The sequence below is a fragment of the Fringilla coelebs genome (assembly GCF_963513975.1).
Source record: "Fringilla coelebs genome assembly, chromosome: Z".
Taxonomy (NCBI): Eukaryota; Metazoa; Chordata; class Aves; order Passeriformes; family Fringillidae; genus Fringilla; species Fringilla coelebs.
Window position 1 is genome coordinate 55,848,024 of NC_140031.1, and position 144,179 is coordinate 55,992,202.

Here is a 144,179-nt window from a genome sequence, read left to right on the forward strand (position 1 = left end):
ATAAATCTTTTAGCTTCTTAAATGCTCAGGCTCTCCTGACTTTTCAACATATTTTCTCTGCATCTTATCAAGAAAAGTGTTTTTATTATGAGTAGCAAGGAAAACAATTCCATGCCTGTAGTCTTTTTAATTTATGGAATTTCTTATTCTTCTTCCACTATTTCTTGGGCTCCTGCCTGTTATGTATTCCAGAACTATCCAGAAATAGCATTACTCTTTTGAAATTAATATTTTCTACCTTCCCAGTTTTTACAGATATGGAATTTGACTAAAGACATCAAAAATTTGAGACAAACATCACAACATTTTCTCCACTGGTCTGTCTCTAGAACCTCCAGTAGTCTATGTGAGAATGTTTTTAAAAAATAAATAAAGTACCTTTATGTCCCATCCTCCTTTGTACTCTTTGTTTCTGTGTGGTGAAGTCTTCTTAGCTCACCACCATGAGTACTTTGCTCATTTACCTTTCTTAGCTATTTATATGTTCTCAGAGTTCAATCTTCTTTTTAAGTGGCCAAAGGTAAGAATCCTGAAGATCTTAATGGATATTTAAAAGCATTTTCTATTGCTTATGGATTTAAACAACACCTTAAGGAAATCTTATTCTACAGTAATACCAACAATTTGAATGGTTTTGTTTCATCAGGAATCTGTTTCTCTACAGTGTTGTCCTACACATCAGTCAAGATGTGGAGTCTTTATGAATCCAGATCTGGAGTTCCAGGTAGGAACAAAACAGCACAAGGTTTTTATAACAAAGCTATGAGATGTGATATTGAATAGGGTCTGTATATGAGCTGCTGTGCTAGTAGACAAGGTAAGAGTTGCAGAGTTTTAAAATAGGAACTTTTTGATCGTTTGTGGGCTGGTGTCATAAGCAAAGGAAATATTGACTCACTAGGTCATCAAGGTGATGCTTCTAAGCATCTCTCTAAGAAAGTGTTTAAGTCTACACGTGGGAAAAAAGGGCTGTAAGAACGGCAGAAAAACTCTGCTAGGCTCCATGTGAGCAAGACAACCCTTTCTGAGATTGTGCAATCCATGACAAAAAGTGGTGGCATGGATAGGATGGAAAGAATTGTATGTGCATAGGTGTATGGCCTTAAAGTAATCAGTTAAACCAGATGACACGGCCAGGGCATGGAAAAACATTTTTCATCACATATGCCTTGTGAAACAGCAAATTTAAAGTGCAGTAAAATTTAAGTTAGCCTGTTACTTAGCTAGACAGTGTCAGGGATAGGAAGTGTATGGGGCAGATGGTAAGCTGGGCAAAGAGGAAAGGGACTTGGAATCAGCTGTAGCTTGAGGAATGTCATCTCCAGCTGGCTGTGCCCGATGGCTAATACAAGTCCTCTCAGGCAAGTGTCCAATGCAAAGGGATGGCCAAAGCCCTTCAAGAACACACAGGAACAGTTTTCAAGATCTTAAGTCATGGCTGCAGAGCCAGCTTGCACAAGTGATGATCTGAATGTGTTAAAAACCTGTAAGCTTACAAGAGTAGGTGTTGAGAAGCATTAGTGTGCCTTTTAAATAAACATCATGGCCTGTGGGACCATCTGTCTCCTCCTGTGCTTCCCTTACATCTTTGAAGATATGAATGGAAAAAGGAATATCTTTTCATTTTGGGTGCAAGAATATTTCTGATATGTTCATTTGATTGTTATGCACAAAGGTCAAGATGTCATTTCTCAGATCTTCCTGCAATCCCTGTATGACTGTTGAGCAATGAGGATGAACGCTATAATTTCAGCACTTACATAGTGGGTCCTAAATTTTAGTGCTGCTGTTTTCTAACCTGTGCCTTATGGTGAGCTTTAAAGGAAATTCAGCTATGTGGATAGAAATAATAATGTGGTACAAGATAAATAAAAGAAAAAGAAAAACTGTCATTTGTTCTGGAGAGTCCTGCATCACTCACCTAGCCTCTTGCCTTCCTGAATGAAGAGATAGGAAAAATAATTTTCTTTATTTCATGTTCATTGAAATATCAAAATGAAACAGTATCATAGCCATTTCTCCCACAATTATGCACAACAATTTTAATAACTTACTGAATAAAGAAAAACAAAAAAAGTTGGCTCACAGAACTGTTCCACAATTGAGTTGTTTACTGTGATATAAAACAGAATAGAAGTCATAGAGGTGCAATCAATTCTGTACTGAATGCTTTGGAAAGGCTGGTTAGTATCACTTTCTGCAGTGCTTAGCTTGGTTTTCAAGTACTGACTAGTCCTGACACTACTGACTATTCTATGAGACGAGATCAGTGGTACTGGTGACTTGGTTGCCATGGAAAGAAGAGTAACCCAGTAAGAGATGATAATGAAACATTGGAAAACAGCAAAAAAATGTTTAAGCATTGTGAGAAAATTTCTAGAACCACTAAATGAACACTTATAAGCGAAGTGACCTACTTAGAGTTGAATTATGCTGTGGGATTTGAATGGTGCTCATTTTCAGGCTACAGCACTGGAAAAACAGACATTTCAGTTACCCAAATTAGTATTTGCCTTCATGATACCTGAATTTACAGTATGTGGAGTGTCATAACATCCAAAGGCAAATTGTCATCAGAGAGGTTAAAAACTGTCATAAATAATCAGTATGCTGTAGGAAAAATCCAGAAATTCAGTGTTCTCTATGAAAAAAAAATAACTGGGAACCATGTAATTATTCTTGTCTCTAGGTGATTGTCAGTTTCCAATTAGAGAGGAAAAAGTTTTCATGCAAAAATATTTTGTTATCTCCCTAACTAGAAAAAATTAACTTTACAAAGTCTACAACTACTGTTGTAAGTAGTGTGAATTAATAATTTACTGAGAACTTCTAATAGAAAGAGATAATCTCCCCTGAGACTTCTGGAACATAGATTAAAAAGAGCAACAGAAGGACACTATCTCAGAGCTTAAAATAGCTGAAATAAAATGAGCACCACTGCTTAACCGTGGGGTAAAAGAGGAGATTGAAAAGTCTAGTATTTCACCAGGGAGTTAACACTCCTAAGAGCCAGGAGCAAGTGTTGAGGGTGTTAAGAAGGTTGGCAGGACTATGCCTGCATCAGCCCACATACAAACCCATCACATCCCAACCAAGTGAGTGGTGTACGGCTGGACAGAGTGATCCAGGATGGCCAAGGGGTCTGTGGTCACCACAGCTGCACCACGGAGGAGGATGTTCCAGGCACAGCCAGGAAGCCAAGCCAGCAAGTCAAAGATAGCCAGGGTCTGCCTGAGCTGTCATGCAGCTCCCAGGCTAGGAAGGTAGGGGTGGTCAGTAAGTCATTGCCCAGCTCACTCTTTCTCTCTGGGAAAACACTGCGTTTTCCCAACAGTTCCATTCAAGGTTGCACCATGGCAGGGATGACCTTGAATGCAGGCATCTAAACACTTGTGGCAGAGGGGGACAGCATTGGACTTTAACAGTGCCAGGCCATAAAGTTGTGGTTAGTTTCTCCCCAGTATAAAAAACAATCTTGTGTTAACTAGTGTTGAAGCAGAAGGCTCAAGGAAAACGAACAGGTACAGTTACAAAAACAAAAACCAGTGGAGAGATATTTATTGAAGATGTTAGAGTTGTTTATCTCCCAATAACTTTGCATGTGCTACACGTGGAACAGAATTTACCCATGAGTGTGCAGTTCATTGCCTTATAAACATCTCTTCCATTTTTGACTGCTGCTTTCACAATTATAAAACAGGAAGGGCACACTACAAACTCAAGTCAGTCATGGGTGAAAATCTAAATTGGGCATGGCATGGGACCACAATTCTATAGAACTTATAAAATTATGTGGTAAAGAAAACAGAACAGGCGAAACCTTGTCTTTCATTTATTAGCCAGGATAAAACTAGCCCAAAGCCTGCTTATGCAAAATTGACATTTGCAAAAATGTGATCAACCCACAATGGTTCATACCACAGCAGGATCTGTATACTTCATGGCTGCAACTACTTCTGGTCCAAAGGCAAAGCACTGGGAGTTCAAGAGCTAATGGCACTGTGTTCCTAACATTGCAATGTAAATACCTTTGTTATCCATGGATTCAATGCCACCGGAATCTCATCTAGATCATCTCACTCAAACCTAGTGTTCACACATTAATTCTATCCCACCTTGAAAGAGAAAATATATTGACTGTTTTGCAAATGGGAAGTATATTTAGAAAATAGGTGGAATATTGTTTTCATGGAGTTATAGAATGAACTGCCTCTAGTCCACTAGTGTGATTTTTTTTTTTTTTAAGAATGCATTGCTTTCATTCTTTTTATTTTTTACTTTTTAAATGCTCTCTGAATTATGTAAGACTGCAAAACTCTTTGAAACCCCTAATCAAAAAGGATGATACAGGACAATTTCCTGCTGTGATCAGTGAACCTAACATAACCTGTTTGGTCTTTACTATGATGACTGAATCTTAGTGTGAAAAATACCTTGTTTTTGAGCTACTCTTACACATTTTATGTAAGCTGCAAGCAATGCAGCATGCAATACTAAAGACACCTTTCAGAGTGGAGTGGAAAGCCGAGCTCAAAATCCAAGTAGATTTCAAGCACAGCAGAAGCCCAGTCCCAGAAAAGACTTGTTAATTTTCATATGCCTAGAAGTGGTGAGCAGGAAATATCCTGCAATGCTAAATTCATCTATGCTGGCATTTGTACCTCTGTGGTTGTTCTTGCCCCCCACCCTTTTCCAGGCTGCAGTGTGATCTGAAAAATTCTTGTTAGGCCTTGAAAACAGCACCTGGGCTTAGCTCTTTCCAAGTTTATCAGAAACACTGTCTGTTCCCAGGAATTGCTAACAGGCTCCTGTTTTCCTTATGATGAGCCTTGGAAAATATTCCTCTGGCCTGGATGGTGTAACGTTCCTGTTCTCACACTTTCAAAGAAAGTGCTGACCCAAAATGTGGCTGTGATGCAAACCTTGTTCTGACTGAAGCCCGCTCTCCTGTGACCCTGTAACCATCGTGGTCCACGGTGGGACCCTTTGAGCTCCGCTGGACCACCGTGGGCTGTGACCAGCAATGTGGGATGCTCAGAGACAGCAAACCCTCAGCTCTCTGGACTTGGAGGATTGCTGAAACATGACATGTCCTCACTCCTCAAGGCCTGATCCTTCTCCTGCTGGGACACGCAAAAGCATCCAAAGCGAGAACTTCACTGACCTCTGAGGGGAATTTTTCACAGGTTACCTTGCCTGCAGTGTCTATTTCTGTCTGTGCACATGCCCCTGTGCATATGCTACAGCAAATCTGAGAGAAGTGCTGCTTTCTTAGATGCTTAAGTACCTTGGATATCAGAGCAAGTTAGGCCTGTAAGTAAGGTTAAGTTATAGTTATAAACTCACTTAAATGCTGCTAAGTGTTGGGTTTTTTTCTAAATTGTTAAACATAAGTTATAAGCCAAGCTAGGTGTTGCTGAGTGTCCTTCTGTTAAGTTGTGAAGTTTGACATTATAACTTCGGTTAAATGCTGTTAAGTGTTATTCCTCTGTTAGATTGTTAAGCTATAAATTAAGTTATAAGCTAACTTGGGTGTCTGTTAAGTGTTTTTCCTATGTTAAATTGCTAGGCTTAAGGTATAAATTAAATTAAAGTACTGCTAGTTTGGGTGTTGTTTAGCTTTTAGGCCGTTTTTCTTTTTATCCTTGCCTGCACTGTCTTTTGATGCACATACCCACGCCCATACACGCACCCACCCCCTACATAGCTCTCAGTTAATTTCTGTTTGATTGCCTGGATATTGTTTGGTTTTTGTTACTCACTTTCCCTTGTGCATTAGCTGCCCTGAAGTAGCAAAATGAATCCTGCCAACAATCTTGTTGTGCTTTGTCACTTAAATATAAAATCTGGCTTTTGCTCATGCCCATAGCGATGATTTTTTAAGCAATCTCAAACATTCTAATTTGTAACAACTTCTAAGCCTAACTCTGGATCTATGCAGTCTAATATGGGAAAAGACAAATGTTTGGATATCAAGTCACCTCAGTTTTTAATATCTGAACATCTGGGAGGTCTATAAGCAATTCTAAACATTTTTTCAGCGCAGACTAGAAGCTGAATAGGGAAAAGATCAGCGCCAATCTCTGGAAGGGGTGAAGCTGTACTGGACAGTGCAGACCAGGAAGCTGTTTATACAGAGGGGTATGATAAGGACCTAAGTCTTGGGCTAGTTTCCTGTTAAATTGATGAAACTTAGCATGGGGCTTGCTTTTACCTGTCTCCTAGGGGATTTTGTTCTTAAAAGGCAAGAGTAGTTTCTCACAGAAATAACAATGGTAAATAATAGCAAAGGAGAAGAGTAGGGAGAATGCCAAAAACCAAGCAAAAACTATATTTATAGAGATGAAAAAAAAGTAGGTCTGAGTTGGTTTTTTGTTTTGTTTTTTGTTTGTTGTGTTTGCTGCTTTGTGTTTGGTCTTTTTCTAACTTTTTTTTTTTTCCTGCTGGGGAAGAAGATGGATTGTAGCAGATTTCAAAGTTAAAGGGCATATCTTCAAGGAAAAAGATATATGTCTATCTTATTTGCACGTAGAAATCCTTTCTCTACAAGCTTACAGGTGTCTGACTCCTTTTGGCATGTAGTTCCACATGTGTTCTATTCTGACCAGATATATAGACTCTCAGTGGTTCTGAGAGTTATTCCATGCATTATCCATGGAATCTGTAGAAAGTTATGGAAAAATGCCCCAGTAGCCCCAGTAGTTTTCTCTCTGCAACTACATTCTACATGTGGCAGTTGAAGAAGAAAACAAAACCAAGACCAAACAAAAATACACAAACAATAACAACATCAAAACTGCAATTTAAAAAATCCCTGGCTTTTATTTGTCTCGCTTTTTCAAAAGCATAAGTTGAGGGAGGGAAAAGTTGTTCTTAAATGCTTGTTTCCTTCAGACTTTTCGTGCTATATTCAACTACACTTTATTTGCATGTTGAATAAACTTTATCAGGAATTTTAATTCTAGATGTTATATGTGAAACTTTTTAGGAAAGTTTTGGGACTTAACTAAAGTGAGGAAATGCAATGCTTTAAAGTAGTAGACTGATAGTATTTGATTTAATTCTGCAGCTACTCAATTAACAGATTGCAACAAGGATTCTCAGAATGAGTTTGCAAAGATTACATAACACATGTGCTCAGCATTATTAAAAATCATGCTAATATTATGGTTGCTATCTTGGCCTTTTGGGGGATTTTTTGATGGACCTGATCTTGAATTTCTGAATTTCTATGAGGCTGAAATGTGCAGTCTCGAAAAATCTTTATGACTACTTGGAAACACATTCAAGGAGCTAGTTTTTTAGCTATGAGGTTTTGAGCCAAAAGCAATGCCAAAGTACTTGCTCTGTAATCACTGTGATGCTTTAAAAACGCCTGCAGAGTAACTCTTTTTTATCAAAGAAAAATTAATAACTAGTAGCCAATCGTGGTCAATACAGTCTGTGGAAGAGTTGATGGCAGTGGTGAGGAAAGGCAGTTTTGGTTCATTTTTGCAGCAGTGTGGTGGGTTCCTTTTAGAGCAATTCACTGAAAAGGCAGGCCAGAGTATGATATGAGAGTAGATGAGATGATTTTGTTAAAGGAAAATGGATATGGTGGTGTGGGAAGCAATATAGAAATGATCAAACTAAGGACAGCTTTTAATAACACTGGATAAGATGCAGCAGTGACAGACCACAGAATCCAGTGCTGCTGGCAGCTGGATTCCTGTCTATATAGATCAGATTTTGAAAACAGAATCTTGCCCAAAAACACGTGAAAATTTGAAATATATTATGGAAATGGATTGTAACATGTGTACTATTAAACAAATATAATCCTAGCAACTGTTTTCTTTTGGAATGCAAGCATGAGTGGTGTGTGGACAACTCACTGTTTATACAAAAAGAGCTGCATTGTTTGAAAATTTAGCATTGCGTGGTAGAAGTTTCTGTTCCTGATGGAAATTAGAGTAATACAGAAAGTTTAATTTGAAAGATGAGATAGCTCAGAGTAGCTGCATTTATATGTCAGCAAATTGCAGAAATTTGTGTTTTGTAAAATAGAGTGCACATTTTTAATAAGCAAAAAACTAAATGTTTGCTATGCAAAAATTTTTTGCTACACAGTTCACATGCTAAAATGATACATGGCAACTTAGCTTAAGAAACTCCCACCAATTGGTAATGTAATATTATGTATTTCTAAAGTTTTTTTCAGGTTTTTTAAAGAAATTATTCCTACTATCTTAATACAGCCATTGGGCAAAAGAAGAGGAATGACGGTTTTCTATTCCTGCTATTCAGCACAAAACCTATTTCTTCACACAACAAAAGGGCAAAGAACCCATGTCCCAGATAACATTTGATTTTTCTCTTGTGCTATATGAAAGTGAACAGCAAAGCAGCAAACGCCTGATCCAAATCAACAGCACTTGGAAAGTGCTCCAGATTAATCTAACTCTCCTTCCCAGACAAACCTCAGAAGCTGAAGAAATGAAAGTCCCCAAATGGGCACTTAATTCACTGGAATGATTGCAAGCATTTCTCAGCGAGTGTTTTCAGAGATTTCTGACATGTTCTGAAAACAGAACTGAAATTACAATAATTTGATGCCTAGGGGCTGCAGTGCAGCAGAGCTGAACAAATATGTAAGAAGGAGTACCCCTTCCCTGAAGCAGATATAATTTGTGAATTATACATCCTCCAATATGTCCTGATTTCTGTTTTTTAGCACCCCTGGGATCCCACGCAGACTGCACAGGATGATTGGCATGCGGTTTTACAGGGTGAGTGAGAAGATATATATGCTCTTCATGGATTTCCCCACCTGCCACCCCCACTCAAACATGAACAAATTCTGAGGGAATTCATCAGGCTTTTCTGCTTTATGCCCCTGGTACACTGGCTTAGCCTTGCGAAAGAAAACAGGCAGGGAGGGCAGGAGAGCAGCTGGGGGACATTTGGGGGCGGGCATCCCTGAAAGAAAGCAGAAAATCAACTGCAGAAGGGGCAGTGTAGTGCATCCTCCAGATAAATACTTGATATACCTCTGGTTTTTAAGACAGCCTTTGTCAGGGAGCAGCTGCTGACAAAGGCAGGCAGAGAGAAATGTGTATCTGCATGATGGCTCAAGCAATGACCAAGGAGCAACACCCTGAGCTTTAATGTACCTCCTGAGCCAGGGGGTGAGGGGTGCTCCAAGAGTCATCACACAGCTTTTTCTCACAACAAAATTGTTAACACAGGAATTTCACCCAAGACTGCACTGTGGCAGAGCCAACCATAGACACAGGCAACTAAACCCTGAAAAGCAGAATGGAAGATTGCAGTGAGCCCTTCTCACAGGGCCCTGGCATCCTACAGCATTTAAAAAAATATTTGTCTCAGTTAATTTATAAATTTAAATAGCTCTAGGCTCATGGAACTATTAATATGATATTTCATGGGTTCCCTTTTATAATCATCTGTCCACCAACTGGACTTCAGATTATGGACAAGGAAAACACTGCAAATAGCAATGTATCAGGCAAGCTATTAAAGTTGATTTCTTTCAAATGTTCAGTTAGAAGTAGGCAGAAAAATCACATGTTATGAAATTACATTCTCAAAAGAAAATTACAACTGTAACTGCAGAAAGTATTAGAAACGGAAAACTCTTAACCTTGTCTTGGTTGACTGCCTTGATCCCAGTATAACATGCCACCAGTGGAGATCTGTGATTCCCTCTCCCCATTCCTGTTGAGTCTGGTCTCCAGTTCCAAGAATTAATGTGGCAGCCGCACAGTCTTCCTCCGAAACCTTCCCTTTCATACCTCCTTCTGGCACTACTTATTCTAGCAAACCAAACAAGAGAAAGGGATGAAACAGAGCAGCTGCAGTGATGGGGGTGGAGGCTTTATGGGGGTATGTGAAAGAGGCAACACTTTCCCTTGGCCCTAATGCTGCGCTATTGTATCAACTCAGTTTGGTACCATGTGAGTTTGAGACACCCACATTGGCAGAAAAGTGCAATATTGTGAGAACTGAGTGTGAAATGCTGTGAATTGTTCAGATGAGACATCTTGTAAATGGAGAAAAGACCTCTCAAGTTATACTCAAAGGATCTTGACAGTTCCCAAAGGTGAACTTGGGACCATCTTTTAGTTTCCTCTCTCCTCCCCTCCCTTTTCAACCTCATATAGTACCAAAACGACCAAGAAAGTAGAAAAGTCAGGGTGTAGAAGCATACTAAACTGACTGCTCTGAGTTTGTAGGGATGAACTCAGATTTGACCTGAACTGGTCCAGAAAATTATCCGTCTTTTCCTTTACAAATGTGCTACCTATTATTATTTGGTTGTGATTTTTTTTTAGCTTTGGGTTTTGTGGTGAAACAAGTTGGATTCCTTAGACCTAAGTGACATCTTCCCATAAATCCACCCAGGAGCAGATGCAGCTCTCATGGTGGTGAGCCAGCCCTCATCCTGTCATGTCTTGTGACAAATGACAGGGGGGAGACTGCCAGCATGGGTACAGACAGCAGCCAGCCTCTTCCCTGAGGAGTGCTCCAGGTCTAATTGGGTGCCCTGCTTCTGGCTGGAGGGACAAAAAGGCTGGGAGCTTATGAGAGTTGCAGGGAGGGAGCTAAGCACCCTCAAAGTGTTTCTGTGCCATCCACTCCAACCACGAGCTGCAGTTTTGGGTTACAAGCTGTAAAAGGGTGGAGGAAGGATTAATGCTGGAGTCATGGGGCCTGTGCTGACCTACAGCAGTTTGTTCATATTCCTTTTAAGTGCTATCCTCTTGAACATACCAAACTGGGATTAGGCCCTAAACTGCCAATTTGCCCTACCCAAATACAGCTAAACCAACTTTTACAAATATGGCAAAATTTGTGCAGCCCTTTTATGCTTACATGATATTTTTTTTTTTTCTGAGCAAAAGTTAGTTGCTTCGCCTATAGATGGCTTTATATCCTCTAGGTATTTTTTTTTTTTAATAAGTTATGCAGCTCCACTTGCTCTATATGTGCCAGGAGTTACAGAAGAGAGAAGCCATGTCAGATGAGCTAGCTAATGTTCAGAGTGAAACAGCTGCTCTTGGCTGGGTCTTCCTGAGATCTGGGTGCATTGTTTCTCTGCAGATGTCATATTAAGGAGTTCTGACCTCCTTTCCTAATTCCTCCAGTTTAGATTTTGAACACTCTTTTATAAAAGTGGATTATTTGCCAGTACTACAAAGCTAATATTATGGTTCATGAGTAAAAAATTCTCTATTTGTATTAATCACATATCTGAAAACTCCTGAAAAGTAATGTGTGCTGTGATTCTGTGTGAATCTTTTGTGGCAGCAACCAGAAAAAAACTTGCTCAGAATCTGGAATCCTTTTGCAAGGTTTACAGTTGCCTGTTTTCAACTTCTTGGGGAAAAGCAACATTTGGGGAATTTCTTGACTCTGTCCTCTGAAGCTGAGGGAATAGAATACAGGGAATGGATTGCACTGTAAGCAATCCTAGATTTTTAAAAATAGATCAAGTGTTGTCTCCCTGTTAGTTACTGGGTTGGTTGCTTCAGTCCCTTCCCAGTGAGAGGGATGTTATCAGTGCTTGAAAGTCTGGTGGGTTAGCAAGAAATCAAGAGATAAATGAGCTCTCTGACCCAGAAAGTTTTAAAAATTTCTCTGACCCTTGTATCAACAGAATCCGTTCTTGAGCCTGGAAAAAGCTCTCTGCAAGGAGCTGGCAGTTTAAAAACACTGAAGCTGAACTCCTCAGGCACAGCTGCTCATTACAGGCTATTTTGTTTCACAGTCTTGCCTCCAATACAGTTCAAGTTTCATGGTGATTTCAAGAAGCCCTTACAAACAGCTGCTGCATTTCAACAGAAGACTCCTGCTTTCTTATGCTGTTGAGCTTTCCCTCAGAGCAACTGACAGAATGGCTAATTAAAAAAAAATTAAAATCCACAACGTGGTGTTTCATCATTTCATTTTCAGAATATGAATTTGGGACCAGTCTAAGATAATTGAACTTCCTCTTATGACACTGGGATTGACAGTATTTATAGCAACCTAATTTGAGTTTTCCCTTCCCCAAATGGATATGCTGTTAATGCTAAGTTTAAAGAAGTACTTGGATCTCCCACCAGGCTCAGTTTTCTAGTCTAGAAGACTGCTGTAAGTGGTTTTCAGGATGCTGCTGGAAGACTACCTTGTGCTCTCAATAATAAGTTTGCTCATGTTCAACTGCTCACGGAATTTCAGTCTCTTGGCAGAAATTAATGTCTGCTGCAGGACTGTGGATTTGTGAAGTTAAAAGTTATTTTTAGGTGCTTCTCATGGCTGTGCTCTGAATAGCAGGAGAAGTTCTTGCACCTTATGATTATGGACATTCCCTCACTTTTCATATCTGCCTCTGCCTCCCCAAACATCATTAAAAAAGAGCTAGGCTTCCTCAGTATAGGAATTTTCAGATTCCATGTATTCATGTATTTCAGATTCCTTGTACTCTCAAGTCTTTCACACAACAAAAAACCTGCCTATAGGTAAGAGAAAAGATAAAACAATGTTTGGGCAACAGGATTTCCTGTCATAGGTTGAAGACAGTCCAGAAGATGGTCACAGTACCATCATCTGCATTATTTTGATGAGCCTCTTCATCTTCCTTATCTTTTCAACAACCCTTTACCTTCAGCTGTGGCCATAGTTTCAGACAAATAAGTCATGCTGACATTTGATGACCTCAATCATAAAGCAGGAGATTTTCATGGACTCTTTCCAAACCTATAAAAGGCATTTTATACAGTAGTAAAACATAATAGTAAAACAAAAATAATTCCAGATAGTTCAGTATTTTGTGGGCAAAAAGACAGAATTTTATTTAAAAAATTAAATCTTTACAGCTCCTCAGTTTTCTGACTGAAAGCAGCAGTCATGCTGTTTTATTCAATTTTCTTGAGTGTGTTCACATTCAAAAAGGAGAGTGAAATGGCTGCTATCAATGGTTTAATGGCAGCCAGCAAAATCTTGATACTCCAGAAAAATTCCACTAACTGTCCTGCCAGATGGTCCTCAATTCTACTTCTGTGGCTTTTCAGGGAAAGGATGCTGAGAGCTGTAGCCAGAACAAAATTTGAAGGTTTTGTCTAAGCTTCATGACATGGCCAGAGGTAAAGGATCAAGATATATTACTCACTCCTCTGGTCTGTTATTTAGTTGATTTCTTTGTTGTTGATGTGAAGGCTGCAGCTTACACCAGTACAAAGCGGTTCACCCATGTGGAAACCATGTTATTAGATAACCCAAGCACCAGAATCTGTGCTGCTCAACAGGAGTATCCACTGAAATCCCACATTTGTGGAGAACTCCTGCAGCTTCCTGTGAAGATGCTGCTCATGCCAGAAACACTGTGCTATCATGCAAGACAGCAAAATCCCATTACATACTTTATTTGTGCCTCCCACACGCCCAGCTGTTGTTGGGCACGTGTCTGTAAGTGCACACAGTATTCCTGTAGACTGCTCAACATTGTCTTTCTGACAGCAATAAGTTTAAACCAAAGCCCTTACCTCCATCAGCCTCTGATCAGATCTCTAAAGCAACAAGATGGAATTGCATAGGGTTGAGACTCTATTTCTGCTTTGTGGTAAGAAAGAATGGACTCATTATGTGTTTCCTACTGTAGCTGCCTGCTGTGAAGCTGTGAAAGGCTTAACACTTCACAAGGATCCTCCACTATTTAGTGGTACTGGGGAAAAAAAAAGAAAAAATCTAGTTTATGCCAGAAGACAGTTCCCAAAGGAGCTCAGTGCCAGTGCAGCCAGAAATGAATTTTTATTCCAGTGTCATCATGGTGAGAAATATCATTGCCCAAAAAAGTTTAGACTAAGTTAGTTATTTGTTTAGGAAGTTAGAATAGCATTCAGTAAAAAGTATCTATTTTAAAATACATGGCCTTTGCACTGGTGTAAGAAATATATTTCTGACCCATACTTTTTGAGGTGCAATTTCAGAATTGTAGTGCTAAGATGAATCTCCTTTGGCTTTGCTCTCCTCCTTTTCCCTACCTCCTCCTTCTCCAAGGTCTCATATCTGAAAGCACTCAATTACCTTTTTCTTCATTATCTCATATAGGAAGCACAGAGAAAAAGGAAGACCTCCTTAAAGATTTTGGTCCGTATGTCTTCTTTAGGAAAGAGTCTAGGAATTAAAATTCACTGCTTTTCATTTTTAATGAGATTCACTTAAATTTAAAAGAAGTTTTTGGTTGAATTCACACAATTTTGAAAGAAAAAAGTCTGGGATACCATATTCTATACTGGTGTCAGGCACTAAAGAGGACAAGCTGAGTGTCTCCAGAGATATGTGATACTGGCTGAAGCTGCCTGTGACACCAACATACCAGGGGACAGGAGGCCACAAGAGAAACCAGCACACTTGTTCCCTGTTTTGTTTGCTATCACTGGATCTTCACGTTGATTCTTGGTTGTAGTCAGCGTGGCATCTTGCTCTCCAGTTGCCAAAGTCATGCTTCATATGAGAAGTATAGGGCTGCTCTCTACAAGGGAGACTGTACTTTATTTTGCAATATGATACTTGAATTTTCTTTGCAATAGGATACTTAAAATTCTTGCTTAGTATGTACTTAATATGAACTACATATTTTCCTTTTAGTATTAACGTATTTAAAAAAAACCCAAATGATTCTGCAACACAAGTGGATTTGATCATACCATCTTGGCTTTCAATAACAATTGAGAGAAACTCCATTTCACTGTCAGAGAATACAGTAATTATGGCCAAACTATTTATTTTCATGTCTAATTTCACCTTATCACTAAGGTCTGATTTTTGTCTTTTATTTTCTGTTACTCTTCACTCAGGTGTTTACCTCCAAGATTCATTGAAGTGAGTGGAAGGATAGCTGATCTTTCCTCTTCCTGCAACTAATCTTGATAGCAGACTGAAGAAAGCTCCCATTTCAAGAGATCATGCAAGACAATGTCTGTCTTCCTTATGAACTGTAGCACTAAGCAACCCTGCCCCTTGCAGTGCTGGATGTCCTGGATATGTTTTGGAGAAAAAAAATAACAACAAACCACCATCCACCCTATCCCTTCCTATTTTCTTTACTACATCTCTATGAAATGAGATGCATACAGTGCCTCAAGTATGTATTTAAGAGAATAGAGACTCAGTATCTGCAACACAATAGCAGATGATGCAATTACAGTCCCGTTTCAGTTTTTTGGAGGGCACAGTCAATTCTGTTGAAGCTGATCAAATTAGACAATAATATTTTTGTTTACACAACAGGCAGCAGTTTCACTTGTTCCCAGATCAAATATAATAATTAAACAGACAGTGTTTACAGAATTCCAGAGGGGGTGGGGGGTGGGGTGTGGGGCTGTTTTTTAGGGAAGAAAAGTACTTTACAAATATTACTATATGTAAAGTATCAGGAAATTTGATCGAAGTTAATGCATTCTCAAAGCTCTAAAACTAAGCTGGCTATTTCTGTACTGGCATATGGATTTAGGAACTATATCTGGAGTCTTTTAAGGCCAGCATAAAGAAGTCAATATTTCTCCTCAAACTTACACCAAGAAATGTGTAACCACATAACTGTGTACAAAGACTAATACTAAGGCCTGCTAACAGCATTAAAACTTTGAAATTTATTTACTGTGTTTAGGAAAATCAAGATGTATTATATATTCACCAAGAATTTGGTTTATGTGTTGGCATCCCTTTAAAATTATTTTTTGCATACCATCATCCAGTAATTTTTTCTTTTTTCAATCCATGGCAAATAAAAACTGGACAGGTGTTCAGATTTAATGAACTGGGCTCTTTAGTAAAAGCTATTGTGGGAAGAAAGTCCTAAAGATGAAACTTGAGAACTGATGTGCCAAAGTAATATTTAAAGGCTTGTACTTCCAGTGAAGAAAAAATGCTGAATCTTTTTGGAAGACAAATTTTGGTCTGTTTTAGTTGCTGCTTGTATGAATGCAATGTACAATGTGGGTGGGAGTAATGCATGACTAGTGACTAAGAACTGTGGACTTACTCTGCAAAATAGTAAGTCATGGGTATGACTGCCAATATGTGCAAGAAAGGTAGAGAATTAGTAGTAATACCTGAACATTTTTTTCAGTTACATGTGTGCAATAAAATATCTGAATACATAGTTATTAAAGACATGTTTATTTACTATAAGTGACTAGGAGGGAACTACTGTGGTGTGGGCTTTCTTCTATCAAAACACAAATTTGGAGTATCTGGTAGAGTGGAGATGAGGGGAGAAGAAATTAAAGTCTTTGCCATTGTTGTTGTCAGGCTAAAGACAACTGCACAATTTATATCCCTTTCATTACCTAGCCTTCATATCTTTTGTGATTCTGTGATCTCTAGGCAGGGTGGGTTGAGATGTCATACCATACCAGTGACCATGCACACACTGGAAAACAGAATGTATAGCTAATATAACATTATATGGAGAAGAAATCAAAGCATCAGGGGCAAATGTGGGCTGAGAGGGAAAAGTATGCTTCTTTATGTGTACATGAACAAATGTTGGTTTGCTTCTGTATTTAGGTGGCCAGGTAACTCTGGCCTGAAAAGCTGAATTATAAAGTCATCAGGGTCTGATGAATTCCAGATACTGTGGACTCCATCTCCCAAGGAGCTGACAGTACTTTCTAAGTAGTTATGCAGTTAATGCATAAAGCACATATTAGACATTTATAGGCAAAAAAATTCCTTTTTTTTACTCCTCCACCTGCACCCACCAGCTGCCTCTGAAAGGTGAGCATGCACATCTTCACCACAGGTCAGCCAGGAGATTTAATTAGCAAATGCCTTTGTGTGGAAGGAGCCTTGGGGAGACCTCCATCTGAGGGTTCTTTGCAGTTGTAGGGGAACCAGATTTTGTTACTCTGGCAACTATCAATAACTACAACAGCAAACTAGCTAGCTAGTTTTTGTAGAGATTGCTACCAAACTCTACCAAAGCACTTGTATACTGTACAGTATATAAAGTGTTTAGACCTGGGTCCTTAAAGCAGGGAGGCATACATGGTTATAAAATTATTCAGTCCCTCCTTTCTTCTTAAAAGTGTTGCGCAATTTCAGGAAGAAAACTAATATTGTAGTAAAAAATTAAAACTCAATATTTTTTAAAGCTTCTAGTATTTTAGCAGCTGGAAAAAGAGAGGATCTGTTACTACACTGCCTGTGGAAGAGCCATTGCAGTGGCAACACCCTTGTAAGAGCTGGATCTTCAGAGAGTTTCTGTAGGGCAACCTATTTTATGGTTCCTCCACTCAAGGAAATCTGTCAGTATTTGTGAATTTTGTGGAGGGTGTTGAGTGATATGTTTGGAGAAAGGTGGATGTGTTTGAGTTTGGGGTTTTGTTGTTGTTTTTTGTTCTTTTAATTGGTTTTGTAGAGGGTTTGGGATCTTTCTCTACGTCTCTTTTTTTTTTTTTTTAAATATTTTTTTTATTATTATTTAAGAAAATAGTGGGATCATCCTGACTGTTTTGGAATCTTGCACCAACTTACTTGCAACGGAAGACATATTTTAGTCTTTTAGACCAGTTTGTAACAACCAAGCTAAAAACAGCTCTCTGAAGCTTGGTGAATTTACCAGGTGTGCAGATCCAGCTATGGGTGAGCTGAAAGAGTTCTGAGGTTTAGAGCATCTGTGAGAGCTCCCATTTGATTAATCTGACATTCAGCATCTATTCATCTGCAAGACCCAGCTATGGCCAGAAGTCTCCTTCTTTTTTTTTCTCACAGCTATACTAAAACTTGCAAGTATTTGTAAGGAAAATACAGACATCACATAAGGATTTTCCGATATCATTTTTGTCTAAATGGAAACATCCTTTTAATCACCATGGGCTCCTCTCTTTCCTTTTCCAGCTTCATCTGTTGCTACAAGCATTTTTGTATTTGCCTCTGCGGAATTCTCCACGGAAGTTTGCCACTTGTTTGGTCTGTGGCTGCCTTCTCTCATGGGGAAATACCTGTGCAAGACTGTAAGGACTGAAGCTCTTCAGTGAGACTTACCAAGCAAACAGAGAAATTGTAGAAACTCTCAGGAATTTGGGAACAGAAGAAAAATAGTTAAGATTAAATATTTAGGTAAATTCACTTTAGAAATGCATTATTTCATCTTAAATCTTGCATACAAGTTGTCTACAGCATTAGCTTTTTATTTAGCTGTCTTAATGCTGGATAGAACACAGCCTTCAAATATTTATGGTCTTTGCTACCCATCCAGGCCAGTTGCTGTGGCCAAGGAAGTTATATTGGCTGTACAGAGAGACCTCAAACCTTGAAACAAACATAATAAGGAAAGTGAAAGGAAAACTACATAAAGAGGAGCATAGAAAACCAAAGTCTTAATAAAAGTTTTCAGATTTTTTTTGCACTATAACTTGATAGAGTTTCAGAGGTTACTTTGGACAGAAGATATCATGGGCCAAAGGCAATATCTCAATATAATGTAAAAATTGTACTAATAAAACATAGCAACCTTTTTTAATTACCACTCCCTACCCAACTCCCATCCCCACCCCCCCCCACCCCCCCGGCAAAAAAACCAAAGAAACAAAAAACCCCTCAAAACTCTGAAAAAAAAAACCAAGAAAGAAAGGCAGGAACTGTCATGACAAAAGCTTTGGTTATATGAGAGTTGTGCACTTCCTTGTTTATCCTGTGGGACCCTGACTGCCAAAGTTGTGTCAAGGATTTGCAGGCAATGTATCTGAAAGGTTATGTCTTCTTGAAATGTGATATGCAGATTCCACATGCTTAGCAGAGAGGTGCCAAAAGATAGCTGGTAGAAGTACTGGTAGGGCAGCAGGTGGCCTATGAATTTAGGGGTCCAGTCTAGATTGAAACCTTGAAATTCCATGGTAGCTTCATATGGCAAACTTGGTGGATGCATTTCTCCCATGGTCTTAAACTTGTATGGACTGAAGTGCATTTGAGAGAGAGTAGGAATTGTCTCACTGTGTTTGGTGACACCTTAAACACAAGACACCACCAATCTTTTCTTATCAGAGTAAAATTATCTTGCCTTATTGTCATTACAGATCTACAATACTAGTAATAAAGAAATAAAGTAATAAAGAAAACAGAGAAGAGTGTATTGTACCTATTGATTTCAAGAGACTGTTGCTTTAAGATGCTGCCTTCTGTTTAATTCTCTGATGGATGTCACATAGTTTGAAGCAGTGACCAAGGTAACTGCAAAGATGAACATTTGTGTGAACAAATGTGATTTTGTACACCTCAAACAAAATCTGGAGAAGTACTCTTCTGTTACTGAAGTGAAGGAAAAGATCTAATAATGTATAAATACCTTACATTAGGTAAAGAAAAAATATGTTAAGGGAAAAAAGTAAGTTGCACTTAAATATTAGAAAGCAAAAGCACAGAACTTGATGGGGCAACTGGTGAAACTGCCAGTCTTTAATTCTGGCTCTTTATGGGATTAGTTTCCCAAGTGCAGCATTATTCCATTAATTCTGAAAAAAAAATTTTGTTCATTCTTTCTGTTATAGAAGAACTTTTAAAGTAATTATCTTTTCTTTTCCTCTTTTAGAAATGCTGTAGGCTATTTTTAACACCTCTTCCTTTCCCACAAAACCAGACTGGGGAGGACAGGATGAGCCCAGGACTAACTTCACACGAGGTATTTAACAATGACATTAGTTCTCAAACAGCATCTGGCACTGGCATCATTGACCTGCTCTCTGTCTGGTTTGCTTTCAAACCACACAAGAAACAGCTTCATGTTTTCTATGTAATGTTACACTTGCAGTGTTGCCTGATCGAAGAAGTTCAGACTGTCTCTGACTCACAGAGGAAGAAGCTAAGCACCAAGCTGCCCAGGGTTCTTCCCAGACAATAAGACAGGAAAGAGGCTGTAGGAAAGTACACACTTACAGTTTTCAACAGAGCCCAGCTTTCCTGCTTTCTCAAGAAGAGCATCCTGTCACTGAAAGAATGAAGTTGATGAATGGGTAGCTATTATAGCATGTACCTGTAAAGGATCAGAAGAAGAAGTCTGCTTGCTGGTGCTTGCTCTAGGTGTCTTTATATTTCAATCCTCTGAGGACATAGAGAAAATTAGGCAACTAAACTTTCCAGAAATGAAAAGTATCTTTTTCCTACAAACGTCATTGCTACCCAGCTTTGGCGTTAATTTCAAATGTTCCTCCCCCCTCAGCAGCCTGAAAAGAAAAGGAAATGTCTATTTAAAGGTGTGCATGATGTACATCCATCCCTGATGGGTTAGAAATCAAATCTCAGTGAAAAGAGTGGCATTTCCCATAAATTACTTTGGATAAATAACTTCATTGTTCTCAGAGACTTCCATTCCATATGAGAGTTATCTAGCAGAAATGCCAGGGCTTACAACATGAGCAATTTATTTCTATCAAGATTTTCTGACAGTCATCTTGGAAGTTATTTGGAACAATAGTACACATGGAGGGAAGCTTCTGGCCCTCTTTAAGTGAATTAAACAGAGACGTGGGAAAATGTCTCTTCATTCACAAAATCAAATCACCACACTCTTTGCTGGGCTCATTTGTGCAGCTGCTTTGTACCCAGCCGTGTTGCTCAGCCTTTTGCATTTCTCATGCACTCAGCTGAACTGATCCAGAGCTGTTCAAAAAACTGTGAAACTTGAGAAGTGTGAGGTGTGCTACTCTGTAGCTCCTTGCAGAACAAATCACATGAGTGACGGGGGTAGAACTTCATACCCTGAATTGTTCATCCAAATACCACCAGCGAGTCTCTGGCCATTTCATACACACATAAGAAATATTTTCTCCAATTTTTTTTTGTTTTTTGTTTGTTTTTGTGTAGTTCATGATGAATATTGTATACTATGGCTGCAGATCTTTGAGCAGAAAGCTGGGGAAGTAGAGGTTCACATGAGTGAAATGTGAGGAACAAAGAGATGCCCTTGTGCTGCTACCAGACTCTTGCATTGTCTGCAGATATGGCCTATTTCCTCCCCATGGCAGATGTGGGCACAGCCTTCAAGGGACAACCCAGATGTATCCATAGCCCACTAATAGAGAGGCTGAGGATCAAACCCTCTCTCTCCTTTTTTTTGCCTCTCTGAAATTCACTGCAAAAATTATTTGAAAAGCCTACCTGCTTTTCTGCCCGTCTCCCTTCTGTTTCCCTGCAACTGAAGAGATTGTCTGCAATTCTGGAAATGCATATATATTCATACTGCTGTATTACAGTAATTGCTTCAGATTGAACATAAGTACAGCTGAATTACTAAATGCATTTTAAAGGCTGGATAAAACAGGGTGTAAAGACAGGAAATATAACCCTGAATATATAGGCTCTGGAAAAGCAATCTTATGTTCAATTTTTGTGTTCATTTTCATGCACCTGATAACTGAAAAAAAATATGACCTAAATTCCTACTACCGTGCTTTCGATAACTGAACAGCTTCCTCCTTGTGTAGATTGCAAGTAAAAAGTCTGAAAGGAAAGAAACTTCTTAAGCTGTTCTTCCATTATTTTCCAAAGCAGCTTGGGAAATCATGAAAGGGCTTCTTCTCTGCAGACCTGACAAGGGGGTGATGTCCTGAGCTCAGTGGAAGGTGTTACAGTACGGCTGACCAGGTGAATTCAATGGTCAGAGATGTTTTCTGCCAGGTCTGTGGAACTGGCTGGACAGCAGTGCCACCTGAGCAGCCTCAAGTCAGTGCAAGGGTACTGAGCTCTGCAGCAAGAAGTGCTTTCAAGAACGTTGAAACCACCGAAATTGTGATGTGTTTGATGCACCATTACTAGCTACGGTGACTGAAAGCTCTCTTTCAAAGAAAGCCAGTGCAACTAGGTGGTTTGCTAGCACATTTCAGCCTTGGGATTGTTTTCTGAACTTGCATGGTTAGGAGTCAATCTACAAGTTTTTTGTCTCATAATCATGCAGCACAAGTGAGACTGAACTCTTAGCCAACACAGAGGGGGCTAACTGAAATATCTTCTGCTATTTCATGCCTCTCTGTTGTGGTTTTGTTTGGCTGGTGTGGGTCTTTTTTTTTTGGTGTTTTTGTTTGCTTGTTTGTTTTTGTTTTGTTTTGTTTTTGTTTTTGGGGTGTTTTTGTTTGTTTGTTTGTTTGTTTGTTTTTTAAAGTAGATTTAATTTTAACTACTGAGAAGCCAAGATTACAAATCTCATTGCCAAGCCAGGACACTTTTCTAATGTTTATTCCCCTTGAATTCTGATAACTGAAGCTGGTGGAGTGCTGTTGGTTTCTATCTTGAAAGCAGGTCATTGTCATGCAGAGTTCCTGCTGAGTGCATTGTCCTTGCCCACAGTGGAGAACCAGACCCCGTGCTTTCTTCACAAGGGTAGCACAGACTGTCACAATGAGTGACATCGTATCATGTTTCAGATGCAATAAGAAAAGTGTTTTTCAGTCTATGAGGCCATTAAGAAACAGAACAAAGCAATGACACGGTGGTGTGGGAGGAAGAGAGGAAGAGCAGAGGTCACACAGGGCTGCCCCACGGAGGGGCCAAGGCCACCTCCAGGCTGGGGGCTGCTCTCTGCTCTCTCCAGCAACAGGCACTGGGCTGGGGGTGTCTCAGGAGCCCCAGGGCCACCTCCTTTCAGACCAGTCTGGGCAGATTGGTACCAGGGACGCTGACAGAGGCAACCACAGTTCTCAGTGCTCAGCAGCTGCAGGAGGAATAAGCACAGAGCAAAAGGTTGAGGGTGTGCTACAACAACGGAGGGGGGGGCATGCCTCTTACCCAAAGTGCATTCATTTGTGCTAAGTGTTAGGGGAAAAAAAAAAGGAGTCTAATTGTTACTCTTATACTACCTAGGGTGCCATACTATTTGAAGCTGCGGGTTAAATTAAAGAGTGGTTCCAAGATCGATTTCTTGTTCTCCTACATGCACGTCCTGTTCGTGTGATTATCATCCTAACTCCTCCATCAGGAAAACTGATCTGCCACATTTCATTTTGTGCAGATTTGTGGTACTGAGCGCAAGCACAGTGGTGTTTTGTAAGTCCCAAACTATTCCTGAGATATAATTTTTGTTTAATTTTTGCTTGAACCCACTTGAAACCTCATCTCTTGCAATTTATATTAGCCTGTGGAGGCTAGGAGCCTTTTAATAGAATAGTCTAGCACAATCTCTTTCAGATCTCCACATTTCTATTGGAGTTTGGAGTTCTTTGTTAAAAAAAAAAATCCTGGTTTATTTCTGTATTTCTGTGTATTTATCTTTGTATTTCTGTGATGATCAGTCTTGATATTACTCACATTTGGAGAACTTCTCTATACAAGGTGATAAGCTGGTATAAAACACATACAGCGTATCCCTATAATTCATATTCAGGAAATATAATTGCACCTTCTCTTACATTTCATTGATCCCCATGAACTTCATATCTGGAGTGAGGCTTCACTTAATCCTTTTCTAAGCTCTGAATCCAACATTTTAACTCCATTATTATTGCTGGTGCTATATGATGGTTGGTCGTTTATTTGGACTGAAGATGCTTTTTTGTTCAGAGACCTACTTTGCTGTAATCCACACAGGAGAATATGCATGTCCTCTTTAGACTCAAGGTACTTTGAAATTCAGGTTAGAAAGGGAACAGTAGGTCAGAATAGGCAAAGTCTTAGAGTAGAACCTTTTAATCTAACTAAAAGCTCACTTCATGTATAATTGAAAACAGTATAGGTTCTCCTAAATATTTGAAGATACTAAGGGATTTAAGTGAATCTGAATGAAAGGGAAGTCAGCACAAAGCTTCAGTTCTCCATCTAATTTTGTGACTTGCCATGCTTAATTTGCAACAGGTTCAAGACTGTCATTTATGTTTTTCTTTTCACTGACACTGTGTTGCATATCCTTCAATGTGCAGAAAAACTTTGCAAACCCCTTGGCAGGGGAATCTTCACAAAAAGGCCTGAAATTTATTTATCTAATAGGTCTTCACCTATATCACTGTAACAAAGTCTAATATATGGCAGTAGAGTGATGCTAATTTTGGAAACTGCCTCTGTTTTAGGATGTCTACATACCCTAGTCCAGACCACACTGCCACCTGCTCCAACCATGTGCTGTACTGTCCAGCTGCAAGCAATTCTTGGCAGGGAATCAAGTGCCTGCATTGGGCTTGATGCTGTGCTAAGCCATAAGTCTTGAGCAGAGTTGCATAAGTTATCACAATCCTCCTCTCCTGTTTATTATTATCATCTTGCACACCGGACTGCTCTTGAGAGACAGGACTTACTTGCTCGGTGCTGTGCTAACTCCCTCTGTAGTGAGAGAAATCTGATTTTTCTGGGCTGAATAAAACCCTGTGGTTTCTGGACCAAATTTGATGTGCAGCGAGGTACTCAGGCAAGTCAGAGCTAACCCTGTGTGCACCTGACTGCAAAGCATCTTCGAAGCATCTCTTTTTCTTTATTCTCTCAGTCATGGAGAGAGATAAGATCTTACAGATACCCCTTAAAAGGGTTCAGAATAAAAAGGCTAATATACATTAAAGCTTAGTTTTCTCTGAATTTGTGCCAACAGATATAGGACCACGTTTGTAAACCCTAATTGACAGCTGTAGGTTAATTTTATTATGCCCATATAAGGTTTTGTGGATATTAATTTCCACACACATAAATGGTTGGCTTTGAGTGCATGTAAGATCCACCTCAGAACTTTTCAGATATGGCAGTGCTCTTCCCAGGCTAGGGCAGGCTTGGACCTGGGTAGCCAGGAATGCTGGCTAAAATTTGTGTCTGTTTCTACCTGAGCATTTAGATATGCTGATGCAGAGGTGGAATTCTGAAAATAACATACATAAGTGTTAGCTCCTTTCTACCTTCCCCTCTATTTCACTGCTTGTAACCCCTTTATAATTATTTTTTTCACCCCTTAATATTATTAATAAAAGAACAAAAAGACTTTAAGGACTTTGATTTAAAAAAAGAATGGATATGAACAAAAAGTTTGACAGACGGAGAGAAGACACTTATTAAGTAGAAAACCTTCTGTGGATAAAGCTTAGTAAGAATTTTTCATAACTGTTAGTTAGGGGAAAAGAGTTTACAAACAATTTTAATTTTTAGTATTGATAAGGGTTACAGATTTTATTCTGAATTTTAGACACATTGAACACCTTTTATTCTTTTATGCTTAGATATGCTCTTAATGTGTGGCATATCACCTTGAATGTTTACATATGATCTGACATGGAAAGAGTCTTACAATTTGAAAAACAGTATACTTATCACTTATGTTTGCTCTAATGATGACAGTGATTCCAAACTCAGTCTGGGGAGCCATAGTTTTGAAACAGCTCTCAAGGTATGAACCTCCAGAAGGCATTTAGAGCTCCTAAGCTGGATGCCGAACTTTTAGATGGCAAATCTCTTTCCATATAAGACACATCCTTATGGAGCAGCAGGAGGTAAAGAAAAGCTGAGTTGCACAAGTCTGTCTGGAAGGATATGCAGGCTTAAAATACATAATGATTTACAGAATCAAAAATTGCAGAGCATTTGCAAGCATAAAACATATGAACATATTATTCTGATTCTGCAAAAAATGTAAATGTAAGTAAAAAGTACTATTTAAATCAATGCATTTAATTTCAAGCATAGTGAACAGGTCTATTTGTGATCTTACATTTCAGTCCTTCCGAGCAAGGTATCTCTGCTCGGTGTCTTTAAAAAAGCAGACTAGCAACAAGACTCCCAAGAAACTTATAAATGGAATCAGTGTCTGGAATGTAGTGAAAAGGAGTTTAATAGCAACCGAAAGCAGAATTTTCCTACTGGTGAAACTAAGGCAAGAGGTGCATGAAGCTTTACAATTGTAATATGGTAAATATGCCATATGCTTTGAGAAAGACTCCTTGTCATTTGTAAACAATCTTTACAAGAAAAATCTACGTTTAAATATACAGTTTCCACGATCTGTCATAATGATATGTTTTCCTTTTGGTGATTATATATGTTGACAATGATAGAGCTAAAGCTTTGGAACTAAACATTCAGTAATGAAATTTGTGATACTACAAAAGTCAGACAAGGGAAGACTAAAAGGAGTCTAGTGTCAAGAGTTAGAAAATCAAACCAAGAGTGCTTTGTGCTCTCCTGAATAAAAGTTTATATCAGTCCTTTCATGTAGTGTATCCCCATGCAGCACCTTAGTGCTGAAATCAGATATTACAAGAAAAAAATCATAAGCGCTGAAAATGCAGATAAAATATCTGTAGTGATCTTGAAGGTATATTAAGATGTAGAACTGGAGTATAACATGGTGACATCATTTGTTTTTTGCTTTAAAAAGAAAAGAAAGGAATCCAAAATAATTTGGCAGGTTGTTATAGAATGCTACTGATGGAAATAAACCTGATGAATCTCACCATTGCATAAAGCTGTGGCAATAATATTAGGTTCAGGCCTCCGAGTCCTAGTGAGTAAAAGAAATGGAGAGGTCAAAGATTGACAGCTGCTCTTTCACAACAGAAATAGCCAGCCCAATACTTGTAGCTGGATCTTAATTAAAATTGACAGATTGACAAAAATTTTCAAAGTGGAGCTACAGTTCTTTAAAAACCCAGTTGTGCAAAAAATGGGTGTTATACATATGTTAAAAAGATGTAAACAATGAAAGAGCTTGTTCAAGCTGACAGGAGAAAAAGGAATGTATTCAAGCTACAGAAAGTGTATTTCACATTCAATGTCAAGAAAAGTATTCTAAACTAAATGCAAAAAAGGAGAAAAAAGATTTCTAAATCTTGACTATTATATTCCAATATTATAAATCACTACTGGCCTTATGACCACTCACAATCTCACCTAGTTAAGGACTGCACTAGAAAAGTATTAGGACTATATAATATCCATCTTTTCCTTTGAAAATGATCTCCATAAAAACAAAAGCAGAACTGCAAGTACTATGCATACTGCTTGTTATTTCCAGTCACAAAATACCACAGTCTGTAAATAAGGCACGCCAAAGGCATGCAACTGTCCTGCTCTAGGGGGAAAAATACTGAAGTCATCATCTTTCTCAAGGACATAAAAAACTGGAGAAATTATTGACCTTTTAATAAGCATGCAATATCTCTAGATGTCACTTATACATTCATCATTTATACATTCGTAACACCAGAAAAGGAAGATCCTTTAATTTGAATAGGCTTAAAGTGTCTGCTGTTTTTCAGATTACGTATTTGGTTTGGGGAATTCTGATTGTTGGAAAGCTCTTCTGTCTTGCACAGAAGGGCTCTGCTCTGACTTCCTGCATTACTCTTTCCTGCCTGTCCTTGCTGACCAGAAGTCACAGTGTTTCATGGAGTAATGTGCATTTCCTCACTTACTTCAATGAGCAAGATGGTTACCTCTAGGCAGACATAGAAACAGTCAGCCACGTCTACTTGTTTAGCCACAGATGCCACCCTTGGCTGTAAAGTGGGGGAGAGGCAGACTGGACTGGCACATTTTATAAATAGCAAGTACTAAAAAATGTCTCATAAAGTCCAATAATTTCCTGTTTATAACTAGGAATTGTTAATGCAAGTTGCACGTACTGAGCATTTAAACGTACCTAGTTTTGCTATTCTGGAGCATAAACCAGGAGAAATGTCAAAATCTTTTCACCAGTGCCTACTGGTGACTATGCTTTGAGATTCGTTTGTTTTTCGGGTGTTTTTTTTTTTTTTTTCCTTTAATAAAGTAGGAGACCTTATTTTTATGCATGAAAATAAAGTACTATAGATACTCTTCTGTTGTAACTCCAGTCTACAGCTGGCCTTTTACAGGAGATTTTGGAAATATTGCTAGAAGTGTTTTGCTAAGCTTGACTGCATAGCAGGAACCATGGGGATTGCCCAAACATAAGGTATACAGAACACTGCGCTGCCAGCACACAACCGTGTGCGCTGTAAGTCTGTGTCTCAGTCATTCACTCCAGAAACACAAAGAAAGGAGTGGAGAAAGTAGCAGCCTAACACTTTCAAAACCCAAATAGCATTATTAGGAGACTTCTGGGTGAAAGTGATGCTTTTGATCTGGACAAACATACCTGGCATTGTTATGAGACTCTGAATAAGCAAACAGGACCTAACCTGTGCCTTTTGCATGCCAGTAGCTTTACGAATAGTCAGTTTAAAAGATCATTGCTATGGGCATTGCATAAATAATTTTATATACATAAATGCATATGTATATATATATTATCTATGTGTACCAATGCATGTTAAATAAAAGACCTAACAATATTTTAAAAACCCATAGCTTACTCCGAGACTTATTTTCTAGGATAAACTATATTTTTAATTAATCATTTCAGAAATCTAAGCCGTTCATGACCTTTTAAAATGACTATACATACACAGCACACTGTTAGTTTAATATTGGTTTTTTTCCCCCTCCACTGCAAGCAAAGTTTAGACAGTTAGCTTTCATACTTAGAAATAATTATTAAGCTTCAATTTAGTTTCTTAAAAGTTCATAATTAGGTCTTTTGATTGTGATCTTTTTTTTTGGTAGTTAGGTCAAAGTAATCAAGTAACTATGTGCAGAAATTAACATTTTTATTATATTAGATTATGTATTGTAGTAGTAAAGCTTGTTTGAAGTGCATGAATAAAAAGTGAAATTACAGGAAGAACAATCTAATATAGCAATACTAGGTGCATTCACTGTGCATCTGAGAGGAGGAGGGGGGAAAAAAAGAAGAGTTTTCACTCATTTTGGCCTAAAATGTGTTCAGGTTTCCAGGATTCTGACATCAGAACCCAGATAACGCTGGCTAGAACCATAGGGCTTTACAATAAAAGCTAAAATATTGACCATATGATGGCAAAAAGTCTTTATTTTGCGGTTAACTTATTCTCTTCTAGCTACTCTCTGATGAAGTTGGTGGTGCTGTGGAGGATGATCTCCTTCTTCTTGACAAAGATCGTGATCGTTCAGCACTGTAGGCAACATGCTTATCATAATTTTGGATCTGAGCCTCGAGGAATTCCCTCTGTTGCTGGCTGATTGTCTGGCTAATCAGTCCAGGAAGAGCTTGAATGCTACCAATTAAAGTTTCCAGTTTAGTTTCCAGAGTAACAATTCTCTTCTCAAAATCTTCACTTCTTTCATTTAAGTCAGATATCATGTCATACATGATGTTTTGAGTCTGAAAGTAAAAGGATGTAAGTAAAGGTTTAGAGAGACCTTACACGTATTGTAACAAGTAGCACAACTGTATAAGGATTTGTAAAACAGGATATGAGTATTATAACAATATCTAGTTTTGTGAAATAATTTTCCCTGTAGATTAAATTACTGTAGACTAAACTTTCTACTAGATTTCTTGAGCAGAAACATTATGGCTTTTAGTAGCACTTTAGACATCAAAGTTGAAATCAATTAAAGACCAGACCCTTTTTGGAAATTTAGATGTTTGGGAGTGTACCAAGCTAAGCTTTTTAACAGTCAGTGTAAGCCACCAAGGGACTGAAGGCTCCACTGATGTATTCCATCCTTAATTGTTCTTGATTCTGGTTTAAAATCCCTTCATTCTTCTAAGCAGAGTACAAATGTTGTTCACTGGCTTGCTCCTTAAAATTGGCAGATTTTCTTGAATTGGCAGTAAGAGGAGTTGAGTGGATTGTTTTTGAAAAGTAGTTCAAGGAGTAAAAGCTCAATTCTATGCTTTTCTTCTTTTGCACTCCCCAAACTATCTGGCCTTTACAAAACACTGTTTGAATACACCAAATATATAGAGTATACTTTAAAATGACACAATGGTCAGTAAAAATGTAATCTGAAATGTGTTGCTTCATAGAGATGTGGTTAAAACATAATGGCTGAATCTCTGGCTCTTATAAATTGAAGCTTCAGATTATTTAAACTAGAGTCAAAACTGGATGTAATTCAGTAGAAAAATTAGTTGAAATTTATGAACCATCCAAAGGAAAGGAAAATTAATTGACTGACTGCCTGAAGTATAAACCAATTCAGTATCAGGTGTGTTATAACCTATTGCTCTGCTTCCTGTTTCAGGACGCTAGCATAACCCTTGAAAGTGAAGTAGTCTACACAAAATAGTATATTAAAAGTCCTTATTAGTTGCCAGAAGCATTAGACTGAACTGTATTTTCACCTGAAGTTGTCACGTGGTTCTGTAAAGCAAGAGGGGAATGAACACTGAAGAGTTTAATCTTTGCTTTGATGAACTTGAAATCAAAGAGGATTTTGAGATAAATGAAGACATGTAAAAGAAACCCTTAAGAAGAGCCCATCGATGCTTCTAATGTAGCCTCAAATTAAGCTCACAGTAACTGTTAAATATTAGGTTCTAATGAGAAATCCAAAATGCTATCAGCTCAGACCTCTAGCTTTCTAGTTATCATATATTTACGAAAAATTCCAGCAACAATAAACAAGCAGGTCACAATTGAATAAACTCTTTTACCTCAACTCAAATGGTTTAAAAAAGATTTGAAAAGCCTTATGATATATTGGCAAAGTAGGCAGCTATTATTCATTATAAAAACTTTAATAAATGCAGATCAAAATGTACTTGTCCAAAGTTACTGCTGCATAAGACAACAGGAACAGAAATCCAGAACCTCTAACTCCAGTCTAGAGGCTATTTACTACGGTCTGTTAAGGCACAGTCACTATCACCACATGGCAAATTCTTCTTACTACATAGCACTACACCACTACGGCCCACTCACAGTTCAGCATTTACCATGACCTCTGCAGTCAGCTCAGGAGCTCTCAGGATCAGCCTCTCAATTGTGAAGTCTTTTTCAAATGTACAAAAAAATAAATAAATATGGCACATTCAAACTTTTATCAGGATACTTTTTCAAGATGTAGGTGCTACCACAAAACACACACATAGTTTCAGTTGCTACATATAACACCTTATTAACAATATTTGCACATATAATGCATAACATTTTCACTTAAAAACTGTTCATTTTTAAAGGATGAATGTTGAAACAACAGTAACTGCCTACTAACCTTTGCCAGGTCCACCAAAGTGTTGGCTTGATCATTCAGTTTCCTTTGTTCCATTTTTACACTTCTTAATCTAAAAAGTGGAATTTTAAGTCAGATTTTTTTTCTTTATGAAGTCATACTAGGATTTCTAGAGAGCATGCACCAAACTTACAAGAGCAAATAACTGCATGGACAATGCCTTGACTACTTTGTGTAGAGTCAGAATCTTTCATGTGCCTGCTACAATGAGAAGCATGCTTCTTCAACACCGCAAAAAAGGAAAGAGCAAGGAAATGTGATGTCCTTGAGAATACCATTTGCCATGGTCAAAGTTGAATTCAATAAAGAAGATAACAATTTATCCAGACTACATGAAAGAAAGCCAAAACATTCCTCAAAGCCTCAGTATCGTGACAAGTAGATATAGGAAGAAACATAGAACAACAGTTTTTTGTCATTATTGTTGTAGCAATCAAGAATCTTCCCATGCCTACATGACTAGATACAGGTATTAGCCCTGTTCTGTCGGAAATGGATTGGGTTAGCAGGTGTTGGAACCTGATGAACATACAGTGATAAGTGAGTTTCTCCTTACTTTAAACAGAACTTCCATCAGACCAGCAGCTAAATAACCAACATGCTTGCCAATACATTTGGTTTTTTTGGATAATTTGTGAATCTAAATATGATTGTATTTTAAATTTACTATTTAAACTATAGCATTGAAAAACTATGAAAGAAGCAGCAAGGGTACATTTTTTCTTTGATGCATACCTATCTGCATTATTGTTGGTTATGCACATTTTTTGCAAGATACATGACCCTTCTTATTCATACTGATACGAATCCCATGTTTTCTGGATTGACTACCAGAGGAGTTGTTTGTAGATTTGATTTTCACAAACAGGCAATTTCTCCCTTAAGTATGATTCATTCGTTCAACATCTCATAATAGATCCATACCTGGATTCTCAATGACTTTTCTGGCTGTTCTAGAGCAGGAAATAGGGTTTTGCAAAACCAAGGTATCAATTTATAAACAATGTGTGATAAGATACCACTTCAGTCTACCAGTGTGCCAAGGGCCAACTAAAGTAACGATTTGGTTAGCTGTCAAATGGAAATGAGTTTGGCAGCATTTTGTGACAGGTGGGTTGCTAATGCATTCTCTGCCCATTTCTCAGTGATGGTATTACTTAGAAAGGTAGTTTAAAGGAAACCCTCTTGAAGATATTCCAAAACCAGAAAGTTTCTTTCATCTCTTTAGTTGACAAGCATTTCCTCTCATATCTAGGCCGACCGGTATGAGCAAGTAAGTTGTGCAGAGCAAAGTATCATTTAAAAATATCTTTAAAATATAAATGGAAATAACTCTGTTAAGGTAGAAATGAACTGATCACATAAAACTGGCATTCCAGGAGCTTGTTACTGGAATGCCATACGCTCTTCTTCCCCTGGAAGCTTCTTTCAGAGCACAACATAAATGCAGATGGTAGCAGTCGTGTTTTCAGAGGCTACAAGGTGGAGTTTTTCTAAAGCAAAAAGGTAGTCTTCAAGAATTGTATCATCACAATGTCAGAACAATAATTCAAAGGAAATTATTTCACTGGAGAATGAAAACCCCAGAGTTTTGGTGACCATTCTTTCAAATCATGCGCAGAATATGTGTTTTCTGCTTTTCTAAAGATTCATTGACTCATCTGTTTGACAATCAGTATTTTTAATTTTAAAATTCCAAGAAGTCCATTATTATTGTAGTACCAGTTGATGCCAACATGATAATTCTTCATAGTAACCAACCCAAAACCTACTACAGCTGTAAGAATGTATAGATATGGCAAGTCTTTAGCTGCAGCAGCCAGATTTAAATAAAACCAACAGACTTTCTTAGTATAATTCATTAAGATAAAATTTTGATTTGATGAACTTCACTTATCACAGAAAAAGATCATGATTCTGGATCGCATTTCCATGGCAGCAATCAGACCACTGAAATTCACAAATAAAAACTCTATTTTTTGCATGCAGACAGTGGTAAATTCTGCAAGTTTAGAAAGGAACAGCTTATACAACTTACTTCCGAGCTCTATTTTCATTTTGTTGAAAAAAAGACAAAACAAAAGAAAACAAAGTGTAAAATATACTAAAACAACCAAATGAGCACAGTGGGCTCGATTCAGCAGGTGGAAAGTCCTAGGGAGTTGCTACTTTTGATCAGTAGCTGCCTGAGGAGGAGTCTACCTCGCATTCATGATGAAGGAATGTGCAGTATCTTCAAGCCTTCCCATTAACTATCATCTGTAGATTTTCTTATTCATACAATACATAACATGCCTTTTTGTGATTTCACCATCTTATCTAATGTGTATGAGAAGCAGAACACTCAGACCAGCTGAACACATTTCAGAGCTGTGACCATGAGTGTTATCATGATCTGGTCTGGTTTCTTTTATGAAATTAGCCCTGAAATACCACTTGTTTTATTTTTGTCTCCTGTGAAATGGTTGAAGGTGAAGAAGGGGGATCAAACAAAACTTAAGACTCTGGAAAGATGGAAAATTGTAAGTCACTTGAGTAAAAGTGCAAAGATGCAAAGGGATGAAAAATTAATTTGCATCCATCTAATCAGCTACAGGAGGAAAGCAAACTGCTCGTGCAATATTTGCATTTATTGTGCATTCTTCAGCATATTGGAAAAAAATTTTTTGGTTTTTTTTTTTTTCCCTGAATACAAAAGTTTTGGGGCTGTAGTGCGAAGTGGTAAAAGATAGAGAGAAACTATTATGATAGTTGTGCAATCTAGCTGTCACACCTAGGAAAAAATTACTGATGCCACCTTCTTCCTTCCCCCTGATTAATTAATTTTTAAGGGAGATACAGAACACACTTTATATCCTGAAAAGTTCTTCTGGGCTTGAGTGATAACAAAAGCTGGAGATCGAGCCTGCTGTGCTTTTTAAATTCTTTTCTGAACATATGTGCTCATACACACACACACACACACACACACACACACACACACACACACACACACACACAAAATAAATAGCAAAGTTAAAATCTTAAGAAACAACCTTTGCAATCAAAGATTCAAGTCCAGCAAGGATGCACATGACATGCTATCCTCTCCCCAGAACCCCTGTCACTCCCCTCCACATCCCAATCCTTTAAGCTAAGCAGGATGGCCAAACTGCTATATAAAAATATACTTTTTGTATTCACATAAAAATGCCTCAACTTCTGTTGTCATTTTATTCCTCAAAATATCTCCACATGTATCTGCACGAATGACACAGTAACATTTAAACCTGCAGCTTGCAAAATGTAATACAGTAATCAAGATTTACAGAGTACTTCACAGCTTAAGCTTAGCTACCTACTGCTTTAAAACGTTGCTATGAAAGAGAGAATGATTGTTAGTCTAAATTTACTAATAGGAAATGAGTAAGCTTGGCCTTTCCTTCCTGTCTTTCCTGTAAGAAGCTATATAGATGTTCTTTTCACCATGGCTGCTTCCCTCACATCTCTTCACTGGTTGTCCCAGGCACAGGCCTAGACTAAAAAGTTATGAAACCATCAGTTTGAAACTAAACCTAATTTGTCTACTTCTTCCCTGTAACTCATGGGAACTATCTTCACAGGCTGTACAAATGGCTGCCTCAGGCTGAATGGGGATAACAAATAGAACAAACAGACCCTGACCATACCATTCCTCAAACGAATTCTGGTTCCTGAGGACAAAACTCTGAGGTTTTTTCCGTCTCATGTAGTTCAGGAATAGTAACCATTGTGCAATTCTGCTCATTTGGATGTGCTTTATGACAAATACATTCTGCAAATTTTAGATAAATACTCGTAGCTTGGCAGTACCATGGCACAGCTTAATCCTACAACCAGTTTTAGGTCTCAGGCTTGTTTTCAGAGTCTCAAGTAGAGGGGAAAAACTCGTTTGAATAATGTCAGTGGTCTCAACTACTAGCATGCACTCCCATTTTCTAGAACAGATGGCAAGGGTTATAGCTGACATACCAAGATTTGATCTTATGCACTGAGAATATACAGTGGAGAGAGGCAACTAAATGCTGGTGTGCCATGAAACTACACTTGATGAATATCCTTTTCATTAAACACTACATACATACGCTCTTCTATCAGACCATTCTGATTTTAAAATATTAAAACATCTACAAAGAACATGTTGGGTTTTTTTTTTATTTCCTTCTGTCTATTGTCGCTCATATCTTTCTACCAGGAAGAAAATGCATAAAAAAAAGGATAGTCTCAGTGACATAGAGCAAAAAAGTCTTAGATAACTCAAGAAGCATGGGAAACTTCCAAAAAACATTGACCAGTTTATATGGACATAAACTCCCAGTGTACCTTTTTATTTTATTGTAAACAGACAATACAGTAAATGGTTATCTTTTCCTTACTCTGAAAGAAAATCAACTTCCAGAACAATCTTCTATGAAGGGAAGGCAATGGCGGGGGGGGAAGAGGTGGGAGGGAGCGGGATGGGACTAAGAGTGACTGGGAGAGAGGGAAACTAACAGAAAACACCTTGGGAGGAAACAGAAAGCAAAACAGTACTTACTGATGAATAGCTTGCAAGAATTTGCGTTGATGTTTTCTTACTTTTGCATGGTCTATTTTTTTAACCAGCTTTGTGTTTTTATAAATTAACCACGTTTCCCTGAGTACGTTGGCCGCTGCATTTTTCACCTGTTTAATAAAAGAAAAACACCAGGCTGACAAAAGTTGTATTACATTATGCTTTTACTTTTCTGTTATTAACTCCTCCCTAAAGCTTTTGAAATGCTTTCTTAACTGTGGGAAGTGGGTACCTCAAGAAGCAGAAGCACTGAAGGAAGAAAGCAACAACTGGATTAAGGGGACTGCTGAGCAGTTTCTTTTTTATATAGATGTGATGTTCAGATCAAATATTTTTGCATCCAGGAATAATTTTCCCTCTTCAAAGAGTTGTAACTGTTTGGTGTTTATGGCAATAAATTACAGTGAGGAAATACTAATGCATTATCTGTATGTGCATTCAATAGGACCATAACATTTCTGTCTTTCTTGTTCTATGGTTAGCACTTCTTAATTCTTTTAGCAATTGAATTAAGTCTTTTAAACTTCCAGAGATGTTTGAGCACTTTGTCCCCCTTTTTTTTTTTCGGGGGTGGCATTTAGTTTTTATACTTGTTTCTTTTTTAACATTCTCCAAGAAGATGAAAAAATATGTTGTCAATTAAGGTGGGCAGAGTTCTATTTAAAAAGTGCTTAGACTCTTTTTTAAAATTTGGCTTTCCATAAAATATTAAGAGTACCTACAGTTCCCTTTTTAGACCCTCCAAAACTTTCAAGAATGCTTATAAACATACAAATAATTTGAATGCAATGTTGATTAATGGCTGAATGACCAGGTTACTTGGAAAGAAAAACTGTCCTAATTATTAATTTTAATTTTCTCTCCCTCCAGATTTACATTATGCCAGTAACTGCAGTGTCAGAGCTAAGTCAGTGGTTAAGACATTGCAGGAATGTCATGCAATAGCTTGGCCCAGCAACAAGCTCCCCCACCTTGTACCTGTAAGTGCTGGAGAACCTTGTCCTGTCTTCACTGAAAGCACAACATGGTTTAGAGACCTCCTCACAATCCCTAAGTAGCCCTTGCATTTCCAAAAGGTATGGCTATCATCAGGCTGTGAGGAAAGATCCCCAGCATCTGCATGATTTGTGATCTGATGTGCATCTTGGATTTGTTTGCTTGGCTCACTTTTCATGTGCTTTGAGCTTCACTCAAAGCACATGAAAAACTTAAAGCTCTGAAACCACCACTTGAATAAAGTATTAGACTAACATTGAGATTTATATGAAGAATAGATGAACAAAATAAACTTCAAAAGGCATAAATAAAGACTAGACTCAAAATCTGGCCAATCTCTGAGACACATTTTGGGCTCAGCTGTCAGATAATACTAGAAAAGTAACTGTGTTATGAAAGGAGAAATTATTTCCTGTGGTCTAGTATCAACACCACCTTAACTGACTGCAATGGGAATGTAAATCCACAAGCTCAGAGAGACACCTGGTCAGACACCCTTTATACCTATATGAGAACTCTCTTCCTTAGACTCCTTAGAGGAGACACAGGCTGTTAGTGGTGAGCAGTACAGAAATGAGAGCCAGCATAGCCAGAGGAGTGCTCTGAGAAATGCAGCACGTGAGGACAGGACAGGGCTCTCTGCAGCAAAGGGCCCGTGCCAGTGCAGCGCTGCAGTGCTGCATGGAGCAGGGCTGGGGCAGCCATCCTCCTCCTCCTCGCCTGGAGCAGAACTACTGTCTCCATCTCAGGCACTGACCTTCCTCCGTGCCCACCACTAAGAGAAACCCTGCTGAGTTGTGATCATAAGCACCTTTGTCTTCACATTGGCTCTTCTCAATAAAGAAGACTGAACAAGTTGACTGTACAGCTACTACTCATTTTCTTGTTCCCGCAACACTGACCTGTTTTATTTCAGCAAAGGATTTGTATTGCCTTGTTTGCTGCATTTTCTTTAATTTAAAATATTTCTATCAATACCAGTGATTACTATTTTGTAAAAAATAGTCTCTTCTAAAAATAATATATACAAATATCTTTCAGGGTCCTTCAGTACTGTGTGCCACTAAATAAACCATGCGCTGTGTACAAAGAGCAGCTGGAAAGACTGCCTCACTGTTAATGTTCCTATGTTGTCAACATTTGAAAACATATGTTGCTTTCTTAAGAACATCTCTCATAGCTTGAAATTTATGTTTTTATCTGTTATTTCACCTATTTTAGCTACAAAAAAATATATTTTCATATGACACAAAAACTTTTGGTTTAATATAATAGTCTAGCTTTACAGCATTTAACTGCTAATTAACACCCCCTTCCAGCTACAAGGGCCCTCCATTCAATATTCTATACAAATTCTTAAAATTTGCTGACAACTTGCAGTTGCCCTTGATTTAAAGAAAAACTCAAGGCATCCCATTTCTAATCTTTCAAAATAATACCCATGATAAAGTTCAGCAAGGACACCAAGCAAGAGACTACTTAAAAACAAATGCATAAATAAATTAATACACATTATTCCTTTTCAGTTGTGAATATAAAGTGTGACTTACTCTTTTAGTTAGCTGGGTGTCCATCATGAAATTATGCACATGTTTTTCAGCTTTGGTAAGTTCTAACTTCCTTGCCACCACAGCTACCACCAGTGCAGTGCACCCAGCACCCTGAAAACAATAAAACAAACCCCCAAGATGTTACTACTGCATTTTGCAGAGTTTTTAGAGGAAGCTTCTCCTTTCCTGTAGAAGTATGGCAGGCATCAGGTGATTCATCCCAGGTAAATACAGTGAACATACTACAGCTGTTTCATTTCAGAGTATTATGACAAGTCAGTATTTACAGGCTGGTAAACTACCAAGGCACCAAAATAATTAGTGAGCACCATCACATAAAAATTCTGATTTTTTTTCTTTTTTTTTTTTTCTCTGCAGGGATTGAACATTTCCCATTTCTAATGCATAAGCAAAGGGGGTGATAAAAACAACTTTTAAAACCCAGTAACAGAGTTCTTAAAAAATTTCTCAAGGTTATAACAACTGCCAAAGAGGAAATAAGATTAGATTAATATTTAGCACACACACACACACACAAATAAAAAGTTTCTTAGGATTTTCTGCAGGGCCTAAAAATAATAGTAAAATTAGCATTTACTTACTTTAGTATATTTTCCTGTTGTTCTGAGTCCTTCAGTCATCTTTTCCTATATTATTTCTGCTTATCTTATTACCATATAAAATAGAACACATACACAGAACCATATCTTCAAAACTTGGACAGAGACAATACTAATTTTCTAATTCATGCTGTGCTTATGTATGCACATGCATGTATACATGCTGACATGCATGTGCACAACAGGCAAATTCCAGAAGGTGCCTGTCTCTTTGGAATGACAGTGGCTTTATCAGCATCACAAATACAAATGCTTCTTTATGGGGCAAGTGAAAAAGAAAGGAGACTAAAATGAGCCAGGTAATAAGCAGTGTCAATTTTATACATCTAGAGGTATTATTACCTTTACACTATTTATAAATTCTGCTGCTTTAACATTTTGTTTTAATAAACAAATTCTTACAGCTTCTTTTTTTAAGAAGTATAAGTATCTCATTAAATATACAAGGCTACATTTAACTTGCAGGTTCATTCCAATCTAGCTCTTATTCACTTGTGTCAGTTACTCTTCAATATAAAGAAATCTCTCATTGCTTCTCATTGAAGTTTAGCACATTTTGATTCACAGAGCTTTCTTCCTCTCATTCTGTATTATTCCCACAAATTTATTCTCTATCCCCCACATCTAGAACTGCTTTATCCTCTCCAGAAAATCCAGAAGAAATCTCAGAATTTAGCTTTCAAAATACAAAATCCATTAATAAAAACATAGAGGCTGCAAAATAAATTAACTCAATGAAAACCCTTTTTCTACACAGAGTCCTTACAAAACTGGATCTTGTCTCTCTGTGTACTTACTGAGGCATACAATGAATTCTGTAAAAGCCTTGAATTAATAATTTTTCCATTTCCCTGGTAGATTGTTCCAAAAAACCCATCCAATCCTCCTCTCAATTTCTCCAGTTAGCTCTCATCTTCCACCCTCAACAGCTCTCAGCATTCCTTCAAATGAGTCCCTCATAGTTTTGCTGCATTTCCTGCTTCTTTCCTGTCCTCAATACTAAGCCTTTGGTTTTCTCCACCTCTCTGTTGTTCAGTCTTGTGACAATGGAAGTTCATGGGAATTTACTTAAAGTTTTGCTCTTCCCATGAGTCAAAATAGTGGTAAAAGTTCTCTTCCTTCTCTAGACCCCATTAACAGTTAAAAAGAAAGAATACAGCCCACACAGCTTGAGGCTAAGCACTTCAGAAGCCCACTGAGCCTCCCTTGGGAAGAGGACAAGGCAGAAGATGCTCTAACACATCCCACCCCCTCCAGAAAACAGACAGTGCTTTTTAGATCTTCTTCCTGTTGAGGAAAATGCTAATATGCAGAAGACTTCTCTGTAGGCAAATAAATTAATAAACTACCCCATATAATAGCAAGGAAATGAAGATAAAAGCAGACGTCTTTTGGTTCAGTATGTCAGGAAAACCAGGGCCAGATGTTGATTTAATGACATAACCAGAGTTCTGCCTGCTCACAGCAAGAAAGCTCGAATGAAAATGAGCTTATCAATACAGACCCCACTGGCAAAAACCCCACCTATTTAAGCCAATTTACTAGGGGAGAAAAATACTAGATGACTCTTTCTCAATCCCCCTGAAAAAGGTTAGAGGAATGGTGGAAGACAAAAGAGCTTGCTTTGAAGCAAAATCATTCCAGCCTTTGTGATTAAGGCATTTTCTATGTGGCACAGCAGCTGTAAGGGCCAAATGCTGTCAAAAGTAGGAGTTTTATGTCTCACATAAAATACACTGCCATTGGTGTCACAATACTGTCACCAGTGAGCTGTGACAACCACCTCTACGGCGTATATGCACTGCTATCTTCCTCATCTCCAAAACAGCTTATTGTGATGGCAAGGTACTCTAAATTCAGCTTAAACCTCTTGGTTTTGTGGCATGCAATTGGATCTCAGGACATGAACGTGAGCTCTTTTAGTGTTTCTTCAGAGGTACGAAGTATTATCCTATCTGCATCTTTACATTTCACAGCACTGTGAAGGAAAAATAATCACTCAGAGCAGCTTACAACAATGACTAAAATTCCACTTAACCTACAACCTAATTATGCTAATTAATATTTTATGTTACAGCAACCTGCAGTATTACATGGCTCCCCTAAAGAGCTCAGCATCCTTAAAAATACTCATAAAGTGAGAATTATTCAAAATTTCAGAAATTAAATGGAGAAAATATCGTTACTTTAAAAAATGGTAGCATTGTGTGCATGATACTTGACATGTTTTTGAGTATGCTGATTCATAGTAAAATCAGTAGGTCAGCTTATATGTCCAGTTTGTTATATCAGCACCACACAATTCATCAGCTACTTATTTATTAAAATTACTCAAACTCAGTAAAAGCACTAATAATTATTTAATCTGTAGGAGGGGTTTTCTAGAGAATAAAATTCTACGAAATCTTATATTTGATTACTGTATTAACTTTAAACATCATTATTTTTATCCAGTTTTGAAGTAAATAATAAAATAAATCATTGCTTCAAGCTCTTGTTAAGGAGAATTATATGTAAGATGAAGAAAATTTAAAAGTCAGGATGGTATATATTTTCAGGTATCAAAGCATTAATTGATTCTATCTGGAATTCACACTCCTTAATCAGCCTGACCACCTCCTGCATTACAGAGTCATCGCAGTGTGTTCTGGCTTGGTAAGCAGCCTGGTTTTAAGGGCACTTAGGACAGAAATTATTACAACACATGCAGTGTAAGCAAATTGATCAAGCCAAGGCTAAGGTCTGACTACACTGTTTATCTGCTCCACTTAGTGGAAACAGGTAATAACAGAATTAGCCATTCATTAATTTGATGGTGTTCAAGTACTCTGATCAAATATTTGCCAGCAACCACCCGTTTTAAAAGCTGATTCTGATACCTGAATTCTTCTGTTTTCCAGAAAGCATGTACAAACTGAATGAAATTATCTACTAAAGTGTGAGAAGCTCTTAAAGATCACAGATTGAAAAACAGGCAAGACTAGGACTCCGCTGATGAGCTGAGCAATGCATATTTCCTGTTTGCAAGGATCAGAAGATGAAGCACATGAATTAAGTCCTGAACACACATTATATCTTGCTTGATATGAAATGTAGCATATTTGTCTACAGTAAAAGCAAGAAATCTGAAAATAAACATATCCACAGTCTTCCAGCTGAGCAAGTCAACAAACTCAGGACTTCACAGTGGCATCAGATCTCTGATGGTGATTTAGAATTTGCACTTATGAGCAGTACCACCTTTAGCATCAGGTTCACAATCATTTACACAGGACAGAACTTGCCTTGATTGTCAATTTATTTAGCTATTGTCCCTTATGAAAACAATTTGATGTGACTGCAAGCAACTTGAGGACATTCATTGTATCCTTAATTCTAAATATGCTGCTCCTGTTAAGGACAAAGAATGACACCTAAAGGTAAAATGTTCATGCAGGTATGGAAGTCTGTGAAATCCATTCTCCTCTCTGGCCCTCTTTGATGCCTAGAATCCAAAGTGAGTTTCCCTGATAGAAATGTAAGTGGAAGTGTATGTTGGCATTTTACTCATATATGGTTAGGCACTTTTTAAACACTAGTAGGGTAATAATTTTCCCTGTTACATAAACCTAAATGTTGACTGGTACACCTAAAAAAATGAATGGAAGGATGGATTAAATTGAGGAGGGAAAAAATGGGCATAAAAATCAAGCCCATGCTATTTGAAAAGGGAAGAGAAGAAAGATGAAATTAATTGTATTTTAAATTATACTTTAAATTTAGCAACTGAACATGATATAAATTTAGCTTAAATGTGAATCTTATAAAAAAGCATAACTATTACTTGGTCTTGCCTTTCATTTTACCTACAGGCATCATAAATTGCAACTTTCCCTATTTTCTGCCAAGAGTCCCTCCTCTTGGCACTTAGTTCTGAATTACCGCAAGCCTCCTTTCCACTGCTTTAACAAGCAAGCTTAGACACATCAGACATTGCTGCAATGGTTATTTTCTTTGCCTGTCATTTTTAAAATTTACTCTGCTCTGTGTTGATGTAGTCCCTCCTCTATGGCACTGTATACAGAACATTTGCCCTCAGTTGCAGTACTTTATGACTCCTCACGGATTTCAGTTCTAACAAGATCTTTCAGACAAGATTCTTTGCATCACCTATTTACTTAGTAAAAGCTCCCAAGAAACATATAAATCTAATATATAGTTTTCTTTTAAAACCTTCCCCTTCTTTGTTTAGGATTTTACTTACTACAAAGCCTAGCAAAACCAGTGAAGGTACATCAGATTCTGGTATGCCAAGATGACTTCTACTATCCTGCATAATTCCTCCTTGTTTCCCATTCTATTTCTCTATGGGAATGCTAAACTCATCAGTAATTTGGACTATGTATTTCTATTCTCTTTATACAGCACTGGTATCAATAGGATCTGGAGTCCTGAAGGGCTACAGGAATATAAATCAGAATTAATAAAGGTGGTAGGCCTGTATTACCCAGTTGTGGCATGTACATAATACTAGACTTGACTTTCCCTTTCTCTTCCTTGTCAAAGTCACTCATCAATACACTTAATACACGCCAGCTGAGATGCCTTTTGCAGTCCAACCACAATCCTCTGTCCTCTTCACTTTTGCAATCCACACTGAGCTTTCTGCTGATATCAGCAGAATCACCATATCAAAGGAGCTGACTAACTAAAAGTTACTACAGAGGATTTTACATTACAGTAAACCACACCTGACACAGCCATGGCAGCTGGAGGGAAAAAGCTGGTGTTTCCCACAGCACACCAGGAAAATGTGGCTATGGAATCTGGATCAAGACCATGCCTTTACTACCACTCACAAGTGCTAAGACTGAAGGTTCACACTGCTGCAAGACAGTGACTGCAAAACTGCAGGGTTCAGGGTTCAAGGGCAGTCTAGAATGTACATCTAGCATTCTCATTAAGGCCCAGTTTTACTGACAGCCAGAGAAGTGCTTTCAACTCTTCAGCCAGGGCTTTATATAAGGCAAATAGAGCTTAGCACGGGCTGCATTTTCAGTTAGAATTGAAAGCAGTGCTTGGTCAGTAGAGAAACCCTGTAGTCCTCTAAGTAAATGCCCTGGGCATTGTCACTTGGATCTTTTTTTGATGAGGCCCTGAAATACCTTTCCAAGACTACAGCGAAATGAATCACTCCTGCAACCACCTGGAGGGTGCTGTTGGTGAGAAGGGCAGCAGCACTGTGTATCAGTGTCTCTGCTGAAAGTCATCTGGCATCTTTGGCTTACTGGACTGGAAGTGAAGTGCAATCTTAAGTGGTCATAAAAATGTCCTGCTATACTTGCCTGTAGCTGAAAGGAGGCAGTTGCCACATTTCTTGCTCACTTCTCTTGGGATCCACTGAGGGAGAGAGAAGGTGCGCTTTGCAGACATATGGTTCTGGTGGGAAATTTAGCTCTGCACCAGAAAAGGCACAACATTCCTCCTGCTGCTCTGCATAAAATGAAAATCCTGTAAGAATTTAAACAGGCATTTTGTTCATTTGGCTCTCTCAAAGGTGGACAACATGACCACCAGGGAAGGGGTAAAAAAATTTTTAAAAAATGTTGCTTGAAGTAAAAAAAACCTCTCCAAAACAACACAGACAGAAGGTAGGGAAGTGGTGCTGTATAAATGTGGGTTTGTATTTGTCACTGTTTACTGGGAGAGATGCATAACCTTGCAAGACTGAAATAAAATGAGTAACAGGACAACAACTACATTATGTCACCAAAGGGTGATCTAAAAAACCTTCACATGATTTATACTTTCATGTGTTCAATATTTGCCTGGCTACTATTGTCTTCAGTGGTGTTTGTCTGCATCACATCCAGAATTTTACTGCAGCACTTAAATTTCTGATCTATATAAGAGTAGATGACCAGGTTTGTTTACTTCTAAGTAATCTAAAGGTTTTTAGCAATGTTGCGAAAATGAAAATTATGAAGACCATTAAAATGTTATGTATAAATGTGAAATTGATTAAATAGTGTCACACATAAGAATGGGTGAAATAAACTTCTTAAGAAATGAAAGCTGGGTACTAGGAGAGACATCTGGGACAGCACAGGACATAATGATTTATAACATGAAGACAGTATCTCTTCTACAGGGGAACCTATAAAGGACTGTAGTGTTAATGAATGTAGTGTTAATGACTGTAGACTGTCAGAGAACCCTGACAATTGAATATGCCCTGATGACTGGGCTTCTGGTAAACCTTCAGTGGTCATAACAGCTAAAACACCCCTGGACAGTTTATACCAAAATGCATAAAAAACTGTTTGCTGGGCAAGGGTTGAAGTCCAATTTCCTTAAATGAGCAGGCTTAACAGCCTATAAGGCTGATGGGAAACATCATTTCAATAACTCAGGATGAAAGCTACCAGTGATGTTCTTGTTCTTCACTTGTTTTGTAAATACAAAAGTTTCTTAAGAATATGTGTAAAAGCATGCGAAAACGGCTGCATTAAATTTAAGGCTATTGCAAATGAAATTATATTTTCTCAGACCAAAGAAGTTTTGTTGCAAGAGTCATCAGCTCAAGTCACACCTATGTAAACAATGACAGCATGAGACAACTGCTTCTCATTCCAGCCAGGAACTAACTGCCTCCCTTCTGAATTTACTGAAATGCATCCATAACTAAACCTTAGTGGGAAAAAGTTCCTGTGGCCTCTGACACTTCAAAAATTTCCCTACTCTACTGGTACAAACAAAAGACCTTCTGAAGAAGTTTTTTCCCCTTAATTTTTCTAGTTATGAAAGATGGTAAAACCTTTCAAAAGGTTTTGTTTACTCAAATGGAGTAGAACCTCTGCCATTGACTCACTTTTCAGATTAATGCCCTCTCAACCACTACTTCAGGGATAATGTTTTAATGTCTCAACCTGATTTTGATAATTTATGATTCTATACTTCAGCTAAAAATTTCATTCCAACAAGCCATGGACATAAAATAATCCCAAACTACCTTTCTTCCCTACAAAAGTTCCATTTTTGCAATCTGTTGTGCTGGAACAACAATAGTAGAGGAGCTGACAAATTTCTCAGCAGCCCATCTTTTAATAGCTTTACCCCTAAGAACGCAGGCATCATTAACTGTCTTCTCACAACATTTCTGCTCAATACATTGTCTACTTAGGTTGTGCTATGACAGAAGGAACAAACACAGTCTGTTCTAAATCCTGATGTCATATTTATTACTGAATTTTCAGAATCTACTGAATTATATTCTAGCATATATCTGAGACATGGACCCAAGATGCTATCAATTCACATGAAAAACTTTTCATACTTTCTGTACTCTCAGAGAAGTAAAAAATGAAGTGTTCTAGTTGTTTGAGATATCTTCTTATCCACAGAATGATGCACCACAGTGCTTTAACTTGATCATACCTTTTCAGCTTTTAAAGTGTAATTCAAAATACATTTCTATATTTTATAAACCATTGTTTCTCTGACACACTACACAATTAAACAACGTGAACCAAAGTTTTCATAAAATCACACACTTTAGGCATTATTATGCACCATAATTTATGACCTTTTTGCACACTATCCATAAAGTTCTATAAAATAATTTCCATAATTGCTCAAATCTAATGTTTACCTTATTTTTTTCTTTTTTTCAGGACTCATCCCAGAAGACATGCACACAATGTTAACTATGCAGTTAGAATCTACTTGTTTTTCTCCTCTTTTTTCTTACAATCTAACAAATTATAAATTTCAAAAAGAATACAGTTCAGATTTTGCTACCAACAAAAAATAATGCAGTTAGAAACTGCTACTCTAAGTGCCATGTTCCTATTTTAGATAGTTCTCTGTATTTGTTGGTAAGACTAGGCCGTCTACAATTACCATTTGCACAAACATCACAATTAAGCCTTAGATGAAGAGTCCTCTGTTCTTAAACCAGAAACACTTCATTCTCATCACTTTTTTCATGACTCATAGCAAAGAAACCGTGATCGTTTAGAAATAAATGCAGACTTCCAAAGGACATTAAAACCTTCATAATGAGAAGATTTAAAATGAGATCTTATTAATTTTTGATTCACCATTTGGAACTAATGAAAACTATTGTTCCTAAAGCCAGACTGTACACACAGACTTCATTGCAACTACTCTAATAAGAATACTTTATCTACATAAGTGGTCTTCAAATACCGTAGCTAAAAGATGCCGCTTAAAATTTTCACAAGGAAGAACTCAAATCTTGTCCCCAGCTATTGCATACATTTAAGAAACTTTCCTTATTTATTTGGTTCTTTCATAGGACTAACAATCTCTTTGAAGTCCATTTCAACAAGAGAAACAATTAAAGTATAATTTCCATATTAGCAAAGCGGACACTTGGAATAACATCTATTTCATTTCAAGCAAACTTCATTGAGCTACACCCAACCAACTGCATCCTGTGACAGGACAATTGCAATTCATCCATTTTATTTGCAGCAACATAAGTTTGGCCTACATGTCTGCTTCTAACCGTTGGTGGGTGGATTTGCAGGAAGATTCTGCATCATAAACTTTGCATCATACAATAAAAGCACCACCTCACCACATATTGCTGGATCTAAAAGGGAAAATGTCCTTCGTAAAACTCGCAACAGGTCCTTATATTTGCAGTCAGAAGAACTGACTGACATTGTTTTATCCTGTGTAACTGTAAAAGCTTATAAAGGTCTGCTAAAGTTATCCATCTCACAGTCCATAATTATGCATTTTTTCATATCTTCTCACAGTCCTCCTTACCAATTTCTACAGACCTTCTTTAAATTTTTGCCAACTTCATTAATTTCCTTATAAAGCAGGAAAAATTTTGCAAACCTCTCCAAGGCCCTAGATGCAAAAAGCGATTAAGAAAGTAGAAGTGCTGCCTACACAGGCAGTTCCACTTAGAAACAATACAAGGAAAGTGTTCCACCTGTAGCTGAGATCACCTAGCTGATGAGCATTTGAGAGATCTGCCTGGGTGGCTACTGACAACCAGGCACGGCAGCTTCAGCAGGCACAAAACACAGGCAAACACAGTACACCAACAAGCTGCACGGCATGGCAAAGATGCCACAGGTCTCCCTATTTCCTCTCTATCCTGTTCTGAGAGCAGGGACAGCAGCTGTATGTGTATCCATCCAGGACACTCTTCCAGACCTACCTAATGTACACAGGGGGCAGAGGATACATTTGCTCTCAATTTAAAGCCCGCCTGGCCCGCAGTCTACTACTGCTGCCTAGTAGAGTCTCATTGGAAAAACACAGATTGGCAACAGAGTTGAGGCATCCAGTATAGTTTCACTTGCTTGACTGTAAAACATCTAGCATTGACTCCTCTTTGTAATACACTGTATCAGTATTTTTATGAAAGTTACACATATTTGTGAGCTTTGCAAGATCAGAATGTAAATTTTTTATTTTTTTTATTTTTTTGGGTTTTTTTTTGTTTTTTGTTTTTTTCCCAATTTCTCTAATTAATCAAACTTCTTTGTTATCTTACTCTCAACAATTCTCAAGACATTTTTCCTTTTGGTCGAATCTGAATATTAGTGTAAAGATTTTCCTATTTTCCAGCAGTGTGCATTTGCAGAGTTTAAAAGATGTCACTTTACATCAGTGACCTAAGACAGCAGTAGTTACAATGTCAATCACCAACACAACTTGGTGCCAGCAGCAGACTGCACAAACAAAGTCCACCTCTAAGGCTGGAGTACAAGGCAGAGCTCAGCCTGAGCACCCCCATTTCCAATGCACAGAAAGCAAATCATGAGGCAGAAATAGGAAGACAGACATGGCACCAGGGTTTTGCCTTCACAGGGATCAAGACACCAAAGTAGGTTTCCTTGGGCCACCAGTTCCACAAAGCCAACATTAATTCGTCAGTTGTCTGTGTAACCACTCTTGTATTCACAAGGGTTTCTATTTATTCCCCCTTCCATCCATTTTAATAGGGACCTTACCCAAAAGCAAACACTCAGCAGTACTTGGCATTGGTCATACTAATCCATGGCATTTGCTGCTTCAGATGCTAGGGAATTATACTTTACCTCTTAAAACCACTATGTTTTTTTTTTTTTTACTACATACATTCAACAATTACCTTTGTGTGTCTTTAAATTAGACCATCAATTGCTGCTAGTGAAATAAAAATCACTAGACCTGTTCTTTTAGGATTTTATATTTTCCGCAACAAACATTAATTAGATACTATACAAGTTTCAGAAGAATAATTGGTTTTAAACAATGATATTCAAGACCTGTAAGCTTTTTGGTATTACAGGTTAGGCTAGAAGAGAGTTCATTATTATATTTACTGTACCATATTCCATACTCCTTAAGTCCTTTATAAAAACAAAACAAAACAAAAAAAAAAACACAAGCCCCAAAAAACCCAGAGTAATTCCAGCATCTGACTTTTTCTCATTGCTCCATGTTTTTTTATCTCAAAGATTACTTTAATGTAATTGTGGTTAGGCTTTATATTGTTTTACCTATCACGACACAGCAGCTACTTGGCTCGTTTTTTTGTTAAGAATGCTTTCTGTCTCTGCAGATGTTTATCCCAAATTCATTACCACAACATCCTGATCGGAGCCTTTGCTCTTCCAAAGCTGATGCAGAACTTATAATCACTAAAAAAACCCAATAAGAGACATGAAGGTATCATCCATACATTTTACAAGTCTACCAGTAGTGAAAAAGAGATGCCAATGTGTGAAAATGGTATCTATAAATCCATACTTGAGTTTTCCATGGAAGCAATGGAAGTGACTGTATGAGGATTCTATCCTCATTCTGCAATCCCTGCCCTGCAAGGTGGCAATACACACTGCTTCTCCATCCCTTTTCCAAGTAAATTTATGACCACATTTCATCCTCTCTGGCATCAATATCCAACACAGAAAGGAGCAAAGGCAAACATGCCAGAGGATGGCAGATTTGAACTCAGCCTTTAAAAAAGCCCTGTGAGCCCTTCCTCTGCTTTTAGCCTGTACCTTTCAACTCCACTGCAAACTCTGCATTTAAGAAGATATGCATTTACCACCTTTTGCAAAATATACCAGAAATCTTTACCAATCTTTATCAATAAAGGTCAATAAACTGAAACCTATCAGTTTTTTTTAAAACAATTTTTTGAAGCATTTGTAAAAAAAAATCCTTAAACCTTACAACAACAAAAAAAGCCTTTTTTTCTTCTGTGGACATAAAACACACATTTATTGTAAACAAATATTCTATCAACCTCTCTGCTCGAAAGGGACAATGCTTTGATACCATTTGCTTTCAGCCATAATCCCAATATAGCTATTCCAACAGATGCAGATTACTTATATATGCATTACTTATAATCACTTCAAAAATTCAAAAGCAAGTATCTATCTTATTGTTGCATACTGTACATACATGATAATCATTCAGCCTTTCTCATTCACAGGGACATTTACACAGAAATTGGTACAAATAAGGGTGGCAGAGTCCAGAACTTGCTTACATCTAATTTACTGTAGATACGTGTAAATTTTCCCACCATTACAATATATTGCCTTACTCCCTGCCTAACTTTGACTAAATGGCGCAATACAAAAAATTAAAAGCAGACATGAAATACACTCAATAAATATCTATTGAGCATGCATAACCTAACAATTGCTGTATGGTATCAATGGTAGTAAACAGTGTTACTGTGCAAATTGCATAACATAATTGCACTTAAAGCAATGGACAGCTATGAATAATATGTTATTAGACTTGTAAGAAATAGAGTAGAAAACTATGCTTAAGCAAAAGAATTTTAAGAATTTAGCCACCATTATGGCTCTTTGTGATTAGTTTTAAGAAACAAAATTTATAACTGAAGAGCCATTATTAGTACAGGTCCAATTACACATGCCCAAAGATGATCAAGATGATATGATACCTTAACATTTAATGAAAGACTTTACTGAGATTTCTGAAGCCATGAATTATGTCCAGGTACAATTTGTTTCTCTGTATTTCATTACACAGCTACTAAATTTTTGCTTAAAGAAGAGGAAAACTCCATTTTATTACTAGGAATGAGAGACTATGGCTATGGTCTGATTAAGTATACACTCTACAAGACAGCAGATAAATATTTCTTTATGACTAACAGAAGTTTTGGGCTTAATTTCAAATTAATTAAAAGCACACACAATCTCATATCCAATTAACAAATTCACTCACCATGATTCCAGTAAGTAAACAGACCCCTTTTCCACAGTATGTATTTGGTACCATATCCCCATATCCAATGGATAGAAAAGTTATTGAAATCAACCACATTGCTCCAAGGAAATTGCTAGTAACATCCTGTTGGTCATGGTATCTGAAAAGAAGAAGAAAACATTTTCTTTATCATGAAAACGTTTGTTAAACTATTGTGCTCTCAGAAAAAAAAATAAAAGCATTAACTGGTCCACACAGCCATTTTTGTATATAATCTCATTTTAAAAGCAGCTGTAAGGAATTAAATATAACTCAAATACAATTACATGAGCAGTAATGAATCAGAAGTTATAAAAATAACACCAGTAGTAGAAACTGTTTATAATTCAGTATTTGGTTATTACTGTAAAGCAGCACAAATCTCTTTGTTTTTAACATAATCTCTTCACCAGGGGTACAAGTCCTGGTAATACTTTGCAGTAACATAAGACACCAGAATACCACAGTTGCTGTGGTCTGAGGCATATATGAGAGTCAGAAAGGGTTGTGTGCACAACCAGACAGCAGAGTACATCTTCATCTCCTTGGCCTGAATGCAACTCTTATGATCAGAAATCCAAACATAAAAGAACACATAAACGCTGATTTAGACAACCTATGTTCTTCCCTCTCCTTCTACAAGTTCAAGGTAAATAAAAAAGTATGCCATTGTATTTCCCACCATCAAAAGATGTTTACCTTAAATATAGCAAAAACTCTCTTTAGTGTTAGTCAGCTATTATGTGAAATTCACGATGTGCTGTTTCTTGACTTAATTTCAATATTATAGTAGAATATGTTCATTTTTCCCTTCCAAAAACTGCCAAGTTCAGATTAATCATCTTGTCTCCACGTGACATATATACCAAATAGAAGGTGAAGTTACATCTTAGGTTTAAAAACCTGTTGTCACCACTCACTCTGTGATGGGAAAAAAAATGCCTAAATAGGGTGGAATTTTGCTTCCTGGACAGGGCAGCTCTGCTGTAGAGACTATCTGCAGCAGCCACTGCAGACTCAAGGTTGCAATCACCCCTGCAGCTGCTGTGAAGCCTCAGGTTAACTAAATGCTGTTAGATTCCCCAAGGGTATTATTTTAGCTAGTCCCTAAATCCATGTCTCACAGGGGGCCACAGAGGGCCATTTATTTAATTAGTTCACAAATCTGTAAACAACCTGCTTCCCACAACTGAAATAACTGCTTCTGTTTCCTTCCTTTCCGGACTGCAGCCTCTGTGACGGACCAAGAATGCAGAACAAGCACACAGGCACTCTCAGGAAATTCCCTGTCCTCACACTTGTAAGATATTCACCATAAATGTCTGCAAAATACTATCTTCAAAGTCCCACCCATGATCTGATGATTACAATAACATAAAAGCTCTTTGACTGCCAGAGACCACAGCAATCACTCCAATCAAGCCTGTTCCACACTTCACCTGGATTTTCCTCTCTCCTGGTGTAAGTGTTGTCTCTCACATACCTATGCAAGTTTTTCTGTTTTGCCTAGAACAAAACCTAGAAAAATGTAGCAAAAGCCCACATTTTGAGGTCCTAAGGACTCCAGCAATGATAACCACACCAGCAAAAAAAGTTAAAAAAACCAACGGCAGATTTAATTCATGACCACAGAACTTTGCATTTAGCAAACCACAACTGGACATTGGTTTTTTTTTTCTAGATAGTACTAAACGTTAGGGGGATTTTAGTCTCCACTTAACAAATGTAGCAAGTAACATCTGTGAAATAAATATATGGATACAGAGAGAGAAACATATTTGTCCCACCCAGGAGGCAAGAAGAAAGCCTGTGTAGGGATCATGCTAATCCCTACAGTGTATCAAGTAAGAGGTATGACCCATAGGGTCTGGATGAACTTCACAGAAGGGTACTCAAGCTACAGTGCATTCTAAAGTTAGCAATTCAGGCAAATATTAAGAAATGCCCACATAAATATTTATAATATATTTCTTTAATGCCTCTCCTTGGATTTTGAACCTGGTCATTTCCATGCACCACATGACTGAAAACAGAACATTCAAAGACAACTCACTAAGTTCCAAAATAAATAACCCATAAGGAATATCAAAACTACTTGAACGACATGGGAAGAGATAATGGGAATCTTTATCCACTTATCCTCCTTTACCCATGTCAGAAAACCCACAAGCCAACCTACACATAGGTTCTTTAAAAAAGCTGACATAAATTTTAAAGGGCACATCAGAAGTTTTTCAAGTTTCATTGGAGACAAGGAGACAATTAAGGCTTGCTCGATGAACTATTAATTAAAGCTATCTACATCAATATTTGTTAAAACAATTCAAGGACCTGTTGAAATGTTTCCATCTTGTTAGGTCAGGTGTCCTGGATTTTCAGCTCAGAGTATTTCACCTAGTTATGATTTTAAGGCTATAGTTCAGCAATCAAATGTTGCATGCTTAATTTAAAAATCATCACCAGTACTTACTAATGAATTTACTGTGATTAAAAAACAAAGGCTATGAGAGGAGATGAAATAGTTGCAGTTATTGGTGCAACTGCTCAAGCACAGGAAAGCAGGCAAATGACATAATTTGCCTTATTTAATATTTCAAAAAAAACCTAAACACTTTTTCTCTTGCAACTGTATATGGAAAGTTGAAGGGCTTACTTCTCAAGTTAAAAATCTGTAGGTAAAATTGAGACAGTATAAAAGGATATCACACTCATTATAATCCTGTAATTTCCTTGAAATTTTTAAGAAGGTGGTTTAATCTTGTCTCATTTATTTTGTAATCTCACTTAAGATTTTTGAATCTCTGTGGTTAGCAGTTCTGGTACATGTCTACACGCTTTGGGTTTTCGTAAGATAACAGCTGCGTCAGCAGAGATTTTCAAGTACTTTATTAAGTCACTGGGCACCACTATCACTTGGGACTCAAGCCTGACCAGCAAAACCTAGGACAGTCTTCTGCTACCCTGTGTCCACAATCAGGGACAAAAAATATTATTATATCTGTATCAAAGCAGGAAAAGCAATATCTTAAGAAAGTAGTATTGCAGAATCTTTATCTGTACAGTCATGGAAACGGCTAAAAATTAACACTGGAGGTATTTAAACTACTTTGTTTTGAGGAAGGGCAAAGAAATCAACCCACTGTCTTTAGATGTGTTTTTGAAGTTATCCCAGCATCAGAGTGAACTTCTCCATTTATACAGGGAATAGCAAAATGGTCACAGCAGAAGTTAAACTTTCTTATGTTTTTCTAGAAGAGTATCTCTAATGTGTGGCTCTAGAAGTCACCAGAAGGCCTCATAACAGCCATTCCTACATCTGTATTTTTCACTTCACCATTGAGATTATCCCCAGTACAGCCAATTCCAGTGGATGTTACAGAGCAGAAAAGCCAACTACACCAGCACTGGAGCAGAGCTGTCTTGCTCTCTGTCAGTAATCACAAGCCACTACTAACATCTCTTCATTCCAGCTGGACTGTGAAAGATAGCTTGGGTGTAACATTCCAATATTTAACTTTATCTTCCCAAAGTATCCATTCACTCTACATCCAAAACTTCTGAAATACAACAGGAAAACACTTTACCAGGAACAGCTAGGAAACCTGAAATCTCAGAATTAAAGAAATAGAAACAAAGATTTCCTTTCAGTGAAGAGTTTCACACAAAGCAGAATCTTGTCATTACCAACCAAATTCCAAAACAGATTTGTTGTCATTAATTCTTATTTATATAAAGGTTTTAATTTTTATATTTTTTATTTTTTAAATCAGTCATGGCAAATATATTCATGTAAATATTTAAAGCCCATTATTCTTAATCAATAAAAAGATGCATAAGAAAGACTGTGAATCACTTGAAGATAAGAACTAGTATTTAACTGTATTAAAACTGCATCTATACACAGTTTGATTTTTTTCATTACACCCAGCCTCACACAGCTGCAGAATAAAGGGTCATTTAGAAAAACTATGTATTCCTGCAGTGTACAAAAATCATTGGCTGAAGTCACACAGGCATAAGAATTATTTATCACACTTCTTTTCTAATAAGGGATATGTCAGCAGGCAGGGAGTGCTGCAGCTGGAACACACTATTCACCAGGCAATCATCATCCTGTGAAACACCACTATCCAGTATCTCACCAATCAGCATATATAAGTCTTGACACCACTCTAATTTAAACCAAAAATAGCTGAATGATTGTATTTGCGAAAAAATAGCATGGCTCAATTCCTTTTCATGCCAAACTGAGTGGGAGTTTTACAACTCATCTCAGAAAAACATAAATACATTCCTCAGGCAACAATACTGCAGTGGCTTTGTTTGTCAAAGAAATATTTCAAATTCTTTATCAAACAGCAGTCTCCAACTTTCACTGTTGGTGTCATGATTTTCAGTACTGCTTCCCTTCCCTGTTTGTATGTGATGAAGTTTCATTTAATTGGTAGAACATCTGCTTTTTAGCTGCACATAATTATCACACATTCATATCTGGACATCTAAGACATTCATCTTAAAAAGAGATTAATAAGAAGTAATCAAGTATAACACTAAGCTTGACCACTGGTGCCTTAATTCACACTCAGCAGTTTCAATTCAGTTATTCTTGCCTCCATGAACAGCCTTTGATAAATTCGCTATTTTTGATTTTGCCTCCTTGAACAAGTCAAGGAAAGAACTAAAAATTATTGAAAAGATGACCATTTCTGTAGGGAAGAAAATGGACTGCTTTAACCATAATCAAGAAGAAAGTCCTGGCAATGGCAATTCAGGCTGAGTTTTTTCTTGTCAAATGTTAAAATCTTTTAGACTATTAACAGCTGGAAACAGGCTTATCCCAGTAAATCAGAAACTTGTCAAGGCTCTGTTGAGAAACTGATTGATCTAACCACCTATTAGAGCTCCCCCACAGTATCAGACCATTCTGTTACTGTCTTTTTAGTCTTAGTTAGATGGTTGGTAGCGGCATCATTTTATCTGTCATGATAGCAGAGATGTCTCTGTATTCCTTCTCCCTTCCTCCTGTTTAAAAGAAAGGAAAGAAGAAATCCATAATGGCACATGGAAGGAACAGTGGGGATGACTCCAAATCAGATGAAGTCAATGGAAAAAATTTTGCCCTCCTTGATGGGCTTAGGATCAGAAGGGCAGCTTAGAAAAATGTATGCCATTCCTTATTTTTTTCCCAACACTGCTGTTGATGTCCCCCAAATATTTACGAAGAGCAGCAAAAATGTTCTTGTCACAATAACTGCTTAATGAAAGTGCAAAACACCACAACAAATGCCTACATTTCAAACGGACTGACTCACAACATCAGCAGTTGTGAACACAATCAAAAGTAATGGGTAAGAGTCAATTGACTGGATTGCTTCTACCACAGCCAAAAATGTTCATGATTCTTCTGCTAAAAGCATTTTCAGTATATTTACAAAAAGCCAATAAAACCAAGAAAGGTGAAGTATTCTATGTAATTAGCACGTTATTTGCTAAGATTAATGAAAAATATAATCTAAAAGAAAACAAAAGGACATAGGGGACAAAAATCAAGACTAAATCAGATGGGTGAGATAGTATGTTTTAAGAAATTTTTCCATTATTTTTAATATAAACTATAGTTTAAATATAAGGGTAAAGACATAAAATTACCCCTAGCCTCCATCAGATACCCACCCATCAATGTCTGAGCAACAGAAAACCCACCAATACAGAAATAAGGATTAAATGCCATTTTTACTAAGGATGCAAAGCCTTTATTTGTCCTCCACTGGTTCCAGCCTCATCTTCAATGGTGCTGTAGAGAGCTAATGCTGTGCTAAATAACTACACCTGTAGTAGATGGGAATATTTTCCATCTTTCCAAGAGAAGACATTCAGTTACAAGCAAAAAAAGCTGCTGAAGCTCCTTAAAAGTACCTGATTTTTTTTTTTTTTAATGTGCTTTCAATAATAGTGCTAAAAATGTTAATCTGTTGAATCAATCTGCAAGTATTGGGAAATTGGGAAAGGTTTAAATTTGCGACAGACAGCAATCCACCAGAAAGAATAGAATTAATGATAGGAGAGCTCAGTATCAATGTATCAAAAAAGTAATCCTGCAAATAAAGTGGTGACTACTGCTTCAGAAGGTCTTGACTATGTGAAAAAATAATGTGTCTTATCAAAGTTTCTAGAGAGTTTAAGGAGAATTTTTTCTTGTCTCAATTAAGAAACACACCCACCTCTCCTCAAGCCCCAGTTTTGGTATTTATCCCCCAGTACAGGCATATTCTTACTCCCACTGTGTTCTTTTCAGCAGTTTCAAGCTATTTTGTTCCTGCAGTGGCATAACTGAAGTTGTGATTTGTTGTGACTCAGCAGAATAAAGAATATACCTAAAGCTCTTGGAAAGCTGTACAAAAAGTTCTGAGCTTTGCCTACAGATATGTTTTTTAAACATATAATCTGACTTTTAAAAAACAATTAGGTTCACTGTGCCTAAACATGGCTCATTTTAATAAACTTAAATGTGCACAATGGAACAGAATGTAAGGCATGTAGGAATGCCTCTGTGTCTCCCAGAGGTGAGAGCTGGGACTAACAGTAGCAGGTGTCACAAAGGTTCCATGACTGATTCTTCTAATTTCAAAAAAGTTACAATAATTATTCTGTGTACAAAATTCTGCTTAATCTTAATTAATTGGACTAACATATTTTATTATATTCAGACCGTCTTCCTTCAGAAAGATCTATCTTCTTCATGTTGTAGAACAGGCTCAGGAATTCAGCTTTTCTCAGATCTTCTTCTATTTGATAATATTCTGTCACCAATAAGAAGAGTCTGCACGTTTCAAAGGAATGACTTTATATTTTAAAAACTCTACTCTCTAGCCTTTCCCAGTTTTTATATACACACCCAGACTCTGCAGAATAACTAAGCATGCTTCACATAACTCAAGCTTTAAGAGGCAAAATCAGAGTCTTATGGTTGATATTAGTTGCTGGATCAGGAATAACAATCAGCACCAAAAGAGTATGGTATGAAAAAATATCCTTACTCATGGACTTTGGCACATGTATTACAATGTGCTCCACAATTCCATAATCACGTGTAACTTTTTAGCCTTCACAAAAAACACACTAGTATCTTTTCCAATGGAAAGCACAACTTGTCACAGCATAAAATACCTCAATGGCATAGCATTTTGAGCCTCATTTTTTTGGAAATGAAATATCAAATTTTAATTTTTCGTAGCTCTCCTACAGACTCTTTGGATGAAGTTAACTTTTTTTTTACACCTGATGATTATTTTGGTGGCCTTCACCTTGCGAGCTCTCAGGTCCCACCTCCCAGTTTGATTAGCCTGAACGCCCAAAGCTCTGGCTAAAACCCAATGAACTCAAAGTCCTCTATAATGACACACATGTTTAAAAATAATTCTCTTAAATTAGATGTAAAAAACTTGCATAACAGTGAAATTCCTAATTTTCCCAAAAATAGTGGCATGTCCCAAAGAGTCAAAACAGCTTCTTCAATGCATCAGTACCCATACATGAAATAACATGGAAAAAATTCTTAGTGAACAAGAAATACATCAGGCTTTCCACAAAGCACAGGAAAAATGAGTAGTTGACACCCTTTTGTTATTGTAGCAGCTTAGCGAGGAGAGCACTGACCACAGGGAGTGAACTTGTTGTCAAGCTTTTCTTAAGCACAAAGCTGATTTACATCAGCATCTTCATCTTACTGTTCTACCTGTTAGTATACAGGCTGTCAAAGTATCTAAGAATATGTTTTTGAAGCTATTCGAATTTAAAATCAAATTTCAAATGACTCTTTAATCCAGTGGAGAGACATACAGTCTGAAAAGTTTGAAACAGAAGCTAATAAAAAGAATGTGTATGTTAAAATCCTTGATAAGCCACATCAACTCTGCTTTGAAAGCAAAATTCAACAAGTAATCCAGAAAGGAGAGTGACTGGAAACACACTGAATATTAGAAATAAATTCTGAAATATCCAAACGCTGCTCCTTCTGTAGTTCTGTATATTATCTTTATCAGGAATTGTTTTGTAAATTAAGCTACTATAAATATGCAGTTAATGTGATATTAAAACATATGAAAATGAAAGAAGGAAACTGAAGTGAGCTAAGCAAGCTTGAGGGAAAACTCCTGTTTTTCAGTACTTTTTAATCTTATTTTAAAAGCTATGCCTGCATATATATTTACACCCATATTTTTCACAAAGTCTAATCACTAAAATTTGTCAATACAATAAGAAGGAATTTTATTTTTAAAGTTTGCTTTGCTTTAATTTTTTGTGTTCTGCAAAAGCACTGGCTAAAGCTGTGTTATGATAGAAATATGAATCATTCAAAATCAAAGAGTTTCTTAATGAGCTCTACTGTGAATGATTCATTATATTCACTGGCAACAAATTCTAACCCTTCTAAAATTCTCCCTTATCTTGCATTTTGCATTTCCTCTGGAGATACCCTGTTACTATTTTGTACCTAAACCCCTCTCAGAAGGAGGAAAGATTTTTTTTTTATTGAGATTATCAGAATCAATTGATATCCAAAGATTGAGTTAGTTTTCTGAAGAAAAACTTTAGAAATAAAGTTTTAGAAAGTAGAAATAGAATTAATGACTTTAAATGAAACATACCTTTTTTTCTGACAGAAAACAGCAGAACGAGGTAAAAGTTAGCCTTTTAGGGGGGGAGAAAACAGGGGGAGGTGAAATTATATAGCAAAGATTATGCTGAGTTCTTCAAAAAGATTTTCTGACAAACAGAGCATTCTGAATGCCTTTTTCTCTAATGGAACTAATTTACTATCACAAAATTTATTAGTTCTGTAGTTGATGTATTACCTTCTATAAAAAGAATTGAAGTACAAGCTCATGGTCATAAAGCCTGCTGGTTTGAGCTCTTTTGTCCAAATTTCATTAGGATATCAACAATTTTACCAACATATGCAAGTTCTCTAATGTAATGGACATTGGGAACAGATTACTAAAATAAAATAAAATAAAATAAAATAAAATAAAATAAAATAAAATAAAATAAAATAAAATAAAATAAAATAAAATGCTAATCCCCTTTCCTTTAGAATTGAAAACAGAATACTGGATTCATCAAAATGTATGTTCTGGATAAATTGCAGAATAAAACTGATTTAAATAGGACAGCAACTTACAAATAAACATTTAAAAAATCTAGACAGAATTTATTTTGTTTAGATCAGAGCAGAAGCCTGCAGTCAGTGCAAGTTTCATTGAGTTATTCAGAACTGGGGACCAGTTTACCACTCTGTACCACTGCTGCATGTACATGCTTAATTTAAATCAACTGAATTGAATTCATTGTTGATTATATTTTAATTTCTTTAATAAAAAGGAATGACTGTATTTACACTTTAGCTTCTGTAAGTCACTGCTTGAAACTTAAGGGATTTTACTGAATATTTCTAAAGACAACTCCAAACCCAAAGTCTGTATACTTTTGAAAGTCAGCTGAAAGTTGTACCAGGTCTCACTAACAGTTCATTAGTAAAGTACTGGGGACTCATACAGTATAAAAAAATAACTATGGATTACTGTATGGGAAAAGAAACAAAGAAAGCACTTCTAACAAATATTTCCCACTTACTTTTTATGTATGAAACTTCAGCATGAGATTGTAAATATTTAAGGAAAAAACCCCAGGGTTCCCTCTTTTGAAATTTTGTTCTCTTCGTCAAACCAACCAGAAGGCTAGGAAAATACTTTGGAGTAAATTTTTGTGATTAACGTAGAGATGTTCATTTACAGGGATTGAGAAAGGATATCTACACAGAAGACATTCCTGTGACTCTTCCACCATGTCTTACAGCAGACTGAGTTTACACAGGCCAGCTACAGGATGGACTTCTGCCACAAGGTCCTCAAGACAAATGCAAGTTGAGAAAATACCATAATTTCAGACAGGCTAGAAAAAATGTAACAGGGCTACATGTAGTACTTTACTCTGGTGTGGTAATAAAGGAACATCATCCTCATTTGCTTATACAGACCTCTGCAGTGTCACATTTGAAGACAGATGTGTTGCCCACCTAAATGCAACCAAAAAGAAAAGGCTTAAGAGACCTTCACCATAATATGTTAAATATGCTAGATGCAATTATGGTTTTCTTTGCTCTGCTTTAGGCCTTGACATATTGTCACCAAATTCTGTCCTACTGTCAGCGTGAGATTAAATGTAGTCTGAACCTTGCACTTTTCTCCCCCCCTTTAGTAATTAAAAAGAGTAAAATTTGACGTTTTGTTTGTCAGGCAAAAAACCCTTGCATTTTCAGTTTGTTTGCTATTTGTTTTCAGTACAGGATAACTTTTGTAGTGATCATCTTAATTTTAATGACAAACATTTACCAAAAACAAAGGATCTTGAACTATTTTCTCTGAAGACTATCAACATGACAGAACACTTTCTAATGATATTTTTTTTTTACCAAAACCATTTTGTTGCCTGATATCTTGGCCTTCATTCAAGACTTTCTGACTGCATTTTAACTGCTTTCAATGAGGCACTGAAGACAGAATAAAATTCTCTTCTCCAAAGGAACTTGAGCAGATGACATTTTCAGAAAAAAAAACCCTACATATTTTCACTCTGTTTTTAATGGAGGGGAGTACTCTGGTTGGTGTGGCAACAGAACTTACCATTTGCACTATCTACACTTGAAACACGTGTTTTAGAGTCTATATGTAAAACAAGTTGGAAGAGTCCTTTAATAAACCAGAAATTATTTAATGCCTATTGTTTACACCACTGGCAAATTCTATGGAAATCACACAGTAGATATGTGAGTTATCTGTGTGACTTTCATGCTTCAACTCAGTTCCTTGGTCAAGATTTAGACAGGCAAGCACATTATCAGGGGTTATGCTTAACTAAGGATGTAGACAGTGGGAACATTCAGCTTTGGGACTGCTGTCTGTAACTATACTGGCCTGTTAGGAAAACTAGATTTAATTTTAACTGTTACTAATTATCCATTTTTCAGAGTTTTGAATGTTTCATAAAGGCTGTGAACATAATTAGCGTTAAATTACAAAAACACACTGGAAGATGAGATGTTAAACAAACTTGAAATCTAATTTACAGTGTTCTTTTAGCCCTAGAGATGAGATGAGTTCACTGATGGGACAAATACAGAGAAAGTGTAATAGGCACAAGCAGGTTTTTTCTAGCAAGAATGGTGCTCTTAGGGAGCTATTAAGCCTCCTCTACTCACTTGTTTGACCTGCAGGATTTACAAATACAAGAAAAACTCAATCCAGTTGAAAAAAAGAATCCCAAGCATTTTTAAGAACTCCAAATGTGACTATAGAGCTACAACTTTTATGGTATTTTTACTGTTTCACCTGCCCTGCTTCATAAAAAGCATCTGACTTCATAAAAAGCATTATAACTTGAAAGCAATGCAAAAAGTAACAGATATCTATTTGGGGCTTTCTTGCCCTTTCATTTTAAATGAGTAATGAAAACTTTCTTGCAGGTCAAAGACACTTTATTCCATTAGCAGAAGTCCATGACAGTAAAGAATAAACAAGTCCAAGATCTCAGCATATTTGTTTTGGAAAAGAAAAACTAGACACTGAACTGTAGACGTTTGTCTCATTTGAGTAGAGTACTGGCCAGTTATACCAAAGCTGAATCTCTGAAGCTGCAAAACTTTCACTTTAGAAATGTATAAACAAGCATATGTTGTGTATAGATAGATGGATAGTTGATAGATAGATGATAGGTAGATTGGTAGATAGATAGATAGATAGATAGATAGATAGATAGATAGATAGATAGATAGATATAAACACAGAAAAATTTTCCTGTAGGAATTCACCTACATTTGAGTATTACCTTTTAGAGAAAACCATGATGTGACTAAAAGAATAATTATCTTTCGTGTTTAGAAGAAAAACCCCTTGATTTTCTCTAGACGCATCCTTTGAGTTCCAAAAATTCAATTGTGACTCCCTTAAAGGGGGAGAGGAAAAAGAATTCCAACTATATGGATTAAAGATCCCTGGAAAATACATGAGATCTATAGTCTGTCTTTTCCATGATGTACAGCTTCAGTCTATTTGTCCTCCACATTCTGGAGTCCTAACTAGAGTAATATGTGTGGAGCACTGGTATGGCCACAAGGACTTCAGCAGGGAATGGCTCACCTATTCTGAATATCCAATGCAAAAGCATGGGAAAGAAAAATGTAAGTATGCAGAATTAACAACATTTCCTCTACTTTCATACCTCTCACCTGGTTTCCCTGAATGAGTATATCTAGATTGCATCTCTGCCTGTATAATAATTTGAAACAATATAAAACATCAGCACTGCAATCACACTTTAGTAGAATCCTTTGCTCACTAAGTTCAAATAAATTTTGTTATTCAGAACAGGGACATCAGACCAAGCAATAGCAGTAAACGTGATTCTATGCATGCCGTAGCCACAAAGAGCTTAAATGACTTTGGTCAAGGTCACAGCAGAACTGTAGGTCGGATTGTCTAGCTCATGCTATTTTCAACTAACAGAACAATGTTTTCGTCAGTAAACAAGTTTGTCATGAAAAAATCTGCATTGTTTATTGCTTTTGTGACTTTACACATTATTTGTATATTTACCATACTTTTGTTGGTATAATAAAACCTTCACTCCAGTGTTCTATACTACCAAAAATGCTACTGCCACTTACCACAGTAACGGAAGAGCGCTAGGGTTGATCCTACTAAAACCAAGCTAACAGTATTGCAGTCTAAATTTTTGTTTTCCTTTAAAAAAAAAAAAAAGAAAATAAACCAATAGAATGTGTAATTCCTGGTACAGATTGTTGTGTCTCCTGGAGATACTAGCTCAGGCCATAGCATCTGCTTCTTGGCCTATCATCTGTGCTGGACGTGATTTTCTAAAAATCAAGTGAAATCATAGTCCACACCAGAAATACAATCACTGAAGGACAGCGGTGTCCTGCTGAGGTACACTGACTGCGTCAGCAGGTCTTCTGCCTCCCAGCACATGCAGAGCAAGGAAGGCAACTGATGTGATCTGCTTGCAAGGAGAAAATACCACTCTAAAAGCAGTATTATTAAGAATTATCATGCACATTTTTTGTTAAATCCTTGTAGGCTTGGGGAAAGCTGAAAATTAATGCGGAAGGTATTACTGAGAGCTGACAAGTATCAAGGTGTTCAATTAACTAAATGTAACATATAATTTGCCTTTAAACGCCTTGGAAAGAATCTACTGCGAAAGACTGCAATTTAACATCAAAGTTTAAACAGTCAGGGTTACAATTTTAGAAGCTCATTAGTCTGAAGGTGTATCGTGATTTTCTGAAAAGATGAATGATTAAAAACAGAGTTAAAAGGAAAGACATTTGGGCATGAATACTTGATCTGAAATCTCTCTTCAATTTTAGGGAATGTTGTATCTCTGATTTCAGACTGTGAGAACCTTTGCAAATTACATCCACTGAATACTTTTTAGTACAAAATAATTAGAACATCAAGTATCTTCTGTTCTGTTCTGAAATGCAGTGAAAAGATACATTGTTTTTATTAGAAGGCTATTACTTACTGTAAATATTTTGCAAGGTTGTTTTCCACATGTAGTACTGCCTGACAAAAAATGCATAGTCCAGCTCCTGAACTGACACTAAAGTCCATGTATATATTCTGGACAATTCTCAAGTCAAGTCAATTAAACTAGAGTGTCTACAAGCTGGCAAATTCAGGTTGTTCCATAAAAACCAAGAATTCAGTGACTGAAGAACATGAACAAAGATTAAAGTCATCCTTCTGTAGCTACCAAAAGCAAGCCTGAAGCTTGACGGTTGCACTTCCAAACAGCACCTGCACTAGAGTCCACTCCACATTCTCCTACCCCACAGCAAGCCCAGCGGCTGGTGAGGCATGTGTTACAGACCCACGGCCGGGCTCCTCCCTCAGGAGTACTGGGGACAACTACTGGATACAACACAAAGCAACTGACCCCACTGGCACAACTGATTATAACCAAAACACCTTCGATGCCCTGATGTAATTTTTGCCAGAGCTGACCAAGAGAGCAGCTTCTCTTCTCTAGAGCTCATGTCCTACATCCACTGTGTATGTACTAGAAAGATGACAGCCAAAAAAAGGAAAACATGATCAGCCAAAATTCTCTTCTCTCCTCAAGCAGCATTAAGTTGCAATAAGACTAAAATACTGTTTCTTGCTTCTACATAAAATTCTTCAATTTAACTTTTATACAGCAGCTGAGGAAACTATGTATTTTGATGCTTTGATGCTTTGTTTCATTAAAAAAACATCCAGACCTTATGGGACAGCTAAAACACAAACTGGCTAATAGTTCTTTCTGTAAACTAAGACAAGGTACTCCTTCTAGGTGTTTCATGTGTTTATTAAAAAGATAATAGATTTTACAAATAATAATCAGGCAGTAGTTAAAGTCTTATTAAAAAAAAGACACTTCCATATCACAGAACTGTTCACTCCTAAATAATTTATCAAGAGTTCAATCAGCACCCCTTCCTGAACATGGATATTTCATGGCAGAAGCTAACTTATGAGATCACCAGGTTACAGGTTGAACCATATAGGTTTTGACAGCTCAGTCCCAAACTTTTAAAGATTTTTAATCACATTTCTGTTTAACTGTTTGCTCTACTGTGCAATGACCAGAAGCTCACTACTTTAAAACCATGTCGTTTGTATCCTTCCTAGTCTGCTGTTGGATGTGTCCTATGAAAGAAAAATGCAACTAAATATAAAAGGATTTAAAGATAACAGAAATAAAATCCAGGTTCAGCTGCTGTGCTCAAGATACAAGTGTTTCATCATTTTATAAAATGGATATGCATGTGTTAGCAATGTCTTGGGTAATAGTCACTAATTTTTGCTTTAACTAAAAGGAACGACATCAGCTCTTCTTGAAATGCATGGTCTCTAGCTCAAGGATTCAAGGTCATTCCCAATGTGGAAAGGTAAAGTCCTAGAGAAAAGAAAAAAAAAACAAACAAAAAAAAAGAGGGCCAACCAAGCTGGTTGGTCTCACTGGAAGTTGGGAAGATCATCCATCCATACCTGGAGAAAACATATCGAAAACATATCTGGACAAAAATACCACAGCAGCATGGCAAGAGGCAGGCATGCAGCAGCACAAAGGGAGCTGCGGAGAACGGACCTGCCTATCTCACTCCTGCATGGCCAGCAAAAGCTCTTTTGGTTTCTTACTGGGCTAGTGAGTATCCTAATATTTAGTCTAGTAGTCCCCTAAATTCCAGCTTAAGCTTTTGGATATATTACTTCTAGTAAGTAAAAATTGCTTTGCAGTTTCAAGCTCCGTATACCTTGCTTGTAGGGTCTCTTTTCACCTGTTGAAGATTCACGAATAACCTGCTGCAAAAGAGGAATGGCAACACTACAGGCAAGGAAACTGAAGCACAGGGTGTAGTAAGTGAAAGCCCTTGGACTGCAGAACTGCATGTGGAAAAGCTGAGTTTTAGTACTCCGGACTTAAATCCTGATCTTTAAAAAACTAAGTTCACTTATCCAGTCCTACACAGAACTTTCAAGCCCCAGGTTTTTAAAATCCTTCTGCCTCATATTCCAAAACTGCCTACAAACCAAGATATTTATAATGTAGCCAGTCTAATAGACAAAACAACTGCTACGGAACTGCATTTGTATCTACTCAATTTTAAAAGTATTGAGATATTCTTTAACTTGACCAATGGCCTACTTTATAATGTCATCAAAAAAATAAGCACTGGTAAACGATGTATCATTGCACTCCTATGCCTGGGACACACAATCTTGAGGTCTGGCCTACCTGAAATATCAATCTCATTCACTTCATATTAAGTGAATACTTTTTTACACTTTCAGCTGACCATGTTTGTCATAGAAGACTACATTAACACTAATATTAATAAAAATCATCTGTTCTGCAGTTACACATTTAATAATTCTTGTTTATATATTAGAATAGGTTTTATTGTTTTAAAGACAGCATACACTGTTTTTTACTGCTATTTTCACATTTTAAGTAGTCTTTGCAAGTCAAAATTATTAGTAAATATTTAGTTAATTCATGGGATAAATAAAATTTTTAAAAACAACTGCTTCCACAAACAAAAAAACTAAAACATTGCAAAACCAATTTGCAGGCCTATGTACAATTTTTGATACTGATACTTTTGTACCCAACAATTTGGCATGATTTGTATGATTACCCAGGCAGATGCAATCACTTTAGCCCCATCATCAAAAGATTTTAAGCTAATGCAAGTCCACTGGCTCCCACAGAGCCCGCACCAAGTTTCAAACCAGGCTGTAGCCCCACAGCACCAACACCCTCTATTTATGTGTGTTCTTAACTATTCAGGTACCTGCTGCTCTGGAACATCTGGAGTACTCTTTACCTTCACTGCACGTTCCCAGTGATTAGGGACTGATCTCTTTGCTGTCAGGCTCGGCAACAGAAGATACCCTTAAGCCCTGAGTCACAAGCACTGTATACAAAGTACAGTACAGAGACTTCTCTTTTGGTGCCAGGCTGCTCCAACGCAGCCTGAGGTGAGCCCGCAGCACGGAGCCTGCACACGCCTGGCAGGAGCACAGCTTCACTGGCCAGACAGGGGACTTGGAGGTCCCACACCAAACCAACATAAACAGACTCCCCTCTGCAAGTGAGAGCGCAGAGCCTCTTGCCTTAGGCTTCTCCACTTGAGGCTGGGAGTACACAGGGAAAAGAAGCCAGCCAGCAGGGCAAAATTCCTGCCTGGGCAGTGTTCTCAGCACAAGCTGTCAGCACAGTCAGCATTCACCAAAACTGAACAGTTCAGCTTAAACTCTTCTATCAACACATCTGCTTCATCTGATCACCACCAGCCTTCAGAAGTGTTTAGCTCCCCTTTTTCCTCACTAGAAATTACTACATTTATTAGTACTGCAGTATCATATATATAAGTGTTATTCTTGGACACCGCTGTGCTGAGCAGTGTGCAAACACAGTTCAAAGACAAGCCCTGACCCAGAAACTTGCAACCTAAATAATCCAAGACACTTGTCCAATTCACATTGCACTGATGCCTTCAATACTCAATTAATATACTTCAATTCCGTGAATCACTCCTGTGGAAAGCCACAGGAACTTTGTCTGTGGTTTTCATTTATCACAGAAAAAGGCTTAAAAATAAATGTTGGATATCAATCTGGTACAGAGAAAAAACAACTGCAAGTAGAGTGATGTTCTATTGTCTCAGTCATAAATGTTCTAAATTGATCAGCCTGAGCTCTGAACTAGTATAATATCACTGGTTTGGGGAACCCAAGTGTAGATGAGGGCACACACCAATACTTACTACCTCAAGATCAGCTGTAGTAAAAAACTGTGGCTGATTTTGAACTTTTAGAGAGAAAAAAACCACCCAAGCAAGAAAAATCTGCTCTTTAGACAACAAATTAAAACCACAGAATAGGAAAATAAAGAACATACAAAATATCGAAAAAGCACCTCCTCCTGTTTCCCACCATAAAATCACTAATTCCCTTGAACTGCACAATTTCACAACACTATCTATATCCTCATATTGACCTCAAAAATTTGAATTTTTAGGGCTGAGTCGTAAATTCCCAACAGAATCCACTCTTCAAAATCTCAGGCTAGAGTTCAGTCAGCATATTGGAAGCTTATTCACAGTGATGTGATAACCATGGCCTATAGTCCTCACTTTGCCCAGGAAGCAAAAGAAAACCAGTAGAAAAGTTTATATTGACATTTCAGGGTGCACTTTTCAAAGACATCAAACTGTTAGAGCAAAAAATTCTATTTTAAAGTGACAAGACATTGCTTTTTGCTTCAGTATGACCCTATTTTATAAGGATTGCATTTAGGATACTATGGCAAATAGCTTTTACTCATTTTGAACCAAAATAGTCTGAATAGTTTAAAAGGCTGGCCAAAAGAGGGAGGAAAAAATTCAATTATTGCTTCTAAAAATATGAGGATCAGAATATATAACTTTGGACCCAGTAATGAAATAATGATAAAAAAATTCCATAAATTGCTTTCTTATCTGAAAAAATTTGGAGTGTGTTCAACCATTCCTACTGACCAGAACAAAGACTGCTCTCTTGATTGTTTTATAGATTCAAGATGAATTAAAAAGAAAAAAAAATCTTTTCATCCTTGAAAGCAGGTAAGTATTGCCTTGCAATTATTTTCATTCTTTTCAGATTTTTCTGCTTAGAAAAAGAGTTTTCACTTTGCTCAGTATTTTTGAACTATACATGAGCTTTTCCACTTCATTCTATTCTACAACTGATATAAGTCCTTTATATATAAAAGGGAATTTAAGCTAAGAAAAGTTTTCTTGCTCTAGTTAATCCGAAAGACAGGTATTTTTTTCTTTAATTAAGGAAGTAGATTTTTTTTTTTTGCTTGTTTTTTAACTTTTTGTCTTTTGCACTCGCTTCCTCAAAGTTGGGTCTGCTGTTTTTGGACTACAGAAACACTGATCTTCTTTGCCTTGATATGTTTTTGTGAAGGGATGACTATATCCACTGACACTTCATCAGTTATTGCTACTTTCCTTATTTATAAGGAAAATTCTAATAACCTAAACCAACTGAAGAGTATTCTTATATTTCCAAAGTCCTTTTTCTGAGAATACACAAACAGCATTTTCAAAGAGAAGGAAAATATGAATTAAAAAAAATAGCAAACTCTACATGCATCAGAACAGGTGCATCTCCTTTCCCCCTTAAATATACATAACTGTTTTGTTTCCAAGCAGCAAAAGAATGCATTAAAGAAGATATTAATCCTTCTGGATACACCTAGAAAAGGAATATTTTGTTTAGATCGATTACTCTTTTTTGGATCTGGGTTATGCATGTCAGACATTTACCAATGTACTTCTGTGAACAGATTCCCCTCATTGTATGATAAAATAATGGATCTGATAGTCTATTTGTAACTTTGCAGCAAAAATGCAATGGGATAAATATGGTTTTAGTTATTAATTGCTTTTAGATGTAAATATTATAAATCAGTAACCTAACATTTAAAGTTAAGCTACACTCAGTGTGCAAAACCAGGAATTAAGACTAGTAGGCAGAGAATCATTCATTCACAGCACAGGTGCAAGTCAGGATGATGGCAGGACATCATTCCTTATTGTTGTTTTGAATATTTAACTTTTAATGTTTGCCGCCACAGAAGAAACCTGGCTGCCAGGAGCACATTCTAGTTTCAGTGAGCTGTGAGCCAAGAGAAGGTAAAGAACCACGGTAAACAGCCAGCACTGTCCACACACAAACACTATTTGATCTGTTGACAGTCATGAGACTGAAAAAAATGAAAATCATATGTCATTGCTTCTGACCTTCTGAGCCTAAAAATAGCCTTAAAATTAAATATCCAGGCTTGGTTTGTTGGTGGTAGGTTTTGTTTGCTCGTTTGTTGGGGTTTTTTGGTTGCTTTTTTTTTTAAACTACGAACAAGAATCTTCACACTGGCACTGCAGAGAAAGCAAAAAGCAATTTCCATTAGAAGGTGGCCTTGTGAATATGCATGCAATGTAAAATGTCAGATAAGGTCCTCAATACGAGCAAAGAACTGAAATACATACTGAGAGGAAATTAGATAGCTAAGAAACATTTTTTCCTTCATGAATTACAACTGAAGTGTCAGTGTATCCACTAGCTTGTATCAAATGAATCCTTAACATTTGCCTCCCAGTTGTCATGTGTGAGCTGCTTACTGGAAACTTTGTAATGGTATCATATTTCCAAGAAATAAGACAGACATTTATTTGTAGAAAACAAAAATGAGCAGAAAGCAGAAAGATTTCACCATCACACACAGATGGGATTTTGCATATGTGTGTGGCTTTGAGTTTGTTTTTGTTAAAACAAGGAGAGAATACAGAGCAGAAACTGACAAGAGGGAGAAATGCTGACTAAAACAAACTGCTCAAGCTGAACTGACTGCATTGCCAGAAGTCAAAGAGATGAACAAATAGAACAACAAATGGTGCCAAAAGTGTGCTCTCTGCAGAAGAAGAAAATCCAGTTCTGTTCTCAGTTATCCTCTGCAAATCCAGAAATGCCAGGCATGCCATATGATCAGCTCTGGACATACAACAGTGTAATCTGGGCATTTGTGGCTCATACTGCTTGGTACACAGGCACATTATACCCATGTGTGTATTCAGAAGACAATATTTTTTTTTCCTCCCTATAAAAAACCCAGATCATAAAGAGTGGCTACCTTCCCCACAACCTAGAAAAGCAGCCATAGAAGAGACACCCATTCTACAGAAGAGTATGCTTCTTCTACTCAGATTCTTCTTCTAGTCAGACTCTTCAATGACTTAGTGCTAAACATACTGACTTTCATTTTCTTGAGAAACCAAACTTTTCTGTTTTCACTGAAATAAACAACTGATGCCCATGCCCAAATCTATTTTCAGTAACAACACATGTATGGGAAACTGCAAAAAATTAATCTGCTTGTAGGGCTTATAATTAAAATGTGAAAGTAATATACTCATCAGCGTTCTAGATCATGTGCCTCAGAGATGTTATAAACACAAACATCTTTTGAGTTAGATCCAATTAAAAATTTAGATTTTCATTATGAAGCTTACACATGAAAAACAGCAATACACTGCTACTGGCAATGAGAAGGCAGATGAAACCAATGCTATGCAATCTTCCCCTGAAAACAGACATTATGTATACAGCAACACTTGATGCTTTCCCCACATTTACCTTCCAAATTCCCTCATCTAGATTACTCTGCAGCCCAAGCAACCTGTTTATACTCAGCTGGCTGTCCACCACCATTATCTGTACCGTGTTCTGCCCTCATACATGACCTTAAACTCCAATCGTGGAAAATACCTTGCTCACCAACCTAAAGTGTCACTTGCTATAATTAGCATTCTGGGAGCTAACTATACAGTCATTAAGGCACTGAGAAAGACACATGTCCTGTCTTAGTTCAGTGTATATCAAGTGATCAGTCAGATGACCATTAATGCAGTGAAGTCTTTATTCAGACAGGCAACTTGCCTGTCTCAACCCATGACCTGTCTCCACAGGTTATCTTTTGAGAGATGGATAATGATGCTCTTTCATGTTACCTTCTTATGAAATGTGGGGCTTCCAATCTCCCTTCCTATTCCCAGGACTGTCTGCAATAATAAAAACCTGACTTTGAATAGAAGAACAATCTGAACACCAGGCTGTCATTCAGCAGCAACAGCTTTTGCTGAGCACACACAACTCCACAATAAAGGACATCGCCTACTCTGACTTCCCTTCTCACTGAGAACATGGAACAAAATGAGACTCTTTCCTCTCCATTCCCAAATCTTAGTATTTTAATCTATTATGTCTTATGACCATCATCTTGTTCCAATTTGGATGGTCAGTTAAATGATTTAATACACCAAAGAAATACTGCTAATGCAAATTCATGTAATGCTACTATATAAAAGAAATTAGAGCATGGTGCTAGAGTGATGCAAAGAAACAGTTAACACCATCAAATTTTATTAATATAAATCACCCCTTATAAAACAAAAGCCACCAGGTTTCTGTCTAATTCCTAATTTCTGTTAGATGTATTAAAATTCATTATGTTTTCATATATAGGAGCAAATGGAAGATAAAACACTCCTAATGAGAGATTTTATTTTCAGGATCACTTTGTGCACAAAAAAAAGCCTACTTAAAATAAAAAAAAAGGTTCCCTTGAGTTAAAACTATGAAAAAAGTCAAGAATAGTTGGGAAATAGTGTACCTCATTTGTGTAATCTAAACTTTTAACATCTAAGCAATTCAAAGCCATAACGACCTTGGGAGACATCTTCTGAGGACTATGATTTCTACACAGAACAGAAATTATTCAGTGGCCATATCTGTCCTTTATCATGACAAATGACTATTGCATCTGCCTCCAACTACTCAGAAAAAGGGATGTTTAACTTCAGATGGCAGAATATTAGAAGCATTCCAATGTATGGGGTTTTGAGGTTTTCTTCTGAGAACTTTTTCTTACCACATACTTCTATATGGGCTAAGGATTTAAATGGTTTTTATGGGCTGACTAGTAACTGGAATCCTGGGATAGTATAATTTGTTTGGCAAAATACTTACATATTCCCTCAAGGGAAAACTGGAAGCAAAACACAAAAAACTGGCTATGCAAGCATGAATGACATAAGTATCTAATTGAAAAGCCAAAATATATTCTTTTTAATGTTTCTGAAACATAAAATTAACTTTTTTCCTTTTTTAAATATGAATCTTGGACTGGGATCCAGTGACAGAAGGCAATTATGCTAGAGCTATATTAACCTAGTACTAACTTTTATATTTAACTTGCTTTTAGTAGTTGTCCTGTGTTTCAGTTTTAGAGCAGTCTGTGGCTATTCAGCCTACTGTCCAAACTATTACAGTCAATTCAAGGACAGCAACTGCAAATTAAAATGTTAAAAAATCCATTACTAACTTAGCAGAGAGTTGAAGAAAATTCAGCTTTTTGCAACCCTGACTTCAGTGTACATAACCAAATAAATAATCTTCTTCCCAGAACAACAGCGATGCAGAAGTGTGTCACTTTCTAAAAATAAATAAGCAAACTAAAAAAATCAAAACTTTATGTGAGTCTTATCTTCACTCCCCCTGACTGAAAAATCACTGACGTGGTCTTAAGTTTCTTTTATTTTCAGTGTTACTTATATACTATACATTCTTGTCCTGCAATCTGTATACTAACAAATAAATATATTTTACAGACATGTATCAGACAGTAGCAAATATTTTTCAGTAATTTTCACTGATTTTTACTAGCTTATTTTGAAAGCACATGTATAAAAAAGTTAATAAAAATTATTATTTCATCATCATCACCATCAACATCATCAAGCAGTTATATGTAATGATGATAGCAATGGATGCTGAAGTTATTCAGAGCCACTTCAAACCAACAGTTTGGGAAATACCTGAGTAGACACTCAAGAATTCCTGAGCAGCAATTGTATTGAAAGAAAACTGGTGGGAAGAGAAGTGGAGAATATGAGATGAAGAGGAGAGACTTTGCAGAAGTCAGTTACATCTGAAACAAGAACATGCTTATGAAAATACAGCTACTGCAGATTGAGTCAAAATCTAGGGTACTCCTTCACTGTCACTATGAGGAATATTCTGAAACTGTAATATGTCATTATGTCTTAACATTGTATTTTCAAAATATTTTTAAACTATTAGTGTATATTAGCTGTAATATAGGGAAACAATATTGATATGAAGAAATTTTAACAATAAAACTACAAAACCATGATTCCTACAGTCATTTTATAGGATCAGGTATTTTTCCTTATAACAATTTGAAAAGGAATGCAAGGAGCAACTTAAAAATGCACAACGATGTTAGATTTAACTGCTGACTTGAATCAGTTAGCTGTCACAATTAACTCCCCCAAACTGATTCTAAAATGGACAGACATGAAAAGGAATAGGAAAAACAAAACAGTCAACAAACAGAAGAAGCAGAAATACATTAAATATGTTGATGATTTTTCAGCTTAAGGAAGGAGAAATCAATTCCAAGATCTATGAGCTGACCAAGGCATTAAATCTTCTATAGAGAATCATTCTAATTGTCTTCTTAGAGTTAACCTATCTCATATTTCTAAGCAATCCTATCCAATCAGAAGCCCATTTCTTTTTTTCTTAAAGCCATGTTTGAGAAATTCAATTTCAAGCTGTCAGCACTGACAGCCATTTATTCTGCACCTACACTGAAGTCTGTGGTAAAGGGAGGTTGAAAAACTAGCTGAAACTGAAAGTCATACTCTCAAATGCACTTCTGATCTTCATTGGAAGAAGGAGTTATATTACTATAAGTGTTCTGCCTGTTCCTCTTTACTGATCTTGCCAACTACTCAACTGCATTTTGCACTCTCTTTTTTCAGCACAACCCTCAAATTACACACCCCCCCAAGCATTTTCCCTGGCTACATTTCCATCTTATCCTCACTACATTTATGTTACAAAGAAAATAAATGAAAATTGGTATAAATGCAGACTATTATCAACTACTCTTAAAGGCATTTTGTGGTATCTGTCCAGTGTGTTAAATATGTCAACACATTGAAATGAAATTGTAGTGCTACAAGTAAACAGTGGGACACAGATCTCTTTGCAGAAGTCCATCAGATTAAGAGGCAAATCACTCCTGACAATGTCTGTCACAGAATACAATGCAAACAACACTCAAATTTTCAAGGACTAGGGAGCTCCATTCTAACAATGTTTAGGTTCCCTGAATTCAAAATTTAAGAGACAAAACAGGAGTGAAAAATAGAAAGACAAACAGAAAGAACTGAAAAAAAAATCAATCTTACCTTTCACAAGCTCGGACAGTCCATGCAGCAATTATCCATAATGAGATACTAAAAACCAACAGTACAGTTCCTGGACATATTGTCATTAGAGTCTTCATAACAAAACGGGTATTGAAGTTTATCTTATTTAATGCTCCAATGCTTCTAGATGAGGCATCAGTGAAAAGTTTGCTATGCAAAAGCATAACTCTGGCAATAAGATAAAGTCTTAAGAACATTGGTATAGATAAAATAATATCCACATCAGCTGTTGTTGTGGATGGAGCGTAAGAAAAGGCGAGCCGGGCTGTCCATGTGAATGTGTAATTCCCAGGTATGGGATGTATAGCACACACCAGTATTTCCAAGCAGATAAAGAAAATACGCTCATAAGTCATGGCTATTCTCCAGTCATCTGCTCCATTGTCCACCATGAACAACTGAAATAATAAAAGATAAGGTTAACTTTAGTACATCATTTAAAAAAACTGTTATAATTCCATTTTAAATTACCACAGTTTTCTATGCTGCCAAACACCACTAAAAAAATTTAAAATAATGCCATCTCAGAAAATGAAATTATTACATGACTATGAAAGGAAATATAACTCCGGTTAAGACAAAAAGAATTTTTAATAAACTATTTTTAAAACTGCACATGAAACTAAATTTTCATTCATTCATTATTAAATCAGAATTCTTCACATTTTTAAAATTGTAATATTTTATTTTTAAAAAAGTCTGGGCCCCTTGTCCATTCAAAGTCAATTGTTTACTCAAAGTTCATAAAATTGAGAACCATTTAGCTGTTTTCTGAATAGATAACTAAATTGCAAACTAAAAATATTTCTTAAGATTCCTGTTAAGCTTCAGCCAAGTTGATATTATAGCTTCTGTAGAAGTACTCAAGCTGTCTTCAAAGCACCAATAATAATCAATATTAATAATAATCAATGTAAGATACAAAACTACATGAGAAAGTGCACAAAGACTCAAGAAGATATCTCATGGTGAAAATAAGAAAAATAATAGCCAGCAAATATCAGAGTGGCCCAGGCAGCCAGGTATGTCCAGTAGCTGAAAATTAAATGGATGTGTTGGCTGTTGCACAATCAAGGCCTTCAACTTGTCATCCAGGAACAAGGTATTAAAACATTTCACACTGTTTAGCAAATTATGTGCCTGATGATTTAAGAAATAAATAGCTAATCAAGCAGTACTTTTCACTAGGTGAGAGCAGAGATATGCAAGACCTTGCAAATAGACTTCTTTTAGAGAGCAACATAAGCCATATGTACAATGAAGATACAATTTCAGACAGGAGACCTTCCCATTACTTCAACTATAGTTTGAATCTAAACAAGGCTATTCAGTAAACAGGCAAGAGGGAAAAAATACTTCTGCAGAATTTTAAAAATTAGATTATTCAAAAACAATGGGTGAGAATACAAAGCATATCGTGTGTTCCCTAATGTAAGAAAGGCCTTTTTGGCATCCTAAACCCTATAAACACACCAAAACCCCATTCTTCTGCACTGGTCTTTGCTCCTTTCCTTCTTTCAAAAGTTTAAAAATACAAGCTTGATTTCTTGAATGTGCTTTTTAGTGATCAAAAAATCACTCTACATCCTCCTCCCAATACCTTCAGTTTGTCTTTCATAAAAGTGCTCTATTGAAACTGTTTAGAAAAGTGATAGTCACAAATGAACTTCATTGTAGTTGATCTGATACTAAAAGAAATAAAGAAGTAAGGAACAAAACAAACCAAAATAAATTTCTGTCTTTATGGATCTGTCTTTTACTCCTTATGTTCTTTCTCTCCATTTTATTACACTGGGTGTTGGTGACAAGGTTTTGGCTCTGGGGAGGGCTGCAGGGCTGATGTCAGCAAGAAGTGGTCAGGGTTGCTCTGCAATGTACCCACTGCAGGACACAGCTGAGTTCACCAGTGAAGCAGGTGGTGCTTCTGTGAAAGCATAGTTAAGAAAGGGCAAAACACGGCTCAGGCAGTGAGGAGTAAAAGTAAAAATGTGAGAAAGAACACTAGAAATTCTAAGGTCAGAAAAGAAGAAGAGGGAGTAGGTGCTCCAGACACCAGGATCCCATGGAAAAGAAGAACCCTGATAAAGGAGGCAATTCCCTCTTTTGATGACCACTCCAGAGCAAGCTGGATACTTGTTGAAGAAACGCTCACTTGCAGAGAGCTCACTCTGCAGCAGATTCTCCTCAGAAGAACTAATGCCCACGTAAGTTCCATGCTGGAGCAGATTTATCCTGAAGGGCTGCACACCATGGAGAGGACCCATACAGCAGCACAAAAAAAGTGTGAGAAGAAATGCGTGGCAGAGAGGAACTGTGACGGACACACTGACATTCCTCATGCCCTCAGTACCACTCATGGAGGAGAAGATACAGGAGTTGGGAATAAAGATGTTGAGCCTGAGGAAAGGGGAATGGGGCAGCATGTTTTCTGCCATTCTATTCTGCTTTTAAATATCAATAAAATAATTTCCCCCAAGTTGTGCCTATTTTGCCAGTGCCAGTAACTGGCAAGGGATCTCCACATCCTTATTTCAACTTGCAAACTTTTTCATCTTATCTTCTCTCCTTGTGTTGTTGAAGAGGGAGAGCAAAAGCATGGCTGGGTGGGGGTCTCACAGATGGCCAAGGTGAATACACCACATTTACATATAGTTCTTATCTCCACTGCAATATTATCAAATACAAAGTCATACACTGTTGAATTAAGCTAAAGAAACACTCTGTGAATTCAATGTATGCACCATGAGCACATACCATTTCTTGGTCACTCTGCAAGCTACAGACACTAGATATGTGAATTGATACTGGAAGGCCAATTTATGTCTGTCAGTACATCTCTTATCAAGACAATGCAGATTTGCACCTAGCAAATGCACTAGTTGGTATGAAGGGACAAACTTCCAAAATACTGTACAGCTCCAGTGCATTTGATTCTTGTGATTACCCTACCAATGACGTCAGATCTTTGAAGTGTTACATCAGTCATGAAGAAATCTAGATATTTAGAATACTCAGAATACAGATTAATACTAACCAGTGTGACTGAAATAAAAAATATGATAATATCAGATCTCTCAAATGCTGTGTGGGTTTACAAAAAAAAAAAAAATTTACAATGGATTAAAATGTTTCAATTGAAAGATACATATCAAATTCATGTCAAAGTGGCAATGCTACAAAATCTCAAAATCTGCTGAAAAAAGCAATGGTCTTTTCTTCTTCCTTTTTATGTATGCTTTTCATAGATTTCAGAAAGAATTCCATATGCAGAAAGGCAATTCACAAAAAATTGTACCTTCAGTACTGATTCAATTTAAAAGGTGAGAATAGAAAAACATTAAGATAAACACAGGCATTGAAATTTGATTTTTCCATTTTTATAGCAGATAATGTTATTTCATGGCTGAATTTTTTTTAAAAACATTGGGACATCATTATGGAATATGTACTTGATAACATTGTCACCTGTCAGCAGAACAAATCCTGACATGCAACATAGAGAGAAATTTCTCTGCAGATCTCAGTGGAATGGGTTTGCTTATGGACACAGAAGATCTTATCAACCTCCCATGACTTTAGCTGTGACAATTTATTCTAAAAAACTAATATATAATATATTATTTAAGCAATAATACCTTAAGCTGTCATATAATGAGATTTAGGAGGTAAAAACATGAAAGGCAGAAAACACCGGTAGTCACAAAGACACAGATACAGTAAAATATTTCTATTTCTTAACAATATTAACATTTCAAAATCATATTTATGAGGATGACTTTTTTAATAGTTCTTTGCCTAGGTTCAAACTATGATGGATATCAAACACTGTAGAACACGAACAGGCCTCAACCACATGCTGTGAATAACAATTAAGGTCAGACACAATAAAATGATACAGAAACTAGTACAGGATTTCATGAACATTTTATATACTTGCAATTATGAAATCTACTTAATGCAAGCTTCACTTCCAATTTGGAAGATACAGAGGTATTTGTGCATGCACGTGTGCTTGGCTATGAACATTTTCACTCCAGAAAGTGAGGAACGTAAACGAAGGGAGAAGGGAAAGGACAGCTGAACAGCACAATTCAAAGGGTATGTATGCACAGCCTTGGCTGATTTCAGACAATCTGGCTGTAATAACCATGCATTGATTTTAAGATACCACTCCTCATCTGAATGGAGAATGATGCTAGCAATAAAAAGAGAATTTAATAAAGAGTGATCAAATCTTTCTGTTGATTTGAGTCCTGCACTTCATAGAGAAGGACAAACTTCAGTTAAGGTCACATATGTTATGCCTATTCATATTTTCCAAATTTTTTGTAAATATTCAGAGTTAAAATCTAATGCAAGTATTTCAACAGTGTCCTGTGAGGTTCTCCAAATAGAACTCTTATATACTTTTACTACGTTTCTACTTTGGGTGAAAAATTCTGGAGTTATTTTCACCTGGAATTATGTAATGTATTTCAAGCATGTTCTATGCGAAGACACAGAATCAATGTCCCACTTTAAAAACAAAAAATGACAGATATTTATATAGATAGGTATGTGTATATTTACATAACATTTGTGAGTTACGCAGTTACATTCATATAACACTAGATAAAAAAACCAGAAAGGCATTCTTAACAGATTGTACACAATGACAAATTGGATCAGAGACTCCCTAAAGTAGAGAAACAAAAGGAGAGAAGTTAATTTTCTAAGTGTTGGTGAATGCAAAGAAAAAGGAAACTAGTCATGTTTTAAAAATGCCTTTACAGGCAAAAGAAGAAATCTGAGAACTGTATTACTACCCTGCTGTAATACTGTGGGAGTATTATAGGAGTAAAAGGGAAGCAATAAACATTGATAAAGTGGCATCAGCTGTAGTGCTGGAAGCATTCCTTGGAGAAAGGAAATCAACTTTACTTACCAGCAAATTGTTGACATTGTTTAATTTAAGAACCCAAATTAAAAATGGTTTAATACTGGAGTCACTTAAATCTTACGTAAGAACTGATAGGACTATGATTAAGAGTAGCAAAATATAGCCTCTGATTGATGACTTACCAGATTTTTTGACCCAGTATTTTTCTATAGTGTGTATTACACAAAGTATCATTCACACAATCAAAAAAATAAAAACATTATGGTAGACAAAGAAGATACTCTTTTTGTCTCACTATTCCAAAAAGACAAGTTACTGTCCCACAGCACTTCATGAAGTAAAAATTTTTAAAGCTATTTTCAAGTCATGACAGGAGATTGCCATCTTAAGCCTCTAGCACAGTCGCCTCTAACTAGGAGATGGAAATTACTTTCTTACATCATCGGAAGGCGTGTAATCAAATGGTCTGTAAGTTACCCAAATGCCTGTCGACCTTGGAGAGCCTACAGGAGTTTCTGGAAGCTGCTGTACTCCTCATGATCAGACATGTTAGTGGGTTTAATACATATCTAAAGTCATGAGGCATCAAACTCCTTCTGCACATACAAAGCACAGAAGGCAAATAATACATTTTTTTCACAAAATGACATGAGGGACTGGCTATCTTGTATTTGCCAGAATGTTTTCCATATCCAGAATAGAAAATGAACTTTCTAGCAGGCCACTAGAAACTAATCCACAAGGTCTAGCTATCTACCAAATGAAACATGCTTAATTCATTCAAATGAGGAAGCCAGACTGCTCTATTACTTATACATGTACACATGCATGCACACAAATGTTCCCCTCCCAGCTATAAACATCCCAGGTTAAACAGTAGACCTTAGAAGTCTGGTACTTAGTTTCAGCTCAAAAATTATATTAGCATAGTACATTTAAATTTGACATCTCTGCAAAATTGGTTTTTTACAATGATTAATATTTTGCTAAAAATAAAGCATGTATGTAAAGCAAACTTCATGTTAATGATTCCTGATGGCTAAACATGCCCCCCTCTTATTTAAAGGATGGGGAAAAGAGGCTCAGAGAATTTATAGTCTTTGTGAATTATATTTTCAGAAGTGCAGTACCAAAAATTTCACATTAAAATACATCTGAACAGTACATCTTGGTTACTCTTACAGGTCACTAATAACCACAATCATTTCAAAATAACAGGTGTGTTAAACAGTGCTTTTAACCAGGTTTGTCTGTGTCTTTTTTTAATATCTATCCCTCAGATCATTATTTAAAAAAAGGTAGAGTTTTTAGAAAGAAAGGAATTTAGAATCAATTAATAACATAGGGTTAAACGCTGCATGAGCACATGTAGTTAAATTCCACCTACCCGTATTTCCTTTCTGGTTTAATCCACATGCTAACAGTATTCTTTTTAGCTTTTTCTCTCTAAAGATATTCAGAAGCATTCCTCAATATTCTTAAATGGTACTGTACAGATTTTCAGCTGTACTGTTCATCCCAAACTACAAAATAGCTTAACACCCCCTCCTCCCCCCCAACAGCCTACAATGCCAAAAGACCATTATAGCACTAGCAATTGCGGGGACATACATAATTTCTTTTCATATAGGTCTCTCCATATACATATATGTGCTCTAGGCACTCAAAGAAGGTGAGACGCTCCTGATAATGTCCTTACTTTCTACGCAGTATTAAGAATCAAAATCCAAGGACTACCAAAAAAAAATAGAAAATACATTCCAAGATATCAGGATTCTTTCCCAATGATACAGAGAAGAACTCCCTGAGAAAAGCATAATTATGGCTTGAGCTAAGAAGTCATCAAAAGCTCATAAATATATTAAAAAATCAAAGTAATTAGATAATGAGCTTACTATTAATAATAGATTGTAAACAAAATTAATACAAAACCAGGGGTTTTTCACTTTCATTATTAAACAGATATTTCACAAGACTATTTCCTAGTATAATTCTGTTTGGAGTCTTGCTTGAACAATCACAGCTGAGCTTCCTCAGATCTGTAATCAATAGAGAGATATTTAGTTACATGAATTTTTATAAACCTTTGAACAAATCAGAGCTCCATAAATAAAAGTCCACCACTCCGGGTGAGTACATTCATTTGAGATATTCAGCAGAATACGCACTATGTGACTCAATTGAACTGACTGAAACAGGAGTTTCTACTTGTCAATGTCTAAGAAAGGTATTCCTTCATTTTAACAATATTAATTTAACAGCTATTTCATTATGCTAACATTTCAGATCCTACCCCCTGTGCTGCATAAAACAACCAAAACAAGTTCCTAAGTTACCACATGAAGAAGGCTTCCATCCAGCAGCAGAAATTTCCAAAAACCCTTGTGCCTGGCTTGGAAAATCAATAATGTCCTCCAGGCAGACAAAGAAGCAGCATGGTTTATATATATTCAGAGCTTTGATAAAGCTCTGAATATCACTGAAGTGCAAGAACAATAAGAGAGAAAGAAAAAAACTGGGGGAGTGGCTGTTACACCTGTAGGCTGTGCTGCCATTGAGTGGGACCTTGATAGGCTGGAGAGTTGGCCAGGGAAACTTCATGTGGCAAGCGTAGGGCGTGTTGCACCTGGGGAGGAATAACCCCAAGTACCAGCACAGGTTGGGGGCTGACCTGTGGAGAAGCACCTGGGAGTCTTTGTGGATGACGAGCTGACCATGAGCTGGCAGTGCCCTCTGTGGTCCTGGGGTGCATTGGGAAGAGTGTGACAGCAGGGTAGGGAGGTGATAAATGGTTAAATACTGGAATATGCCCCTCTACTTGGTCCTAGGGAGACCACACCTGGAGTGCTGTGTCCAGTTCCAGGCTCCTCAGTACAACAGAGACAAGCAGCTACTGCAGAAGGTCCAGAGGAGGCCACAAAGAGCTGAGGGGTCAAGAGCATCTCTAAGGACTGAGCAAAGCTATTTGGATGTAGCCAGTCATTAATAAACTTACCAGTAACCTAAGCTAGCCAGACCACACCTTGTTCTGAGTTCACCTTCCATTAGCTGCCAACTTGCACTGCCCTGTGCTTTTGCTGGCCTACTCTGGCACACTCTCCCTGCTGAAAGAGCGCACAAAAATTGTGCCATTTCTATTACATCTAAAAGGGAAAGTTGCAAAGTAAATGGATTGCTAGGTCTACTTTCACAGATTGTAAAAAAATTGCCACACTGAAAAAACAACCATGCTAAAAAAATAATCTCTAAGAACAATAACAAAAAAAAAAACTCATCAAAAATTTCTTCTGGTCTTTAAGGTCCGCTTCAACTACTGCAATCAATTTGGTAGTACAAGGATGGAAAACTTGATATCAAAGTAAAGGATGATTTTAGCTTTGCACTGGAGCAGCAGTTACAAAACTTTGTACATGAAGAACATGGCACATGTTCATACAAAGTAACTGCGCTACTTTGCAGAACTAATTTTAAAAATGTAAATCAAGAAACTTAGCAGTTTGTGATATGTTTTTCTCCATTTCAAGTACCTGAGAAATAAAGTAATACTAATTCTACATTCTTGTAAATGCAAAAGTCACTTGGAAGAAATCTACATTTGAATATATTTATGTTATTAATTTTAAATAATTATTTTACAATTCTTCATTTAGGATTTGTTTTTCTTCATTCAGAGCTAAAAATAATTTGTTCTATGGATTGCTGCACAAAGAAAACACCACCTCCCAAAATGACTGCCATCTGCCACTGTGAGAGAAGGCTCACTCTCTTCAGGGATGATCAGCTTCATTACTACTAGGAAAACTGGAATCAATTTTAAAAAAGAACATATTTTCTGAAGAAACTGGCAATATTTTTGCAGGGGGAGACAGGAGTTAAAGGAAGAAACACTGAATCTGAGGTTAAATAAGATGAGCTAACTCATTCATTCTGCCAAAGGAGCACAACAGTGACTCTAAAATTGGAAATTGTTTTTAGGAAATGATGAGTAACAACACACCATAAACACAAGAATCTCAGTTCCTCCTCTAGTGTTTACTTACTACATAAATATTTCAGGTATGTGAGAAAGTTTGAATGCTGGGGCTATTTTATACTAATTACATTTTTATTTACATGACAGTGGGTGAGTACACATCAGCACCACAGGAATCATGAAGTCTCCGTAACTGTTTTTACTATCTTGGAAACGCAGTTAAACCCAGAATTTCATTCAAGTGTATGTTAAAAACAACTACAAATATAGAAGTACAAAATCCAAGTATTATTCTAAAGCATAACTACTAAAATAAGGGAAAGTATACTGTGCAGAAGGAAAAGCAGAATGGAGTTAAAAGTACTTGTGTATTTAAAAATCCTCATAAGTATAATTTTGCACTAACTCCAAGTGTTTAGAGGCATTTGGTCTTATTCAAATGTCTCTGTAATACATCCTGGCAAATAAAATTTTGAGGGGGCAGCAATAAAGAAGGCATGTACTTAATATCTTTTCCTCTTGAAGGCTTAAAGGGAGCTTCTGGCTAAACCATATAGCAGATGAAGTCTTCAAACTGCTTCAAAGATCAACCTAAAATGTCTTTAAGTAGAGCAGTTTTCAACACCATGTTAAATAAACATAGGCACAAGTTTCTTTACAGGTATTTATTTGTATTTCTTAATAGGTAAAATACCATTTTACTTGATCACTACTAATTAAGAGTGCACCTGCTTCCTCAGGGAAAAGAATTGTCTCAGCCTATGTCATAGTACACAAAGTTCTTTTTGCTGCCCAATAATTATTTGAATGTTACAGCTTCATCAAATCTGTCTGGTTTACAGCAGCTCTCAGGTAAAAGATACTCTCTTCTCAAAGAAACATGCTTTTTTAACATCTCTGGAAACGAAATACATCAAACATGCTTGCACTGATTGCAGCCAACCCCTTTATCATCCACAATTTTAAAATTGCTGTTCAAAATGTTTCAGAAATCTTTATTTTCACAACCCTTACGCTCACTGGGGCATACTAGAGCAGCTAAAATTCTGATGTCCAGCAGCTGGCATAGGATGTTCCCAGCCACAACATACATACAAAAGCCACTGATGAAACGCAAGGACTATTAATTTTGGATTTGGTGACACAAGCTGTATACAAAAAAAAAAGAAACCTGTCCCCTCTTTTCCTTTCCAGTTCCAAATGGTGGGGGAGGAGGGCCAGGCAGCTGACAGCCACACTGTTAAATTTCTCATCTGACTCCATTACATCCTGTTCTGTTGCTGGGAGGTAGACAAATGTCTGTTCACATACAGCTCCTCATTAAGAGAGCCATTTTCCTATCTGACAATTGAATCTGAAAATCAGACTGGCCATGGACAGTCTTTTATCAATATCTTTTCAAAATATTTTGCCATTAAACTGTCTTAAAACTATACTGAAACTGAACTGGCAATACATCAAGTCTAGAACTCGTCTATCATACCACATGAAGTTTAAATTATTCTAAACTATCATACTGTAAAAGTTACAACAGAATACACATTATTGGCTTTTACCATGAAGCCTAATCCTGAATAAGGGCAAAAGAGTGGAGTGGTCCTAGTGTGAACCCACTTTACCTATGACACCATTCAGACAAGGATCACGTTCTGTAGCAGCTGCCATAGGGTACCTTTTCAGTTATACTTGAATTTGGATGGACAAGAACTTCTGCTCTAGCAGTCCACTTCTTATGCAGTGCTCAGGAAAAAATCATGGGTAGTAAACTATGAAGGAATTTACCAAAAAAAAAAGAACCCACTACAACTTGGCTATAGTAGCTGCATGGTCAAAACTGAATTTTATTGCTACTGCAGAGAGATGGCCAAGGCGAAGTCAGTTAAGAGAACTTTAGCATATTCATAAATCAGTGTCCGTTCAAGAGTTTTCAAATCTTGCTGAAAAAAATATTTTAATGATAACAAAGGTGTTGAGGATCAAATAATTTACACATAATGAAGCAGCTCTAAACTGAAATGATCTAAAGATCCCACTAATTTAGATACTCCAAAATACAGATCTACTTCTGAAGTCAATTGTGCATGACTGGTGTAAAAGTGCTAACTAGTACTTGTATCACAAACACAGTGAGAATAACTTTGATGAAAATGTCATTACACTTAGATGCTATTAGTGAATGCTCAGCAGCATTATTTCTAATAATTTTTAAAATATGTTTAGCTAGGGGGTAATTTATTTTGTGCTCTCAAGCCACCCCTGGACATTAAGTCTTTCTCCAGGTTCCCAGACTGAATTCAGATTTCTTATGCATGTGGGTTTTTATTTATTTATTTCTATTGTGGATGCAATGGTGCAGACTGAAACAAAGTGCCCTTTTTATTTTTAATTAACGACATGCCTTATTCTCTGGCTGAGAGAGACCATATTCTTGAAAGCTTTTGACAGCTATTAACAACTGTCACAAAACAAGAAATAACATTCACCAACTAGAACAACTCTTTTTTTTGCTAAGTGACTGAAATGAAGCGTTGCTTCATAATGCATTACTCTAGTGAAAGACTCTACCATAAGAGGTCAGTTATAGGGCAGGTGCAAATGGCTGTGTATACCTTTAGTAATGCTACAGAACTTGCAGAGCTATGAAAGATGGAATAAAATTTTAATAGGAATAAAATGCTTCATAAAGAATAGTATCTCATTAGAACTTATTGTGGAGCACTGCATTCATTTTGTATTGCAGGTTTTGGGACATCTGCTAAAGTAGGCATATAATTCTTGAAAATTATATGCATAGATGGATGGCAATTACAATGTCTTATTTACATGATAAATGACTGATCTGAGCATAAGACTACAAGATAGGCAAGCCTGAGCTTCAAGTTTAGCTATGAAGCTATCCCCAGATTTTTTCCACTTGAACTCTTAATTGCAGTGTTCCCTTTTGTAAAAACATCCTTTATGTGACAAAAACAAAAAGTGAGGAATTGTCCAGATAATTGCCTTTTACAATGAAATACTTTTACAATACAAATACTTGCTAGAAAAGCTTTTCCTTCTTTTCAGACTATCTTGCACCTTCTCATCGAACCACAGAACTGATGCATAACTGTTTAGAAAAGACACACAGTTGCGTAATTTTTTGCAAAATACAGATAAAGGTCACAAAGATCTTTACACACAGGTAAAAATAAAATCTGTAGATACAAGCCCACATATATTTACTTCGCAATTATTTTTTATTTCAATATATTGTTTCACAAGCAGGGATTTTGAAGACAAGCTATAGTTAAGAAGTTACATTATACAGCCTCTTAACTCTGTTTTGACCCTCACGGTTCCTGCAGCCTTCAGGAATTTTGTGATTGTATTCAATCAGAATACCATAAACAGTTCTGTTGGTCAGTTGTATAACAGAGAACACAGCTCTCCCCTGTACATCAAGATAACTTTATAGTATTAATACAGATAAAATTTCAGAAGCTGCCACTTTAACACAAGGTTTTGTCCTAATATGTTTCTGTAGGGGAAAAAAAAAACCCAAAGCACATTACTCTTAAAAAGATTAAGAGCAGGACTTTAAAGTTATTTCAGGCCTACTCTTTTGCTTTACATTATATGGAACGTATAAGAGTGTTTCCATCCATCATGAAAAGGTTTAGAATTTTCTTAAAAGACATTTAATTTCAAAAGATTGGTCTGTCTACAACAAAATGAAAGAGATATGAAAGCACCTTAGAAGGTATAGCCATTGCTCCTCAGAACCCAATTCTCTCATTCCTTCATGGAATATATAATACTCATGCCCTTCTATAAAATGTCAGTATAAAACGATGCTTATTAACGACTACTTTCACACAGATGAAGGGCACAATTGCAGGGACTGTTCAAGTGGGAAGAAGTGAATGAACCAGTTAGTTACAAATGTGTGATACTCCGCAACTATGAAAATATTTAGGCATCATATTAACTAAACACTTTTGTTTGCAAAAGTCTGGGTTCAGACACACCAGTTTAACATATTAGATGTTCATATTTGACTGCTGCCTTTACAAAAGAATTATTTCTAAGCTGTAAAGTGTGTGCTCATGACAGTTTCTTCTGATCATCTGAAAGACACAGGAAGGAATCTCTTATTGTGGCTTTCTTTAAAACAATGAGACAAGGTCAATTTACACAACTGAATCAAGAATATATTGTAATATTTCTCTAGGAAGAATAATCACACTAAGGGAACTATATCTGCAAATATTTAAATTAACTGGATCTTTAGAGCATTTCAATTTAGAGCACTCATTATATGTTAAGGATTTGATCTGTATTTCTCATATCACTTTTATTGAACAGAAGTTTTCCCATTCATATTTTTCAACATATTGTCATTTAAGTGATTAAATTAAAAACAAGGCATGAGAAAAATCAAATTCCATTTGTGTGTGTTTTCATGATATGCAACTTTTCTCTTTTCCATAGAAAAAAAGCTGTGAAAACTTCCTCACAAAATTCCTGAACACTTTTTAAATTAAATTTTTTACAGCTTACCTGAATGCTAGTTACAAGATCAGTTACAGCCTCTTCTTTTAGCAGTAATTTACATCTTAAAAGGAGCTTCATAGTCTCAGAGCAATATTTTGCCCTCTACTAAGGAAAGGTGACAACTTTTATCATCAATGGTGAAAACAGCTGATTGAAAGAGAAACTTTTAATTCTCCAGAGTCCTAAACAGCAGCCATTCCTCTTCTGATCTTCACTCAAAACATATGTTAAATACATCTCAAATCAAACCCAAAGCCCAAGACACTACATTTAGCAGATCACACACAAACCAGAACCAAAACCAAAAAGGCATTTAAGTACACTTGTCAGTTCTGGCACACTTTCACTTAAAGTCAGGCAAAAAAGAGCTGTAGTCAAGAACCTGATAAAATTTTCCAATCTGAAGGTCCTACAGCTGAAAGATCTGACATGTACCATAGTTTCACGTTAAGATGGACATGCAGAATGCCTCTAACAACTGCAGACAAGAGCATCTGTTCATTTCAGCTAAGCTACACAATTTATACAAATCCAGAATCTGATCCCTGGTTACAAATGTCCTCAATGCTCTGTCTCCTCCAACAGTGACAATGACATACCTTCTCAAACCTCATAATGCAATGTTATGTCTTAAAAAACTTCTAACAGCCTCATTAAAAAATGGTTGGAACAACACCAGATATAAATAAATAACTCCAGGTATGGCTGGACCAGCCACTCAGTGTACTGACCACCACGTACTACCTCCTTCTACGATCTAATGAAGCCTGTTGGAAACAGAGGCATAATATATGTTTAACCTATCTGCCCCTTCCAAGGCTGATCACCATTAAAGGATTTTTAGGCCTGCCTTCCATGCCATATGCATTCCAGTGCTGCTTCTTCAAGACAACGGGCACCTGCAGTATTTCCTACATCAACAGGATCTGCACATAAAATTATCAAAAATGTACTGAACAGAATTGAAACTTAGTGTTTTCACAAAAATACTCTACAGTGTTAACTTGACAGATATGCTGTTAATTTGTCAAATACGGTGACATTGGACTCCTGTGTGATTTGCTACTGTTCATTACAGAAGTGAAATGTGTATTAAATTTAATTGGTAAAGGGGAATTTTTGAATCTGCACATGAAGTTACAATATCCTTAATCAACTGCCACACAATGAGTTTGTTATCGCTTGACTCAAAATCTATTAGAATAATTAGAAAAAAAAATCACTAATTCTCAAGAGACCTCAGATCAGGCTAAGTAACACTCTAAGTTTATTTCTTGATTTTCAGTAGTTTTTCATCAGACTTGCTCTCTGCTCTTAGTCTAACTCATCCATTGCTTAAGCTGATGATTTACAGTCTGTGTGAGCAACCCCTGATGTTTCAATACACCTAAGCAAAGACAACCTGAACTCCACACAAAGTCAAAAGATTGCCAGCAAGACAACGAAATACACATGTACCACTCCAGTGAAGACAAAACAATGACATGGATAAAAACAAATAAATAATAGATAAATAAAAAATAAATAAGTTTGTCTGTAGAAGAAGCATTACTTCTTATGACAAGAAACTGTAAGGGATTTAACTGTTCACAACTGCACAATTTTTACCATAAAACTTTACACTGATGCCAGTAAAAAAGTGAAACTTCCATGAACTGCGCTTATTATCATCATGCATTATGGGATGTATTTGCATAATGAACAGGTATTACGTATTTATTACCATTCTTTTCTGTTACCTGATACTGCTTGTTCAATTTTTTCAAGTTTTCAGGCCCAGGGAAAAGAAGATTCTTGATTCTTCAGCAAGACATTTGGACTCTCAGCTGTGGTAATTTTATAGAAAGGTAATGACAACTGAAAATGTTTCACCCCAAATCTATCAGTAGCATGTTATTTTCCACCACTTCAGAACCATTGGGACTGACATTGCTTTTTCCCTGCAGCTCTGTGAGGCTCTGCTATGCAAGCAATAACTTAACCTTAACCTTGGAGTTTGCAAGCCTTTCCACGGGTATCCTATCAAAGTATGAACTAGCAATACATTTCAAAAATGGTTAGAAATTTCAGCTGATACACACACACACACACACACACACACACACACGTATACACACAAGATTTCTATTTGCTTTAGCAAATACCAATAACTTTCAGGTTTCTGCATGAGTGACCGCATCTGTATCAGGGAAAAGAAAAACATCAGCATCAGGGAAGCTCAGATGCTGTCTGAGATAGCACAGGTTAGCAGTACTCAGGTTACTATTATTCAAGACAGGCAGTATGTTTATTTACAGACAGGGTGCACTAAGCAGTCCAGCATTAAAGAAGTTTTCCAGTGGATATATTCTTCCTCTGACCACCACCCCTCAAGAAATCCTCGGCTGTGGTGAAATGCCCAACAAAAGACATTAAAGACCTCTGAATCGCAGTCTCACAGACTTCTGATTTAATCCTTTAGCTCTTTGTAATGCATGAAAGTATTAGTCTGTACTACTTCAGTGGCATAGTTAAAAAGCATTTTTAACTCTAACCATACTAAAGATATGCAGAGAGGTCCATTTTTAAATAAAATTAGGAAAACCACAGATTTACCTTGTAAACTGCCTCTCAAACTGTTCTTACATTCCATTTTATTTATGGATTGAATTCCACTAGAGAAATGTGGAATGGAACAGTAAGTTCTAAAGAATACAATTTTATATATGTTACATACTGCCTCTGCTTTAATTATGTAAAATAGTATTAAGTAACAAACTGTTTATGCATGAAGTGGATAATTAATACATCAATAATTATTATGATAATTGGGTAATGTTGTCTTTTTGTTGTCTTTTTAGCTCTTCTCTCTTTCACCTCTTCAAACTCTCAACCAGAATAACAGTCAAATACCTGTCCTAGGCTGGGATAATGATGAATTACATTTTTTCCCATTGATCTTTCAAACACAAAGCACCTGTTCTAAAGAACTGAATCAACAACTACACAGGCCCAGAGAGAGAGTAATGCATATTTCATTATCTTCCAAATGTAATGTTTTCAACAGCATTATAGGCACAACAAAAATGGAACAAAAAGTAAACACAGATTTTGGGGTTATCACTAGCCTCAACTCCAACTCTGTTACTGCTGCTCATTTGCATTTTTTCTAGAAGGGTGAAGGATGTGAAGCAAACTTGCTCACCATTTTCATCCTCTTTTCAGGAAATGATAAAGTAAGCTATGAATTAACATTTGAACCCAACTGTTTTCAACTGACTCTGATTGTATTCTTAACACTAACTCACATTTATTAAAATTCATAACAGCTCACATTTTTAGTCCTGGAGTTTGGCTAGTACAGTGCCATCACTGAAAAAATATTTGTGGAAGATGTTTAAACAGCTCCACTATTTCATAGACATCACAGCATCCCCACAGTTAGCCTTGTCTAAAAACTGCAGTTACCATCCTTCTGGAGATTTTGGTCTGCCAGATGCAGAGCAATGTGTAAGTTCTTGGGAAGCCCCGGACAAAGCTGTGCAGGTACCAGGTTTCGATGGCCCGGCGGGATGCGGCGCCCGGCGGGATGCGGCGCCCGAGCCGGGCGCTCCGCGCGGAGCTGTCTGCGGTGCTGAACTGGCGGCTGCGACACCGCCCGAGCCGCACCCGGGCTGCTCCAGCACCCCACCGCACATACACCACGGTCTGACAGCGGGAAAAGAGGAAAACTCAGTTGCCTTAGGCTGCTGTATCACTTCTCGGCTTGGGAAGAATATTGGCAAACCTTTATAAACTTCCCTCCCAACTCCCTTAAAAAAAGCAGCAAGTCAGGGGCAGACAAACTCTAGAGACTGGTTTAACTGGCTGACTTCTCAAAACAAAACATAGAAGCAATGTCACTTCAAGAGAAGACTAAAGCCACCTGCTGTGCTGCTAGGCACTGTACCATGGACATCCTTGCAGCATGACTGTTTGATCTTCCTACCAATAAATCAAGGTCAAAGACTACTGAAAATAATGAAATAGCTGACTTCCACTTGCCAGCATTCTAGGTCAACAGGAGTTTCTCAGTCAGTATTCATCCTGCACTCAGTAATAATTACTAAACCGTCAGTTCCTTATTTTCCAACATGCTTTTTTTTGCTTCATGCTTTGTAGAAAAATCTATTTATGCAAAGGTTGGTTTGCTCCCAGCAGAGTATGAAAGACACCACAGCCGCCTTCTTCTGTTCTATGGAACAAATTTTCCTCTCTCCATGAATTCCTGCTTATTTACACTATAACAAATATTTAAGTATGTTTCAGATAATAATCAGAAAATAATGTTTCAACGGGAACAGGACTGACAAATAGCTGGTGCAAAAAGTCCTCCAGGACACAATCAACCAACTGCGGGCTCTGTCCTACAGACCTTATTCATTCTTCTGCACAGAGTAGAATGTTTGCTTGAATTTAATGACATATCTGCCTTCAGAAAACAGTCTGCTTTAAAGGTTATCTAAAAAACATTATCAGGTTTACACAGTATCTTCTTTTGCCTGGAGAACATGATGTATATTATGTACTTAGCCAAGGGATTTTAAAGGTACCTTTTTTTCCTCAGGTGTCTTGTGCAACATAGATTTTATTAGCATAGAACTGTCATAGCCTTTGTCCTGCACTCTCATCATATTTTTTAAAAGTCAAGTGTGTGCAGAAAAACATACTATGCCTAAACTGAAAAGTGAGCAGATATCTAATAGCTACAGAGGGTACTACATTCTTTCCTTCAAACAAACTCCTTGAAACAGAGAACCTCCCTTCATTTTTTATGTGAATGACAGAACCCCTTGAAGCTGCAGCTCCTCCAGGCACTGTCATGACTACTGCAGTTTCTGATGTCTCTCATTCTGAAACATGGGGTATGGCTGTTTAAAAGGCAGATATACTTGTGCTCTGTCCAGGAGCACAGAAAAGTACATTAACCATGATTCGGCCATATGATTGCACAACTCCCGCCATGGAGTTGCATGTATGAGGAAGTTCTTTAAAACAATCAGTTAAAAAAACAAACAGAATGGAATGACAATTTTTAAAAAGTACTTCTTTTCTGATCCATAAGGAATCTGATTCCTAAGACAATGAAAATTTTTAAATCCTTACCTGAAAAAACCCAACAAACAATTGAATCTTGGAGTAACCCCAGAATAAGCTGGGGTACCTGCATGGACCTACAACTATTTCATTTTCATTCAACTATTTATCTTCCACAAAATTATTCACTTAAAGTTTCTGAAAAATGCATAGATTATTTTAAACATTTAGAGAGGGCTTGTTTTAAGCATTGCTGTTCATGCCTGAAGAAACATTTGTGGGAAGATACACCAGATAAGGCTCCCACACTGCAGGAGTGCTACTTATTTATTTTTATACTGATAAAGAAACCTGTTCATCAGAAGTCCTCTAGTTTATAAATTTGCTCTCTCTCCGGGACACTTGTTTATTCAATACAATATCATTAAACAGCTTTCACTATCTTTGACATTAATGCAGAAAAACTGGGTTCTGAGCCAGGAAAAGAAGTTTTGCATAGGAAAATACTGTACAACAGGATTAAATTTGGCAAAAAGTCTTCAGTGACATGATACTTTTCAAAAACTACCCTAAGTAGGAGACTGTGTACCATTTCGTGTTGAAACAAAAGAAGAATTGTACTATACAATGCTTAATTTTTTATTTTTTATTTAACTGACTGGTACCAGTGGAAAAGTCTTCATTGTCCTTGAAACCTGACATTTCAGTCTTCAGCTCAAGGAGTCTCTGGAAAAGCAAAAGCACTCTATCTAGGAGTAAGGTATTTTTCCCTTCAAAACTTTGAATTCTGTCTGTTGTACAGTTTGGTGGAGCTGAAATGCTACACTTTAATTTCTTGGTCGAAAAAATTGCAACTGAAATTAGGACTAAGTGACCTGGACAGAACCTGCGACAGTATCTGTGAGATTTATTTTATAGCTTTGACCATTATGTTCCTCTTACCTTTAGTCCTATCCTTCCTAACACTTTTCTGTGGTCACATTCCTAGGCACTATAGCATGAAATAAAACAAGTCAAATATCAATTTCCCCTCTCCTTTTAAACACTCTCCTAGAGTATACTCCTATTTCAGACAGCTCACTGAGGATTACATACCTTGCACAATGAAGACCATTAACCTTACCGTCAAGAGAAAATGCACAGCATGAAATTTAGTCACTGAAAAATTAAAGACTATTGCTGCACATCTGCTGCAGGAGACAACAGGCACATCACCTAGAAAGCAGGTTATAGCCTTAAGGCTAGGCAATCCTATAGCAAAACTGCAGACAACAGTCCCTAGCAGGCAGAATTCCCTAGCAGGCAAAGCTTCCTGGCTGCTCTCTGCCCGTCGTTTGGTGCCTGTCTCCAGGGCTGAGGTCCATTCACCAACTTCAGCAGGCTTGCAGAGACACGTTTGCTTTCTGAAGCGGGAGGACGTGTCCAGTACTTACCAGCAGAGCTCCCCTGGACAAACCGCCTCGCACCCCCCACCTAAGCCAGCAACGCGCCCTGACCCACAGAAGGAAACGTTACCTGGATTTCTCTTGCGTGGTACACGATGATGAGCCCGAGCAGGATAATCGTGGAGAGGCTAATAAGGCATTTCAGAGCGAGGGAATACAGAGACTCCTGCAAGAGAAAGACACCGCCGTTCCTCAGAGAACTCATGCGCGGGGGCCGCTCCGCCCCACCGCCACCCCGGCCCGAGGAGGCGGCCGGCGGCACCGCGCCACCGGACAGCGGGGACACCACGGGACAGGGACGGGACGGGGGCCGCGGGCGGTGGGACCGGCTGCCACCCCAGTTGGTACCTTGGTGTAGGCGCCCCAGGAGAGTTCGGTCTCGATGACCATGACGACGATGCCGAACATGCCGAAGATGAGCGCGTAGTCGCTGAGGCGCTTACGCTTCTCGAAGAGAGCCCGGCGGTGTCCCAGCTTGTAGCCGATGTTCTGGTTCTTCTTCTTGCTGGACTTACCCCCGCCGTTGTTGGAGCTTCCCGTGCCGGGGCCGGGGCCGGGACCGGCTGAGCTGTACAGCGCCAGGTTGTTGGAGTTGTTGTGTTCGGGCTTGGAGACCACGATCTCCGGGGCGGCGGGGCTGCCGGCGGCGGGGGCAGAGCCGGCGGCGGCGGGGCTGGCGAGCGGCGCCTGGAGCGGTTGCGACTCAGAGTCCAGATCGTGCAGGTTCCTGCGGGACGAGCTCAGGTTGCTGAGCGGCCGCATGACGCCGCCGTTGTACCTGCAGCTGCTCATGGCTATTTCGGTGAAGGGGTTGCTCTCCCGGCGCTGCTGCTGGTGATGGTGGTGGTGGTGGTGATGGTGATGATGATGGTGAGTGCTGCTGCTGCTGACACTGCTGCTGGGGCTGGCTGCCTGCTGCTGCTGCAGGCTATGGCACTGGTGGTACTGGGAATATTGGTGAGGCTGTCTGGACGCGCCAGCATGGCTGGACGGGGTGAACTCGCTGACGTTCAGCTGGCTGCCGTGCCGGGAGGAGGCGGCGGAAGACAGCGGCGAGGAGTGCGTCCGAAAGGCGCCCGAAAGCGGCGAGGAGGCGCGGAACAGCAGGGGCAGGTTATCCCCCGCGGCTGCCGCAGCAGCCCCGTAGTAGGCGCAGTTGTTGCACTGGAGGCACGGGCTCTGCTGCTGCTGCTGCTGCTGCTGCTGCTGGAGGAGGCTCTGCTTGTCCTGGCCGTGCGGCTGGCAGTGCGGCGGCGCCGGCGGGCGCTGCTGCTGTTGCTGGTGCTGCTGCTGTTGCTGCTGCTCGGGGCCGAAGCCCGCCGGGAAGTGGCGCGGCGGGTCCATGCCGGGGCCGTTAAAGCCGCAGGAGGACCGGGCGGTGGTGCACCCTGCGCAATGCGTGACGGTCGGCAGGGGAGCGTCCTGCTGCCGCCACGACGGGCCCATCCCGGCTCCCGTAGAATCCAGCCGCCGCGTCCGATTGGTCGGGCGCACCAAAACAACGGGCATCACGTCACCTGGCGGGGGCGGAGCGGCCGCGCCGTCAGCGGGGGGCGCGGGGCCCCCGCCCGCGGGGATCCCGCCTCCCGCCCCCCGCAGGTGAGGGCTGCCCTCGCCCCCCGCCCGCCCCGCCCGCGCCGCGGAAACCCGGGGCTTCCCGGGGGCGGGGAGCGCGCTCGCTCCCGGGATCTCCCCCGCCTGTCGGCGAAGGGGCTCCGCCGCGGTTCTCCCCGGCGGCTCTCCCCGGCTTCCCACTCACATCTGCGCCGTCTCCGGAACATGGGCGCCGCGTCGCGCTCCGGAGCTGTCCAGCAGCGCCGCCGCCGCCGCCGCCCTGCAAAACACAGCGTTGGGCTCGCTCGCCGCCCGCCGCTCCGGGCCGCAGAGAGCTGGAAAGGGCCGCGGCCGCGGCGCGGAGCGGGGGGCCCTCCCCGGCACATCCCGGGGCTGTCACGAAGGACGGGTGGGGGGACGCGCGGCTTCTGCCGGCTGCTCCTTCTTCCCTCAGGCGGAGGAGGGAGAGGCGCAGCCGGGGCGTGAGGCCAGCGGCAGCCGGAGGTGGTTCGAGGGCTGGAGACCTGCTCCGCCGGGTCGGCAGGAGCTGTACCGTGAAACGGGACCGGTGTCACTGAGTAGCTCCCCTCCACCTCCGGCTCCCTGCCATGCACTGCCTGCACGGTCCTGAAGTTGGTTGTCTACTGCCATTTTGCCTTTTCCCTTTCCTTTGTCTCCCAAGCCCCCACTGAGTAATCTGCTCTGGCAGCTCCGTTAGGCAGAGCCATGTCTACATCAGGTAAAGTCTGCTTTCTGCATTTATTTAAGGAAAGATTATTTAAGGAAAAAATTATGAAAATGAGAAGTGATTTACCTTGTTACAGCTGTGTCATTCCTGCCAACTGTCAACTAGGCAAGAGTATAAGAGGGGTGTTTTTTTGGTTTTTTTTTTTTTGTTTGTTTGTTTTTTTTTTTTTTTTGATACCGTGGAAGATTTTCCTTACATCTTTAATTTCTCGGCAATGTTAAAGACAAAAGCCACCAAGCCTTTCTAGGATAAAAGCCTGCATCCTTGTAATTTCTGTGTCTCCTGTGACATTCAGTTTCCTTTGAAATCCTTAGATGAGTTGTAGGTTAGAAAGATGAATGAGTCAGTGTCATTAGCAACGTTTTTAAATATGCTCTGTTATAAAATTTTAAAGTTAATTCCTAATCAAGATGTAGCTTTTAAAGCAAGCACATGTATCTCCCACACAATAAAACAACCCTCACTAATGTAGTAAATATCATGGGTTACAATATAGATACATTATTTAGAGACAGACCAAAATTGATTTATATTTACGTATCATGTTATTTTGAAAAAACACTCATAAATGGGAATATATATGATACACAAAGTCATAATGTTTTGTGATAAATAAAAATTTTTCTCACAACCAAGTTCTGAATAAAAATCCACGCACATTTCATTACACAAATGATAAAATACTTTAGTTTTTTTTGCACTGAGGTGTAGCTGGATGCTCAATATTGCACTAATATCCCTGAACACCAATGGCCAAAATAAAAGGTGCTTTTATTCCTAAGAATAAACAGGCTGTTTAGCACAGCTTCAGATATTCCATTTTCTTTAAAAAAAGGCGGTGCTGTAATTCTGTCCTACTTGTCCCATTTTGCCTGTTGGGCAAAATGAATCTCAGGAATCTTTGGAAATTAATATCCCAGGAAACCTGGGCTTCTACGGTTCTGTAAATCTACTATTCTACTATTCTGCTTCAGTCTTGCTGAAGCATGCTTTCAAAATACATGTTTTATGAACTAGATAAAAATTAGATAGGCAAGGTTCCATCTTTCATTTTCTGTTCATGTTGTGTCCTTAATTTTGCTTAAAGATACTTTCTTTTAAGCTTTCATTTTACCAGGGTATAAATTCTCATGACCTAGTTTACCTTGAAAAGCCTTTTTTGAAATTTGTAAATCTCCATGTTTTATTTAGAAGTTACCAAAGCTCTGTCCTGTAACTTCATCTACTCTGATCATGGAAGCTTACATTAGAATTGTGAAGAAGAAGAAAAAAGTCTTTTTAAGGTCTTGTTATCCTAAAATATCTGATATCTTTATGCTGTGTGGGGAAATGATTGCATTTATTTTTCTAATTCATATATAGAAGTCACAAGTCCCAAATATTGTACCTCTGCTCCTGCTCTCCTGTTTATTTGTTGAAATGCAAGGACAGTGCTGTTACAAGTTTTTAGACATTTAGTCTACTGTCTTGGTTGTTTCATTATGTGAATAAAAAAATGAATATTCCCATGTCTAACACAAGAGGTCATACTCATCACACAGCTTGCTAGAAAACTGATAAGCCAGGTTTTCACTTTAGTCTCATTGTGCAGTCTGGGATATTTTATCACAATTTTAAGGTATTAACTAAGAATTGTGGAGAGCTTGCATTTTCAGAGCTAAATAAACCTTCCCTTCTGTGGCATGATTAATGAGAATGAACAGAAATTAGCTATTTGTTCTATCTTCCATTGCTAAATAATTTTGAAGTTCATTTTAAAGAATGAATGTGTTTGTTTTCAGAAAAATAATCTATTCTTCATGTGCACTTAATTGTTACATTCTTTTGTACCTCACATTAGTTAGTGTGGGAACTCAGGACTGCTCAATCATGCTAACATGCCAACAGTGAACGCCTATGAAGGAGACATTATCTGTTTGGGATAAAACTTTGGAGGTTTTCCTACCTTTTCATTATATACTGGGTGGGACTGCTCTTGCTGATTGTCATAAGGCCTGTATCTGCTATGCCAAAAAGGTTAATTTTACATGAGTATGTCTACATGCATGTGCATGCACACCTTAATATAAAGAGAGAAATAGTTACTGCAGATCTCACTTGATAATTATGATTAATGGAGATATTCAGAAAACAGATTTTTTTTTCCTAACCTCTCTAATTGCAAGAACAAGATAAATACTGCCAAGCAGTATTGAGCTAAACTGTATTAACAACAGGACTGGCAACACAACAGACATGAGAAGAATTAGGTTTTTGGGAGGATAAAAACCACTATGAAATATTTGAAGTGACGCGATCGGCTGGTCATTTGAAAAGCTCACATAGCAACGTGCAACGGAGATACAACACTTACAGACTACAATAAAAGATACTAGAAAGCTACTTTGGCTTTTGCCCTATTGCCCCCACTAATGCCAAGCTCCTGTTAAAACAACTGAGAATTCTGAACTCAAAGTAAATAAAAGGGAACAAAACAGTGAAAAAAAAAAAAAAGCCTAAGAAAATTCCATTCTGAAAGCATAATTTGCACAGCATCTAGAGTTTTTAAGGAAGCAGCAAAGGGAAAAGCCTTGTCCAATGACAAAACAACAAAAAGGCATTGCAGAGCTCAATATTAGACTGAAAGTTGTCATTCAGTGAAGGCAGAGTCACAGTAATAAAAACAGAGATAGCACCAGTATAATATAGGGTAATATAAGATCATTCAAGTGTATCTGTACATCAGTAAAAATGCTCTTGAGACCATACCAAATGACTGCAATATAGCTGCTGAGATGATGGTCCTGGAAACTAACTGCATGAGCCACGTGTGTAAATTACCTTTGCCGTACCATCTGGCAGGACATTTACCCACCAGACCCCTCCAACCTTCACCCCAGCAATGTCTGGTGTCATGTAATTATATACCCTAACTGGAATACCACCTCTGCTGTACCTATGCTGATTTCTAAGACCTTTTGATAATGTTCCACATTAAAGGGACAAGGAAAATACTATGACTTCATACAGATAATACAATTACATATTAGGAGAATGCTTGCTTTGCTGTTTCTGGTTTTGATTTTATACAATTTCACTAATTTTCTGCACTTTCTTCTGCTTCTCCAGCAACACAACCAATGGAAATGCAAGTCCGCTCCAGTCTGAAACCTTCTTTTGTAATCTGGGATGTGTAGGATGTGGCACTGGATTGATGATAGCTCTAAAACAGTAACAAAAGTTTTCAAGGCTGGGGATGTCTTCATTCATAGGGATGTAGCTTAAGGAATATCTAGAATTGCTGCATGCCCTTCCTCTAGTTAAGGGGCATTAAGGGATGGGGGTTTATTTTTTTTTTACTAAAAGCAATTTTTATTGTACATATTGAAAATATTGAATGTGGTCCAAAAAATACCTGGTAAAAGTATTTCTTCACTTAATTCACTTTCCATCTTTTATGCATATTTTTATAGTTCTTGAAGGTCACACAAACCTAGTGACTTTTTTCTTTCCTTTGCTTTTTTTTCATTATCAAGGGATGCTGCCACCTTTAAAGAATTTCATAGCTAGCTAAATGCATCAACATTAATACTGTTTTAGCCAGCTGATTCAGGTGCTAAGCAGGTGACTCCAATTATGTTTAATCAGACTGCCTTTTATTATTCTCACAAATTATTGTAGTTTTGTAATGGAACTCAGATAACTCAGTACAATTACTGAAATGCTAATTTAATGGTAGTTTTTTCTATTTCAGTCTGTGCAAGAGCACAGAGTGACTTTTAGCATGTATGGGATTATCAAGTGTAAGAATTTACTTTTCAACTGTGCAGGGTATAATTTTTGCAGCATTTTGACCAGTTAAATCCAGTGAGACAGCACTTACATCTAAATATAAGATTATACCTTGCAGAGGTGGATGTTAGCCATGCTTTTTCTCTCTGTAAAATATGTCATATGTGATTCATGTAGCAATTGTTTCTAAATAATTAAATTTGCCCATGTTTTAAAATTAAGGTTGTTGGGTTTTTTCCCCCATATGTACTTTATCATCAGTGCTCTGTTTAGCTTTAAGAATAGAATTGCTATAGATTTGCATTTTCTTTGTTATATTTGGAAAGTTCCTTCAAGGAACTTTCTTAAATTACTTAATAACAGGTTCCCTAATTAGGCTGTAAAATGTGAAAGATGGACATTGCTTTTATCAGGTGTGTATGAGTGCTTTCAGATCTTTAATGGTAGGTTCTTCCAGCCAGTAGCCCTCAGAATTCAAAACACATATTAAATGTAAGATTGCTTCTTTGTGTTTATTGGGAGATTTTCTATTTGTTTCTGCATTCCTGATACCCCAAAAGACTGCAATTTCTGCAGCACATTCAAATCTCTTGTCACAGAAGTCTCTTTGTTTGGTGCTGTCATCATCACATCTAAAGTTTTATGGATGTGCTCATAGTACATGCAAATATCAATGTACGTTGTGGTCCTGCTTACAGAAATTATTACTTTAACAAGTCTGGAAAGTTTATGCACTTGCAGAACAAATGGAAGCAGGGAAAAGATGAAAGCAAATGTTCAATTTTATGTTACCTGCTGTTACACTTCCTATTAAATATACAGTTGATTGTATTTATGTGCTTGTTTTTCTAATTTATGAAATGGCTGGTTTGAGAAATGAGTTTGGGAAGAGCATCCCCTTCCTTCCTAGCTAGCTGCAGTACTTTATTTTCTCCCCTCCTCTACTTTTCACATTGCCCCTTCTTCTCACCTTTACCTGCTGCAGAGGAAACAGTACACTTATGTTACTTGAAAGCATTTCTGAGGTGGTAGAAGACAGGGAGGCATTTATTAAAGTAGGCAGTTACTCAAACAGCCTCTGTTTCAAGCTGGCTCTGGCTGGGTAAGCTGTACAGCTAAACCGCTATTTGAAGTGATATTCCGGAACTTGATGGGAAGTTTTATAAAATTTGCATTTCCTGAAGTATAATTTTTCTCACTTCTCTGCTTTCAATATTACTCAACCAAAAGTTTGCTGTGTTTTTGAGGAAAAGACTAGACAGTATTAGTTATCAAAACTAATTTTAAAGTGAAAGGAACAGAAAAATCAAAAATATGTTTGTGCTGTTTTCAGCTGGGGAAGAGTTAATTTTCTTCACGGTGTCTGTGTTTTGGACCTGTGCTGAACACAGGGTTGATAATACAGAGATGTTTTTGTTTTTACTCAGCAGGGCTTACACAGATCCAGGGCCTTTTCTGCTGTTTGTTCTTGCATGCTGGTGAGGAAGTTGGGAGTGCATGAGAGGCTGGGAGGAGACACAGCTGGGACAGGTGATCCAAATGGACCAAAGGGATTTCCAGACCATGTGAGGTCATGCTCAGTATGTAAAGGTGGGGGGAAGAAAGAGGAAGGGGGAGCATTTGAAGTGATGGCATTTGTGTTTCCAAGCAAGCACTACACATGATGGGGCCCTGCTCTCCTGGAGATGGCTGAACACCTGTCCATAGGAAGCAGTGAAATAATTTCTTGTCTTGCTTCACTTGAGTGTATGGATTTTGTTTTTCCTATTAAACTGTCTTTATCTCAACTCATGAGTATTTTGGCTTTTACTCTTCCCATTCTCTTCCTAATCTCTCTGATGGGGTACTGAGCAAGCAGCTGCCTAGGGTTTGTTGTCTGGCTGGAGTTAAACCACAATGTTTCACATGAAATCCTACCCTATTCAGAAAAAAGAATATCTACAGAATTGCAATTAATTCCTTCCAGATGAGTACAAGATATCTTTGCAAGCCAATATATGAGATTAGTAGCTATTGTATTAGCAAAGTGACATTTAAAATACATATAACACTGTAGACTGCTTTAAAGAGTTTGGAAAACCAGTCAATTTCTCAACAGAAAAACTACTTTTTAAAAATTATTGTTCTTAAATGAAAAACTATTATTCTTCACGCATTCAAAATGTATTCTACATTATAGTAGTCTAATGGAAACATTTAAAATATATAGACAGTGTGGTTTCTTCACCCTGACTAGTATTTTAGATTATTTATCTTTTCAGGAGATCAAAACCAAACTCTTCCTATTTAAATTATGAAATCTCTGCTGCTATTGTTACAAAGTAAGACCTGAATGTTATTTCTCATAAAATTTTACTAATATCAAAAATTTATCAGTGTTGAAGCTGGTCTGAATAAAACTAGCTTTTTTCTGTCTCAAAGAAGCCTGTCTTCTGGAATGGAAAGCCTTTCATAGTAGGAATCCATTTTCCCATTTGTAATCATTACTGCAGAATGATCAAGGCGCATAGGTAAAAGATCTTCCTGTTCTGTCTCAGGAAATAGCAGTGCAAGTGACAGTGTTGAAAGCAACAAGTCATTGAAGTGTTACACACTACTTGACAATGAAAAGTCTTTTCAAGAGCATGATTCCAGTATTCAGCAAGTCGTGTTCTTTGATGGGTGGAGTGGCAACATTTACGTGCACCTCCATGTACCTTGTTTCTAGGCTCTTGGTCTGCTCTCTGAAGTTCAGGGATGTGGATTACAGGGTTTAGGAAACCAGTGTGCAGAGCTTCAGCTAGTCAGACGTGTGAACAGAGGACAATGACACAATCCCAAATCCAACACTTAACCAATGGTTCTATTCAGAACTCTCTCCAGATGGGGTAGGAGCATAATATTTTCCTTTAAATACCATCAGCTATTGTGTTCGCCTCTTAAATCTAAGGCATATGTATCTGGGTGTTCTTCACTTAAACATGGTAGGGAAGAAAAAGTTACTTTCTTTTCTGCCAGGCTGGATGAACTCCATCTCAGAGAGCAGGTCCTAAAAATCAAGCTGTATTGTAAGTGAGGGAAGAAAGAACAAATTTCCTCCCCTTACAATTGTCTGCTTATGAAATTTGAGATGATTCATTAGGTCATTGAGCAGGAAAGTACCCAAGTCACATGTCTAAACAAAAATCAGTCACTCTCATCAGAATAGGAGCAGGAGTCCTCCCCCACAGGGAGGGGCAGAGAGGCCCTTTAACAGACGCCTTTCCAAAAGCAGTGGGCATATACAAACCAAACAGCAGCAACATCTAGTGCTGCCCCCTTTGGATGAGCCAAAGGAACCAGCTGGTATTTCCAGGCTTTCTCATTATCCAGCTTCTATGTCTACTTCAGTGCAGTATCAGTATTTGAATGCTCAGGGAAACGCACAACACTTTGAACCGCAGATCGTAAAGCTACTTTCAGAATTGCCCTGGAATTTTGAGACTTGTATGGTATTTGCTAGAAATTTGTGACAATCTCTGGGAGTTTAATCTGACATTCAAGGATTGCTTGTATTTTTAAGCATGACAACCTGTAGTCACCTGTTGTGACCTGTAGTTACTGTTATTCTTGCATGTTAAATTCAGCATGTCATCTCTCCTAGGTATGTTAGGTATGTGGGAAAAGGAGGAGTCACTACAATCTAAATGCCATCAAATTCATTTGTCATTGAGCTAATGTGTCAGTTTGGATAAGTTTTTGCCCTGCTGCCCTTCTCATGCACATGCTACAGAACTGACAGGACAGTTTTTCCAAGAGGTGGAGCTGCTATATTTCTGCTAGTTTAAAATAATTAATTTTAAGTCTCTGTATGCACTCTTTACTTACTCGGAAGAGCCACTTCAGCTTTAGTAATTTCTTTTTAAACTTCGCCAGGATTTTTATCAATTGTGCTTTATGAGCATATTTTGCATAACAGAAAAAGGAAAAAATACTTTCTATTTGACTCAAATATCCGCAAAATTTATTTACAAAGTGAAATGTGGCATTAATGAAAAAAACCTATATTCTAAAACGTTTGTCTATGTTTATTCACAGAAATAAATCAATATAGCCCACTTCCGCTTTCTCAAACAATCAGCTGTAAGCAGTGCTTCCATGTCACGCCCTTTTCATGTTCCCTTCTATGCACGAGGGATTAGAAGAGAAGGTTTTGCTTATCCCCTTATGAGGGTGTTAAATTTAATGTTAAACAGGAAAATCAAAAAGTACATTCAGGCCTTTGAGGTCTGGCAGCTGAGACTTGCAGGTGAACACTGTCCTTTCTGCTTCTGCACTGGTGAATAGCTATCTATCCAATGCACATAAACACCAAAAGGGTGACACAAGAATGTCTCTGCTCAGACCACTTTGTGCTGCCCTGTGGGGCTGGATCTCCCAGACAAATGCAGAAGTTTGCAAGGTCCTAGATGTCTTAGTCTAGCAGTAGGATTATGGAATACGAAAGAGAATAATGACATCTACTATGAAAATATGTGTTTATCTATTTTCTATTATTTGCAACCGCAAAATCTCTTTCAGTTTCTAGTTTCATCAGGGATTAAAAAGAATTCCGAAATCTAATTTGATGTACACCTGAATTACTTAATTACTCTGTGGAAAATAATCTATTTAGTTTTACTCCTTCAACTATAGTTCAACTGTTCTGAGTGTAATGCTTTCATTTCCACAGGCAAGCATTTACACAGATCAAATGTATATGCCAGCTAACATTTGCTCATGTCTTTCTACAGAAGTATCTCTTTGCATAAGTAAACACGTATTTTGTAGACACAGTCCAAAGGCTTACTTTTGAAAACTGTCCTTGTAATTGTAGATTCTAGGCAAATGTAATTGCAGATTCTAGGTGAGGATGATAGATCTGCAGCAATTGAAATACAGGATGCACTAGAAGGCATTAATTAACAGACTTACAATTATAGGTGTTATTTTCTAATGAAATGTAGTGATTTACATTTGCAGAAGGGTGGCTGCTTTTGGTAGGCACAAACTCTGCCAAAATGTTTGTTTCTACATGTGTACTTATGTAATAACAGGGCTGCAGGCAGGCTGGGAAGGTGGGCGCTAAAGCACTGGAAGTGATTGCACAGTCACACACTGGAGGGAAGAGGGCAATTTCTGTTTATTACGATGCAAAGTGTGAACTTGCATGAAAATGCCCCCTAGTATGCTCATAAACAATTTCCTTGTAAACAGGTAAAAGCCTTTTAAGTAGAACAGTATTGCTTACTTTTCTACTGGTCTGTAGTGTGAAAGTGACTCATGGCAGTAGAGTTAGAAATGAAAACAAGACAGCAGTCACTGTGAAGGAATAGTGGAACTATAGAGATGAATTATGTGAGGTGGAAAGAATGGTAATGAGAGATAGAAAAAGCTGCAATTCCTAAATAGATGTGGCAGCAGATGTTTAAAAAAATATCTGAGACAGTGTTTGAAAAGTGTGGTTAAAAGAAGGAGAGGTGGATGTTTTGGCCAGAAATACAGCACATATACAAAAAAATTGTCTCAATTTGAGTGTCACCATGTCTGAATTTCTTAAAATGCAAGAATGCCTGTAATTAAATGCCAGTTTTAAATTCTGGGAACACATTTAATCTATGTAGAATACAAATACTGTTTTAGCCTAACTCCTGAGCAGTGAAAACTGGCTTACTGGTGTAAAGTACTTGCTCTTTTAAGAATAGTCATACTAGTGAAAATTTCTTGTCATTTTTACAAGCTTGATCTAGGTCCTCAGCAGATGATGGAAATGGCTGACATGTCCTTCCTCTCAGCTACAGAGAGCAGATAAGGCCTGTGAGCACCAGGGCTGCCCCTCTTTGTAACCTGTGAGGAGAAGGCAGTGTCTAGACCCCAAGTTTAGGAGAGTATCCTATCTCTGAAGGAAGTTGATCCCACATTTGGTATATGGATGGTGCTCAGGACTTGGCAGTAAATAAGGGGACAATCCATTCCCCTTGCTAGGGCATGTGTTCAGCATGACTTTAAATGCTGTGGGTGACAAAAGCCTGGTGATTGATGTGGCTGGATCAATGAGGAGCAAGGAAGCAGCTCTGCTTCCGGCAGGAGTCCCTTTCCAGTGCATCTCCAGTATGCACTGGAAAGGGACTGCATCTGACAGAATCTGCAGACCTGTCTGGTCTCAAATGTACCCTGTAACAGTTTTGGCAGTGATTGCTATGGGATATTAGGTTGGATCCCCCTTCCAAGGTCTCTTATTTGAAACACTAGTTATAAATCTAAATTGATACCCTATCCACCCTCTAATCTTTCTGATGTTAAAGCTCAAATTCCCCAAGATAATAATTTGTAAAGATTCAGGAAAAATTTTAGGGAAAAAAGCCAATCCCATTATAAATTTTGAATAATTTTGTTTCTAATATTTCAATTTCTTGCTGCTAACTTTTCTGATAAGAGAAAGAAGACACAGGGCTTATTCCTTTTGTTCTTGTTGCATTTTATTTTTAGGCTCTTTTATTTAAAACAAAACTATTTTAATAGCATTATATTTTACAAGAGAAGGCCACTCAAAAAGTTAAGAAGTGAGAAGTTCATGTAGTTTTTTCCTGCAAGAGCGTTTTCTTTACCTGACCAATGTATATTGTCCATTTCTTAGTCGCACTTAGAACTGAAACACCTCCTTGAGAAGGAATGTCCAGGGCAGCTTTTCAGAGCAGAATGCTTACTGCTGTGTCTTGAAAGTTATTAAGCTATTCTTGTTATTCTTCATCCTATTATTTTTATATGCATCTTTGTCTGTGACAGCATACTGAAGCTGTTCACTGAGTTACCCGCAGTGATATCTAATATTCCTACCTCAGGTGACTTTGTAAAAGAACATTAAAAATTCTTCATTTGTTGCTACATTAAAGCAGTTGGTTCCTAGTTTTATGTCATTTGTCGAAACCAAGCTTATCTCCAAAGTCCAAGCAAAGAACATAGGATTAGTAATGATGAGCTCATTCTTAACATCCTCTATCCTGTTAAGGCATGAGCAAAGATTAACCCAGTTTACTTTTCAAGAGGCTTATGAATGTTCATGTTTTTTAAAAATACTTGTCACAGAGCACTGCAGTCAAGGGGACAGATTTGGTTCTGTTATACTTGTAAAGAATATGACTCGGGTACTCTGCAAATTATGTCAAACTCTTAGAGGTGGTGTGACAGGTCTTTTGGGACTTCTTGACTGATATATTTTGCCAAACTGACAATTATATCAGGTGCTTAGGAATTCTGAAAATGAAGTCAATTACTATTGTGCTACCAGATTTTGGTATTCTTTCTTATTTCTAGTATAAGACTTTATTTTTCAGTACAAGGCAGAAGAAGAGTATTTCAGCCTGAGTTCAGGTGATTCCCCTGAGTGTAAAGACTTTTTTCTAAAATAATATCAATAAGATACATTAAAAGTAAACTATTGGAATTAGGCTAACTTGGGAAAAAAGAAAATATATGAAAACAGGCATTTAAGAATTAAATCAGATGCCCTGGAAAACTGGAGAGTACGTTCTCAGTGACAATATCACAGTGGACAAAAATAAGCCATGTAGATGAGAAGAACTTTCAAGGAGAAATGAAGAGCTCTGCATAATATTACTGAGTTTGTCCAGCTTCTGTAGTACTCTTGTATTTCTGTGTAAAGGGATTGCATAAATGTATTTATTGTGTGAACATGTTCATGAATGAAACAGGCAAGAAGATTCAAATAATAAGATTTTGTCGACTTCTTACAGGAAGCAAATCTTTAGTTTTGGCTTGTATAGTTGCCTGACACAATATAGCTTTCTAGTAATGTCCAGGAACAGAATTACCTGATAACAATTTTGTGTAATTCTAGAAATTTCTTATGCTAAAGTCATGCCTTCAAATCTATTTTACTAAAGAGAGTCCTGTTCATTTTGGAATGAGGAATGTGATCACTGATGAACCTCAGAATAGGAAAGAATGAGATCACAAGATGAAAAATAACAATAGGCATTTAACTCTAAATAAGCAGTTAATAAATAAGCATGAATTAACTGGCTTTATTTTTCCCCACAGCTCCTGCATGTAGGAATGATATTTATTGCAATAGCATTTCCAGTTGATCATGGAGGTAAAGATGCATATTTTACACTAATATAAGTAAAACTTTCTTATTTGGCTAAGACAATATCAGCATTTTTATAACTTCATAAAAAATCCTTTCACATTGTCTTCGTTTTCTTTGAATCCCTGCATGCCTGGAATACCATGAGAGTGAAGGGTTTAAGAGCTGATTTTAGCCACTAAATTGCCTGTCTCCTCTTAGTTTTTTTCAGTGAGCCAAAGGAGCACTAATGTATGACCAAACTGGGATAAAGTTGTAATAATAATCCAGATACTTGAGAAATTATAAAAGATCAGTGAAGCACAGAAGACCACTGGCAAAAGAAGGAACTATTAGAAGAGAATCCAGATTAGGGTTAGTTTGTAATCTTTTCTTTCTAACTGTATTTTCTCAATTTCAGAATTTAATTTGAAAACATGCTCATTTAAGGTAGACAATTATTACTTATCCTAGAACCCCTTTCTCATTTCAGGCTTTGCCTCTTTTGAATAACTGCTCAGTAGCTTGCATACTGTAAGTTTCTGCTTCCAGAAAATTTCCTAGTAGATGGATTTCTTAATCATGGTTTACACTGTCTCTCACCTGAGTATATCTTGACAATAATTTTCATAATTTCATAAAATTATGAAATCTATTATTCTAGGACATTAGTGATACTTAAAATTGTTAACCAGTGAAACTCTTCATTTGTGAATACAGACCTTGCTCCACAGAGCATCACTTGACCTCTGTGACCTGAATTAGAAGTTCAAAAGCTGTGCACCACATCAGCAGTGGTTGTAAATGCTGCATTTCTTAGCACTGTAACTGTTCTTGGGTATCTAGCTACTAATATAATAGGGACCCATTACCTGCTGATTACAATTTGAAACTTTACCTAACATACTTGAAGAGTTAATCACCTAACTGTAAAATAGAAAAGCAACACCTGATCCTAAGCTAGCCAGCAGGCAACTGCTTTGTGAAGATGATGGCACTTCAGGGAAATGAGATACTACCATACAGGACCCAGGAGGGATCCCACATCCGAACTATTTCCTGGGGCACAGAATTCATCACTGCTCCCTGCAAAAATGGAGAGGCGATGAAGGAAGGACAAACGGAATGCAGGAGTGCCTGTGCAATGTTTCACCTGCTCAGCACATGCCCAAGGTGCAGAATGAATAGAGTCAATATCTCCTTTTGCTTGATGAGTTTTAATGTGCATCGCCTAGCTCTATGTTTTAGCTACTAACCTAAAGGGTTTTCTGAAATAAAACACTTAATGGAATGAACTTTAAACATTCATTAGTACAGGGATTGGAATCCAGGTTTCCAAGTCCCAAATTACTTCCTCAGCCATTAGCCTGAAGAGCATAGCAGTGGCTATTTAATTATTCTATTCTACAGTAAGAGTAATTGAAAAAAACTTACCTTATATTCTAGCAATTAGAGATCCTGCTCAGCAGGATTTAAAATTTTATCACACAGAAGTGATCTACAGCTTGGTCTCTCACATGCTAGGGGACACTTCTATTTCCTAAGATTATTAAATGAGTGAGTTTGTGGAAACAGGTAGCAACACTTCTGTTTTGAAGAGAGCAGTAAGGGAAGAAGATAAATTATATAGCAAGTTGCAAAAATGTCCAGTGGAGTTGATCGTGATGGTGAGACAGAGGTAGAAAAAAATACTTAAAATCAGTTTTAGGCAGATAAAGATATGAGCTGGGTACTTAGCGAATCATTACAAGTAAGATTTTAGTCCTGGGCATTCCCAAAAACAAATGACATGAGAATTTAGCTACTAGAAGGGAAAACATCTATAGAGTCAAGTAGTAGATATGATAATGACCTCAAAGCCTTGAGTCCTGATCTTACATCTTTCACCTAGTACCCCACAAAGAAGAAAAAGATGGATGGTTTGAATACCTGTCCTATATTGTTTTTGCAGAAAAGAGGATATAGTAAAAAGAAATAAAGGGGAAAAATATCAGCCCGTGTTTATAAATGTGTTTGAAGATGAAATATCTGAATTGCTAACTGCAGAATATATAACCTCTTGCTAAAGACTATGTCAACACCAGAAGCTGGCAAATGGCTACTACAGTGTGAAGGTTCCTGGGATGATAAGTGAAACTATAGACCAGTAAACCTGATGTTAGAACTGCAAAAATTAGTAAGGACTATATTAAAAGATAATTGTAATACATACTTGGATAGATATGAGTTTGGGAAAGATTCAAATCCTTTTTTCTTCCCCACAGCAGATGTCCTGCCTAAAAATTCAATGGATTTCCTTGATGAAGTCAACACAGTGGTGTTAACAAGGGACAACCATTTCACACATTTGGATTTTCAAAATCTGTAGAGGACTCTGAAGCAAAATTGTCTTTTCAATAATGTCTTGGGATGATTACCAATTTTTACCCAATCATAAAATTTTTGTTTAATGTTAAGGTAGACTTCCATGTGGCAAGAGCACAAGACTAAAATTTATTTAATCATTTAGTGAAGCAGATTACCAAGCCATTTCATCAAAGAATTTCAAACCCATTGATTTCAACAGCTGGATTTTTTTTCTCTGTATAAACACTTTCAGATTTTATCTGTAAGTATTAAGATGATGCATAGCACTCCAGACAATTTTACTGCTATTCCATCAAGGCCCTGCTGTAAATAAATAAAACAAAATTGCAGCTGAACATGAAAAAAATTTGCAGTAAAATACAGCATATTTTTTCTTTTTCCTGTTTTGAGGGTTTGAGTCATGTGGCAGAAATACCCCTGCTAAGGTGACTTGTTCACTAGTCAGTGGGCAAACTGACAGACTCCTTCAGCAAACCATCCAGGTAAATAAATACTGAAAAAGCTTTTTTTGCTTGGTTTAGAGGAAAACTTTTCACATGACTGAATTAGCTGGATAATGGAACAATTCTATTTTAAAGTGAAACATATATAGCTTATTATAAAAAGTGATATTTTCATCAAGGATGAGACACTTAAAGGTTTCTCCTCCTCTTTATATAGCTTTATTCAAGCTATAATTGTGGCTTGAGGTTTATACCTAACTGTATGCAATTGCAGACTGATTTAATTAAGAAAAATCCCAAGGTGATGGAGGTCAGAGGGACTAGGGTCCTTGAATCACCATTTTACTGACAGCTGGTCAATAATTTCTATGCAACATTTTGCCTCACCTTTCCAAAAAGAATATTATGCCTAACAATTTTTTTTGTCATGAGGAGGAAAAAAATTCAAATTCTAAGATTTAATTACTATTCCATTGCACTCTATCACTCCTCTTCATTGAACAGAATTTAGGAAGCAGTTTTAGCTGACAATATTGATTTCAGTTAAATGAAAGGGAAAGATACAGAAGGATTCTTGAAAGAGAAAGAACAGCACTGAGAAATGCTGATCTTACAAAAAGAGAAGCTCCTCTGTAGAAAAGATATTAAGTTAATGGAAGAAGTCAAATCTTCTTTGGATATTAATTTCTCCTTTGAATTTTCCATCTTCCATCTAACAGGAGTAGCATTAGCAATCTACATAAAAATAATGTTACTTATCTCATAGCCTTCAAGATGTAATAAAACTAAAGAACTGTAGAAACTGAACTTCAGCATTTGCAGCTGGACTATATATAGCCAATCTATAAATATATAAGACATTGTTTTTTACTCACTTTGTTTTATTGTACTTCCTCACATGGCTAAGCCAAAGAGAAAAAAATATCTATTTTAGACTTAGTTACAGCTTTTGCAGCATACAGTATTGTGAAAAGTTGTCTTTCTACTTCAAAATTGCTTTGCACAATATTTGTACTTTGCAGATGAATTACAAATTATTTGATTTTAACTTAGGGGAAAATGGTTGAAAAATACTGAGGCACCAAAGAGCTGAATAATTCTTCTAGCTCTCTTCTTCATAAATGAAACTGGGATCTGGATAACACAGTATGGGGGGTGGTGGGGGTGGTTATCCCATCTATATTCACACCTTATTTTCATTTGCTTAATTAATCAATGTGCTTCCTCATTAGTGCCTTGCTAAAGAACCTAATTTTTCTATATCTTTTGAAAGAATTCATTTATTTCTTTCAGATGTGAGTATAAAAGCTGTCTCTATTAATTCTTGACATATATACTTGACACTTTAAGCAGTGTCTTGGTCTTCAGAAGTAGCTGAAAATCCAGTATCAAGTATCACACATTGAAAATATTTGACATCACCAAAAGCAGTGTTTCCAAAGTCATTGCAGGCCTGTGAAAGTCTTGGGCTTTTACCTGTTCTATGCAACTGCTGCTGATGCAAGGAGAAATACCTGTATAAATCCCTGTACAAAATCCCTATGAGAACTGTGTTTGAGCCTTCTTTTTAATTCTCTGTTTTCTGCAGTATAAAAGAGAAATTTCTCACATGAAAATCAAATATTCAGTAGGATCAAATGCCTCTGAGAGTAAGTAAAAGGGTATTAATTTCAACGGATGATGAAACAAACCTCTGTATAGAGTGGTATCAGCTGTCACATTTAGCTGCCACATCAGAATGTACCACTCTGTCACATTTAGCGTGCGACGTCAAGAAAGCCACTCTGGTGTCACAGTTCTGATCATTGCAAAAACTTTGCTTTGAGGTAGGGGAATTAAAGTTAAGCATTTAGGCTTCCTGCACAGATACTGTTTCCCAAAGAGGAATTATAAAAGCTGGCTAATAGGTAAACATAAGTGTAAAAAAGATGCAAAATATATGTCCTGTTCCCCAGGTTACTAAACAGAAGCAAATAGCTCTTTCCATGTAAGAGCCCAAAACCTCTCTTGAGCATGTCATTATACAAGACAGCCAGAAACAGAAACAGCATCTTCCCTCCTGCACCATAGTCTTGGAATTAGAAATTCATCTCCTACCTTATGGAAACCCTCCCAGAATAATATTTTACTGGCTGTATGTCTCTCCTGCCAAAGCATTAAATACTCTTTGAGAAAGAAAAAGGTAAGGAGCATGACGATACAGCCTATTCAGTATTCAGTGGGACAGGGATTCCTGCAGCCCAAGACTCTGATATTTGTCCAGTTCAGAGCATCACCTTCATTACCTCTTCCAGCCATGCTTGAAAGACAGCAATGCCTGTGGTTATTACATGTCATGAAAACTGCAGTCCTCTAGATTTTGTACAATGCGTGCTGTACAAAACACTACCAGGTCACTGCCTCAAAGAGGCTGATGTGTTAACATCTAATTTGTGTGTCAAAGTGAAATTATGTGTTAACTGTATAACAAAGGTACAACAGTGTTTTCTGGTGCAGGAAACTAGTTTTAGAGGAAGAAGCTAAAGTAATTATGGATTAGGTCCTGTAGATTAGAATTGAACAGACCCCCAGAAGGCCTCCCAGAAGAAAGTGAATGTTTATGAATAGTTATCATACTTTCATTATTGCTTTCAGGTGGGCAAGGAGAAGAGGGGATATAAAAAATTCCCTCATCTTGTGTGCCTATGTATTCTGTGTATCAACACAGCAGCAAAGCACAGCTGCAATCTTGAGCTCCCTTGTGTTACCACTCCTTGGCATGCCCACGTTGTTCTAGTGATTCAGAGTCTGCCTACATTTCCCTTGTGATTGGTCCCTAATAAGAAAGAAAACACAAAATATCCATGGTTCATTTGAGGTCTCTTATCTGTAATTCATTAACAAAAGCTTTAGGGTTTTGTAAAATGTGTTTATTGGACTCAGGCGAGATGGCTAACAGCAAAAATGATTCTGTCTTTGTTTATGTAATATTCCCCGGGTTGAATTTTAATTATTTATATAACTGAGAATATTCAGCCATTTTTTTATTTTCTCACTAGAGTTTTGTATCTGTTAATGTGATAGATAAAAATTGAATAAGTGAAATTGTTGAGAGCACATTACTTTGAGCTAGGGAAAACACATTTTTTTTATCCAGGAACGCCCCCTTATTTCTTGTACTTGTGGTCTAAAGGTGAGTGGCAGAAAAAACCAAACCCAAGGCTGCCTTACCCCATTAATGCTAAAATGCCCAGAGTCTCTCTGGTCTCCAAGGCTTCTGTCTCAGTCAAGCATTGTTTTCCAGTCATGATAATTATGCCACAATTTGTAAAGAAAACAAAATTCACTGGAACCACAATAAATTGAGAATTTGGGGGGGGGGGGGGGTGTGGTGCTATTGGGCTTTTTTCTTTTTTTAACAGACAATTGCAAAAATAAGTTTAAAATTTTCAGTAAATAAATAATACCAGCTTGATTACATATATTAGAAATTATTGAAATTGACTATATATATATATACACACACATTATATTATTAGTTCTATAAATTACTTTTCATTTCGGTAAAATAATTGAACCTTATTATCATCACCAAATTGATAAACTATGTTTTCTATTTTCTTTTCTATAAAGCTTTGCTGTCTTCTGATGTTTAGCCACAGATGTATCACTGCTAGAGGCAGATATGAATAACAATAAATATGTGAAGGACAAAAAAAAATGTTTACTTAATGAAACTTTACGAACAGAGAGAAGTACTTAAAAAGTTAGAGCATCATTCATCTGATTAATTTATTTTTTTGTTGCTTTGGAAGAAACAAATTGCAGTACTTGTTAACAGAGCTGCATAACAAAGGCTGGAAATGTAGACATTTTCAATGCATGGAAATGGTTGTTACAGTAGAGGCTTGCGCAACATTGAAGTGATTCAGCTAGAGAAATTTAGTAGACTCTGGGACTGACACTGATGAAGTGAATTTGTGCTTGTTTATTCTGTGATATTTCAGCACTTCTCTCTGTGACAAGTCTCTTAGAGAAGCCCTTGCCTCAGCACACGACTAGAGCAAAAGATGGTGTATGGTTGGTGTGCCCTGACCGATGATCCTCACCTGGTATTTCACATAGAAATGCAACTTTCTTCTCAGCCATGTTGACCCTCAATTCATGAGCATAGAAGTGTTTTTACATCATCTGCAAGGATGTTGTAATTTCAGTTTTTCCTTTAGCTGCATTAGCGCAGCCAGACATTTTTCTGCCTATGAGCCAGTCCCACCTCACCTTCCTGTAACATTATTGTTTACAGTCTGTAATCTGCAAAAGCAGTGCAGCTACACTTTTGTTGTCTCAAGACCTGGGCAGTTTGTCCCTAGTGCAATGTGCAGTCTCCCACAGGAGAAAACAGAGCTTAGCTACACCAGCATGTGAACAGTCCACTCCCTCTTCTTCATCTACAGTAAGATCACTACAACAACAAATTGGTTTGAGGTCAGGAAGACAATTTTCAGCCTGAAAAGATCCTGGGGATTTTTTCATTGGCATGAGTGCGTATTTTGTTACGTTAGCAAGGATGCTATTGTTCAAATCCTGCCTGTCGTGCCTATGTGATTAATCACGTTATGAGATAAACTTTGAGATGGGCTGAACACTTGAAAGTCTGATTCACTACATCTTGTTAAAATCAGTATGTTTAGTATTCATTGATGTAAATGATAGAATTCATTACCTTTCATGAATAAAGCTGAATTTGAGGCGAGATATTTGCTCCTAAAAATAAAGTAAAATGTAAACAGATTAAACTAAGTATCATCCAAGCTGTAGAGCCCAAGACATAAATATTTAAAAATTGCAATTGTGTTCAACCATTTCCCCGAGCCATTACAGTTCGATAAAAATGAAACATTTTTGCCCCTCAGTTAATTCTTCTAAACTGAAAATAAACTAAAACAGTTTGGAATTTAATTTGATAACATAGTGTAAAGAATAAATATTTGAATAAACAAATAAACACAGGACTCAAACACCATCATTCCAACATAATCAGACTGTTTCTGATCAAAAGCCAAGTGTCAGAACTTCCTTACATAGGAAGTTCTCTTCTGCAAGCAGATGGACTTACACAAAACTTTCATACCATCCCTGAGTTGTTGGGTGCATTTTTTACAATTAAAGACTTCATTTTTTTTAGCTATAGCATTCTGTTTTCTCAGATGTCTGTTGCTTCTGCATTTATGTAGCCTAGGTCTCGGATTTCATTATTTATTACTCTACAGTCATTAGCCTTCTATTCAGGCATGTAAAGCATTACATGCAGGTACACATGAAGGAAGCTAAGAAAGTCTTCATATAATCTGCTGATAAATAAATGAGATAAGTATTTACCCTGGAATGGAACTATGAGCATAATCAACAGCCTTATTATATGACTGCATGTAGCCATCCTAGAAGGAGGATTCAAATAATTTTGCATGTATTGCCCTTCAATGATATTTTGAGAATTTTTTCAAGTAGGTTAACTTTTTGGAGTATAGTAGGTAATATATCTGGAAAGAAAGAAAAGAAAGAAAAGAAAGAAAAGAAAGAAAAGAAAGAAAAGAAAGAAAAGAAAGAAAGAAAGAAAGAAAGAAAGAAAGAAAGAAAGAAAGAAAGAAAGAAAGAAAGAAAGAAAGAAAGAAAGAAAGAAAAAAAAAAAAAAGAAAGAAAAAAAAAGGAAAATAAAAAACCTCAAAGAAGTCCCCCCAAAACGCAGCTATTATATGCCAAATTTGTCTTTGTGGATCATACTGGAAACCTTCATCCAGACAGGGCAACCAACTACACACTTGTTACTGTAAGATTCTGGAGGAATCTTGTCACATCTCCCACCTTATGACTACAGAAGTGGATTGGAGTTTTCATTTACTGTTGATCCAGACTGAATATTTATGTCTCCACACCTACACACACACAGGCCCCTTACTCACCTGCTCCTTTTTAACAAGATAATTCCAGTTGGAACTAGTCTTGAGAGCGATTAACACATGAAGCTTGTTCTGATATCCTTAGACTTGCATTATTTTCTAGAATAGATCTGATGTAGTCCTGGATTGATTTCAAATTCACAAAACTGAAAGCTAAAGAGTCTACTATGATGTATTTAGTCTCAAATGTTTCTTCACCTTCTATGAAACTGCCTATTTTATATAAGTTTAGTGACAGGAAAATGTTCTTATTTCACACAAGATTCCCTGAGGTGGTTATTTGGTTTTAAGAATGTTGCAGTATCTGACAAATATTTTGGAAACCAAGTGAAGCCGTGGGACGTTTTGTCCATAGTTATAGGTGTAGTTTTATGCAGATAATGCAGTCTTTCCAGAGGTGATAACTCACAGCAGATCTTAGCTTTCACCACTATTTCATACTATGAACAAAAGGTGTGTGGCATTCTCTAACACCCTGAGCAAAATACTGGAAAAATCTGTGTCTCTAGCTCAAGTCTGGAACACAGTTGAAATATTTCAGTGAGCAAGAGTTGCACTTAGCTGGATATAGGCATTTCATTTTATATTATGATTTGATTAAGGCCATGAATGAGAATAGATTCAGACCTGGGTATAACTCTGAATATTTTTATAAGCTTGGGTATACCCCTTTGTATTTTTAACGTGTTATGCTGCTCTTCCAAGTTACATTCCTTGTGGTAACACATCAAACTAGAAGCATAACAGCCTATATCACTCAATAGGAGAGAAAAAGTAATCACTCACTTTTGGAGAAAACTGCCTTATATCTTCCTAGCAGTAAAACAAACCTGTGGGGCTCCTGATTAAATTACTGTCTGCACAAGAGTAGTGAAAAGCCTAATGCATTTATTAAAAAATTAATAATAAGATCATGTTATCCCTTATCTTATAAACAAAAATTTTCATTTAGTACAAAAAGAATTTAATACATTTCTACATTTGGGAAGAGTAGGTTTGCTTACTCTTTTGTTTGAGAAGAAAAAAAATGAAGAAAATGACAGAAATATGCAACTTTTTTATAAAAAATCAGTATAAAATTATTCACAATGAGTTCACTTATTTGCCAGTATTTGTGCTGATAATCCCAAGTATTCAAATGCTCACATCTCTAGCCCAAATATTTTCAGTGCATGTGTTTGCATGTACAGAAGAAAGGATGAGAACTTACAAATTGTTTTACAAATCAAACTTCCACCTATTTTATTATAACAGACAGTCTAATTCTTAGGACCAGTCATTGAGGTAGTTAGGCAAACTTAACATATTGACCATAAAAAAACGCATTGGAAATAACAGAAAAAAACCTAGCTCCTTAAGGTGGTGCCAGAATAACCTCTAAGTCAAAACAAAATGGCTCACTATGTCATTTGTTAGTTACAGCAGAAATAACATATTCTACAATTCATATTTACTGAGGCATAAAAATTGCCATTTTGCCCCCAGAAGAAACAGACAAATTATATTCCTTACCGAAAGAAGAAACCAGGGCTGACAAGTACATGATTTAGAAAATACTCAGCTTTCAGAAGTGGCATACCCTGTACTAGTTTCTTCCTCCACCTATCTCCTGTGCAGTCCAGTCTGTCTCTCTAAGCCTCCTGGGAGTATTAAGACAACAGTCATGTAGTTTCTATGTGCACTTGTTTAAAGTGTTTGTGCAGTGGAAAACATGGAAACGAGGTGTCAAACTTCACTACCCGTACAATACAAGAGCCAGATTAAAACAAAAAGTGCATTTTATATAGCTACTACTTGATCAAAAAATGAATTTTGGTAAAGACAAAAGTCTAGGTTCTAAACTGTGTGCATTAAACAGTATGAAGCTCTTGCACTGCCAAAATAGTAATGACAAGAAGACTAGGTGGCTACAAACCATTGCTGGAGCTGGAAACAACTCTGACATAAACAAAGTGATCATACGCAGTTAAAATGGAAAACAAAACATTTTTATCCCCTCTCTGCTCCTTACCCTGGCAGTCACAGAGAAAAGCAGTTACTACGTCTCTTTTCAATGTGTCTTGAAGCATTTCTCTTTAAAGTATGGTTCACAATTCTCCCCTTCCACCCATTGTTCCTTCCGAACTGGTGGTGCAGTGTTATGTCACTGCAATGAGACAGGTGGACACAAGCTTGGATCTGTCATGGATGTGCCAATGGTTCCTGCATCTCCATGGACTCTGCTTTAAACTCCACTAGTTTCAAAATTTCATCATCAAAGTGCTTGAAACTTCTTGGTGGCTTTGCAAGTAGGAAATGACAGCAGAACAGAGAGGAGTCCAGTGCAAACTGACTAGTTATTTTTATTGGTGAAGCATAAAATATACAACTACAAAGATATGTAAGCAGAGACTCCACTAACATTTTACTTTGGGCTCAATCCTTATTTAAGGATGAGATGTATACCTGAATAACAACTCCACTTCCCAAAATATATTTATCCCTAACAACCCAGTATATCTTTGTTCCAGGTCTTTCTTGGAGCACATATAATTGAGTTTTATGTGATAAGTCTCTGGAGGCTGCATTCATCAGGCTTATATAAAGCTAGCAGAGTGCCAAAAAACAATCTAGCGGGCAATGTCTTTCTATCACAGAAAATTGGGATGAAATAGACCTCAAGATATCATATACTCAATTCTGTTAGGCAATTCCCTTCTGGCATTCCTGACACCAGCTTCTCTAACCTAAAAGCTACAAGTAGAGGGAAAATACATTGCCTTCTAAGATAATCTCCTCAAGGGCAAAAAAAGTCTTTGAAAGCTTTGTAGACAGGCAAAAGAGAATAGATGCAATATCTCTTACTTTAGGGAAGGTTTTGTCTGCCTCTGATGACCTTTCCAGAATTTTACTGCAGCAACACAGTTCAGGTGGGAGCTACCAGGAACCAAATATAGACTTGATTAAAAAATAATAGTCAGAGTAGTCCTTATTTCTTCAACATTAAACTGTAAAATTTTATCAAATCAGCTTTTAAATTAATCATTCTGAACCCTTGAGTAGACTGTGCACTTAATATGTTTGCGTGTGTGTGAAGTGGAAAAGATTGCACACACTTTGACAGAAAGAAGTCATGCAAAATTATCTTGACAAGTCAAGGAGATAATCTGTGCACAATGCTATATTTCAGTGAAAATAATGAACTGTGCAAGTTCAACTGGAAAAACATCTGTGAAGCAGCTTTGCAGGAAAGGGAATGGGGAATAGGATGCCTCATAGATCAAGGAGGCTTTAACAAGTCATACTTTTCCAATATGGCATCATCTGAGTTATCAGCAGGACTACCAACAGTGAAACTGACTAAGGACTGACATGAGTAAAAGCCTTACCAATGGAAATACTCGGCTCTAAGCACCATAGTTTAGAACTATCGTATTAAGGGAAAGTTTTCAGAGGAGAGCAACAACAACCGGTAACAAAATTTCAGGGTGTTGGGGTAAAAAGGAATGACTGGATATTTATTTAGTCGAGACACTACATTTCAATGAAAGAATTAATAAGTATTTCCATATGTCTCCTGGATGTAGAACAAGAGCAATAATCCTGAATTGCACATAGATAAGATGTCTATGGTATGGACAGTTAACAGAGAGAACGTATTATGCAAGAAAGAATATAGAATCTTCTAGAAAAAATCCCATTTGCCAGGAAAATTTCTGGAAGAGTTCATGTGGTTGGGAACGAACTAGATAATCTAAAGAGGTCCCTTCTAGCTGTATCCTTTGTTGCTGGGTCTAGGAGAGCCAGCAACAAAGAATATATTAATCTCCTGTGCTGAACTAGTTTTAGAAAAGTTCATTATATATTCTTGGCCCAATGTGTATAGTGGCTGACAAGTTTAGGTCATTAATTTTCTGCTGTGGGCCTAATCTACATGATGTGTGTCATTCTTACCACCCTCAGGACTGCTGCCTCTCACTTGCATCTCCAGGACAGCACAGATTTTTTAGAAAAACCTATGCTTCCTGACCTACCTTGTGTTTTTCTCCCTGACATGTTACTGGACAGAAGACTTCTTTTCCAAACTCATAGTTGTTTTGCTTTTAATTAAGATTTATTAAAAAAAAAAAAATCCAGTACTGTTCTGCTATAGTCTTTTTTATCAGCTGCTCTGTGGAGGTGACATAATTGAAAGTTCCATTTAATGGCACATGTGACATAATTTTAAATTCCATTTACAGGCACACAAGGACAGATAGTTCTCAGGAGTCAATGTTTCAGGACTATGGTGTTTTACCAATGGCATATGATGCAAAGTGAACAACATTGTGTTAGCATGCCTACTGGAGCACAACGTGCAGTGCAGCACAATGCAGCATGTGTCAGCTTTTGTCTGCTGATGGCAATGACCCCTTGAGCCAAATTCATCAATGTCTCAGAACAATAGATTTCTTTCTCTTTGATGCTTCTAATTTGTAGTAACAAATTGTTTTATTTATTTCAGCTGTAGTTAGTTCTAGTAATAGACTTGGACTGATACCCACAGCAAACAAAGCTGTGTGTTCACCCTTTCTTCTCTATTCCTACAGAAAAGCTTTAAGTTGAAAATGCTTCAAATATGGTATAGGTAATCTCTCTGTTTAAACCCACTAAAATTCTCCTCCCCCCTGCTATCATCACAAAATTATCTTAGTTTATATTTTTTCCCCACTCCCCCATTGGAATGGCATAACATTTACAGAAATGATCCAGAGTTTGGCTGACACTACTTACTTCTGGCAAACTTCTTTCGAATTTCAGGCTTGTGACTCTCTCTGACTTTTATAAGAATACTCACTAACAGAAGTTTCTCTAGTTACTGCTGAATCTAAAATCTTACATCTTCAAAAAAGCATTAAAAAATTAAAGGAAACTGAGTTGAGATAGCTGAGCCTTCAGCATGGAGAGGCCAGGCAAGTCTGAAATAATAGATATCTGAAGGTATAGTGTACCAAGCTTATGTACCATGATCTTACATGCACCTCAAATTGTCTTAATTACCAAAAATGAATGAACAGACTACTAAATAAAGACAACTGCTCCTTTATATCCCCAGCTCCCTAAACACTACAGCTACCCGAAGAGCAACCTGTCTGCAGCAATCTTGCTATGTATCTTCTTCATCCAGAACTGTGGTAAATCTTGAATGTGAAAAGCATACACATCTATGAATGAATAAAAATTTACAAATAGTTTAGTTACCATGTGACATGTCAAAACCTGTTTCAGTTTGTCCTTGTGAGGCTCTAGTTTGTTTTCACTGCAGGTTTTCATGCTCCAGAGGCACATCCATCTCCAAGAGTGCCCTAAGACTGTTACCAGATGAACTGTTTGCACACTTGGTTGGTTAACACAATGCTTATTCTTCAAAAACCATCAGCCCATGGAGCCACACAATGCTTATTCTGTAGGATCAGGTTAAACACTAACCAAGAAGAAGAATGGGAGAGTAACCAGCCCACTTATGCCAACTTTCCTCCTAACTTTGAAAGAATTAGTTCATCAGGCTGTCAGGTATGGCTTTGGGGTCTACAACCACCAGGGACCACCAAAGACATGCCCAGAATAGAAGAACATGTGCACAAAGGGGAGTGAAGAAAGGGATTTTGAAGAAATTATTATCATATGCATGTTCATTCCGGGAAAACAAATGAAAAGATATGTGAAATATTGTATTTAAACAGGAGCCTTTTCTGTACTCAGCATGTACAGAATTTCAGTGCCTATATCCCCTTCTGAATCTGGCTGAGTAAAGAATGTCCTCTTCTTAATGTTACAGTGATATTAAAGAGTTTTACTTCACCAATTTTTGGTATCAAGACCTCTGCATTCTTCTGGAGTGAGGCAAAGACCACAAGTGAAGCAAGTGTGAAGCAGAGAGAAAAGCACTACTCTTTGAGAGCCTCATGGATTGTATTTCCAACAGATGTCATTTCATTCTTGCCATCCTGCAGAATTTTCCCTGTAGAAGGTCTCCTGGCAATAACCAAATAAGGTTATTTAATTATCTCCTGACAATTTCCCCATAAGGGGAAAAGAAATGGATGTGTGCAACGCACTCTCTCCCTCACATAGGTTGCTCTGTACAAACACGGAAGAAAACATGTTTCTTGCAATCCACCAGACATACTTGACCTGTAAATCCAGTTTGCTAGGATATTGCCTAGGAGAGAATTGTTTTGAAAGTTTCTAGTGCAGATTAACACTCTGGGCCACCATTTATTCAGTAATTCAAAACCAAATCTTGAACATATTCCATTGTTCCTGACCCATTGTTACTCTCTTGCAAGCTGCATAATCTATGAATACATTGGCATGCAAAAGTGTGTGTTAATTAATAGATGCTTATCGCAATGTGATACACATCATCAAATTTTTTCATTGTCTTTGATCCAACAGTCACTGGCAGTATTACAATGCAGAGTAACTATTCTATCATATTATTATCCTCCTATGCATGTTAAAAATTTGCATAGCTGCAAAGCATTAATTTTGTTCACGGTTGGGGTTTCTGTACACTGATGTCTCATTTGAGCAGTTTAAAGCAAGAATTGAAATCTTTCTGGCAAAGCTTTTTTTCATTAATTTTCTACACCCTTGAGTCACAATTCAGCTGCCTTGGAAACTATTCCTCTTTGTAAATAGCAGTAGACATTGCTTCTTTTGGAACATAATTCATCACCATACCTGAAGGAAGCTGACAAGAAAGATGTATAGAGACTTTTTATAAGAGCATGCAGTGACAGGAAAAAGTGGAATGGTTTTCAAATGGAGAGATGGAGAGTTGTTTAGGTTAGATACTAGGAAGAAATTCTTCACTATGAGGGACTGGACAAGTTGCAGATGGTCCATTTCTGGAAGTACTCAAGACTAGGCCGACTGGAGCTTTGAGAAAGTGCCTAGTGAAAAGTTTCTCTGTCCACAGCAGAAGGGTTGGAACTAGATGTTCTTTGAGGTCTCTTCCAACCCAAACCATTCCGTGATTCTATCATTCCCATAAATATAATATTTTGATTAATTATTTGATGGCATCAGCCTGCAACAAAAGTAGAAAATAAAATGCCAATATTTCTTCATATCTTATGAAAGGAATTCCATATAAAAACAAATAGCATTTGCAGCTTTTCTGTATGAGAGCTAAGTGCTTGAATTTTCCCTACTGTTGTGGAAAAAGCACCTCCATCCACAGGCCCTCTTGATAACAAGAATTAGAGGCAATGCCCAAGAAAACTCTGTCATCATTATGCGCATCACAGAGAGCTTCTGTTTTTCATTTGACTTAGACATATACATTCTTTTAAGAAGTCTAAGGCAGACAGAGCTCCCTGGAGGTGGGAAAAGAGAGGGGTCTGTTCATCTACCTGGACCTTCTCAACCTCCTGTGTCATCTCAGGGGTAAGCTGTGCCAGCAACACTGTCATCTGGCTGAACAGGACAGAGGTGGACTGCCAGTCTTATACAGACACTTTTTACTTCTGTTCTGCCCTAATTTGTTGGTTGGTGCTTTCTTTATTTCAAAAGAATGACCCTTCTGGTGTTTTGAATGAAACCCAGAATTTTTGGATTATAAAAATCTTTTGGTCTTTGAAGAGGAGTTCACTGTGAGGAGAATATTTGAGCAGATCCATGTCAGAGTTTGCACCAGCTTAGCCTTCTATCCAACTGTCTATAAAGCAACATCTCTTTAGTATTGGCAGCAGTCTTATGATACTTCCCAATCATCTTGCAATTTAATATAAAACATGAACCTTGAACGTCATGGTCACATGTAATCTGACCATGGTGAATTGCAGGTGCTCAAAAGAGAGCCAGTGCAAATTGAAGACAATAACAGCAATTAAAAAAAGATGCATGTAAAAACTAAATGTGATGAGGAATAAAGTCAAGGGACAGGTGTTTGTTTCTAAGAGCTATAGAAAAAGGATTTATTTAGGCACTCTCTATTTAGTTTTTTCCTTTTGACAGTTTTTAAAAGAGGAAAATTTTCTTATTGCATCAAACCCAAATCTGAATCTTATGAGCAAGATTGTGCTTACATATCACACACATATTTGTTTCAAATCTAGCCTGCATCTGCAACTGCAGTGGTGAGGCACTGGAACAGGTTGCTCAAAGAGGCCATGGATGCCCCATCCCTGAATGCACTCAAGGCCAGGCTGGATGGAGCTTTGAGCAACCTGATCTAGTGAAAGGTGTCCCTGCCCTTGGCAGGTGAATTGGAACTAGCTGATCTTTAAGGTCCTTTCCAACCCAAGCCATTCCATGATTTCATAATGAGTCTGCAATAAGCAGAAATAGGAAGAAATCTCCCTATCCTACTGAAGTTTTCAAATCAATGTCTCCAAATCAGATCACAAAATGCATGTTTCCTTCGAAGAGAAAGTTCCCTCTAAAATTTCAGAGGTGAAATAAGCAAATTTTAAAAGATTGCTAGCACAACCCAAATCCAAGCAAAATAAATTTATTTTTTGTGTATATGTTTGCTCTTACTGCACTCAGAGAGAAAATGAAGCTTAAAACCCTTTACCAGTATATGAAAAAGGATACTTGAATTACAAAATATCTTTAAGCTTTTTCTCATGTTTCTATCAAGGCACGATGATAAACAGAGACAGATGCTTACTGAGTCAATTAGTACAATGGTTAAAATCCTATTGCCCAAAGTGAGAGTTCAGTTCCTAATCCAGAAGCTCTGGGAATCATGCTCAGCCTCCTTTTCAGAGTGACCTCTACAACATGGTAATGTCAATATGGTTCTCATTGTCCTGAGGGTAAACTGGAAAGATCCTTTTCATCCCTTTGTTTTAAGTTCTGGCAAAGAGCTGTAGCAAACAATACAAGGAAAATAGTTTTTTAATCCACCACATTTCTGAAGTAAACATCTAAGCGAGACTTGATAAATTTTTTACTGTTTTAATCCTACCACCTTAATTATGAAAACACAACAACTTAGAGGAAGTTTAACACCATATTAGTGAAACATTGCAGATTAATCCTTTTGCTTTTCCTTTTTTCTCAAAGACTGCTGCAAAGCAATACAGGTCCACACAGGGTTATGGGTTCCTTTTGTCTTTGGTAACTCAACCAAAGCTTAACTTAGCATGAATGCTGAAAGATGTTGCACTAACAACAAATGAGATTTACTGGTCCAAACTTTGCAGCCTACAAACTCCTTTCTTTAGTGAACATGAAACAGTGGGTTTGAGACAGCCAAAGGTCTAGACTTGAACATCAATTGAGCAAGTAACAGCAGTCCATGCCAGTGTGAAGCTAACAAACCATACAGTGGTTGTTGCTCTCCTGCTTCTGAAGAGAAAGAGGATGTTTCAAATTTTCTAGGGGCATATGGCTATGAGCTGCAGTTTGTATCCCATTACTTATTTTAGTCCAAGCTAGTACCAGAAGCCCTATGCTTCTTTACATTACAAAGAGGGAGATCCAGGGAGTGAAACCCACCTCTCAGATGCTGCTCTCCATCAGTGTAGCAGAGAATGGGAACAAGGAGATTTTATCCCCTTTACTCATGCTTCTTTTGGGATATGGCAGAACAGTGTAAAAACATCCAATTCCTTTAGTGCCCCAAGGAACACTGTGTAGAGGGACAAAAGTTTGTGGAGACTACACTGTATACAAGGAAGCCAAATCATAAATCTTAATTTGACACCAATGCTAAGATATATTTATTTATAGTTACTGCTAAGCATCTGACTTAATTGAACTGGGCATGAATAAAAATCCTAACAGGACAGGACAAAAAATGGTGAAAAGAGAGCTGTATTACTATGTATACAGTATTAGTGTCTGACTGTACATGGACCCTTCAAATAAGGTGTTTCCCAATGTCCTTCTAGAGCTGTGACCACCTGCTGGCACACTTTTGGGCATGTCTTACACCTAAATGTCCAGCTGGAAGTGGAGGAACTTGACTCCTGCCACATTGTCACATCACAACTTAAACCATGGCTAATTTAACATAAGCGGTGGCCACTGAATGCCTAGTTTGTTTAACTGCATCCTTGGAAATAGAGAAATGCATAAAAGTAATGAAAAAATGCAGGTCATGAAAAAATATCTAGTGATCACTAGACATCTAAAAATAATGTCAATATGTTTGTCTCCAGCAGATAGCAAAAGTCTTCTGAGTTTTCTTTGATTTTTTTTCCTGTAAGGAGGTAAAAACCCAGGATCATGTGACACCTGGCAACAAATAATACATTAGTCTAGTCTTTGCAAGAAGGTCAGGTGGGTTTCCTGTTTATTGATTTTGTACAGGTTGTTTTTTGTTACCTGGAGTTTATTTCCAGGATGATAAAGCTATGGTGCAGCCCAAAGCCTGCCACATTTTGCCAGACAGCACATCAGCAGCCAAAGATGAGCACAAAGATACCTGAAGGCACCCTGTAGAAATAAACCTTTTCCCAAGACAATTGCAAGACAATGTCTGGATTTTTGTTTATCTTTCAGAAGTCACCAAGTTTAAGTAGTCAAACAGATGAGAGGAAAAGAGATGAAATTTACAAGTAAATCCCTTACAGCGACACAGTAGGAGCTGAAAGACATTCTGAGAGCACAGGGAATTATTACTTGACAGAGAGGGGAAAAAACCCCGTCCAATAAATCCTCCCATTCCTTTCCTTTCCTTTTTTCTATATTGACACATTAAATCAGGTTACAGTATTTTCTGAAGAAAGTTGGATGCACTTGTAAGTCCAGCAGCCTTAAACAGTAACAGAGCAATTAAATTGGCAAATTGTGACAGCCCCTGCAAGGTTGCAGAAATTGTAGTGCTTAGGCTGGTGCCTTACAAGCCAACAAATGTGGAAAATTTACAATGGCAATTATCTCCTATAGAAAGAGCAAAGTTTCTCTGTTCTTACTGACCAAGTGTCCTTTCAAAGTTAGTTAAATTAAAATCCCCTCACAGATTGTGTCAGACAACAGTGAAAACTCCTGTAAATCCAGGATTAATTTTAAATCACATATACATTCATCTGAAGAAGTTCTTGCATTTGTCTGTAATATTGGAAACTGGCCAGAACTCAATGGTAGTGGTAGGGACTACACTTGAATCAGGGCTATGTTTAGTTGTTGTGAGTTTCTTTCCCTCACATTACCTACCCTGTTGAGCTATGCCAGACAACTGTGGTGGAAGCAGGGGAGTATGATGAAAAGGCTTTGATTTCTTCCCATTCCAAGTGCGCTTCTATCTGCAAATAATTTTTTTCCCTAAAGAGCCCAGACGGCAAATTGTCCCACATATTTTCAGGAGGAAAAAAGAAAACCAGAACTCAAACATATTTTTTTTTCCTTGATTTTCCAATTCATTAAGAAAGAGATTGCGAAGAAGCAATTCCCCTTCACAAACATTTTCTCCTTACTCATAAAATTAGCAAAAATACATATATATTTAACATAGTAGTAAAATATTTTTATATATGCATGTATGTATGTACGCATGCCTGTATGTATGTATGTATAAATCAGTGTTTCAAACTCCCTACAAGACAACCAAGATAAACTACTATGTTTGCACTTCACAAATGTCCTAGATTTTAGGAATCATAGAGGAAAAAAATCCCTGGAAATTATATTCACCTTTTATGGCCTCAAATTTTTTATAATATCTGCAACACCCTCCACATAAATGACCTTTTTTTTTACTCCCCCTGAAATCATCTGAGGTATGCTGCAGTAAAACATGATAGTAAAGCGTGGGACTGTGACCCTTGTGAGGTATGGAAGTGTAAGAAAATATGTATTTGTTTTAACTGCACACTCTATGATGACTGATAATCAGTTGTAACAGAAAAGCAAGGTTCTTGTGTCTCATTTGACCACATCAGAAACAATAAAATACAGGGTTCTTCATGCCATAATAGCAGTTCATCCGCAGACTATACCTGGTATCTACTTGGAAACTGATAAGTAGATGATCCCTTGAGACTGAATTCATCAGTAAAACCTACCAAACAAGAAAAAAACCCACAAGAGGTTACTGAATGCCCAAATATTTGTTCATACACTGCTAAAGCAGGTGGGGCAAATTGTGAACTGGTCCCTTGATGGCTATCAGCTGTGATATGTAGTATAATCTGGCCCGAAGATTTAGGGCTTGACAAAGCTTAAATAACACTTGGCCTTCACGGCTGAAATCCCTAACCCTTTAGCATTTCTGCTTCCCTCTACTACAATGCTGACCATAGGATGTATAGTAGCTTTCAAGTATTTTGACTATTACAATCTTACATTTAGAAAAGCCTAGAAAATTAGAAAATAAGTAGAGGTTTTTCCCACATAACTGATGAAATGCATCTAAAAAAACGTATGAGACAAGTGGTGGAAGTGAAGAGAAGAATCACTTAATCTCAGAGGTACCTGTAGTGTCAGGAGTGAAACAGCAGGAAATCATACTTTCTTTGGGTTCTAGTTTCTATTGTTTGTAACTTTGTGTAATAGATGAACAAAAGAAGTTTACTAGTAATCAAAACCAGTGCTATTTTAAAATATAAGACTAGTACTATTGTTTTGCCCTTAATGACAATTACAACTTGGCAAGACTACAATTTTCTGATGTTCATGGTGTAAAACTTCAAGGCAAGGTGGGGTTTGGGAGGAGGAATTGTACCTTTCACTAGGCATAGAGTTCAGAGAGAATGGATTACATAAAGCAAAGGTAATAATGTGGCAGGTCTCAATAAAGAGAGCGACAATTTCACTGAAATATGTGACATAGAACTAGAGAGTTGTACTTTGCATTCAAGTCCTAGGCCATTAGTATATTTGGGATGTGCTCATAGTACCTCTTGTATTATCTAATCTCTTGCCATAGGAAAAAAACATAATATTTCTTTAGCAAAAGGCAGTACTGATTCTTTATGCAGCCCAAAGTCTATTTTCAGTGAAGCTGCCAGAAGAAGCAGAGGCACATTACTCCTGTGGGGAAAAACTTCAAAAGATGTGGCTCTCAGCAAACATTTGGATTTAACTTATGACCACCTTTTTGAAGGTAGCAAATTTCCAAGTGTTTTGAGAAAACACAGCAAAATCACAACTTGCAACAGTTTTGAGTTATGCTCCTTCTGAAAAGAAAGAAATTGCCATTGGCTTATAGAAATTTTTCCAATACAGATGCTTTTCCTGGAGCTTTGACAGCAGAGCTGTGCCTCTGAATTGTAAACATAGCTGCTGCTTTGGCCATCAGAAATTTGGTTTAGAAATAGAAATACTTTTGAATAAGATAGTCTTGAATTGTAATACCCTGTGAATTATTGAAAAAGAAGTAGACACAATTGGAATTCATTCTTTTACATATGCTCAGGAACCACAGCAACATAATTTTTTTCCCCTCAAATGCTTTTAAACTCACTCCAGCCATTGTTTAGTGATTTGTAGGCTGTGATTAAAAAAAAAAAAAGCAGATGGTGTGCTTTGACCATTGCTCAATTTTCCAGCCAATTTTATTTCACTATTGATTTATATCCTTTCTCCTGCTTGTTGCATCTGCTCATTTCCTGAGGTTACTCTATAGCAACTTTCCAGGGCAGGGAAAATTTCTGTTAGGTGTGGGTGCTGCCAAACGCTGGGTGGCTGTATCCCTAATGTGGGCAGAAGTTAGACACTAAGCCATCTTTTGGTGCCACGTGCTGTTTTCAGTCACTTGAGGTGTAGCCTCAAGTTTTAAGCACTGTAAGTTTTCCCAGTTCAGACATTCAGCAGACAGACTTCATTTCACTTGATGGATTTCAGGAGAAGGTGCCTAAGGAGCAGCAGGAATAGACTGAAAGATGGTCCACAGAGCTTACCCCAGGGAAAGAAAAAGTGAAAGGACATGGGCAAAGCAATGAAAACTGTTGACCGCCCCCTCAATGGTACAAGAAGTGGTACTGAGGGGCCGCGCACATTTTCTTCAATATCTGATTCTCTGTAAGCCAGTCGAGATCAGAAGTCCTCTAGCCTCATTGTTCTCTAGCCTCTCTATTGTTCTAGTGAAAATGCTGTGACTTGCTCTGAAATAGAGTCAAAGAACAGAGGAGCTTATCCCAGCTACCCATCCTGGTGCAATTCAAGCCTTTGACTACAGAGAGTGTTGTGATTTGAACTGGTCCACTCACAGAAAATAAGGGAAGAGTACTAAATGATAACACCACAGTTCAGCTTCCAAACTGTGGAAACAATGACAAAATTTCTGTTTTATAGTTTTTCCTAAGGAAAATTTTCTTGAGAAATCAAATAAAGACTTTTAAAAATGTCCCTGTTTTATCATTCAGCTGTCTTTTCCTGTTACTTTCCAATACAATTTAAGAATCGGTACACAGACACAGAACAGCTGGTTCCTTATCATTAGCCTTAATGCAAGACAATTACTTATAAACAAAACAAACAAACAAATGAGCCTCCCCCAAATAAAAAGGTTCCAACAGCATTTGCACTACACTCTCCCACTGAACACCTTAATCTTTAGGCCCTCATTTTCTGCTGTATGGTTTCGGTATATCAGCAACATCACACCATCATGATAATTGCTTTCATAGGGACCAGCTGTTCCATTTTTACATTCTAAATAAAGAAAATAAACACTTCTAAGTTGCTATTTAAAATGAAAACTTTTTTTGAAATTGCTGAATGAAATTAGCTGAATCTGCAAATGGAATTGTCCTGTGTCTGCTGAAGTATTTGCTGTGGCATTACTACTCCATGAATAAGTATAAATGCTTCAGTTCCCTGGCCATGCAGCCTGGAGATTGCCACATCCACGTATCTGACCTGGCAGTGTGTTGCTACTTTGCTCTTTTATGAGGAACAAGTTCAAGGAGAAATGTCCTTCATGTTTTGCAGCGGCAGCACAGCAGTCTGGTGGGTGAGAAATGACAGAAGCAGCTAAAGCAGCAACAGCTGCCCTGTGAGGAACAAAGAGTCCGAGCTGTAAGCCAGAGAACGTCACCGCAGGTCTCCCACTCAGTAAGAGCCAAGATTAGATGGTGCCACCTGACACAAGTGCACAAGCACCCACAGAGCTTCAGAGGATGAAAAATTGAGGGACAGGCCAGATGGCAAATCCAACCAAGAGAAACCACAGCAAAAGCTACCCAAGCTGTCAGCAGCCAACACAAAAACTCTGCTTGTAAGCTGTCTCTCTTTCCACACCTTTTATTTTGACTCTTTAATGTTCAGAGCTAGCATCAGTCTCATCTTCAGTTTCTCAAAGGCACATCTGACAGCAACAAGAAGAGTGACAAAGGCCCTTTTTACTGCTAAGTAACTCTGCTAAGTGAAAAATAGGGAAGACAATAACAGAAGAAGTTACTAGTGAAGCTTCAGGTAAGGAAGGCTGAATTAACCGTGGTCTAAACAGAAGGAATATCAACTAGAGTACAAGCAGGAATACCAGCAATTAGTTGAAATTTGAACACATCCTTTGGAAGGATCTCAGACACCTGCCCAAGCCCGGTGAGTCTGTGCTCATGCACTCACATACACAAAACTGCTGTCACAACAGCTACTCCAAGGTACTCCAAGGCAGATGGAGCATCTGCTGTAGGCTGGGGATTGAGGGGAACATCTTCGCAGGAATGAACCAGAACAGTCTTACCAGAAAGTACATTATAATTTAGGAGGCAAAGCAGCATGGTAGGACGTGTGGGGTCAAATCACTTCATGGGTAAACAAAAGACTATTCACACTGAGATGCTTCATGGGAGAAGGCTACTAGCTTCGTTTATGACTGCTTTTGAAAAGACTGATGTAAGAAGCATCCAAAGGTGTTTAAGCAAAGGAGGGATACATGCTTCTGAATGCTGACTGCAGAAAACTTCAGCTGCTGAAGAATGATAAAGGCTTTGGAGCTTGCAGACTAAGATGAAACTGAGCAGAAAACTTTTGAATATCTAATTTTGGGCCTAGAGACTTCTAAAGAAAGCTAAGCACATAAATCCTTTTTTAAACATAGACCTCTTTGTGAAGAAAAGGCATCACTGTAGGATATAATCAGATTTTGTGAAGGTTTTAGAGTTTACTTTTGGTATGTGGTACAGAATTTAAGCTGGAGAAAACTCCACAAAGAGCAGAATGCACTCCTATAAAATAAATGAGATCAAAATCTGCGCACAACCAGAAATACTTGTGGAGATTGAATATTCTTTGACACATTATGTAACACATTGGAGAAACAGATTCAGTTGCTTCCAGGACTCTAAACAGTATGAAAATAGAGTTACATTTTAAAAAGACGAAGAGATATTTTTTATTAATTTGTAGAGTAAATTTTTATCCATCTGACTACTTGTATATGGAAGTGCCTTATTCAAAGTAGAACTGGGTCACTTTATCTTTTGTTTCAAAATAAATGTCCTTTAGTTTTTTTCTCTGAAGGATATAAGGGTGGGATAAGGGGAAGATGAAAAATTAACACCAACTCTTTGAAATGTAAATTGCCTAATAAAAGATTATCAGTGATAACTGTTGATTTGTAGTGTGTAATGGTGCATCATAGAGATGGTTTTTGAAATGCTGATGCACACAAGCCTCTAAAATAGGTTTTTATTTCTAGAGCATGCTCAACAGATTTTGTCTTCACTTTTCAAGTATTTCAGTGCATGCAAAAATTGGCAATTTATTCAGTATGAAAAATTAATTACTTTGAAAGAATATGTAGGTGATATAGAGGCATGGCTTTTACAGTAAAGAGTATAAAAACCTAACATTGTTTTCTGGACTTTGATTTGTAAACATTCTAAGCAGTAAAACAAGCTTTCTTAAGTTCCTCTAAATTTTTGGAGATTTCAGATTATGCTAGCACTGCAGGGTTTCAGACATAAATTAAAGTGGTTTAAGTGTAAAATGAAGGAAGGAATAGCTTGCAAGAAACTGTTTTCTTTTCAGATAAATGCCAGCCTTTGCAATAACAGCATTGTTCATATCAAATGTTACCAGTATGACCTTTTTTGTTATTAAAGTGTCTTACAATGATAGCAAGAGATGAAACCCTAATAACAAAAAGTCAGAATTGATTTGCAGGTTATTGAAAATTTTAGATGTTTGTAATTTTATTCGTATGCATTTTTAGTCACACAGTGTTACTTCTGTCTTTCGGATTATGTGTATTTTCTGTGTTTGCCTAGGCAATTTTTATACGTTCTTCCAACTACCCCAGTGCAATTCTCCAATTGCATCACAACAAAATCAGATCAGGATGAGACTGAGCAGTAACATCACAACTTGGTGCAGGCTGGAGGGTTGATGGTCCTGAGGACCACCCAGGACCCTTCGGCTGTCCCAGCCACAGTGCTCAGATGCCCTGCTGTGCAGGACAAGCCTTCTGTGCAGCCAGCTATTTGTCAAAAACCCCATCTGGGCCTCACAATAACACTGATGCAGAGCCCCAGCTCATTCATGGTGAAGTCAAGACACAGGTGACATCCCTTTATCTCATCCACGTCAGCTCTTGCAGTCTGCTTTGGAGGAGTTTTATCTCAGAAATATATACTGAGAAGCAGTAAGAGAGAAGAGGAAGAGAGAAACCATTCAAAAATGTAAGGAGCAAAGGTTAACTGAGTTGTCCTCCAACCAATCTTCTGGGATTGCACCCTTTAGGTGCCTTCAGAGTGGACAGCAAGCTGGAGCTTTGCAATACTGAGAGTCAGCATGCCTGGGCTTTTCAGAGGCACTGAAACTGACCCTGTTTTCATATTTACCACCTTTGGAAAGAGGGAGGGAAGAGCCTACATATGATAAAACAGACCCCAGCTAGTTCATTTGTCAGGTGGCAGTAATAGCAGACAGAGAAATAGCTTGTTTTGGGTGTGCTGTAAGAGTGATAAAGTGAGAGACACTTGAGTTGCATCAGAGTCAGCTGCACAGCAGGCTCCCACACCAGGGTCCTGGACCAGACACCGTCAAGTGAAGCTCTCTCAGAGCTGGATCCCTGCCTTAGAGGGAGATCCTATGGTGTGGGAAGGGGACTAGTTAGGGTTACATGGGGACTGAGAAGGAAAAGAAAGTGGACAAAGAGGGAGCTACCTTTTCCTGTGATAGTAGAGCTGATTTGGTCCACAACAGACATGGGATTCTTAGTGACAGAAAATTGCACAGAAATAACCTCTTCAGCAATTTCTGCTCAAACAACCACTCTAAAGCCATATTGTTGCAAAAATCTACAACTTGGAAATTTCTCAATGAAATCTGCTGTGGTCCAGAAGCACAACAGATATAAGGGACATGGTGAGCATTTGGCCTCCTAAAAATCTTTATTTTCTTACTCAAACTGCTGTATTGTGTATTTCTAGTACTGAACTCTTTAGTTTGAATCTGTAGGAAGCAGATTAAACATCATTTCCATCCTAAAGTTAAGGAATTCTAGTACACATCGTGCATTTACCTCAAGGTTCCTTTGATCAAAGGAATATGTAACCAAGTGCTTGACATGTCAGAGAGTTCTCTTCTGTCCTGCTCAGAGGAAGGAGCTACTGCTAATCAGTAGCTACAGCAAACAAGATGGAAGTAGTGCAGAAACTCTCCAATCGTCCACATATTACCCACAGTAACCAAAAAATGAAGAAATAAGCAACAAAAATTAACACACAATTAAAAAAAAAAATCCTGCCAAAATTGAGACTTTCTGAATAGGTACTACATGTACCTGACACTTCAAATAACTTCACATGACTGGGCAAAGTGCTGCATATTAAGTAAACATTTCTAAGACAACTTCTGACTGAATGTTGATTCTACATTTTTAAAAAAGAGTGATAATTGGCTTGCATCCACAATGAACTTTTGAGTTCATGAAAGTTTCAAGATGGAGAATTTAGTGTACATTCAATAAAGAAAGGACATATTTTTTCTATCTGCATGTCACTATGTCATTTCTTCAATCGCCTAAACATCTCTTTTCATATTCTTAAAACTGTCTTCTATATATTTGAGTCATTTATGCACTATACCACAAAGGTTTTCTTAATTAGAAAGAAAAGCCTAGAATTTCTATTATTCCTATTTAATAAATTATAGAGGTTATTCTGCAACACAAAGAATAAATAAACCCGTTTGGGATAAACAAATTTCACCTGATTTTTTTCCTTGTTTTCTTCTACTGTGATATGACAGATACTTTGATAGAATTTCTGTTACAGAAATTTGGTTTTATTTTCTGTAAGTTCACCTAGCTTTGTTCCACTCACTCAGGCAAAATATTATTGTAACTGGAGGTTTTGGTGATCTCTTTCTCACAAAGCAAACCTTGCCTCACTCTTGATACCAATAGAACATTCATTTAGGAGAGACATAAAAGGGGTAGGCCTGTGTGCCCAGGTCCAGAGGAGGGCCATTTAAATGATCAGAGGGTGAAGCTGAGTGTTGGAATTGTTCGTCCTAGACAAGACAAGGCTCTGGGGAGACCTTCTGTTTCTGCCTTTCAGTATATAAAGAGGACTTGAAGGTGAAAATAAACCTTTTACTGATGCCCATAGAGACAGGACAATGAGTAAAGATGTTCAGCTGAAAGAGGGCAGGTTGAGGCTGGATGTAGTTTTATGATGAGAATGCTTAGGCACTGAAACAGGCTGCACAGAGAGCAATGTGTGGATGTCCCCTACCTGGAAGTGTTCAAGGCCAGGCTGGACAGGCTGTGGAGCAACCTGGTTTAGTGGTAGGTGCTCCTGCCCATGGCAGAATGTTTGGATGAGATGACCTGTAATGGTCCCTTCCAAGCTAAACTGTCCTGTGATTCTGTAACTTCCCAATAGAGTTAAATCATACAATATAATATTTTCCTACAGAGAACGCTCTGCATGAGGAATCAGAGAGGTAGGAGCCAGGTTTGTCTATCTCCTTTCACATTCTTTTGCTCTGTAGTGCATACCTTCTCTCCCCTGGTGCTTCCAGTCTTCTTGTGTCTCCTCCAAAAACCTTTAATTCCAAGGCTGTCTCAAATGTTACGTCTTCTCTGTAATCCTGTCCTTTTACTGATCTTTCATTCCACCCCTTAGTTCACTGCCTGTTCCTGGTAATCTTGACTATGTGCCATACTTCTCCCCTGATCCATTAAGTCTCTGTCCCACAAAGTGCTCAATTCAGATATCCAGCTAGGATCATGGTAAATACTGTGTAGTTCAGCCTCTATGAATATATATACTGCTTTTATGCTCAAAGTGAGCATCTATTTCTGGGTTTGCCAGCCACAGTCAGTACCATAAAGACATACCCATCTTTCGTGGAAACTACAAACAGCTCAGAGGAGTTTCTCCACTTTTAGTAAACCTAATCTGAAACTTTGAGTTGGTTTAAAATTTACTTAATCAACCATTCTGCTCACTAAAGACTTACAGCTAAGAACAATGTCTGGAACCAGCTACCTAAGGAGGCTGGATATTACAGCTTGTTATCCTCACTGAAAGGCTTTCAGGTGCCTTGAAATCTGCAGCCCAACATGAAGCCAAGAAAAACTCTTTTCTCCTTTTTTGTAAATACTCTAAATGCAGTAAGTCTACATTAAACCTTCTCACTTCCTAGGTGGTTATTTTCCCCTGTTTTAAGTGATTTTTTTTTTCATTTACTTAAAACAGGATGCCTAATAACCAACCTAAAGTAGGTTTTAGACAGTTAATCTGCAGCAATAGTGGTTGTGGTATAAAGAAAAGTTCATGGCTTACAAGCCCTTCACTTTTCTATTTCAATAGCAAATTATGGCATCTTAGTTGATGGTTAAACTGCAGCAGTAATAATTGTGGTATCAAAAAGAGTTCAGAGCTTATAAGCCCTTTATTTTGCTGCTTCCATGGCAGATAATGGCATCTTAGCCCCCTTCTAAATGACACATTAGAAAAGAAATGGCATCTTTATTCAGCATTTCTACAATAAACTGATGAATTCTCAAAAAGAAATGCAACCTTAATAGGTATGTAAGTGATCATTATAGTGAAGCCAGCTTGTTAAGAATTTCCACCTAAAGGCATTTTCAACATCAGTTTTTCTCTATTAGCAAATGTTGACTATTTAATGAGATCATTGCTGCACTCTCTGGTGGTGCTATTTTGGTTTGTCTCTAATTATAAACTCAGTAGGTCATAACACAGCCTGAGGGGAATGCCCCCCCACAAAAAAAAAAAAAAAAACCAAACCAACAAATAAAAACCAACCAAAATCAAAATGAATACGGGAAAATCCGCAGAGAACTAATTTTATCAGTAGTCCCATTAAAAAATATCAAATACAAACTCAGTGCTGAGGGAGAAACCAGCAGGCACAGTTTCACAGTTTCCATTTTATGCTGAAAGAAATACTAATATGTCCCTAGACTTATTATATTTAAACTTTGCACCCCTGTGTGTTTCACTTGCAGAAACACTGTGCCATCACCTCAAACCTGCAGCGCAGGAGTTCCAGTCTTAGGAAAATCCCTATCAATCTTCCACAGCGAGGAGGAATGAGAATGGATAGATTAGCATTGTAGGCAAGATGGAGAGTGTGTTTCTGAAAAGAATTTGCCAATTGCTTTCACATACATTGGTTCATGCCAAGGAACAGGCTCAGACCAGAACAGCTATATTCCCTCTGGATGATGCTGGGAAATTAAATGCTTCCCACAGAATGACCCAGTGCCTTCCAGCCACTGTAGACATTCAGGTCAGAGGATGAGACCAGCACTGCTTTGAGACAACTTCACCACCGCCTCCAAAAAATGTCAGCGTGCCAACCCCAGTGCCATGGCAACAACCTTGTTAGCTTCTAAGTCATGCTGCTTAGGAGCACAGACTGAGCTGAGGTGTAACACGACCACAAACAACTGCAGTTCTGATAGCACAAGTACTGGAATGCTTCCCTTGACCTAAGCAGTTTTTCTATTCCTCTGGGAAGTACTCAGAACTTTTAAAACCCAATTCGTTAACAGAGCTTCCTTACAGAAGTGATAGTTCTCCTCGCAGTTACCCAGTTAACAATAACAGTGAAAGATGGAAAGAAAGATTACAGGAAATTATCAGTGAACCACTCAAGAGCACTGTTTTGCCTGAGCCCCAAGCCAAGGGGAGAGGGAGAAAGAGCAGAACAAATTGACTGAATATATTTAGATTGTAAATATGAAAAAGATATGTAACTCAAAAAGGAGTCAGAAATGGAAAGCATCCCAGAAGTTGCTCCTATCACAATTTCTAGCCAGTTCAGCTGTGGAGCTTGATCAGGTTTTTAAAGGGATTACAGAAATAACTGTCTGCAAATGCAGCAAATTGGACTATATATTCCAGTAAGTCTCTTTAACTTATTTTCTCCTAAGCTTGCCTGAGAGAGATGCACTGTGGGTTATGAGGGATGCACTGTGAATATCATGAAGGAAAAAGATTTCTTCCCACCTGGATCTCTTGTTATCACTGCCTCAGTAGGTGAGAATCAGCACAGTTCCTTCTCGCCAAAGACTCCTTTGAGGCCTGGGAAGGAAGGACAAGACAAGCTTATAGGTCCTCACTGTTTCTCACGTAGCTCTTTTCAACACCTGTCAATACAACAATAGATGCTTATGTTAAAAGCATCTCTAGTTTTATGGAAGATTACCAACCAAAATCATGGTATTTTAGCATATATATATAAGATTACATGGTTAATTATCTTAATATAATAAGATACTAATTTTTACATAAAAATTCTTCTATTTAATGTGGCAAACAACACTGCTGTTCAAGCAGCCAGAAATGTCTGCTGATGGTGAGGGCTTCAGAAATGTCTATCTGCTGATAGTGCGGGCTTACAAAGATAGATGTAGCTGTTTAGAGTTCACAATTTCCCACTCTATTCAAAGGGCTGGAAAATGTTTCACAAAAGGGAAAGCCTACACTATTTTCCTATTTGAAATGTAGAGACAAGTGAGAGGATCATGCTCCTTCATTCTTATTACAGAATTAAGAGTGTCCTGCTCTGGAGATGGGAGTATCATTTCCCTGAGGTATGGCCAGGCCCAACACTGTCCTGTCCAAAATCACAGAACAAAATGATGGCATCAGAAACCTCACTGTTATCCTCAAGTAGACAGCTTTCCACATACTTTACTTCCCTGCAGTTGATTCCTTTTTAGCTCACCTAACACTCTCTCTGATTACTTACCACAAATCCTTTATCACAGGTCTTTCTTTAGCAATGTCAGGCGTCCAGCTTGGCTAGTGGTCCGTAGGAGAGAGTTACAGGTCATGTCAGGCAGGACAAGTGGGGCAGGTGGACCATCCTTAAGTAACAAAAAACAGAAGGCTGCAAGCTTATCATCACTGGGAAAAGGTTTGACACAGCAGGACAGAGGCTCCTGAACAAAATACCTTTGAGATCATATTGTACATTCTGTAATCTTTGTTCTGTAAACTCTGGTCATGAAAACGATTTGTACTTGGATTCATGCTGAAGTACAAGTTTCTTTTATTTTAAATGCCTCAAAGACATCTCTCTTTTCTTTTTTCAAGAAGGGAAATATTCTTTAAAAAAAATTAAATTCTTGTTAGCACTATTTAAATGTGATGAGAAGTAAAAACCCATTTGTAGAAATGCCTTTCAGACTTTGTATTTAGACAATTTTACAGAAAATTTCTTACTGGCAAATATGCACACTCATTGCAAACAGAAACAAAATGAGAAATGGCTGGGAAGGGAGAAAAGATGTCACTTCAGACTTTAGCAAATCCAGCACTAACTTCTGCTAACGACACCATCCATTTAATTGAAACCAGGTCACAGACTGGGACCACAGTTGTCATTTGCACCTGGAAATAAACTGAGAAGATAAGATGCAAACCAAAAATCAGTGGAAATTTTATCTTATCTCTCAGTACAAATCCAGAAAAATACCAAGTGACTTTGGTTTCAAGATGCCCACAGATTCTGAGAGGCTCACACTGTTTAGATTTGCCACAAAGGCAATCCTTTCTCTACCCACAGAAAATGCCTCAAACCCACAATAACAAAAAAGTGTATATATAAACACTTTATTTCATTTTTGACAAAAGGTGTTTGAAGAACATAGTTTTATGGAGAGATAAACCTTCCCAGTAATATTAAGATTCATCAGTATTAAGGAGACTATAAAAAATAATTTCAGACTTACCTTTAATTTAACCATTCAGAGCTACTACTTAGATCTCCCAAGACATTCTCTCAATAAAAATGTTTCAAGCTTAAGGACAGAGGGAGAGATTTTTTTTCTTTCCTCCTTTTCTACTAAGGAGACTTTTATGAAATAAGCTCAGTTATCATGACAAATACTAGGCACAGGGTACTGGACTTATGGATACTGCTGCAGAGGACTTACTGAAACCAACAGCCTGTTGATCTGATGAGTGTATAAAACTGAAATTAAAAATACTCCCTATAGAGAGGCAGAGAGAAATCAGAAAATTGCTGCAGATACTGCTTTCTGAAAAGCACTTGTCAGCTGCACTAATGATTGCTTCGTGCAAGGTACATCAGTGTGACAATACATATTTTGATCTAGGTTTCTTTCAAAGACAGCAATATAAAATAATACAAATATTTTATCAGAGCTGAGGCTTTTTAGCTGTGACAGTGGTGCCCCCTATACATGCCAAAACTTAAAGTCAAAAGGTCTGCCAAGTACCTCAGTCAAGTTTGTTACTTTCTCCTACATTGTATTTTGCACTATTTCAGATTGTTTCCCTTCCGACTGCACCTCACCTACGCCTCAACATTAAATGCAATTTTTCAACTTTTTGTGCCAAAAACAACACAACAATTCAGCCGAAACACTAGATAAAATAACACTCTGAGCCTATGGGAAAACTTTGTCAAGGCTGAGCAAAATAAAAAGAGAAAATCATGCTTACAATAGAAGCAGGCTTTTTTGTTGAAAGGAGATCTGAAAAATTATTAGCTGACTAAGACAGAAGAAAAGAAGGACATATAAGAGGTTTGAAATTCAGCTGCCAGATGTGAAAGGTGGGAAACAAGAAATAAATAGAACATGGTGATCACTCACAGGACAAGAAGCACAGGGAATAATTCCTCCAAAGAGAGATTTGTAGTACATTCAGTAGGTTCCAACAAGGGCACCTGGGAGTCCTTGATGCTAGTGAAAGTTTTGATACAGAGATCAGAAGGATCCGAAGTTTGATGCCTGGAGGCCTGGAATTCCTCTCAAGAATGCCTGTTTTTACAGTAATGAGATTACATTGTTAGAGCAGAAATCAGACTACTGCATTTTTCTGAACCAGCAGCAGCAAGAATATCTCTGGTGAAAGGGAAAAACTACTTCAACGTATATAATATAAAGTATATTTAGGTGGCAGTTGTTTACTCCTCCATAATTTTAATTTACATCAGCCATGGCACACAATGGTCATTCATACCCAGCAGTGAGCCAACGCATCATGTTTGGTGCCAGTTAGGACGTATTCAGGACTGCAAAGAGCTGCCAAGGACTGCAAGAGGAGTAAGTTCATTCGTTTCCAGCTCACCTCTTTTCTGCTGCAAAAAGTTCTTTTCTCCCCACTGGGAGAAACGTTCAAGTTGTTGTTCTAATAAACACTGGCTTAGAAATTCTGGATGAATTTTAGCTATTTAGAGTAAATTCATAGTATTTGTACACTCCTGTTGTCTCAGATTATTTTAGTTTTAAGGGTCTCTATCAAGATTAAAGGCTGTCCTATCCATGACCTAAATTCAAGCAAAAATAAAATTCTATTGTGCCTAAGACTTCTTAGATGTTGCAAGGTTTAAAAACAGGTTATATTTGGCTTAGGAGTTTGATACACTAAATGCCTGCATTAAGTACCTCAGTTGCAGACCCAGCAGTGTTGCACAATTGCCATAGTGTTATATATGTGGATATTTTCTACACTAAACTAGTTCTGCAGGCTTCAGTCTGCTCCCTGTTCAGTTCTCTCCTTTGGAGGTGAGGTGAGCTGATGCC

The 144,179-nt window shown here is 37.6% G+C and overlaps 1 protein-coding gene across 2 annotated transcripts; it reads right to left on the reverse strand.

Annotated features, from left to right (window-relative positions):
• Positions 1-25,108: 25,108 nt before the first annotated feature.
• KCNN2 (potassium calcium-activated channel subfamily N member 2) lies at positions 25,109-96,874 on the reverse strand (the record flags this gene model as incomplete). 2 transcript variants are annotated; one of them, XM_084225474.1, is made up of 8 exons in its annotated part: positions 25,109-29,164; positions 31,006-31,075; positions 35,579-35,706; positions 38,143-38,253; positions 50,988-51,129; positions 75,460-75,878; positions 95,436-95,531; positions 95,714-96,874. In XM_084225474.1, the coding sequence occupies 8 exons, from the start codon at positions 96,872-96,874 to the stop codon at positions 28,877-28,879; spliced, it is 2,415 nt and encodes an 804-aa protein (XP_084081600.1). In that variant the 3' UTR covers positions 25,109-28,876. The 2 variants fall into 2 exon arrangements, with proteins under 2 accessions (XP_084081600.1, XP_084081601.1); XM_084225475.1 differs by lacking the exon at positions 38,143-38,253.
• Between the last annotated feature and the right edge of the window lie 47,305 nt (positions 96,875-144,179).